The 144,179-nt window shown below is 38.9% G+C and overlaps 1 long non-coding RNA gene across 2 annotated transcripts; it reads left to right on the top strand.

Annotated features, from left to right (window-relative positions):
* Window positions 1-37,333: 37,333 nt before the first annotated feature.
* Window positions 37,334-138,838, top strand: LOC144014615 (uncharacterized). 2 transcript variants are annotated; one of them, XR_013282509.1, is made up of 4 exons: window positions 37,334-37,528; window positions 38,948-39,003; window positions 76,373-76,431; window positions 138,678-138,838. It is a non-coding gene; the product is annotated as an uncharacterized LOC144014615 (long non-coding RNA). The 2 variants fall into 2 exon arrangements; XR_013282508.1 differs by lacking the exon at window positions 138,678-138,838 and having other exon boundaries at window positions 76,373-76,730.
* Window positions 138,839-144,179: the final 5,341 nt, after the last annotated feature.

Raw genomic sequence — 144,179 nt, 5'->3', positions numbered from 1 at the left:
CATGCAGATGCTAGTACTACTTCTGTAATTTTTCTGCTTCTCATGGTTAGAAGACAATATTAGGAAACAATCACAAAATTTAAAATGGGTCTTAATTTTGTAGAAACGAGTGAAGGCACGACAACTTCATGCATTGCGCTTTTTGACATTCTTTAACTGTCAAATTTAAAATTAAATAAGACAGCAGTACAGTCAAACTTAACAAATAACACATTATGTACTCATCAGTAATTCTGGTGAGGTACAACAAGGTGACGAATATATAGAGAGATGATTTCTGCGTGTGACTCGGAGGTGACTCTCTTCAAATTAACACTTAACTGAGCTGACTTTAGGGTGTAAATTTTATTCTTCTTATACGTATATGAATGATGCCAACTTTTTTACTGAGCATGCAGCCAGGACAGATGTGTCCCACGTTACAGTCCAGTTTTGGTTCTTTGGTTCTACGGAAGAAAAAGAAAAAAGAAAACAAAAAACATACACTTAATTTTCAAATGTTGGACTTTAGGGATATTATACTTTGAAGGCCCTCTACAATTCTTTTATTATTATCATGTTCTCATTTAATAGGAAATTTTAGGTCTACATAGTAAGTTATGACAATCTACTCTGCCACAGTACTCAGACGCTGTTTGAAATTAGACACAGTCCATATGAGATAAGGGGTACAAGTGTCTACAAAAAAAACAAAACAAGAACAAATATTAAGCAAAGGTGTGTTTCTGTAAAAGGTGTTAATTTTTTGAATAATTTGGTAATTGACTTGAAAAGATGTGACTCACTTGTTGAGTTTAAAAAATTGTTTAAAAGCAAAGTTAAAAAAATTACTTATGTCAGATAAGTGCATGAAAATTGTATTTATGGGTATAAGTATATGATTTATAAATGTATTTTGGTATATGTCTAGGAATTTCATGTACATATGTTGCTGGCAAATGCATGCATGTCTAAGTGCACTTGTATTCATAACCAGGTTTATACATTTTATTTAAAAAAAAATATTAACCTAGTATAGTATTAATAATGAAATAAGTCTAAATATATCATGTATAAGGGCTAGGACTAGATAAGTTTTTAACTTCTTCCTACTCCCTTTTGAACATGTAAACTGTGATTGAATGATGATTTTATGTTTTTTTTTTAAATTTGTTGTTTCTTTGCTGTTTGTATGTTTATATGTTCAATAAATCAAATCAATCAAAACTGGACTATTTTCATTTTATGAAGCAAAAATGTTCAAAAAGACAAGCTCACCACTTCACATTTGATATATAATACTCGTAACTTGTGAAAAAAGACCTAATTGATTACTGAAAGAAAATACAAGTACCTAAAATATAAGTGCTGAAATATTACTATTAGGGGCCTACTATTCTCAATTTCATGACTAACGTTCCCAAACTTTATACAATTTATACTACAATGGCTAACATGTTCTTTTTCAAAAGCCTTATGTCATGAAGATGAAAAACGTGTATTTATAGCAGGGGTGCAAAAACTCACAAAAAGCTCACAGTCCTGCAGATTTTTGGAGGTTTCCCTCTTCAAACACGAGCTGATTCTAATGAACAGGATCGTTATCAGGCTTATGCAGAGATTGCTGATGAGCTGATCATATATCAGCTGTGTTGGAGAAGGGAAACATCCAAACCTGCAGGACTCCGGCCCTCGAGGACCGTGTTTGCCCACCATTAATTTATAGTGTACATCTGAACGAAGCATTTAAATACGGAACCTCTGCTTTGAGTCATTCTAAAAATTGATAAAGTTGGATTTTAACATGTCACAAACATTATATAAAAACATGAAAGTAGACTTGTTGGACCTGGTGCCCACATCCATGAAATTCAATTTTCAAAGATATAGGCAATTGGTTTTTGAAAAAACACCCACACACACACCCTAAATTCCTCCACAATAGACAGGCACATCTCATAATGGAGATTTTATGAGGTTTTAATACCCACTGTGTTAGTTTTTAGAGTGATGCCACATGAGTGGTACCCGTGGAACTCCACTTTGATGGAAGAAGCTTGATTTAGTTACATGTTCAAAGGCAATAAAAATCCTCTTTGGTGCAGTGAGCATGTCAGCATTGCCACATATGACACAGGCTGCTTGCAGTGGCGCTTTGGCAGCAAGAGGCCCGTCTCTGCGAGTGATTTCTTCCAAAGCTGGCCCAAATGACAGCATCTTGTTTTAATCAGGGATTTTGGCTGTGATAACTGCAGCGAGCACTGCGAGGACTTGGCAGCCGCTTGCAAACGCTAACCGTGGCACTCGTACAAAATACACAAATATTTCCACAGTAATTATGTGTCAAGTCAAACAAGCAATTGAGGGCTCGGGGTGAATGTGTTGGGAGGCGGCTGAGAGCAAAAAGAGCGCGGTGAGTTACTTGGACGCACGAGCAGGACCCCAACAAGACAAATTAGGCCATCAGGCTTTTAAGGCAACAGGATATTTTTTGGGCCCTGGTAAGTGCAACAGACCGCGGCGTGCCTGCGAATGCTGTATTGAACAGCGTCATGTGGCGTTGGTTGCCAGGTCTCGTTCCAGTGGAGGAACCCTCGTGCAGCTCACAAGATGCAGTTCAAAGACTCAGCGGCTGGCCAACGGGACTAAGCCATTGTGAGATCATTGACTTGGGCTTTTTTGTGGTTTATAAAGACTGATTTACGGGGCTATCTGGCGTCGTCACTTGAAAATGAATCACTGTCACACAGCATGGTTCAAACGCTGCTGGAAAAAGGCAAGATGTCAAAAAAAAAAAAAAAAAAAAAAATCACACTTCTACCAAAACTATAAACAGAAACTGCTTAGACGATGATGTAATGCTCCTTTTATTCCCAGAAGGGAGTAAACGAATGTATAAATATTATTAGTGTTGTTCTGATACCGATACTGGTATCCACAGAGGTGCCGATACTGCATTAAAACAGTGGTATCGGTATCGGTGAGTACTCACAAGTAACATGCCGATACCATTAATTCTAATGCTAATATAGGTTTTTGGATGCAGCATCTTGTGTCTTGCTCGTGCACGACATTCACTCATATGTAACATGTTCACTGCATGCCAATCTAAGATATCCTATTGGCCCTTGAATCTCTGAACCAATGGCAAGACAGCTTTTTCATGTTGAGGAAAAAAAAACTTAGGTATCGGTATGGTATCGGTACCGGCCGATACTGCAATGCTATATCGGAATCGGTATCGGGGGCAAAAAAAACGGTATCGGAACAACACTAAATATTATACATACAGAATTATTAAATATATCAAAATGAAAATGTAAATTTTCCTCTCTTTGGGGTTTTAAGTACAGTGTGTATAATAAATTAAAAGAATAGATAAAATGAGTAGCGAATATTTAGCATGTTGTATGTTTTAAATTTAATACCGTTTATCCTCATAGTCACTAGGGATGTAACGATATCCAAACATCATGATACGATATTATCACGATATGAAGGTCACAATACGATAATTAGCACAATATTATGGGGGCGTTGGCGATATTTAAAAAAGGTCACAATATTGTTTAAAAAAAAAAAAGAGCTCATACTAAAAAAAAAGCACAATATTGTACTTTTGTACATAACAGGAATGCATATAAACCACCTACAATCTCTACTAATAATAGTAGCACACAAGCACACATTGATCGCTTCACAAGCAAATTAGGCTCCCCTTAATCGTACAATTAGCATAGATTTTAAACATAGAAGGACAAAACATCCCTAATGAAAATTAAATTGCACTAATAAAATAGCCACTACAGGGTGCTAGAACTGCACAAATGGAAATCAACCTGACTTTTTTAACAGATGTGTTTCCTTTTATGTAGAGCACATATTGTATTTTGGCGCTAATGTATTCACTAATGGTAGACTAGTAGAATACGGTGCTAGTACCACACGTCCGCATCATAGCCTGCATTCACGCTTATCCACATCCAGCCAAAAAGCATTTAATATATTTCACAACGGTGCTCACATCATCTTCACAAATTCTTTTTCAAAGGTAGTCATGAGTGACGCAACAAATAAAATGATGCATTTATTAAGTAGTTTAATTGACGGAAATGCACTTCCCTTTGCTGCTGACCATTTCCTTCTGGACCGAAGCATTACAAGGATCCATTTTGAAGAAAACAGACTTGTTGAAATCAAAAGTATGTACATCCATCCATTCTCTGCACCGCTTTTCCCCACGTGAGTCGCAGGTGTGTTGGAGCTTCACACTCAACTGGTTGCCAACCAATCACGGGGCACATAGAGACAAAACCAAACCATTTTCCTTGTTTTTGTCTATAAAACATTTTGCTAGTATTGATAAAGTCTCTCGAACATATTGCTAAAGTCGTTTAAGCATATTGATAAAGTCATTAAATCGTATTGGTAAGATGAAAGCTAAATGCTAATATTTTTTATTTTTTATTTTTTATTTTTCCCTGCCATAATGCCACGGGTATTGCATGTACAATTTTTCTATTACCCTGTAGCATTATGGAAAATACAATGTGAAAAATGCTTATTAGTAATAGTTATCTGAAACTGTGTACACCAGAAACATAAATTGTCGATCAATTTGAAGTAGTTTAGCATGAACACGATCTGATAATTAGACCCTTTCGTGCCAAAAAAAAATTAAAGTGGTCTCAAAATGAATCACCAGCTAACGATAGTTGAATGTTCGTCCAACTGAGAGCTGTTTAATCCGATCTCAGGTTATACATTTAAGTTGTCCCACAACAGAGTTGTGCTAAAAATCCTACATACTGTATAAAGTACAGATATATTGGTTGGTATAAAAGAGTAAAGCCAGACAAGAGTTTTCTGCATGACAAATGGTACAGATATTTTACTTTATCATATATGCAATAATATTTACAATAATGAATAAATAACAACAACAAAAATTGTCTCTTAACCAACAACACAAACACATCACCAGCAAAGCAAATGTGTAAAAACATTTGACTGGAATGCCTTGATGTCAGATCTCAAATTCTCCAAGTGGAATTTTCAGATTTCCTAGGAGCCTCTAATGCAGCATAAATCTGCTGCTACTTCAACTAAGTTTCTGATGAATGTCAGTGAAAAGGAATGATTTAACCCAAAAGTGAGCACTACTTAGTCGACCGCTGCGTACAGCCATCCATAATATAAGAGCAGTTTATTTTACACATCCACTTTAGCCCGCTCACAAAGGTATTATGTGACCTTCAAGCTCCAAGTATCAGCGCACCTGATTTAAAGCTTGCTTATCCAAACAGGACACCAAGCACTTGTCAATTCAGCAAAAACAATATCCCCGCACACACACACACGAACACGCACACAAACACACAGGCATACACACATCCCAGTGTCTTTCAAAAGAGGCTTACACAGGATCAGGAATTTAAAAAGTGACCTCACAGAAACGTGTGCCTCGTGGTCAAGTCATATTTGTATTTTCTTCTTCATTTGGTTGACGGACCAGTGGCAGGAGTTATTTGCAGTTATATTTAGCTCATTGATTGCATTGTTTTAATTTGGAGAAGTGATCCACTCACAGACTCAAGGAATAGTGAAGACTGAATTTGTTCAGATAAATTCAAGATATCAGTATATGCGCTCCAGATGGGGAAGACTTACAATTAAGCAAACAGAGGAAATTGAGACCCAGAGAAGGGGCCCCAAACATCTAATAAAAACAGATTCATATAGTTTTATTCAATTTGACACAATCATTATAGTTTTTGGTCACAATTCATGTTCTTAAAAACAGGAATTTTTTAATATCTTATGATCAGTGAGAGTGCTCCCCTGCCCTTCTCATGCAATGGACTATTCCATCACGCTACTGCACATACATTCTTCATTCAGGAAGAGGATAGCAAAACAAAGTTACAAGTGCATTGTGAGGAATGTAAACAAGATTTATCCCGGCGGAGCAAAGAAGAGGTGAAGGCGAGAGGAAAACAAACAGTTTTCTATCAAAACTACCACAGGTTTTGACCAATGTTAATTTTGACAAGAAATTTTAATTTAATTTAATTTAGTTGTAGTCTTTTGACTAAAATCAATGCAAGTTTTCGACATAATTAAAGACATATTTAACACAACGTCTTCACTAAATTTTGTTTCAATGAATCATGTTGAACTGACAATATGCTGTCTTAAAACTTAGTCTTCACCTAAATTTAAAAAAGTGCATACTTGCCTGAGATTCTTCTTACAACTGCACAATGAATAGAAATGTTTGAGCATTAAATAAAGTGCAGCGAACAGTTTGAGTGGTTCTTTTCTCCCACCCACGGTTCATTCTGTCTCCTGATAATAGAGTTTGTGAATTTCCCTCGCTGTGTTGTTTCCGTTTTAGCCATTGGCAAAATTGTCAGTCAACTTAGCTATCATCATCGTCTCAATGGATGGCTTCTATTTTAGTTTCCATTTCATTTTCATTTGATTTTTTTTATTTTTTATTTTTTTTGTGATGAAAAATGGCGGAAATTTTCCATTGACGAAACTGTCTTTTCCACAGTGACACCCAGGACTTTTTTTCCGTAGACTGGCACATGTGCGCTCAACATAAAAATGGCTGCATCTTATTTTATGGCAGCGCAACACGATTCTGCACTGTAAGGGTCGCGTCTTGCGCCTTTCTGGCCGTCACAGTTGCCGCATCTCCAGCGCATTTGGCAATTTGGTAACAGAATTTGATGCTATATGGTCTAACCCTAACCATAACTCTACAAAGGTCTAAATCTGTATTTATTTTTTTCTTAAAAATGTGTTTGGAAAAAAATAGATGACTGCCCACTTTTTCCTCCAGTGGCGCTGTGTTGTTGAAGGTATTTTGTGAAGGTCCTGACCACAGAAACTCAGCCGACAAAAATAATAACTCAACTCAACTTTATTTATGAAACACTTTAAAACAAACATTGCTGTATACAAAGTGCTGTACATGAAACAGTTAATTTCTCATTGCATATACTCTGGATCATTCTTAGAAAAAGCATAATCTTACCAAAAGTTAAGAATGGAGCTCCACGTCTATATATTATTGTTGCTTTGCCACGGGCATGGTTCATCACAAATATTACATTTGACTGAAATGTGTGTCCATTCTCCCATTAAATAATTTGCTACTTTTGACACTTGGTTGACTCATGTGGCCCCGACAGAACACGCTTCTGTTTTATGCTCAACTCATTAACGTTCAAGGCCATCATCTTATTTGTGCCTCACGTCAAAGAGCTTTTCCCTGAAATCCGTTTGACGCAAATGTGCAAGTTAAAATGGCGTTTGACTTTTTAGTGAGTGGAGATTATAAAGATAAACATCACATACTGTCTAACCAGCATTGGGCAAGTTACTTTCAAAATGTCATGTTACATACTACTAGTAACGTATTACTTCTATGTCACTTTTACTAAAACAGCTATGTTATGAAAATTAACTCTAATACACACACCAATGGCCTTTATCAAGGAATAGATCATAGAAATCAATTTTGTGAGGCCTTCCTGCTGGATGACATCACAACCAATCAGTGTTTTAGCTATAATAATTGTCATCTACATCATTCAATGATGGATCAACCGTCTGATTGGCTGAAAATATAGCCAATCAGAAAGAGGGAAGGTGGGAAGGTTAAAATATAGGTGAAAGAGAATGCAAATTACAGCAAAAAGCAACTATGATTGCTTTACTTTTGTAAAATGTGGCTCCAACACTGCATATACAATCATTCTTCTACTCTTTTTTTTTTTCCAAGTCCCTTTAAAAAAAATCAGGTCTCGGTTTTCATTCTAATTTGATTGTATTGCCGTTCCTTTTATACATAATATGGGAATTGAGGAATAACGTGTGCTTGGATTCCATTTCTTATTTAAATGCTCACATTGTCTGTTCCAAAAAACTTGATTTCCCTCCTCACGCTGCTGCACAAAGCCTAACTTCCCAAGTGTCTGCTGCAGATGGCGTTAAAAGGTATTCGCTTTTTGAAGATGTTGTCTTGGGTTGTGGCGCAAATTCATTATTAAGGATATCCTTGGCTGGCTCTTTTATTATTGTCGTGTTTTTGGATGAAAACTTCTTGATTACTAGTGGAGTGAAGGATGAAGACGCGGGCCCCTGGATATTTCATCTGTGCAACTGTGCAAAATCAAAAAAGTTTTAATGAAAAGTGTGACAAGAATCAGAAGAGTACAAAAGTCCTTCAGGTTCTCATCACCGTCTTCCTGTGATGCAGATTTAACAACCAGAGAGAAGGAATAGCTGGAGGAATCATTTGAGGTTAATTGTGGCTTAAAAAAAAAAAAAAAAAAAGAAAGAAAGAAAAAATACCACCAACAACAAAACCCTATTAATTTCCTTCCAAAATTAGAAAAAATGGGTTGTTATTGTGCTGGTTGTCCCATCATCTTTATTGCACGCAAATGCCACAAAAATGTCCTTTTTTTTTTTTTTTTTTTTTTTTTTTTTTAAATCAATAGAATAAGCCACATTCAAATCCTATGGGGGCCACTGGAAGACGTTGCCACGTGAGTCCAGTGGGTTTCTATTAGGACAGAAATGTCTCTTTAGAGGATGATGCATCAAATAGTCAATTTACAATACATGCACTCCTTTGACGAAATTTTCAATTAAATATCTACAAATCTACAATGTTTACATGCTGGCTATAATAATAATAATAATCCCCCTTTTTTTTTTATGTTTACCTTTAACCCCCATCCCCCCCCAAAAAAATCAGTTTATGTACATATATTTTTATAAGTATGTTGCTTGAAAAGCACGGAAAAGACATTGTTTAAGGATTTGCAGGCTCTCATGCAGTTAGCCAGTGGGGGGCGCTTTAGCAGTGTTAGATCTTTAAGCCCGAGTGTCAAAGTGTCAAAACTTTCTAAACGTGCAAGTCTTTAATTTTGCATCTATAATATTTTCACACATATAATATAATTGACCATATCTATACTTATAATTTGGATGAAAAATGATCACATCTATACTTATAGTATGGTTGAAACATTGCATGCTGTCACCTTTCACCATAATTATTATACACAGCTGCAAAATTCAGCAGTACTCTACTGTATCTGTATTTGTAAAGTTTGCAGCGGTGCATGACTGTACTCCATCATACTGCCAGATAAATTACCCAAATATTTGAAACACCTCTTATAATGATGCTGTGATGTAGTACACCACAATACTGCTATGTGAATATCTCTGACCAAGCTGAGCTTTATAATCTTTTTAAAGGCAGCATTTATGTTACAACTCTAAGTGATAACAATAATAAGAATAGGAAGAACAAGAAGAAAAGGCCATTTCAATCAGTGTTGGTGCTATGAGTAAAGCAGAGCAGCTTGTTGAGGGGTCAAAGTGTCTTTTCTCAGATTTCAGTTCATTCGCACCAAGACAGTGTGACGCCTCCATCCACTGCCAGTCAATATCTGCAATGCAAAGGGAGCACAGCTAGAAACGGAGACTCCAGAGGACTCTGGACATAGATAAGTTGAGTTTTATTTCAGAGGAGCGGAACGGGAGGGAGGACAGAAAATAGGAAACTCTTATTGTGTATTAAACTCGCTTTATAGAAAATGAAATCTTTCAGAGGTTGCCGTAAAAGAGCAGAGTGCATCTGTCTTTTTGTTCCACTCTAACAAGGCAGTGCTATCCAAACAACACTGTGATAATGCATTTAAATATGAACCCTATTTTCTTTTTATTGTTATCTTGTATTTTCTCATTCTGGGCTTCGCATCTTTGCGTACCAGATGTGCCTCCACGTTGAAGAATTATTTCTCCTCCCCTGAGTCAAATAAATGCAATCAATATTGCTCTCAGGCCTTGAAATATTACATTAATGTTCCATGTGGTGACATTTTAGCTGGAATTTCCAAATACATCACGCAGGCCCAAATTAATATTTATCAGCAAGAGGCTTTTATGCTGTGCAAAACGGTATTAGCGCGAACGCCAATAATCGTGTCCTCTTAGCGGGGGAATGGTGTCGGTAGATGCCGGCACATTTTGGTGGTTGTAAGCGCACCAGATGTCTTAATGTGGCCACACTTGAATTAGGTTCACACGCACTCACACACACACAAAAAAAGCAGAAAAGGGAATTTAGTATTTATCTTTCACTAAACATTGCATCTATTCTCAGGCTCTGAAATAGATTAAACATTTCACGCTCTTTAAATTTACAGCCTACCCGTCCCTCAAGGTGGTGTGGCTCACATTTGACTTGAGTAAGGTGGGGGCTCAGCATTGATATTATTATTTATTCAGCTATGTTAAACAATTTGCCCTTGCTATCCTTGCTGATCAGAGCAGAAATGGCTACGAAATTCAGAAAAGATCAATACCTCAATATGTACTTGAACTCGCTAAATAAAGACGCAAGAGTGTTGAAAAAGGGCAAGATACGTTTATGCACACGCATGCTTAATTTAACATTATATGGCTCTTTCACCCCCCCACCCCCAACATAAGCAAATCTTTCCAAGGCGCATCCTGCCAATCCAGTGAATTGTTATGCATCTGTGACCATAGGGAATAATTCTATCACTTATAGATCTGTTTTAAATTATTCTTGTCATTGAGCCTCAAATTTATGCCGCCATTGATCCAGCAAGGAAAATATGAAACGAATTGGGGTTGCTATTTGAGGACCTGCAGGTCAAGGAGATTTTAACATTGCTATTATTGAGCGTGGCATCTGTCGTTTTTCACCCAGGCCGCTGCCCTCCTCACTTTCGCTGCTCTTCACTGCCAGACAGGGAGCATAAACGCACCCAATCTGATGACTTCAAGGTGAAACACAAAAATGCATACAAATAGAGCACAAACTCACATTAAATGGGTTGAACTGAAACGCTTTTACATTTATTTTCTAACTTTTATTAGCGAAGATTATGCGTCTGTTAACAGTATTAAGCAGAGCTACCAGTGACGTGCGGTGAGCTCTAGGCTTGGGTAGGCAGGCAGTCGTAAATTGAAACATACACACCAATTACAAATGTGTGCGTTGGCAGGCGAGTGTACAACATATCAACATATCCTAGGGTGACCATATTTTAATTGGTAAAAAAAAAGAAAAAAAAAGGACACTTAGGCCTAACTAATATACTTAAAAATGATACTGTTTACTCCAAGATGCTAATGCATGTCTCCTCTGTATTGTTAGAAAAAAAAATTACTTGACAAAAATGATTATGACAGACACAATGTTTTAAGCGCATTTTTTGCTCCGCAAACAAATTGGAATGAGCGAGGTTTGTGCCCTTCACCTCCCGTGAGGCAGCTCATCACTTCGCCACTCAGCTAAAGCTCTGGGCCACCGTTGCAGCCCAGGACAATATTTGAACGCTAACTGATGTACGCAAATGTTGATCTGCCCGTCGCGATAAACACGGTGCAGTGCACCCATTTGCCGCACAACGAAAACCGGACAATTTCATTCATTAATAAAAACCCGTCCGGACGCCCGGAAAGGATGTAATAAAGTGGACATCTCCCAGTAAAACAGTCTAATTCCTTGCAAAATCAAGCTAGCAATAGCAATGTCAAACATCATGTAAAGTGGAAAGCATCCACAAAGCCAGTATTTCCTTTTGTAGCATTCTTTGTGAAAAGTACGAATAATTCTCTATCCCTTACTTTGCTGAAGATCTGGTAGCTAAGGTGTTGGTCTCCTATCTTTCAAAAGCTGACGTTTTTCCTCAAAAGAAAGGGGTGAAAATAGTTTTATATTTTCCAGAGTGGCGTCACCTTACCGGCCTACTTTGCACTAAGTATGTTTTGAATTCACGAATGCACTGTGCGAACGTATGTTCGCATAGGAATAATACCAGCTACGTAAAAAAAGCTGCGTAGCAATTTGCTACCTTTGCCTTTTCTATTGGGAAACACATCGCTACTCAGAAAGGGCTGCTGGAGGCATGGGAGGCGTGTGCCTTCAGCAGGAGAATTTTGTAGCATTTTTGCCTGCAGGCCAGAAGAAGTCGTGAGTCCTTTTTAATTGAACTATGAAAATCGCCAGATGTCACTTTCAAATCTATATAGGTAGTGTAGGCTATGTGAAATGCAAAAATAATTTAAATCAACAGAAGAAGCCAATTCATTTTCGTTTCATTTCAGCCTTGGTCAGGCAGTGCCTACGTTGCCTGCCCTGACAGCACGTCACTGAGAGCTACCTATCTGAATAGTTACATAGCCCAAAAGTATTGTACTCAAATGATTAGTGATTCATTTAACTAAAACAGAGCTCAACACAGACAGCTATTTTGCTATTTTATCTTTCCTACTTAGGTCATGTTTGCTGGTCACTTGTTTCTAGGCAGAATTCATAGGCCATCCATCCATCCAACACCAAACCCATCCATCCATCATCCATCCATCCATCCATCCATCCATCCATCCATCCATCCATCCATCCATCCATCCATCCATCCATCCATCCATCCATCCATCCATCCATCCATCCATCCACTTTTGTTTCCTACTCCCAGCCACATCATCCAGCTTTTCAGGGGGATTTCAAGACATTTCCAGGCCAACTTTTCCATTTTTGAAAAAGTTTGATCTGCCAATCTAACCAACATCCATTGTCCCCAAAGTCCATGTGATGTTGCAGAGGAATGTCCACCAGGACAGCTCCACAACATTTAGAGCCTTTATTAGCTCCAGGCGGATCTCATCCACCCCCGGGGCCCTGCCACCAATTTGATTGGTGACTACCTTAGTCACCTCAACTCCAGAGATAGGAACGCCCACCTCAGAGTCCCTTGAATCTACTGTACCTCCTCAAAGGAAGGCATGTTAGTGAAATCGAGGAGATCTTCTCCCCACGAACTCACAACGTCTCTTAGGTCAGTCAAAACCATAGGCATCAATCATTACTGCCCCATAAACCAGTGGGAAGAAAAATGGCATTTGCCATTAGTTGCCGCTATAGTCTGTCTGAATGACAAACTAGGGGCTGTGCCCCTGGATAGACAGCTGACGGTCACACATGAAGGTAACGCAGTGGGCATTTCAGTCCAGATCCACTCGCAAAATTGAAAATTCGCAGTATATAGAGGGACCATATAAAATGATTTGTTTCTTTCATAATTCAATATTGTAAGATTGCAGATTGATGTTTTTAAGAGGAGGCTTAAGACTCACTTTTTTAGTTTGACATTTGATTGATCTTTGTTCTTTTTAATCCCCTTTTAGTGTTTAACTGTTTTCTTTTAGTGTTTACATGTTTTTTTATTAGGTAGTTATTAGGTTTTTAGCTCCAGTGTTTCCTCATGGGGGAGCCTCCACACTGGGAGGGATGGCTGGTCTTCTTGGCCCTGAGGAGCTGTGGCTCGCTTCAGTCTGCATGGAGTGGGCTGGCGGTCTCTGGAATGGCATTCCTCCCTGTGGTGGTTGACCGTCATCCCTCTCAGTGTGGACGAACTCCTCCTGGGTGCCTTTCCTTACAGGGTACTTCTGTGCCCCGCTATGTTGTGGTTTTCGGGTGTCTGTTATGTTTTGGGTGTGTCTGTGGGTACGATCATGGGGATGTGGGGGGAGGGGTGGCTTTTTCTTTTTATTGTATTATGGATGTTCAGCACTTTGAGTTGCATTTTGAATGTATGAAAGGTGTTATATAAATAAAGTTTGATTGATTGATTGATTGATTGATTGATTGATTGATTGATTGATTGATTGACTGATTGATTGATTGATTGATTGATTGTAAATAGGCTACCCCTCCCACATAGTTTAAAAACAAATTATTATTATTATTATTATTTTTTTACACTTTTTAAATGCATTGTAGACATATTAAATGAGAACACCAACATTTTTGCAAGCTTCTTACATGTTTTGACATCCTACTGCCAGTCTGTGTGGTGCGGCTAACTGGAACGTACAGGGCTGAGCACATGCTGCATCTAGCCCCTGTGTGCAGGCTGCAGCTGGTTAGATTCCCTCATTGAGTCATCATGCCAATAATTTTTTTTTTTGTATATTTCTACGATTTTTTGGGGAGAATTTGTATGATAAAAAAATAAATACAAAATAGATTTGGTTTAAGAGCACAAACACAATTTTCACTATGAAATCGTGGACACTGTTAGATTTGAAGAGTCAGTATTTAAGTGCAAACGAGAACAAAAATGTAAAAGACTTTTATTGAATCATTCTTTGTTCATTTTTTTTTTTTTTTACTCTTCACCATACACGTGAGCTGCCAAGCCTCTTCTGAGTAATTTTTTTTTTTTTCCATGGGAATTTTTCTCGTGTGGCACGGTGCCTCCCAATGCTGAGGACATGAGATCGAGTCGGTGCTTCAGCAGTCCTGGGTGGAGTTTGCATGTTCTCCCCGTACCCGCGTGGGTCTTCTCCGGGTACTCCGGTCTCCTCCCACATTCCAAAGACATGCATGGCAGGTTAATTGGGCACTCCGAATTGTCCCTAGGTGTGATTGTGAGTGTGGATGATTGTTCGTCTCCGTGTGCCCTGCGATTGGCTGGCAACCAGTTCAGGGTGTACTATTGCCTGTAGCCGGCTGGGATAGGTTCCTGCACCCCCGTGACCCTTGTGAAGAATAAGCGGTTAGGAAAATGGATGGAATTTTTCTTTCCTTTCCTATCTGAGCGTGATGAGTAGGAAATAGCTGTTGGGTTGTTTGTATTCTAACAAAATAAAATCACAACTTCACATTTCAGAAAGACTAGTTGGGAGTAGCAAATTTCACTTTTAGTCTCTTAATTAAGTGATTCTTATTGTTGAAGTCAACCCGATTGAAATAAATATGAGAAGCAAGTAGTTACTGAAGGAATGACTTTGATTACGAAAAGTGCACAGTAAATTCTGTAGAGTAAATTTAACTATTCAGAGTGGGACCAAATTGACTGAAATTGAAAAATAAAAGTGACTCAAAGAGTGGAGGAACAAACTCACGACCTTCAGCTTGGGAATCAGTCGATCTACTCCCTGAGCCACGCAGCACCTGATGTCTTTTGGTATGTCGCTCGTGTCAGCTGCAGCTGATTCCATGATTGCATGGAATCTTCGTAACTCCAAGAACAAAAATGATGTATTTGGTCTCTTGGAGAAAAGCAAACAGTAGGAGGGGCATAGCTCAGGTGGTAGCGTGGTAGTCGCCCAAGCTGAAGGTCATGAGTTTGTTCCACAACCCTTGAGTGACATATTTTATTTTCAATTTTTTGTTTTACTCTCTTCCTAGTGTAAATCCTAGCCTACTCTAAAACTGAGTCTATTTGGAATTAAATTTATACCACAGAATTTATTGTGTGGAGTCAAAGTCATTTCAAGCCGTTCCGATGTTCTAAAGATGTTCATCTCTCCTTGACCCAGTGACGTTCTCCACAAAGGTTAAGGAAAGGTGCTCTGAAGGTTAAGTTATTTGCCTTTCCGAAAAGCCCCTCTTCTCCCCCACCTTCCCTGACAGCCTAGAGAGAGTTTAGATGTTACTCCATCCTGCGGCAGTGAGCATCTATTATGTGTCTGATTGGCAGAGCGTGGCAGAGCATTGCACTCTTTGCCTGGGAGCTCAGAGTGGAAACGAGCCAGGTGTTGTGGTAACAGACTTCCCCTGTGGCCCACTGATGAAGAACATCTGGAGTGCTTCTGTTCCGCCACTTCTTTCCTGTCCCCAATATGACCAGGCGATGTAGCTAACAGTGCGATGCATGTCGACACATGGCTCCAAGGTCCCCTGATAGAGGCGGAGATGCTCCGATACTCCTTCAGTGACAGGTCGGCCCCGTCCACACGTACGTCGCACACTTCCCATATGCGTGACTGGTGCTGGGTGCAAAGGGTGCCAAGTTCAGTCAAGAGAGTTTAGATGCTTTCAAGCCTCAATGGTGAAAGGCCTTGCACAGTGCAAACAAACAGAATGAAATTGTACTTAACATCCCATCTATATATTATTTCACAGATTGTATTCTTAATTTATATAGATTGTCTATGTATTGAAATCTCTTTAAACCTATGTTACCCCCTCTCATTTTTTGTTACCACAAATCTATACAAAGTTCACAATCCAACAAGATCCAATTCGTGGATTGACACTGTCAGCGAGATCTTAATTTAACAAGTTTATTTTTGTGCTTGTACATAGTGAGAGCTGTTTCTGATATTTTGACCTTCTCATGTACAGTAGTTAAAGGAGGTAAGCAAACATACTGTATTAGGAAGATCTCATGATATGCTGTAGTGCTAGTCTATCACACTGCAAACTACAACCACAGGAATAAGAGTGTTAAATGAATATCCTCTAAGAGTGTCAATCAAAAGTGAAAGGTAAAAAAAAAAAGTCTTATCTTGTATCTAATTACATTTCACAAGTGGTCATAACTACTTTACTGTATACGTGTGTACTATAGTTACCTGTACCCTTTTCTGTCTCTACACTGTAACAATGTCAGGCAGGCATGGAACAATTTCCGAATGCAACTTCTGATAGCAATTTTCTCATTGTATATTTCTAAAAGAAAGAAAGAAAGAAAGAAAGAAAGAAAGAAAGAAAGAAAGAAAGAAAGAAAGAAAGAAAGAAAGAAAGAAAGAAAGAAAGAAAGAAAGAAAGAAAGAAAAAGAGAGAAAGAAAGAGAGAAAGAAAGAAATGAATAAGAAACTAGAAAAGCACGTTAAAAGAACAAATAATCTAGTTGGCCTATGGTGTTTTTGTCCTTTGATGGCCACGGAGGAGTTAAATGTGCTGGAAGCCTGCTCCACTGGCCAAATGAAGGGTAAGCACAGTGATCCAAAACACCCTCTGCAGAAATAAAACAATATATAGAAATGTGCAACACTGGGATTTAATTTTCCCACCACCATCCATTTATATAATACATGAAATGAACCTCAAATTAATTTGCACCGAGGCTCTAAAGTAACAATGTAATCTCAGCGTTATAGCGCAGTTGCAAATGGATTTCTGTCTCTAGTAATTTTATAAGAAGCACTCCAGAGGTCACCTTAAAAGATGTCGCTATTTTTTAAAAGCGCAAACTACCCCGTGGCCTGTCAGCAAAAGGGAATCTCGGCAAGGCAATCTGTTTTGTGCCATCGATTTGTCTGCTGTTGCACCTTGTCACATGGTTTGCCTGTTAGCTTTGCTCTTATTGGCAGAGCTGACTAATATTATACCCGCACGTCTGTAATAGAGTGAAGAGTCTCTGCTTACTTGTGTGCAATCTGCTCCTTCTGACCACTGCACAATGACTGGAACGTGTGAAATGTTTAAAGGCCCTAGCTGATATTACATGGCACAACAGGAACATCACAAATACGTTGAAAGAAATTCCTTATTATCATATGGGGGTTGCGATGGAGTTCTATTCTATGGTGAGTATTTGTATGTGCTGTTTTGGGATGTGCAGAGTGGGGCTGCTATGGACGCCTGGACACAAGCCCCTTTTCCCTTGATACCTAAAGTGCCCATTGATCTCTAAAATGATTCAGAAAGTTTCATGCATGCTGATGACAACATCCACCACACGTGCAGGAAATTGTCTGTCTGTGATCAGATTCACCCAAATCGTGTTAAACTACCTGCGCCAATATATAGATGTGGTTCCTGCAGGCGTAAAGTTTATTCTTACTTTCTGCCACCAAATTGTCAGGTGCGCTAAGGCATGTAAAAGAAAATGCCTCAGTCCACCGCAACACCCAGCTTGGTGCAGCGCGATCTGCCAAATTCCCAAACATACTTAATGAAAATCAAGATGCCCCCATTTTTGCACCCGAGCACATGTGCGCTGTGTATGAAAATAGAGCCCTTAGTGTCAAATGGATTGCTGTGATTAAAGTTCATTTAAGCAATAAAGCTTGAGCTGGAGCCCTAGACAGTAGTCGTGGACGACAGGGACTGAGTCCTGCCACAAATAGCAAAAATCTTTTGAGAAATTGAATTCGAAAAGTTGGTCAATGCTAATACATGCCACAAGATGGTGGATAAGCCCAGTTTTACTTCTATTAGATAAGGTAAATGAAGATTCGCCCCTTGCCCTAACATAGTCTTGTGGAGACCAAGATAACAAGACGACTATATATATTTTTTTAGATTAGTCATAGTTTTGGCCTAAGTACAAAAACAATGAATAGGTGATTCCCCCAAGCAGTAAATACTGGATGACAGATTCTAAAAGCTGTGAGTACATGTGGGGGTTGGGATTTGTGTAATAGTTTTTTTTTTTTGCAACTTTTAATGTACTTCTAGACATTTTAATCCATAATATTTTACTGGCACATCCCGTTTAAGCACAGTCATAACCATTTTGTCATCTCTGGTGTAAAACTTATTACCAGAAGCTAAGTAGTAAAATGTATAGCATGTGTGTAGTCCATTCTAATACAGAGCCCCCCCCCAAAAAAAAGAATGCTCACAAGGACTGAAAAGCCATTAAACTGGCGTCTTTTCCATTTTAAAAGGGCAAAAATCTGACATATGTCGAGCAGCAGCTGTCAGGCAATCAGTCAACGCAGCCGGAATGATTGTCCCCTTGCACTTCAAATCCACTCAGCATTTACAGAACTTTTTCATACGTCACATGAGCCCACCCCGATAACTCCTCAGCCATAACTCAGTACCTAAATTTAGGCTATATATTAAAGCTCTCCCAGGCTGGACACGATCTGACTTTTGCCTTTTTTGGGGGGTGTTAAAAAGGCAGGCGGATGGGAGGCTGCCCTTGTGCAGTGTTTAGTTTTCAAATTACCACCCAGACTCTGTGAAGGTCGCTCAGAATACACAGTGGGACATGATTCATAAGTATAAAAAAAATACAAATAAATAAAACTGCATTGTTGAGAACGACCCAATAAGACGGCACCTTTGCTTAAAAAGACAATGTAGACAACATCAATACTATATAATTTTATTGATTGAAGCATCTTCTCAGTAATGTCACAAGACTGACAATAAATGACTCACTGTGATTGGATCTGACTTTGTGTGTTGCTCTTGTCCTTCAGTCACTCCCAAAGCAAGCCCGATCAGGTGGCTTGTAAATTTCCTCATTTCAGCAGTTTATGGATGGTCCAGTTGTTGTTGTGTTCATACACAAGCGCTTCATCTGACCCCCACCGCCACTCTTTGTGTCTCAGCGTTTTCTCTGAAGGAGGAATTTAGGGCTCAGAAAGTTTATAAATAAGCCTTCTATCAAGTTCCACAACAGGTGTGACCTCTATGTCCTAAAACTGAACACTTTCAGTGAGTGCCGTTCACTGAAGCAATCAGCAAGGGAGGGAGGGTGTTTTGGACTAGCTCCAGCTTTATCATTTCTTTAAAACCATCAGTTGGTATGTGATAATGTGGCTAAAATCTAAAAAAAAATAGACCCATCATGCTTTCCCATTAATATTAAACAACACCCATTTGACTTAGCAAAGCAGCTGCAGTGAGGACAGACAAGTCATGCTCTGTCTCTGCCAGTGCAGACAGGGCCATACAATTTGGAGTTGGACCAACATGTTCTGGAAAAACTGACGTCAGAAGCATCGTCACGTGAAATCAAATCATCTTTGTGTCAACAAAGGTGCATTTTTACAGCATTGCGTATAACATGGCAAAACCAATATTATTGAGTACTGTATGCAACTACTTCCAAATAATGACAAAATAACCACAAATCAGGTGTTTTTTTCCCCCCTGCTTAGTTCCACCAAAATATTAATCAGAATGACATGTTTACACTAGTGAGGGAGCATACTTACAACACGTTATTGTAAAGACAAATTTTGGATTGACTTCTAATTTAATCATCATTCACCAAGCACCTCATTCATGCTTTTACAATTAGTGTGCAGATCTGTGCTTGTGGTACATGCGGCAGACACTTTGGTAAACACAAATCTGTAATTGGTTTGACTTTATGACATTTTGGTTGGAAAAGAGTGCAGCTACTCTAATTATGACTTTTTTTGCCTCACAATTTGAAAATATAAAAGAAACTGTAACTGTACCTAAAAATAAAAGTGTCATGAAGTGAATATCACCATCTAGCCATGACACCGCTAATGCTATGTTAGCAAAAAGTGCCAATGCCAACCTTAAAATTGTCGTTGCCGCACACTACAATAACAAGATGGTGCGTTTAATTGAATACATGATGTTGTAACACAAACATGTTTTGCTACTGTGTAACAGTCCAATGAATGTATGCGTTAAAAAATGGCTTCTGTAGCCCCTGACCACCATGTCTCGGCCACTTGTAATTCCTTCAAGTTGAATAAAGGCTGTTTAATAGATTACCGCAACTAAGTAAATTATTTATGAATGGAACTTGGATACTTTATTATATTGTATGTTACCTTTTATTTATTTATTTATTTATTTATTTATTTATTTATTTATTTATTTATTTAAAATGCAAATTATATTTCCCACCTGTGGGGGGAGCACTGGAGCAATATAAATAAAAAATAAAATAAAACATTATTCCTTTGAATAGAATTCTAAAATGAAGAGGGCCTCAGGTGTGCATATCCACATCTGTCAATAATGTACAGAGAGTAACTTGTGAGTGATTGCCCCTGAGATGAAATATTTTCAATGTTTGGATCTAAAGAAGTGAGAGCGAGAGAGAGAGAGAGAGAGAGAGAGAGAGAGAGAGAGAGAGAGAGAGAGAGAGAGAGAGAGAGAGAGAGAGAGAGAGAGAGAGAGAGAGAGAGAGAGAAAGGGAAAGGGAAAAAAAACAAAACGGAATCCCTTTCATGCATTTTAATACATGCCATACATTCCGCCTGGCTATGAATACAAGCAGGAAAGTTGAAAAATTAAACTGCAAGGAGCATTCGGGCCCCGGGGGAATAATTACGGTCAATCATAAAACTTTATCACAGTGTGAGACAAACAGAGTGACAGAGACGGAGCTGATTGCTCAAATACATGCTAAACAAAGACACTCAGCCATGCATGACTGATGTGCTCCACTCTTCAGTCCTCTTAAAGTGATGATTTAAAAGCTGAGGAGTCATCATTCTACATGTGTCAGAAATGAGGAGTCCATTCCTGTCTGTTTGTGTCTCAAGCTTGTACTACTTTTACATCTAGTGCCTTAAATATAAAGCATAAATTGAAAGCTCAAACACAAAACATTTTGGAATGCTGGCCAAACTCCAATTTCATAATTTCCTTAAACAAACGTTGTAATGCAACAATTGTGAGAACCTTCAACTCTATGTGTCATTGTAAACTAAGCAACTTTAACATTCTTAATGGTCCTACAAGTGTAAAATAATCACAACATGTAAAAGCAATCAGTCAGTCAGTCATAACTTTAATGATGAAAACACCCTTAACTTTAATAGGGATAGTGACTGCTTAGAATGTGTCTGTCTCCTCTAGGTGTTGTGAAAAATCCAAAGAAAAAGCAAAACAGCAAACTCTATCCCTTGATGCTCACTGAATTATGTGTGACATTTGCGGGCACAATTAAAGCATGTCATTGATGTAATTCTGAATTGTACAACCTAACTGGATTTAAATATTGTTAGAATCATGGTACACAGATATCTGTTTTCAGAAAATTACTTAAAAAATATTGTATATTACTATTCACTCCCCTTTAAATACTGTAATACCGTAATAAAGTACAGTATGTCAATATTACTGTCTATATTAAATACATGTGACTATAATGCTGTGTTACTTTTGTGTTATGTTCACCAACACAGCTGCGGAAATTCTAAAATGTTTAAATTGAATAAGTACATTGAATACATAATACACAAAATAGCAAGACGTAATATGTAAAAAATAACAGACTACAGACTAAAGCCATCCCAGTTAAAGGGGCTGTCTGCCGGTTTCACTCAGGAAAATGCACTTTTTAAATACAGGATTTAAATAAACTAACTACTTTTCAAGTTATAGATATGGGCTTTTCATAACGTGTGGGAGTGATTTTGTAAACAGCGGGACGTTTCTGTGGAAAGACAGTGTTTACACCCCTCCAGCCAATCGCAGAGCGGGGGGTGGCCTGTCGCAAACGGGGCCGGGCGAACGGCCGAACAAAACAAACACAAAATGGCAAAATACAGGCTGGGGGTGTGGGGGTTTAGGACAAAATCACTCCCACACATTATGAAAAGCCCATATCTATAAATTGAAAAGTAGTTAATTTGTTCCTGTAATCCTGTATTTAAAAAGTCAATTTTCCTGAGTGAAACCGGTAGACAGCCCCATTAACTTAGAAAATTGTGTTCACTAAGTATATTGTCTGTAGGCAAGTTGCTGGAAACTAGCATGAAAAATTAAAAACAAGTCAGAATAAAGAAGCTAGGCTAATTGTTATCTGGCAAATAAATGATGGTTACAACTCTGTCATTTTACTGTGATGAATGGCATGGGAGACACTTATAAAAGCACTCAACACAAATAGTTGGTCCTTTGCGTTTGGCAGAAGTACAGGCTTCAGGTTGCTTTCCAATTGGCTATGGTTATGTTTTACATCATAACCAGGGAGTTTGTGGTTTGCTAGATCGCAAACATAAGGAGTAATAGAAGGAAAATCTCCCATAAAGTTGCCCACATCACGGGATAATCGCGCGGGATAATCATTTTGAGACGTCCGACAAATGCGCCTTTGTTGACTTTGATGAGAAAAGGCGGGAAAAAAATCCAAATTGAAACCAGCATTATTTAATTTATTTATATTACTGTGTTAAAACAAAAATAAATATTTTGTTTCTGTTTTAATATTTCTGTCAACTTTCACTTTTATTCCACTACATTTCCAAAATCAAAATATACTGTTGCTCTGATATTTTCCCCTAACCAGCTTTCTTACTCATTACTACAAAATAAAATCAGAAGAAATTGTTGACATCATGCCTGAACTACTGAGCACAAAGTGGAAGAATGCATGCATTGATGTGGTACTGACACCGGTAGGGGGAGATTATCAAAATAAAACACAGGTCTAGTCTAGTTCATACCAATAGTAATGAGTGAAAGAGAGAGAGAGAGAGAGAGAGAGAGAGAGAGAGAGAGAGAGAGAGAGAGAGAGAGAGAGAGAGAGAGAGAGAGAGAGAGAGAGAGAGAGAGAATACGCCTATTCGTAAGTTCATCACAAAAGTACAGTAAATGTCAGACACTGAGTCAATGACTGAATTAATATTCTACAAGCTGACCTTAACTTTTACCAAACATATTTTCTACTCTTTCTGCTCAAAGATTATTATTATTTTTTTACTCAGCTTTTTACAGGTACTTCATACAAGACTGCAAAGAGTGACTGTACAGTAATCGCATTACTTTTTTTAGAGAGAAACTTTTTTTTTCTTTTTTTTTTACTGACAGGTATGTACTCAAGCTTTAGAAGTCAAGTGCTGAAGTGCCCCACTTCAGTGACAAGCAATTGCACCACTAAAAGCAAACAAAAAAAATGTGTGATTCCAGCACATGAGTACAGGATGTGCCATACCTCAAGCAAAAGTCAAACACTGTTGAGCAACTCTTGCAGAAACGCTCCTGAAACTGGTTAACCAACATTTTCATCTCTATAAGAACATGCTGTGCCAATAATGATTTTTGATGTTAGTTCAATGTACACACCCTACAAGCAAGTTATGCTATTTTTGCTCTTTCTGCTTGTCTTTACTAGCCTACAGTGTGCAACGTGGAAAAGTGGTAAATTGGGAAATTGGAGAAGAAGAGTAATAGGGGGTAAAATGCCCCGCTCCATGTCACTCTCTTGTCCTCAAATGTCCCTGCTGTCCCCTTTCAGAGCGCAGTCGCTGCAGGTAAGACAAGAATGAAAGCTGGTTGGATTACTTTACATTACTCCAATCAATTATTCAAATGTCCCTTTGCCTTCTTGGCGACTTGACGGGACATGCGGTGTTCTCGTAATAACAGCAGAACATTTTCCGGCGATTGACAGTGGAAATATTTCAGTTTGGTTTTGGCTCATGTCAGGCCGCGCCACCTGGGTCACATATATTGAGGAGAAATAAGATTGTGGACAAACGAGTGGCACAGCCTTTGTCCCAGAGCGTGACTTTTCAGTTTTCAGGGTGTGAAAAGCTAATAAATATTTTAGAATTAGGTGTGTGTCAGAGGCAGGCCCACTCCATCAGGCGTCTGCTCGGCTTACTCTCCCAGGGAAACAGGTGCAGCCACATGAAGGAGAATTTCATTTTCAAAATAGCATTTAGCATTTTGCTCCTGCTGCTGGAGGCCTTCTCTGAGAGAAATTCTCATGTAATCATACACCGCGGATACGGAAAACATCTGAAGTTGATCCACAGAGACATATGGCGTCCTAGTGGAGGGGAGGAGCCACGGGGGCTTGAGGGACCCAAATAGGATTTAAATGTTTATTTTGTGATTATCTGAAAAGGGCATATTGCTGTGACAACGGTGGGAAATTGCTTGGCAGCCTCATGATAAAAATGAAATAAAAAGAGTGACCTAGAAGTATAAATAGAGAAAAATCTGAATATTTTAAATTTTTGATTATGTGTGTATTGTATATTATTAATGATTGTTACAACGTTTTTCAGATACCAATACTCAACTCTTGAGTAGTCACTGATACGATAATACCAATACTCATAAAATTCCACCCAAAAATGACAGATAATTTTAAAGAAAGACATTTATTCCATCCATCCGTCCGTCCGGACGGACGGCCGGACCGTCCATGCATCCATCCATCCATCCATCCATCCATCCATCCATTTTCTTAACCACATAACTCCTCACAAGGGTCCCAACTCCCTACTTCACTTTCGATTGTAGGAAGAAACCTCTGGCAGACCGGGCTCAAAAGATAACAATCTGCCCTGGTCATTCTAAAAACAGTAAAACAATACAGAGCACAAACAACCTAAGGTTCCAATTTCCAAACCTCCGATATTTTTAATGACTATAGCCCCTTCCAGCTGATGTCACAGCTTAGCTTCCGCTGCGCCTTACAGAGGGCAAACATCCCATAACAAATGAATGTATAGAGCTTGATTTTTGGCAAGCGTCTTCATTAAAAGGTGGGAAATATGTCAAGTGTCACAAAAAACATCCCGAGTAGGACATATACGTTACTGCGACTCATTGAAACCAGCCGTTTGGATCTCTAGCTACAAAAAAGGAGTTTGTTGGAAGGCAAAGTGGAAGCAGAAGCTTAAGGTATGTTGTTTTTGCTTGAAACAGTACGTTAATCACTACTTTCATGGTGTAAATTGTCATTCATTAAATCGTTTGTGTCCGGATATACTTGTCCTGCTTTATATCAAAGTTTTCAAGCTATCTTAGCTTGCTAGCTGCTAACAAACAAATTGACACCCTGCCCTCCACCGCAAGGGGCGCACTTAAAAATGACGTCACACTGGAAGGGTCTATTGTATTCATGTTTAATTTGGAGATACAAATAATGTAATGTATTTATTCAAGTGTAATGGAGAAAATAAAGATAAAGAGCATAAACTAGAGATAAGTAAGTTTGGCCATGACCTGTATATTTACATTTGTAAAAACGTCATAAAAACTAAAAAAAGACCCTAAAGCAAAAAGCACTCCATTGAAGACTCAATTTTGGTTAAACTTGACATTCCTTGTGGTGCTGTAGTAAATGTGTTCAGACACTGAATATCAATTAAAGGTGGGCAAACTTGGTCCTCGTGGATCGGAGTCCTGCAGGTTTTGGATGTTTCCCTTCTCCAACACAGCTGGTGATGTTGGTGGGAAAATGTTCTCCATGTTCTCCAACATGAGCTGATGCTCATCAGCAATCTCTGCATAAGCCTGAACGATCCTGTTGACTGGAATCAGCTTGTGTTGGAAGAGGGAAACCTCCAAAACCTGCAGGACTCCGGCCTTCGAGGACCGAGTTTGCCCACCCATAATCTAAGCTGTTGTTGATCCACATACATATGTACACAGTAAATTCTGTCGAGTAAATTTGACTATTTAAAGTGGGACCAAATAGACTCAGTTTTGGAGTAATATTTACGCTAGGAAGAGAGTAAAATAAAGAATTGAAAAAAGTAATAAAAGTCACTTCAAGGGTTGAAGAGCAAACTCATGACCTCCAGTTTGGGAGACACAAGATCTACTCCCTTGAGCTACCCAGCTAAAGCTGTGTGTTAGTATATCGCATGTGTCAGCTGGAATCTTCGTAACTCCAAGACACCAAAAACTATGTGTTTGGTCTCTTCTTGGATATAAACAAACAGCGCAGGTGGTAGTGTGGCAGTCTCCCAAGCTGAAGGTTGTGAGTTAGTTCTTCAACCCTTCAAGCCTCAATTCTTTGTTTTACGCGCTTCCAAGTGTAAATATTACTCTAAATCTGAGTCTTTTTGGTCCCACTCTTAAGAGAGTCAAATTTACTCTACAGTATTTACTGTGTAGATTTGAAGGACTCAAGGTGCAAGCATTTGTAAAGCATAGGGATGTATTGTATACTTCAGTTGCACTTAATTATACTAAAATGACTTTTGGTGCACTTTTTGTAGGGTTGTGATTGTGATTGTGTTGAGGGCCTCTTTATAACCTGCAGGTTGAGATCCCACTCACGCTTATAGCCAGTGCCACACACTTTTGAGAATTTCCAATCGTGTCGTCAAATGCCGCCTGCTACATAATGAGAGATGTGGCAATTAATTTTCTTTTAATCAAGGTTGAAATGAAGTAAATTGCTGCAGCCGGGCGAGTCCTCATTTTCTATTTTTGCAGCGATGCAAAACAAATACGATAAAATGATGGCCCTCCTCACCTCCTGTAATTAGAAAGCATGAATGATCAGAGGGAGATGATACGTATAGTACCTCCGACTGCGTGTGTCCCCCTGGAGATCAGATTTCAGCTCTTTTCAAACAGATGACCATGTTTTCTTCGCCACGCCTCCCTTATTTGCCTCTTCTTGTTTCTCTCTGCTGCAGTTGTCGACGGCGAGAGCAGCCCAACGTGACATTGACTGCAGTGTTGTTTAATGCCTCTCAAATCTTATTAAATACCACAGCTGTGAAAGACCTTGCTGACTCTTCACATTCCCATTAACTGTGTTATTTCAGAAGCCTTGCGAGCTGATTAGGAATGTATTAAAATTACCTGGGCATTGTATTGTCGACATATGGCCAACAGAACTGTTCTAAAGCTGGCTTTGTTTTTAATTTTGCCTTGTGAAGAGCATACTTGAATTTTATATATCAAACCTCATTATAAACTTCCAAGGGCGGACTTAGATTTGGATTTGGATTATTCTCTTGGAATATACCATTTCTCTTGAGAGAAAAGTTAAGATTGTGGCGATACTGCAGTCTTCTCAGAGAACCTTAATTTCCTGTTAGCGGTGATTGAGGAAGCAGTCACCTGCCTCTTATTGTCTGCTGCTTTAAACATGTAAACATGGAGGCACACAACATATTGACGGGGGTTTTAATGACCACTTTTGATGTATTTTAAACATGCCTATTTGTGTTTGAGCATTGAAAATAAAAGTCAATTTTATTTATACAGCACATTTCATACACAAGGCAACTCAAAATTACAAGGAGAAGGTACAGTGACAACATTAAAAATTATTCACAAAAAAAAGTCAAATATTCTAAAGCAAGGCAAATAAATAAGTCGCATTGAAATATTACTAAATGAATGGGTAGTGAAACTGATTTTAAAATGCTTTAAAAATCCTGAATCGTAGCTATGGAGAAAATCATAGTTTTTAACCTAGATTTACATTTACATTGGGGCAGACTTCACCTCTGTTGGCTGCTTTTTCCATTTGAGTGCAGCAGAACAGCTAAATGCTCCTTCACCATGTTTACTTTGAACTCTAGGCTCCTTGAACCTTGAACGTGGACTAACTAACATCGATTTAAATTTAAGGTAATGCCTAGTTAATATTACTACAAATGATCATACCAAATCGACACCTTCTTAATATAATCACCTAGGTCATTTTTCCCCCCATATTTTTCAGGAAAAACAATTAAAAAAAAAAAGAACCATTTGCGTCATAAGGAGATGATTTAGCCAAAAAACAAAATCAAAACATTTGTACTGTGCATTCGTTGTGCGGGAATGGCCAAATTCATTGACGTGACCCCAGAGAACTTAGCAAACAATGACGAAAACTATCCAAAGCACAGGGAAGAAAAAAAGAGGAACAAATGGGGAAAAAAAGGGAGGAGCAAGAGAGGTCACATTTTGTTCCTTTTGGTTTGTCCATATAAGCGTTGCCAACAGCAAGTCACTCGCATGATTTGTTTGACAGTAACAAAACAGTTAGGAAATTATGAAAATGTTCCACTTTATATTTTAAATTGTGTGACATTATCTTATAAATTACAGGCAGTGTTAAAAATTTGACTTCTTTTGTAATTGTATGTAAAATGTTGCTTCGGGCACCACATTGGCTCGAACGTGTTGTTTCGGAAGGCACATTAGTCTAAAATGTATTTTAATTTGCTACCATACTTCTACTTTAATTTTAAAAAGAACTTCCTTCAGCTGGTCCTTTTGATATGCAGTGATGAAAGTGCATGCTGGAGAATAACGATTCTATTTTAAAAGAATTTTATGAAGTGCAGAAAGGCAGATACTTGATTTTGGTCATTCAGCAACCATATCAATATTTAATGTTGTTGAACAACCCTTATGGTGCTGCCATTCTGTTATTGCCCTTTTCTTTGAAGCATTGAAATGTTTATCTGTGAAGCTCCATGTTCCATCTCTTGTCTTCTGCTCCTCAAAATGTCCCTGTGTGGTTGTGTCTCATTGTGCACCGTGTCGAAGTAACACTGGTAACATGAATATTGAGTACGAGCTCCGAGTTGGCACAGTAACGCCGATATGCCACCAGCTGTATAATGTTAAATACCACCGGCACGTCTTAAAATTAAAAAAAAAAAAAAAAAAAGAAAAGAAAAAGAAAACAATCTTTGTTTACCATACACCTGCCACCACCGTTAACTTCTGTTAAGACAGCCACCTGCTAAAGGACATTTGTACATGTCTTTATTTAATTAAGGTGGACGCCACTTGGTTGGCCCGTTCAGGCAATGTGACTGAGAATAAATCGACCTTGATCAGGCTCCTGTCAGTGGAGGCATGTGGAAGCAACGTGTCCTCTTCATTGATCAAAATGTCAGCTTGGCAATAAGGGTTCCACATCTAGAATATCCAACCTATATGCATATCATGCACGTTCAACTTGCCCGAACATGTACAATATCATGAATTTTGCACATAAAAAAACGACATGAAAGACTATTTCACTAGTTACTTGTAAAGCGTGACATTGTTTTGATGATCATAAAAACAAAAAAACAAATAAAACATTCTTTTCCTACCAATCTTAATCTTTGTGTTTTCTGAATCTTCATTTGTAAACCTTTTCATAGTGTGTGCGTGTGCATCGTGTGAGGTCAACAGCCAGTACAGTTGAGTTTATTATTTCTAGGTTAACGTGGGGTCAACAGTGCAATGAAATTAGGGCCAAGGAGCCATTTCAATCTTGTTGTAAAGAGCGACTCACTATAGAATTGCATTCAATGTTTTTAATCCTAGTATGTAGAAGAAAATGGTATGACTCTGAAACAAACATTTATCCAGTCAGACTGCATAGCAAGTGACATTTTTAAAATTGAGGATATGGCACTGTATAGCCACTAGAGAGCTTGCATATTGGTGCTACAGTGATTTGTATTGAATCTATATCGTACATAGGCCACGCAATGGATATACCATACAATAGCAAAACGGCAAACATACATTAGGTTCAATGGTCATCACAGAAGCCTACTCTAAGCATGTAGTATTGCACTCAGAAAGAACAGATTTTTAAATTCTTAACTGCCCTTCAAGTGTAAAAACAAGATGTGTTGTCGACCTTCATGTTAACAAGGTTGACGGGAGCATAAGAATAATAATAAAAAGCACGATTAGTGCTTGGCCTTTTAATAGGCTTAACGGTCTCAAAAGTGTAAAAAATAGATGTTACTGCTAAGAACAATCAACTGCGTACTCAGTTTTTGCTGATAAGAGGGAGACATAGCAGCAAACATGCGACCCAGACGCCCTCCTTAACGGAAGCATAGCTTCTATTACAGTAGTTTAATTGTGAGAAATAGTTTACATTTACATTTTTCCCATTTTCGGCACTGGGATCCATTTTATTTTTTAAACACAATATTTATTTAATACAGATATTTGAGAAATGAAATGTATCTTTTTAATGGCAACAGATTTGGGACTGAATTATAATAAAATATAACATCCCAAACCTTACTCAGCTTGAAGAAAGATTCCATAACTGGACCTTTTTTACCCTTTGATTAGGAACCCCTGTCATATTTTATTCCACAATAGATACAATAGGACCCCCATGCCGCTATTTTTTTTATTTTTTATTTTTTTTTTTGACAAGGCTACTACTCTACATGCATGGAGAAAATATATTGCAAAGCCATAAAAATGTTACAACTCGGTAATCATATCAATGCGGGTCATAATCGGTATTATGTCATTCTGACATAAATATAGCTTTACCTTATGTTAAAAACAATCAAAGATGTGTATTTTGTGTTGGGATGATACAAAGCAAACATTGTGTCTTTTCTAACCTTGCTCTGACCTGTGATTAGCTTTTACTGTTTTACAATTAGTGAGACTGGTGAAGGCGTCAGCAGGGCAGAGGTGGGACGGCTACGCCCTTGAGAGTAGGACTTATGAATCAGCGGCTGGCAATAAATGGAGCGGATCATTACTGAATCAAGTGATCTGCAGAATAATCTATTGATTTTCTGGTCTTTCGTACTTCTTTATTATTCTGTATCACAGTATTGCAACATCAGGAGGAACCCACTGATGGATGGGATGCCTCTGCTGGGACCGTGGGGGCAGGCGGGCTGCTGTTTGCTAACACAGTCAAGGGTACTGGACGTGAAATGAACTATTATTTACACATTCTCACTTCTTAAAATCTTAAAGAAGATGAATTATATTTGGAATCAATGTGTTAGTTAATGTTGGTGCAAGGCTCAAGTAAACATAGACTGTTCAAAAACTAGGGGTGGGAATCTCTGACATGAGGCCGATTCGATATGTATCTCGATACACAGGTTGCGATTCGATTGAAAAACGATTATCTTTCAGAACAGAACGGTTCGATGCGGTTTGATTAAGTTTGGGAACGATACGATTTTCGATTCGATACGATTCATTTCAATATTCAAAACTTATAGTGACATTTGTTGCTTGTAAACATTAATCTTAAAACACCACAAATTTTTACAGTATCTACAAATGTGTTTAAAAATAAACAACAACAAAAATGTCTTCTATATTTTTATATATTGAATCAATTATTTAAATGGACCGCAACAAAGGGCTGGGCGATATGACTGAAAAATGTATCAGGTTAAATATTTATTAGTCGTTATTGAGAGTTATACTTGTTTTTTATTTATTTATTTATTTTTTTATTCAAAATAAGGATCAGGAAAAAAAAGCTGATAATTCAATTTGAAATATAAATATTTAACCTTTAAAAAGACACCAACACAATTAAACAGAATATGTGCACATTCTGAAGTATTTCAGAAACATAAATTTAAGACATGAAATAAACCTACCGTCCAGCCAAAAGAAATATGAAGCCACCTTATGGAACAATAAATCTATCAAACACATTTTAACCACTTAATATGTCCAAAAATATTGCCAAAAGTGCATTTCCCTTTTTATTAACAATTTTTGTTTTTAACAATTTTTGTTTTTCTTTGCCATCACATTCATTTTTGGTTAATGTATGACATCTTTTTGTTTTTTTTGTTTTTTTTTAATCTGAGACAAGATGATGACCACAGAATCACTACTGTTTATGTTTTGTTTTTTTGGGCTGTCGTTCATTTTGCGTTTGATGACGTAATCACGGGCACGTCTCAGTTCTATCGATTGCTCATGCTAGTTGTATACATTGACAGGGAGCCACAAACTGAGAAATGAGATACTTGCAGTGTGCTTTTAGCATAGCTGGTGTTTTGGCTGTGGGACATACCTGTTTCGTTTGAATCCATGCATTGGATCGTCACGGGAGTTATTCTTTTTGTCTCGCGCGCAGTACCAACGCCGGCCCGGGACATACAAGTGCACCGAGAGTACTCGATAGCAATGGGTTAGCTTCTGCTAACTGTTGCATGTTGTCACTCGTTGTGCGCGCGCTCGCGCGCGCGCCGTGTCGCGAGCACGGCGTTGACGGTAGGCTCCTCCCCAAGGTGCGTAACGTCTTTGCATTATGTTTACAACATCCGGGGAATGAAGCGTCTATGAGCGCTACTTTGCTAGCTCTCTGTAAACAGGGAAGTAGCTTGAATAGTGATGCTACTGAAATGTAAACAAAACAAGTAGAGCACGGCGCAGAACTCTTGCTATTGTTATGAAAACCATAAAGCCTCACTCGCAACCGATTCACAGCCACGCGATATCCGGTCCACAGCTTTACAAGCAATGTATCTAAGGATTCCCGGCGGATTTTGTATCGGTTGACAAGTCTGCTACCGGTACGGTCGTTTAGCTCCCCTTGACGACCGATGGTTCGGTCGAATCGTTTTTTTGTCCCACCCCTATCAAAAACACAGACGACCAGAAAAAAGTCCATAAATTAATAGCTATTTTAGACATTCATTTTCAGATGAGTAGAGGTAGATCAAAGTTATTTGTATTCCTCTTAAAGTGATAAGTTCAATAATACATTATCCCAACATTGAATTTCACTTTTTCATGGTCCGCCCAGAAGAAATGTTTAAAAATAATGTCTACTTTGTTTTATTTGGACAAAAGTTTTTATATTAATATAATGGAGCACAAAATCTGAAGGCTTTGTACACTCCCGTATTAGTTGCCTTTGCTGTTGATCCTTTTGATTCTTTATTATGTACAACAGGATGTGTCACAAAACTGCTAATTGGCAATAATCGTTGTGTCAATAGAGGGCGAGAGTGCAGAATTTAGATAAGATAAAGTTTCAAATACACCTGACGACAATGTGCCTTGCTTCAAGGAGCCTCATGCTCAGAATAATTTCCAGGAAAGTATTGACGTATGGCAGGCTGCAAGAAAGGTGATGGAAAACCAAAAGAGGCGGTGACGTTTTTGTTTTGCAAGTGGGAAGGTAAACAGGGTGGCGGAAACATTTAATGAAAAGTATTTGGCACACACATCTCAAATAACAAGGGAAGAGTTCTTTTAGATATCAATGAAAAGCTTGAAACAAGCGACAACATTCGGTGGATATCTGCCAAGCCCATTTACAAAACCAATGAGTCAACAACCGTCTCGGCTTACCTATACACAATAAATATACTGCTATGTGGAAAAACACTTATGTCCATTGTATTTATTTATTTATTTTTTACATTTTTATTGTTTTGGGATGAAACTGAACGAGGGGAAAAAAGTAATTAAAAAAGTAATACTTTATTATTATTAAAAACATGAACCTGAGGATTATGTATTTCAAATAAATTGGCTTTATTAGACTAATGAATATGTATCATATAAGGTTTATTTGGTAGGTTTGTGTTAAAACACTTAACCCTATCTAAAAAAAAAAAAAAAAAAAAAAAAAGTAAATGGGAATTTGTCATGCAAAAAAATTACATAAATCTTAAGTTTGGCTTAAAATATTTCTGTGAGTGTATGGGAATATTGAATGATGATGAAGATTGTTATGTTTCTTCATTTATTGTGTTAGAGTAGTGGTTCTTAACATTGCTGGAGGATTCACATTCACCGAACCTTTGTTTATTGAAAGATAAAGTGTTTGTTTTTTTCCCAATTCAAGACATAAGTATAGAGTTATACCTGGCTTTCTTCACCTTAAATTCAGCAAGCGTTGCGTTCTTGTATTACCCATCTCCATGCTAGTGTTCCTTTAGTTTTGCAAGGTAGCTAGTTGTGCTGGACTGAAATTGTTCAACTTGGCATTGCCAAATGCAAATCATGCAGTTAGGATGCTGACTCTCATCAAGAACACTTTAAAACAACCACCACTGTTTTCTTATGATGGAACCTGCAGGGGCAGCAGATACAGAAACAGCTGAGGCTCCAGAATTGAACCCTGTGGAACACCATACGTTCCGTTATGCATTTGAATTCACATTGCACATATTCATCCAACCTCTACCTTTTTATTTTTTATTTTTTTGCGTGACATGGTTAATATAAAGGGATTACAAAAAAACAAAAAAAATCACACGACGTACCATTACAACAGCCCCAAGTCAACTACTGAGTACACCAAATTCCCTGCGGCACAGAAGGACTGACTCATCAAACCTCTGGTGTTCAATCAAACACAGTTTGTTAGGGTTGGTATGTTAGAAACCTTGTCCGATCTTCTAAAATATTGTTTCATTGTCAGTGATGTATTGAACAGAATATTGCTGTCCAGTAGAATTTCCACAGCGGAGGTCAGCGTGGATGGAGTTCAGTTTGCCACAGTTGACATGCTGACACAGTCTAGCTGAAACGGAAATCAACAGCGCCTCTGCTGGTTGCAGCCACGTTGTGAGATTTAGTAACCTCAACATACAATTAATCACGTATTACTAATATTCTTTCAATTAATACTTTCTGCAAGTCCACAAAGCACATGTAGACCAGGCCTTGTCTGCTCAGCATATCAAAAGCCGTAGAAGCACAAAAAAATGAATGCTGACGTACAGTTATGCTGCAAATGGGGGGTGTGCACAAGAGAATTTTTGCATGTTAAAATCATGTACCGTTACGCAAGCCTTTTAACCAAATTATTGAATTAACGTAACAAGTACATTTTGCAAAGTGCGCTGAACGTCTGTCTCATTAGTTAACAAAGAAGTCACGCTAACTGTTGTCGTCATAAGCTCGTGTGCCATGCAAGGAACAGTTTAGGCACTATGGTAAAAGAGGAGCCAATAATCTTATATAAAGCATCCGTTTTCCCGTTGTGAATGAATGAATGAATGAATGAATGAATGAATGAATGGTCTAATTATGCAGTTAAAGAGCCTAATTTTAAATAAGACGACTCTTGGGTTGTATTGTTAGGCTATCTGAGTACTGTTGCCAAAAACAAACCATGTGTTGTCTAAAGTTACTGTAGCCAAGTACAGTTGCCAAAAATAACACGTGTTACGTAGAGCTACTTGAGAGCTCGTGCCAATAAACAAACACGAACCATGTATTGCACAACAAGATACCAAAGTGTTGCCAAATCTAACCATGTGCTCCGTAAAGCTACCTAATCATTAAGGCCCAAAACTAACCACATTGCGGTTAGTTTTGCAGCCTACACAGTTAATGACTTGTTAAAAAGAAACAAGTGACTCAACAGATACTGCTTATGGCTCCCATTTGGTGACAAATTGCTACATAGCTGCACTGGTAGACATAATGAGGATTCTGAGATTTACACACTTCTCATCATGCCTCACAACATTAAACAATCGGCTCTTTGCACAAATCCACTACTTCCTGAACTCAATACCACTCCTTCATTTCCTGTCTTTCATGAGTGGACAAGCTGTTTAATGCATTTTAAGATATATTGAATGGGACAGTCAGTCAATCACACACATATTAAATGAAAACTCTCATCAAACTCTCAACTCCCGGAGGCATCCGAACCAGATGCCCGAGCCACCTCAGCTGGCTCCTCTCAACACGGAGGAGCAGCGGCTCGACTCTGAGTCCCTCCCGGATGACCGAGCTTCTCACCCTATCTCTAAGGGAGAGCCCGGACACCCTGCAGAGGAAACTCATTTCGGCCGCTTGTATCCGGGATCTCGTTCTTTCGGTCACGACCCACAGCTCGTGACCATAGGTGAGGGTTGGAACGTAGATCGACCGGTAAATCAAGAACCTTTTGGCTCAGCTCTTTCTTCACCACGACGGACCGATACAGAGTCCGCATCACTGCGGGCGCTGCACCGATCCGCCTGTTGATCTCCCACTTCATTCTTCCCTCACTCGTGAACAAGACCCCAAGATACTTGAACTCCTCCACTTGGGGCAGGATCTCATCCCCGACCCGGAGAGGACCATGGTCTCGGATTTGGAGACTCGGCTGCAAACCGCTCCAGTGAGTGTTGGAGATCCCGGCTTGATGAAGCCAACAGCACCACATCATCTGCAAAAAGCAGAGATGCAATGCTGAGGCCACCAAACCGGAACCCCTCAACGCCTCGGCTGCGTCTAGAAATTCTGTCCATAAAAATTATGAACAGAATCGGTAATAAAGGGCAACCTTGGCGGAGTCCAACTCTCACTGGAAACAAATCCGACTTACTGCTGGCAATGCGGACCAGACACTGACACCGGTCTTACAGGGACTGAACAGCCCGTATCAAGGGGCTCGGTACCCCGTACTTCCGAAGCACCCCCCACAGGACTCCCTGAGGAACACGGTCGAACGCCTTCTCCAAATCCACAAAACACATGTGGACTGGTTGAGCGAACGCCCACACACCCTCGAGGACCCTGCTGAGGGTGTAGAGCTGGTCCACTGTTCCACGGCCAGGACAAAAACCACACTGCTCCTCCTGAATCCGAGATTCGACTTCCCGACGGACCAGCACCCCTGAATAGACCTTACCAGGGAGGCTGAGGAGTTGTGATCCCTCTGTAGTTGGAACACACCCTCCGGTTCCCCTTCTTAAAAAGGGGGACCACCACCCCAGTCTGTCGGTGAGGCCATCGAAAATGACTTTCAGTTTAGTAATTAAACTTAATAAAAACAGTTAATTTCTCTATTTGCTCTTCTGTATTTTTATTTGAATGTCATATTTGTATATATTATTATATATTGCTGTTCTAAAAAAATAAAACAATTAAAAAAATAAAAAGTAATAAAAAATGATTTATTTTTTTTCTGGGAGCTGGAAAGGATTAATGGCATCTCAATTCATTCTAATTTTATATATGAGTAAGATAAGTTACAAGCTTGGTCACAGAACAAATTAAATTAGCCACTCCCACTGTATTATTATTATTATTATTATTATTATTATTATTATTATTATTATTATTATTATTATTATTATTATTATTATTATTAAAAATAAAATATGCTTTGAAAGGACATTTGTGAACTACCCCCCCCCCCCCCCCCCCTCCCCTTTCCCCCCACTGTTCGTAACTTCCACAGTGCAAGTGGGTCGCGACTCGCGACTCAGTGACAATGAAAAATGTCTTTCACAGGGTGACAAGAGTCGAGAACTAGAGCAGTCGACAAAGTCAGAGGTAGTCCAGGCCACTTTTTCCAAGCACCTGCGAAGCGACAAATTCAATTAAGGACTCCTCTTCCCACTTTGAGTCGGTCTCCAGGGCACATCTTCCGAGCGACTCGCCTTAAAAGAAATGAGAAAATACCACAATAAAACGTGAAAACAAACCCCTAATACTAACTCTCATAGTAATGATGCAAATAATTGTAATATGTCAACTGAAGTAAAGGCGCCGCTCACCGTCAAGGTACAAGGGTCGCTTGTAGTTTCAAGTGACGACAGGACGACAAAGTCCACACAGGTAAGAGTTTGGCTTTTCCTCCAACTTCTCTGCATGTTTCTCCCCGTTGAGTGGAAGTCCACGCTGAAGCAGACACGGGAGTGGGCACAGCTTTAAAAGGAGGGAGGGGGTAAGTGTGGGACAAGCATATCCAGACGCTTGACCGAGGGGATCCGCTCGCTCGCTCGCTCGCTCGCTCGCCGGCCAGCGGGACTTCCAGCGGCGGCGGCGGCGGCGGTGATGACTGGAGCCGCGTGTGGAGGCTGCTGTCCTGCCTCCCCCTACACTCACCCACCTCAAACTTGCACAATTTTGTCTCAAACTAAAAACTTCCAAAGCTGTAACGGCGTTAAAAAGACTTGAGGCACTCACTTCACATAAGTCGAGACGCTTATTGCAACTTTATTTTTTTGCTTTTGTTCTTTCTCTTCATCATGTCATGAGTTCAACTTACCGGTACGCGGTTTAAGATAAACATGCAACACGGCATTTCTGCTGGACATATTATTTTGTATTTAGTGAAAAATACTCCTTTGTGAGAAAACCTTAAGTGAAACTCGCCATAAACAGGTAGTAGCCCTCATACAGTATCATTTACTGTAAATAGAGGAACTTCTATACGTAAGTGCATTAAATACTGAGAGCTAAAACGCGGAAGTTTTGCTGTTGCATTTGATTTATTTTTTTTTTTAATAAAAACCATTTTTCCTTTACTTGATTTGTTCTTAATACATGGTGAACTGTTGTTATTATTATTATTATTATTATTATTATTATTATTATTATTATTATTATTATTATTATTATTATTATTATTTGTAGTTTAGTGATTCTCTTGTGCATAAGTGCAACCATCCCATCATTTATTGCCAATTAGCACAAGAGTAAACACTTCTGAGAAACAGGCTATTTTTCATGAATGTTTACGCACCACAGCACACTCATTGTATTTGAAATGGTTGATATAATTTTGCACAAGTTCCTGCTCTCAGAGTCTGACAGGCAGGTTTAATGACTTCCACCTCCTGTAGAACAAACAATCTGTTTAAAAACAGCGTACATAACTCCTGCCTGTTTGCTTAGTTGTGATAGCTACAAAACACAATTGATGTGAGATTTAATTTCATACACTTTTTTTTTTGTTTTTTTTTGTAAAAGGGTCACTGGTTGCTCTAACTAGCGTCTTGTTTGTGTTTGATGCTATTCACAAGGATGAAGATGAGGACAGGAATACTGTAGATGACTGGCACTTTAAACCTAGGTCTGTCATATTCTCGCCGGATCTTCCTCCTTTGCTAATTATTGTGTTGTTTTCAGAGCAAATATGTCATATCCATGGCGACCAGGCAGGTTTATTGTCTCTCTCATGCAATAGCTCACACAAGTAATTAATTATCCTTCCCCCTCTCTCTCTTTCCCCTCCTGTCTTTGGTTAAACAGATCATTCATGGAAAGCCATCATCTTTATTAAAATGCCACAGCTAGTACAACACAAGGTAAACAATGAACGTTTTTCAATTTTACTATTTCAATGTCCCTTTTTGTGCTTTGATTCTTTTTATACTGTACCTAATGTGTGTACTTTGGCAATATTTCCCCATCATGCAGCAGCTGTGCTGCATCAATTCATGCATGCAGAGCAAGACACACACACTTAAACGGGGCATTTTAAAACAAATGTTTAGGCAGGAAATAATCTTGCATTTTGTGTGAATTGCTTGCAAGCATTAGCCAGATTAAAAGGTAAATTGACTTTGGTGGAGACTTCTATTTCATGAGGTCACTAGTGGCTATAATGACCAGGAGCAGTTGACAGCGTAGAGTACAATAGTCAACCTGCATGCATTGCCAGCTGTGGGTGAGGTGCACTTTTGACCCCTACAAAAAAAAAAAAGTATATATACACTGTATATGATAAGTTGCTAAGCTCTCCATCAGTGTGGAATGTGACGGTATGTGTCTTCTCCTGCATGGAGTTCTGTCTGGAGCCGGACACATTCCAGCCTTCACTGTCTGACTGGTGGCACAGGTTCTCATCTCTTTTTAGCATTGATGTGACACAGCAATATCCATCTGTCAAACATACTGCCCCTTATTTTCCTTCCTGTCTTTTGACCGCTCCCTGCCTCCCTTTCCTCATCCTTCGATGCCGCTACCATTGACACGACATAGTGAAGTATGCCCATACTGATTTTTAATTAACATCTTTAACAACATGATGTGGAAAAATGTGTGTTTACTGCTCTTACAGTGTGTGATGTGCTCGAAATGACCAACTCAGCACACCACACACTTAACGATGTATGCACCGACAGTTGTGACTATAGTCTCCTTACCCAAACCACATGTCTGTTGTAGTATCAAGATTGACCTGTGGGGGGGCTACATGGTGCCCATGGAAATGTCACCGGAACAATTTTACTCCTCCTTTCCAAGTAGTAGTAGTAGTAGTAGTAGTAGTAGTAGTAGTAGTGGTAGTAGTAGTAGTAATAGTAGTAGTGGTAGTAGTAGTAGCTGAATTTTGGCTCACATCATAATATTTTTTTTTGTAAACTCCTCTTGTTGTTGTTGTTAATGTGAGGGAAGACTGTAGTGAGCACTTAACACAACCAGTTCCTTTTCTATTTGCTTCCTAATTCGCTATCATTCCGTTTCATGTCACAATCAGGGAGTCCGTAGCTTGGCCGAACTCAGTGACGGCACATATAGTGTCAGGAATTGTGATTTAAAAAAAAAAAAAAAAAGAAGAAAAAAAAAGAAGAAAAAAAAAAAAGAACAGGTTTAACAATTGTGATTGTCCAATTGGATACCACAGCATAATTGCTCAGGATATGATCACAATGGTTGGAAATGGTCAATTTGGCTCAATCTGTTGGTTTGTTTGTACTCCGCTTTGAGGCATCCACAGTTCAGATAGCAAAGATACAACACATTCACTGCTTGTGCTTTTGTCATTGTTTGTCTGTGTGCGTATGTTTTTTATTCTATCTGGCTTATAATATGTTTATGGTTTTTATTCTATCTGGCTTATAATTGTAAAAAATTTTTTTTTTTGAAACCTCACGTTTTAATTGTTGTGCATATTCATATTCATATTTCATGTAGCCCTATCAGTTAGTGTGATGCCTCATGTCTCATAAGTACCCATCTGCATCTGTCAAGGGGTGTGTAGAATTAAACCCATGTGTATTGTGCCTCTGTTTGACCTTGGCGGTGGACCCCTGTTTTTTTTTTTTTTTTTAATGTCAAATAAGCATCAGTAATTCCAGGCAGCTACCGCTTGACAGGTTTCAGGAGCCATTAGTTTTCTTTCCCAGCTCATAAGCTTCATCAATTGCCCCTTTGTGTAATGATTTTGTATACAAATTCACACAAGCAGTGTTTGGCCTTGTAAAAAATATACTGCCATCGAAGCGTGCTAGTATTCCAGCATGAATACACACACTTTTTTTTTGTTTTGTTTTTAAATCACCTCAATTGTTTTTATTTTAGTATAGAGAAAATGTCCTTTTTGCATGCTTGATCAGCCAGTAGAAAAATCCAATATAATGGAGGTTCAAGGTGAATTGCATGCCGTGTGTTAACCTCCATCTGCGACTGAAGGAACATTCCTAAGCTAAATAAATAAATCACATCGACAAACAGCAATATGGACTTGAAATAAATATTGATTATGCTCTGCAGTTCATAGATGAAAATTGTCTTTTTGTCCATTTGTCGTGGGCCTTTTCAGTACGTTTGAGAGCGAAGCAAGCATGAAGCTGTGGGCGAGAGGAGGAAAAGAACAAGTGAGGGAGAAAGACAAGAGAGATTTCCCAGAGTTGAGAAAGGGACATGCTGCCCCTTTCTTAGCTCATTATCATTCCTAATAAGTCTTAAGGAAAGAAGGAGCATTGAGTGTAAATGCACGGTAATCCTCCCACTGTCCAAGGTTAGTAGGGACGTCAGCACAGACGCACCGTTCCCAGCTGGCCACTTTGGGACCAGAGGAGCACAGTTAAGGATAGATGTTCAAGGAGAAAGCGAGGGCAGTTAGACATTGGGTTAAGGTTATGCCCCACCTTCTCAATGGCAATGCACCAGCTGGCATGTAGTCAGGGCTTTAAAGCACCCATTTTTTTGGACATATTAAGTATAACGCTACCGTGTGGGGATTTAGAAGTTACATTAAGGATCCAAACGGGGCAATTTTATCTTAAGCAGAGTGTTGAACTTAAAGGAACTCCCTGCACTTTCGGTGTGGTCCAGCAACATGCAATAAGATGAATTGGAAGAGCTTGTGACCAATTAACTCATTTTAACAAATTGCCACTCACTTACAGCAGTTGTTCAACCATGTTGCTTTAATGGAAATCCAATGCAAACTTTATTTATACACTCTTCTAAGCTCTCAGTCCAATGTTCTGTCACTCTGTGTTTTCTATATGCAGGTTTGGTAATAATATAGTATCCATGTGTGTTAATCAACTGAGATGGCTCACATTAATCTTAATCCACAGTGAAAAGGGGGCGGTGGTCGCACTAATTGGATCAGTGAGTGGCTTTGCTGTTTCATGTCAAACTGTGTTTTTAGACTATCTAGTCTAATTTGAAATAAAAAAATCAATCACACATTTCTTTTTTAGTATTGTATTAAAGCCCAGGGAAATGTCACCGGAACATTTTTACTCCTTTCCACAATGTTGCTCTTCAATCTAATCTTGATAGTTTAGTTAGTAAAATAAATACAAAGATGAAAAGATCAGACTTCCACACCACAAACAGTCAACACATTAACATCAGGCTGCCACTGGTGACTCTTATCTGCTTGTAGCTCAATGGAATTTACTCATTCCAACCCATATTCAGGGTTTCTTTCAGTGCTATAAGCCTGGTAGGCCAATAGACTGGACCCCCACTCCCCGGTCGTTGAATGCCAATCATTGTATTTAGCCGGCCGGCGGGTGCCTTTCCTGTTCTTCATTGTTACCCCCCAATCGACGAATAATATTCGGCACATGTCGTTCGTCCACCGCACCCCCCCGCTGTTGACGGATAAGTCTGTCGCTCACCACCAGGCTTAGCAATTATTTCTGGGGATACCCCGTTTGTCGTATCATAAGGCTTTTAATTATTGATATCACAGCATATACAATATACAGTATTCTTATCATATGTTGTATTGTAGCCTCTGTCATTTACTGAGGGTAGACTTTTTGGGTAATTTTGTGAATGCAGAACTCTTGAGTTATAAAACTCATACTTCTTCGAGGCGTTATTATTGAGGATGGCTTTACATTGTGGTATTTCCTAACACAGGGTTTTATGGAAAGAGTTGTCTAATTTCCTCTGCAAGAATGGGACAGAAGCCACAAGCAAATGAAACCAGAGCTGGTGGTGTAGAGTTGGAGTTGCATTTTGTCTTGCACAGTGCACTGCCATCGCTGTCCCCTTCTGTCATGCAAGAAACGATGAATTAGCCTCAGACAGATGTTAAATGATCTTTGCTTACCATTTTGCTTATTTTTCTTGGTTGCACCTTTTAAAGGTTATTCCCTGCAACATTTCACCAGTTTTTACTCACTCTTAGTTGTCACCATGTCTGATTTACTGCCTTAGCTGTACTCATATTTGACCCTGCCAGGACTGTCTTCATCGCCATTTTCTTTGTCAGTTTGCGTTATCATTGCTGCTTACTTTGCTCTATTGCTGTCCTTCCCCCCTACCTAACTCCCCAACCACCTCCTGGGAGCCTTGGGAGGCAGAGAGCCATCACCATGGTGATATGAACACAGATTCCCTGCACACCGGTCCATTGTGGCGAGCGTGTGTTGAGGTGAGATGGAACAAAATGTCAGAGCAACAGGTTGTTTTTTTTGGTGTGTTTTTGTTTTTGCTTACTCAGTGGGATTGTGCTGTGATCCAAGGGCTGACAGACTGTGAGTTAGTGAAGCAAGTTTCATTTTATTGTATCCCCCCCGCACAAATATCCTGTAAATATTGTCCAAGAATTATGTTCAATATGGCAGAAAATCTTTGATTTGATGTTTAAATCAAAACATATATTTCTTCTCTAAGAAAGATCAGGGTCATAGCTTCACAAATAGGAAACTGTTTACCAATAACAAAAGAAGCTCTAGCCCCTAATTATCCTGCTGCACATGCCTCAAGAAGACCACTCAATATTCCGGCTTTGCTCAATCACACAGAACCAAACAAAGTCATGATAATGTCCCCCCAGTGTGTGAATTCAGGTAACGGGCCAGAACGAGAACGAGCGTTTAAAAAAAGCATAAAGTGTGACACGTTTCTTCCGTTTGCTCAAATGTTCATTTACCTCTGCAACGTATCATTCCATTGTATTCAAGGTAATTACTATTCCTTATTCATTTATCTGGACAGTTTAATAATAAATGATTGGGAGATACATTAAGTGCAACAAAACAAGATACTATTTTATTGAATGTTTACAGCTGTTTTAGCGCGATACAAAGATTTGCGGTCAACCAATTTTGCACAAAATTATATTTAAGAAGAAAATAATTAAAACCATATACTACATTTTCATTGTTTACTTTTATGCAAATTGTCATGGCAATTTATTCTGGGGTTTTATGAAAACAAAACATTACATTTTTCTATCAGCATGAGTCTTGATGCAATACACTCAACAAACATGCTGTGCTGAAATTGTATATTTAGCCATTATGTCAAGTTCTAAGAGTTAGAAAACATATTCCAAACTTCAAATAAACTTTTTTTATTTTTTTTTTAGCAGATTCCTATTTGTACACAGCCCTTCTACATTTCTGTGGGAACAGACATTTACACATTCTCTGGTGGTAGCAGTTTATAGCAAGCAAAATATGCTAATAGGCATATCAAATTTGCCATTGTTAACATTATAAAATACAGTGGCTCCAAAGTAGAATGCCCCAAAGTCATAGGGTTAGGGTTCAACTAACATTTCCGTGAACAAACATGTACAAAAAGTTACCCAGACTTAGAAACACCACAATACTTAATGTCACATCTGGCGAGACTTCATTTGAGTGAGTAATAAAGAGGAATTGGGTGTTGATGACCGTAGAGCCAGAAATTGATTTTATTGCGAGAGCAATACTGAGTGTTTAAAGCGACAGATGAGATACCTGTATGAAATGTCGAATGAGTTCTATTTAGAGGCAAAAGTTGCTTTTTCCAGTGCTTCATAGGCCTGCTAAATTGTTGACACAGGCTCTTGTGGTATTCCTGCATGTCATAGCAGACACTACAAGGCCCATTTGGTCCGGTGTAAATCACCTCTATTGGCTCATGATGATCAGACAGTATTGCCCTTTGCTCTCTCGCTTTACGTTAATTTTGACCTGCCTTGATCCAAACAGCGTGCCACTGGCTACCGAGCTTCAAGGGGAAAAGTGGTTGTATAGATAATCTGACAATGAAGAGATGTAGCAGGTTATGCCCTCGACCCTGAAGAGGATGTTGTCACAACAGGTACAGGGTTGTGCTCAGTCCCTATGGTTGGAAAAGAAGTTTGACCTGTAACAAAGGGCACAAGGTGGGCTTTAAACACACAACCCTAACATCTGGCGCAACGTTTGGGCATCTTGCTCTCGGGGGGCAGGAGGTGCCCCATGGCTTATGACATCAAGTTCAAAAGTGAGCTTGGTAGCCTCGTTAAAACTTTTGTGTATAGTTTCTCAAGTTGTTTTATGCATCAAGTCTCATTAATGTTTGTGACTGCACAATAGCTGCCAGGTCTCTTCATGCCAAGTCTGTAAGAGTAATTCACTCTTTCAGTCACATTTACCCCCTGAGTAGGTACAAAGGTGTAGTTCCTGAGAGATTCTTTTATGTTCGGAGACCTCACTTGCTTCCTTGATTGCGATCGCCACAGCAGCAACATATAGTTTCAGTTTGATCTCCGCTGTCGCATGCCATACCACTTCAGGAATACTCTTGGCAAAAGAAGAAAATAAATTTTTCAGTGTTTATTAGAATACAACTTGACAGAAGGGAGTCCTTCCTGCTCTCCTATTGCAGCTCCAGCAATTAGCAAATTGATTAGGAGACCATGAACACACCTCCCTGGCTTATCTTCTCATTCTTGGACAATATTGCTGTGCCATGGGACAATGTAAATATTTAAAGTGGACCCTGAGTAAATCTCAATAAATGGCTATGGGGCAGAGCAGATGTCTCCTGTTGAGGTTCTGAGCCAATTTTCTAAACTATGATTAAAGAAAAGTTTTGGATTAAACATTAAACATGCCATATCCTGTGCCCACCATGTCAGGACTGCTCCCTTCCCTTTGGATCTACTGTATTAGTTTGAAATCATTTGGGTGATGACTCTTTGAAAGTGGAGGCCATTCTGGGATGTCATGTTCAAAATGCCACAAAGACCTCTCTTTTATGCACAAATGCTAATTAAAATGGTCCCCCCCTTCCCCAAACTGCATAGGGAAAGACTTCGTAGCAATTTGGTGGATAATCAAATTGCATTTTAAATAGCCATTTAAAGATGACTTGGGTCTGTTCATAGTGGCATAAATTAGGCTTGAATAAGATACTATGTACTGAGTGAAACAATACAGCAAAGTTCACATCATAACATGCAGTGCTCGATTTATGTTTTTAATGACTTTAAATGATTTTATTTAAAAAGACCATCTGATTTGTTATCATGCAGGCAGAAATACTGTTTTCCTTTTAATTATGAATTCCCTCTTGCTAAGTGGCATTTTCTTTACAACGTGTCCTTACAATCTCACCAGTTGAGACAAAAATGCTAATGAGACATGATTTGTTCACGGTTGTAGTACCTTGGAAACATTTTACTCTTAATTTCAGATTTTCGGTCTGACAGAAATGGCAAACTGGGTGGAAAATGTTGTCAACAGTTATGTTTGTCTGGAAAAAAATCTGTGCTTAGGTCTGTCCCCCCATATTTGATTTACATCATTAAGTTCTTTTCAGCCAGTCAAATTGTCTATCCAGCCAGCATTCCAGCGCATATTAGTGACACCCTCTTAGCAGAAAACAGAAAACTGTAAAAAAAAAAAAAAAAAAAGAAAAAAAGAAAAAAAAGAAAAAGAAAACAGGCATGAATTGCTTCTCCCAGAATAAGCAAAAAGTTTGATTCCTGTGAAATGAGACAATTGGATTAAGCCTGAACTCCCCATGACCTTTTAGTTCTGGATGCATCAAATTGTAGTTTTTGTCTCACCTGGACCATGTCTCATGTTAAATCTGACTCTAAATGCAGCTATCAGAAGTACTTCATATGCACATTTATAGCAAGAAAAGCAATACTTGAATTGTAAGTATAAAACAGGTAGACTTCGAAAGTAGCTGTTTCATAAATTGTACTTGTCTGAGTAATATTAAATCAGCACACCTTTTACTTAGGTATCTTCGGTAATAATAAAACATACTTTTACTCACTTACTCCCTTCGTTTTAGCTCGATCCTGTTCACAACATATATTTAAATTTGATTGTTTTATTATTCGTCAGTTAATGTATTTGTTTTGGTTTGTTAGGGAGATTGCTGCCTTGGGCGATGTCCATCACATATCTCACTAATTCACTAATCCATTGCAATCACTACACATGTTTAACTCCATTTGACCAATCAGACATAGCCAGGCAGTCACATGACCACACTCTACGTCTCTATGAAAACCCCTGGCCTCACATTCAATCTACTGTATATTTATTTTAAAGACTATGGAAAAGAACCTGTTATGGGCTGATCTTTGTCCACATTTCATTGAGAAAACACATTGCTGTTAATATCAGCCTGCAAATGATGTTGTCGGTGGAATTGCCAACACTCAGTCTAACACACATCCACACAGGTTTAGTTTGCACGTCACACTGAAGTTGCGCCAATCACGCAAATAGAGCACCACATCTTGTGGCAGATTTTGCTTAATGTTATTTTATGTGCTATTGTTTTCATTAAAGTCATATTGTTGGGGCAGTATCGGAAGTTGCACATTCCCAACATTTTTGTGTCAATTAAAAGCCATATCTATCCACAATCTCTGTTTTGATCTGTGCGCTACAGGTTGCACAAGAGTGGATGTAAACCTGACACTCCTATATGCAAATATATCCAAACTAAAGCCTGGTTTATACTTCTGCGTTTGCTCTTGCATTAATGACCGGTGTAGATCACATGATCTACGCACGCCATGAATTTTAAGTGCCGCGTAGCTCGTGGCCTGGTGCAGCGCACACCTCGCCAGTTCTTGAACGCCGTAGATGGCGGGACGTAGCTCGTTCGTGATTGGTCCATTCGATGGCGTACTCAGCTTTTTTTCTTTTTTTTCTCTCTCCCCGCCCCCCACCCATATAGATGTGAAGGCAACTGTGTTTGGTGGTGCAAATCCACTTTCTGCCCTGGATACCACGGCTGTACGTGTGCATATTTGCGTGTGACAAGAGAGGAGAAAAAAATAATAATAATTGTGGGGCCGATTCAGGTTTTCGTTGCCTTTGCACGGCACTAACCGGTAAAAATGGAGCAATCCGGGAGCGCCTAATTCACTAAACACGCGCAGATGGGGAAATCTGTCAGTAAGTCTGCCAACCAGATTGCGGCACGATGCGGCGGTGTTATTTGCGCGTATTTAAATGAGGTAATTTGCATACATTTCACGCAAAATATGCCCACCCCAATGCAAATGGGACTCATTGATATGCAGCGTCTAATTCACTAACGTTAGCGCAAATAGCCACACCGACTTTGCGTGATGCAAATAACATTTATGGAAAGCATGTATAAACCTGCCACAACCTCGATCCCGGGATCATGACAGCAGTGCATGTGGCACAGTGCACGTCCCTTCCCCGTGCACGTCCCCGTGGCTGATCACGCAGAGAAGAGAGAGAGAGAGAGAGAGAGAGAGAGAGAGAGAGAGAGAGAGAGAGAGAGAGAGAGAGAGAGAGAGAGAGAGAGAGAGAGAGAGAAATTTTCTACGTTGGTTTAGGACACATAACGTAACCCGGGCTGATCGGCAATGGCGGGGAGGCATTTTACGATCATTCTTACGCACCAGATGTAACTGTACACCCACGCCAACCTCTCAAAATATATTTTCAAAAAACGATCGCACCAATAATTTGTACTTTATGAATGAATTACGTCCTCTCTGCTTTGTACAGTTTAATGGCGCTCTAAACGCTTACTCTCGGTCCAACCTCGCTTTTTTTTTTTTTTTCCTTAATCTAGCAGTGAAACAGCTCTGCCGCATGTTATACAAAGTGACATTTACACCATAGTGGGTCTACAATTGTGTAAATTACCATAATACCTACATTTAATGTGATTAACTAATCGCAATAAAAAAAAAATGTTGCAGATAGCCTTGTTAATTGTGAGTAAAATGGTTAAACACCTGAACAAACTACAAACAAAACAACATTGTAGTCATACTTGTACTTTTTTAATTGGGAAATTCTATTTGGTAGAGTATCTCCCTTTTCCATGTAGTTTCTATAAAGTCGTTCCTGAATTGATTTGGCAAATAAATCCCTGATTTTTGTGTTAAAGCTGTGAAATCTGATTCCTAAGTTATTCTCATTGACGTTCCTTCCACTTAATGAGCGTGGCTGCACTTGATTTTACTTGCAGCCTTTCCCTAAATCCATACAGTTATTTCAATTGTGGCAGTTTTATAAACATCCGTCTGTATCCAACTATTATTTTGATTTCTTGCATGTTGATTATGTTTGTTGCAAAGATCATGACAGTAGTGGGATTTAATTGATGAAGTGGTTGACGGATCATAAAATTGCAGTCAATATTTGGTTGTGCCAGGGTGTCTGGGATGTATGGCTACACACACAAGGATGGAAAAACATATTTACACTTCAGTCTCTCCACAGTCTCTGTTCGCTGTACAGTAAATACTCAGGATACGGAAATGAATAGACCCGACATATTTATTCAGCCCAAGCCAAAGAATATTAGTTAAATATGTCCAATTTTAGGTGTGGCCCCCAGGTCCCTCTTACTGCAAATGATGGTATTAAAAGTCATTTTTTATTTATAGACATATCAGCTTCTAAGACAATAGACTCGTTTAGTTTTTACACGACAGCAGCCTCTATCTTTTTAATAAAAATCCTGACTTGGTGAAAGTTTAATTAATAAGGGACTTTAAGCAAGGGAAATGAGCAAGGGAGTGCAGTCTTTAAGGGGCCGCTAATTTTTCAATCTGGGCTATCCTCCAAAAAAAAAAAAAAAAAAAAAAAAGAAGAAGAAGAAGAAGAAAAAACAGTCAATTAGCGCGTTAAGCTGCAGAGACAAAAACGTCATTAGTTCTAGCAAAAAGAATAATAGGTTATAAAGGTTTAGCTTTAGTGGCAGGCCAAAAGCACCAGCATATTTTGTGTTACGCAATTATAAGTTTCAAGACGTTATTATGCGGAGGTGCTGAGTGTTACTTTCTTTTTGTAGTTTCTAAATTTGTAGGACACCAGTTTCTCATGTGACATGTACAACTGTTCTTAGAGTTTGAGTAAAGTAGGAGCAAAAACCAGACAGTTGAACATTTCTCGCCTGGTCTGATTGGTTACGTTTGTCAACGCAACTTTGTTGTTGTGATTTGTTTTTTTTAAATAAATATAAAAATAGACACATCACTTTTATCTTTCATTATATCTCCAATTTAGAGCTTACTGCATGCAGACATCTGATCAAAATTGCTTTTGCATCATGCTTTGAATGCTAGTAAATGATTGGTTATCATAGATCCGCCAATAAATTAATTATTTCCACTTCATGGTTAAGTATCTGCTACTCTTCCAAATCGAGTGCTGGTACTTGGTTATTACACTTTAATAGCTCGGTTGCCAAACTAACGATATATTACACTGTGTGCTGGCTCAGATCAGACAAGATGAATTGGCTATTAATTAGAGTTGCACTGAGAGGGCACCGGGGAGAGACTCCTCATAGCCTCGCAATCAACGCCAACACGGACCCTTGTGACTGGCACAGTTGGGACAGGCCCAGGTCACCAAGTTTTAGTGCAAAATCCTCTGAATTTGGTTGAATGGGGCACATTTAATCATCCAGCCTTCGTCTTGAGCGCAAATGTCCAAAGTGTGGTCTGTAGAGTGGCATCACGTGTTGTCTGGTTCTTTTGAGCATCTTTAACAAAAGCCTCACGTAACCAAAGACTTTGAATGAGAACACTTCACTGGAAAGATTTGACAAGTAATGATGATTTGTGGGTAATATTATTGTTTGGCTCACTTTTGTTGCGCAGCCTCTAAATTAGCCCTTTTATCACAATTAATTAAGCTTTCTTATATGAGATGTTCCATCTTGAGCTCATCCACATAGGATAAATAAGTCAAAGCTGTAGGATATATGTCTTTTTATTGGCTCACTTGATCTCGGATGCATCTGTATTGGGGGCTGAAGCTGTCTCTGCGGTGCGACTTTGTGGAGGACTCGCTGCCATCACTCACTTTGAATGCCTCTTTTATGGCTCGTTTTGTTAAAAAAACACTTTTTTTTTTAATGCAAGGTATGAGGAGTTATGGGCTGTCTATGCAAATGAAGGAGTTTTGACAGTTTGTTATTCATGTCATCACCTTTTTAAACACTCAAAAACAATAAATTTCACCGTGATGTGCCACACTGAAATTGCCACTGAATATTATTAGTTATTTTAACAAGTTCCTTGTAAATAAGCGTTAAATGTTTGAACGATGAGCAGAAAGAAAAATGGCTTTGCATCAACTTATTAGATGCCATAAAAATGGCAGTGATTTATCATGGCTGTTGTGTTAGCCATCTTTTGCTTATTTTGTAAGCTTGCTTTGTCTTGATGTGCCCATTAAATATGGAAACGCTGTTAAAAGCCTGTGGTTTTGCCTGTCGTGAAAATGTTAATCACAGGCATATTTTTGTACCTATGCTCTTTGGAAAGATGGAGTGATATACATTATGGCAACAACATACTGCATATCATCAAGTTTTTCTGCTTTCAATGCTTATTTATAGTTTTAGAAATCAAGTGTGTGTAATGTAACTCGATTGATCTCAAGGGGCTGAAAGTTGGGGAAATTAATCAAAATTTCTATACACTGATATAATCCTGTCACTATTGATTATTTCATTAATTGACATTTATCGAAAAATTTTATCTGATTAGCCAATTATATTGTAGTTTGTTTGGTATAGGTAATGATTAAAAAATACCAAATAACAATTACACAATCAAATTGCTCAGTCAGATTCAGGACTAACAGTTGTACAATTCCTTTACCAAATATTGTATAATCATATTGACAGGGCACTTAAATGAACCAACCAATTGGCTTTTATTGTGGACACATGGAACCTACCAAAAGAAGATTAGAGTGTCTTCTTTCATCAGGAGAAAAAAGTATAAGCCCTTTTTCTATCTGTTTCCGTTTTGCAGAAATCAGTATTAGAATATAGCTAAGTTTCATCATCATTCACAAATCTGCTTAGAATTGTGGGGAAACAGCTTGATTTCATCATGGCACTGGTTGATCAATTCTACTCTGCTGCCACCTGCTGGCCAATTTTGTAATAACTACAATTTTTTTCACCTGTTCTCTGCAGTTAAGAGGCTGCATCAAAGCCTTCTGTATGCTCTTGCATAAAAATAATAATACAAAAAAAAGTATAAAAACATCTTTGTGACACTTAATACATTTAAAATAGAACGTATTTACACGTTTCTGGGAGCAAATGAGTTAAGATACAAGTGTGTCAATATATACCGGTTCTCCAAAAAAATGATAAACAAAACTTAGTGAGCATCTCCTTTGCTGAGATAATCCATTCCACCTTACAGGTGTGCCATATTTAGATGCTGATTAGACACCATGATTAGTGCACAGGTGTGCATTAGACTGCCCACAATAAAAGGCCACTCTGAAAGGTACAGTTTTGTTTGATTGGGAAGGGGGGGCTTTTGACTCGAGTTGCACTGACTTTTACTGACTCTTTTTCTACTCACCCCATATATGAGAATTGTTCACTATCACAGATTTAGACTAGTTTGTGAACAATGTTTGAGAGAAATGGTGATATTGTGTATGTGGAAACATTTTTAGATCTTTGAGTTCATCTCATAAAAAATGGGAGCAAAAACAAAAGTTTTGCTTTTATACTTTTGTTAAGTAATATTTTACCAAAAATGACACGGTCACTTGAAAATATGTTTCATTTTATTTTTGACTTTATTTTGGAGCTTGAAACGGTCCCAACTAACTTGAACTTTTTGTAGTGTAAATGCAGCCTTAAAGTGCTTTTTTAATTCATTGCGCTTTAATTAAGATTAGGTTCAACCCCATGTTCTTTCTTATTAACCCTAAGAGGGGAAATAGTGTCAGCTGACTTCCTCCAAGAGAGTGAGGAAAAGAGATTAGTCATGGCTATAGAAATGCTTGTTTAAATGTTTTTATCCTGTGACATATACAGTGTTTGATAAAATTGATATATGTATATTTATCAAGGCATTTTTGTTAAATTGAGCACTTGATTGATTTTGGTTCAATTCCTTTGCAGTGATGCATAAAGACAAAATTATACAAACTATGTCAACAATGAAGACCAATACAGAAATTTGTTATAAATATGACCTTATAATCACACTTTATTTAGTTGTTTAGCGCCACACTTTTACTCGTACATTCGGGGAACACAGATAATCTATTTTAAAGTTAAAACATCAAAATCATCACACAGTGGACTTTTTAGGGCTTTTATTGAATACAAGGTTTGGTTTAAGCATCATTCCCAATATTACGTGATTGGTACTTAGAACTCTGCCTGTCTTTGTCTACAGCATAAATATACAATTATTTCTGATGCACATGGAAACATTTAATGTAATACTCACGTCAAATGGCATTTTATCTTGTACTGTATTTACAAAGTAATATTTCATTTGGATACTGTTACCAGGCTGGCGAGATCATCTAAGAACAAACCTGCTTTCCTTCAGATTTCCTAGTCTGCCTTGTAGATATTCAGAAGGCTATTGTGGGTCATGTAATCCACCAACCCTTTTCTGTTTGGTTAGAAGCCACAGCAGCATTACACAAATCTCAGTGCTGTCTGTGCACATCACTCTTACTGCTTAGTGTGACGTGACGGCTGCCATGTCAGCAACACGGCACATCTCTGTTTTCCCTCTCTGGAGCCCTCTGTGAGTTTTCCCTGGGGTTGGCAGAATACGAGTGCCCCCTTGTCTGACTGGCTATAACCTTGCCACCAGCTTGTGTGTCTGCATGTGCGCGCGTGTGAGTGTGAGTGTGTGTGGTTTCCAACTCTAAAGACTTGAACAATGATGACTAAAGCCGCGCTGAGTGCACCTCAGGGAAGATATAGTGGAAATAAAAATAACAAGTGGATTTTTGACTGCAGTCAGATGCGGGAGGAGGCGTGCTGGCACTGGGCTAAAAGCCTGACTAGATTCTATCCCCCTGTCATTAGATTAGGGTGTCTAGTGTTCAGGAAGTGCTGAAAGGCACTACAGATTGTATCTGCACGAAATGCTGTCCTTACGTCCAGTGACAGTTTCCAGTCTCAGCTTTTGAATTCCACAGTAGTTCTCAATTCAGTTTGGCCTGTTACTGTGGTTGTTTTCTACCCCTTCCAAATATGAAGCAGCCAGCATTTCACTTTCTGTTTTAACTCATCCATTTGACTGAAATATTTATTTTCCTGACACCAGCATATGACACTGTAACTTGTTTGTCTCGGAGCATAGTAGAGGAATGCAAGGCCTTGATGGTGCTTCTTTCCGTGTGTATACTTGAGAGACCCGCATCAAACAATGGCTGTTTTTTTGTTTTGTTTTTTTGTTATTTCTCGTGTTGGGTGGGCTGTGCTGATGTAATTCTGTGCAACGCTCTTCAGTGGGTTCCCCCGTCATCTGCTTGATGTGACGATAAACATCATTGGGCTAAATATGAAGATGTCTCTTAAGCCTGGTTCACACGGCAAGATTTTAAAATTGTCGGCCGATTTCCAATCTTTGACAGACACCACACGTGAAGAGAAAAAATCACGGGAGTTCCAGTTTTGAACGTACCGTGCGTGGTGGGCGGCCACACTGCACAATCAACACACTCCACACGAGCCGAGTTCATTCAAGAATGTGACGGGAAGTCTCGCAAAACCTCTCGAGATTAAACGTGGCTTCCGAGCCGTCAACATAAGTCGATCCTGGTTTTCAGCTGAAAAAGCATCATAAAAAGAGAAGGTGTTGTTTAAAGGAGTGTAAATGGGCAGTGGCGAGACATCGCTTGCCCTCGGCTCGGTGCTGGCGGCGCGGGTCGGCGTCCCACCCGGGGACCACGTTTATTTGTGGAGAATGTGTGTGCGTGTATTAAAAAAAAATAAATAAAAAACACAAATAATTTAAAAACTAAAAAGAGTGTAATAGCGCCAGCACGGACTTTCTGCTGCTTCATGACTGTTTTGATTTTGGATTCCCCACCGGCTTCCTCGCTGGCTCGCTTTCTGTTTGGCTGCACGTCACCGTCAATCTGCTGCGCGGAGCGAAATCGGGCCAAAAAAATCCAACATGTTGGATATGCCCGATTTCAAGTCGGGGGTCCTTCCGAGCGCCGATATTGGGAGGCGCTTTGTGTGGTGACAAGACACACGGCAGGATTATCTGTGAAGATTATCTCTTGCGTCTCGGCGCGTCCTTACGATTGTCGGGAGGGAAAATTCGGGGCTAAAATCGGGCCAATTCTCCTGCCGTGTGAACCAGGCTTAAGACAGTGCTTCTTAATCTTGTTGGAGGTAAAGTATCTTGTGCGCATTCACCAAACCCTTTTCTATTGAAAAAACAAAATGTTTGTTTTTTTTCAAATTCAAGACATAGCTATAGTTTAGTGGTGAACAAATGAACAGGGAGTGTAGCCTTTTCATTGAATCTGACTCTCTTCACCTTGAATTCAGAAAGCATTGTCTTCTTGTAGCACCTTAAGTGTTTCTTTAGTTTTTCTAGATAGCTAGTTCTGGACTAGAATTGCTCAACTTGCCTCCCATGAGGCCTCAAAATGTGACCCTGTGGAACACCATACTCTCCGTTATACATGTGAATTCATATTGGACATATTCATCTGGCCACTTTCTTATTTTTTTATTTTATTTTTTTATACATAGTTCGTATGAAGGGAGTACAATAATAAAGAAATCACACGACGTATCATTACAAGAGCTACAAGTCAACTGAGTGCACCAAATTCCCTGCAGCACAGATAGACAAAAAAATGTAGCGTGACCAACGATGGCCAAGCTGAGTGTATCATCATGAATATATGAGTCAGGTGTGTGTCTTGACCTCCGCCAAACCCCTGAGACCGATTCACCGAACTCATGGGGTTCGATCGAACCCAGGTTAAGAGCCACTGCTGTTCGAGCTGCACATACATTTAGTTGAGAATAAGATCCGTGTCACTGGTCTGCAGCACGTGCCGGTGCAAATGTGCAAGGAGCTGAAAGGATCCTGGAAAAATGGGGTCTTCTTTGAAATGCCACAATTAATTGCTATGCATTGTGCTCAACGCATGGATGATTAAATGTGCTCCTAAACTGCCCTGATTTGTGGGGGCACCTTGCCGATTTTATTTGCCACTGTTAACATTTTCATTCGTGCATTATGCATGGTGCTGTGGGCTAAGGAAGTGCTGCAAACAAATGGCCTGGGGGATCGGCGTAAACACGGCGTGCCATAAGGGCGAGACGAGTGGTAGTTGAGCGCCGCCCCACTCAGCCAGTCGTCACGCACAAAGCAGACAGCCCCTCTGCAGCTGCCTACTGTCACTTCTACCCCATATTCAAAACTATTGGTGAGGAATTTGCAGATATAAATTGAAAATGGAAAGACAGGAGTTGCGGTTTAATATTAATCAACACTGAACGCATGTCTGATGGAATATTTGTGTCTAATTGAGTATGATTCGTCCTCCTTCAGCATGCATAGGCTAAGGTCACTCTCACTAGTTAAATGTGACAGCTAAAGCAATGCACTGCCGGTTCCTTTGTGTTTAGGGATTTTAGTTCGTCATTGCAATAATCAGTGACTGATGGAAGCCTTAGTGTTTTATGAAGGCATGCCAAATCACATGTGCTCCTGGTTGAACATGAAACACGCAGAAAAGAATGAACTGATTTTACACATTTGAGGCATATTAATTCTGTGATTAGGATTCACTTGATCATGGTTGCGCCCATGCGCTACTCGTGGTGTCAGCTGACATGTCGTCGGCCCAGTGTGTCTCCACCCTCTCACCCCTGGCTCAAAATGCAAATCCAAATGCAAAACACATCGAGCCAATGGACAGCTCTCAATACTGTACAGTACACTCATGTAATGTCATATGCAGTAGATAGTTCATGGCTATTTTTCCCCCCCAAGAAATAATGTTCCTGCACATGAAAATGCTCAGGTTGGCATTAACTATAAATAATGCTCTTGGCACCGTAAAGACAGACAATATTGTATTTTATGGCCTGACCTTTAAAACGTTATTGTTTTTTTTGTTGTCGTTGTTGATAAATTTACTCTGAACACAGGCATTAAACAAGTCTCCATGAGACAACAAAACAAAACCATCTCGTTGAATTTCCAGTTCAAGTGAATCGTGCCGTCTGGTGGATATGGAAAGTCTGTTTTATTGGAATGGAGAGAAGTGTTAAATAGGTGGCGACCAGCTCATTAGGATGCCTTTCCGAGCATGAAAAATGACCTTTTCCCATCTAATTGTAGCCATAGATAGTTGACGGGAACCAGAGCAATACCAGAACCTGTACATTGACAAGGATCACTGGAAACAATTAGCATTACATTTCACTAGTCAGTCTGCAAGTTGCTTTCATGAACAATTACAGTACACATTCTTTCTTTGTTATTGATTTAATTATTCAAGACAATAATAAAATTTGTCAGGAAGAGGAAGCATGAAGGGAATACGGACTTTAATAGTAGGTAACATTCTATGCATTTCACACACTGTATTTCCTCAAATTGTGGCCTGGGTGTTTATTTACTCAACTGCAGAAAAAAACATCCATCTTGAGGTGATGAAAAAAAAAACAAAAAAACAAAAAAAAACTTTGTAAGGGTGGAGCTGGACATGCTGCTGTCTGTCGATTGGTGGGCAGAGAATTGTGTCACGCCGCCACCAGAGTGGCGGTTCATGCTTTTGTTTTACAGTCATGTTCCTGTTTTATTTTGATAGTTCTGACTCTACTCTCACCCCAGGTCACTTACCCTTCCTGCAGCTCAATGATTACCGGTCCACGCCCATGATCAGCACCACCTGTTTCCAATCAACCCGGACAATAAAAGCCACCTTCATTCTCCAGTTAGTTGCCGAAGTGTCACATCTCAGTGCATGGAAGCGTCCTCACAGTCCTCGTACCACAGTCCTAGCCTAGCCTAGCCTAGCCTAGCCTAGCCTAGCCTAGCCTAGCCTAGCCTAGCCTAGCCTTGCCTTGCCTTGCATTGCCTTGTCTTGTCTTGCTCCTTTAGTTTGCCCTGGTTTTCCTCCCTTGTGGAGCGCCTTTTGTTGTCCCTGTTTTTGAGTGCCCTTTTTTGTATCTCCAGTTTGGAGCTCTTTTTGTTCAGCCTTTTTTCCCTCCTTGAGAGGCGATTTGAGTTTCGTGCGATTAAAGCTGCAGCCTTGTTGGCCAACTTACATTCTGCGTCTGAGTCCTACCTCCTCTCGTCGTGTCAGTACACTTCGGCCAGCATGGACCCAGCAGGAAAGTTGGAGGCTGCACTACGTAGACAGGCCGCCCGCCTGTCGCACCTGGAGGAGGTCCAGCAAGCCATGGCCACCCGGATAGGTGAACTTGCTGGACAGGTGCAGGAGCTGGTGAACCACCTGCAACACTCCACGCCAACCGTCACAAAACCAGAAGCAGCTGAATCCCCGATCCCGACTCCAGCCTTGGAATGAGACTGGCCTCCCCGGAGCGATACTCGGGAGAACCAGGACATTTTCAGGCATTCCTGACCGAATGTGACATTCACTTCGAACTCTCACCACAGGCATTTCCCACAGACCGTTCCCGCGTGGCCTTCATGATTTCCCACCTGACGGGACGAGCCAGAGACTGGGCCACCGCGGAATCGGCACGGCACTCCCCGACTTGCTCAACCGCAGCCGGGTTTAGCAGGGCTCTCCGCCTCGTTTTTGATCCAACCAACATGGATCGAGAGAAGACGCGAGAACTCAGCTATCTCAGACAAGGCAGAGAATCGGTTAATGATTACGCCATCCGATTCCGAACTCTAGCAGCCAAGAGTGGCTGGAACGACACAGCTCTCTTTGGCCACTTTTTGAAGGGGCTCACAACCTCCATGCAGGAACTCTTGCTTCCAAATGACTTACCCGGCGACCTGGACTCATTGATTTCGCTTGCCATCCGCACTGATCATCGGAGGCGGGAGCTCAAGCAGAGCAGCGGACTCCAAAGGATACCTGATTCGGGACCCCTCCAGCATCCACTGGCAAGTGAGTCTTCACGATATGCGTTTCCCCAGTCAGCCACCGCGATGGAGGTCAGTGGAAATGACGAGGAACCCATGCAGCTTGGTCGGACCCAGCTAACCATCGAGGAGCGACAGCGTCGCCGCCAAGAAGGCCGTTGCTACTATTGTGGTGAACTTGGTCATCTGGTGGGATCTTGCACCGTGAAGAGAGGTCCACCAGTGAGTTTCCCGTCACCCCGTCCTGCTAAGACTCAAAGAATCACGCAAGTCAGGATAAGTCATGCTAGGACCATAGACCTGCCAGCCCTCATCGACTCCGGATCCGACGAGAGCCTCATGGACTGGGGCCTCGTGAAACAGCTACGGGCCACCATCGAACCCCTTCCCCTAACGTCCAGGCCAGAGCGCTCAATGGCAAGGAACTCTTTTGCATCACCCATATCACAGAGCCTCTCGAGGTCCATATTGGGCAGCACCAAGAATTCATTCGTTTCCATGTTTTTCGATCCCCATCACACACATTGGTATTGGGACATCCCTGGTTGCGGTTGCACAACCCCCGCATCGACTGGCGATCCGGGAACGTACTGGAATGGGGAAAAGACTGTTTGGATCACGTCTTGGACCAATCAGCTACCAGCGCATCCTCAGCTGCAGTCAACCAGGTGACTCTTGAGCCTTTCGCCCCTGAACCTCGCCAGTCACCGCCTCAAGCCCCCGAGTCTCGCCGGGCGCATCTCCAAGACCCTGAGCCACGGCAAGTCTCTGCATCAGGTCACGCCAAGTCTCTGCATCACGCCGTTCAAGCCAAAGCCGTCCTCGCCAAGCCTGCCATGCCTCGCCAAGTCTGCCAAGTCTGTCAAGCCTGCCACGCCAAGTCTGCCACGCCTCGTCAAGTCTGCCAAGCCTGCCACGCCAAGTCTGCCACGCCTCGCCAAGTCTGCCAGGTCTACCAAGTCAAAATTATCCACGGGATTCCCTTGGTACCTTCCGAACCTGATCCTGCGCTAAGAGAAGGTCTTCTGAACGGTCCCGACGGGACTCTCGTCTGGCGTCATGGACGCCCTCCTGAACTGCCTTTTTGTCTGGGACGGATGGGTGGGTCATGTTCCCACCTCCGTGCCCCCTTCCACCCGCCCTTGTTTTGGATTCTGTGTTGAAGGGCCGTCAAGAGCCGGCCATTGAGGGGGAGCGCCTTTTGTTGTCCCTGGTTTTGAGTGCCCTTTTTTGTATCTCCAGTTTGGAGCTCTTTTTGTTCAGCCTTTTTTCCCTCCTTGAGAGGCGATTTGAGTTTCGTGCGATTAAAGCTGCAGCCTTGTTGGCCAACTTACATTCTGCGTCTGAGTCCTACCTCCTCTTGTCGTGTCAAATTGTTACCTTAAAATGTGAATAGAATATGTAACCGCATCAAATTAATAGTTTCTGTTCAATTCAGCAGAGGTGGGCAGAGTAGCCAAAAATTGTACTCAAGTAAGAGTAGTGTTACTTCAAAATAATATTAGTCAAGTAAAAGTAAAAAGTAGTCATCAAAAAAAATCACTCAAGTACAAGTAAAAAAGTATTAACTGAAAAGAATACTCAAGTATTGAGTAACTGCTTGAATATAAAGTCTGAATTATTTTTAAAAACAATGTCATCAGACAGACAAAAACAGAAAATTATGTGCAAATTCTGGCATCTTCAAATTATAAAATAAAAAAAACTAAACAAAAAAAATAATAAAAATTTGAGCTCGGACAACAGTGCAAGCAGTCACGTTAGCCCAAACATGCACAATCCATTCACAAATTGTGAATTTACTCTATAAACCGCATTTCCTATGTAAGCAATGAGAGCGCGGAAAGTCAGTCAAGCGGAGCGCTTATGTGAAAATACAGTAAATATAATGTATGAATGGGGCAGTGGGTAATGACTCTAGTGTAGCCCAATATAGCGGAGTGTTTGTTTTTCACACATTGATTCAAGTAAAAGTAAAGAGTATTGTGTGGTAAAACTACTCTTAGAAAAAAAAAAATCCCAATAAAATTACTCAAGTAAATGTAACTTCTTACTACCAACTCTGCTATAAGCGAAGTGTGCATCTCGGCAACGCGGTGCATTATGGGTAGGCCGGCGAGTAACCTTTTACCAACTTTTCATTGAAAACTAATGGAGTCCAATGGAGGAAGCGCTGATTTGGACCATTTCAACCATTGAAAAGTTGATGTTTTTTGTTTAATCTATTTTAAACATGCATAGTGTGTCGTTACTGTCTGCCCTCTGCCGGGACACTACAGTTAAGCTTATTTAAGTGCTTAATATTTGGCTGAATGTCTGCATTTTACCGAGAGTTGGATTGATGACACAACACCGGGATGCAATCAAGAGATGGGTAGGACCTTTCCTCATTGAAGGGGTCAATTGGAGGCTAGAAGCAGGTTCTTAAATGACCATCACTCCATTAGTTTCATTCCACGTACATCCGCTGGCAAACTTCGTGATGCTTCCATCTGTTCCCTCGGTTTCAGGATAATGACAAAATAAATGTGTTAAAGAAATTTTCCATTTTAGCCTCTTTTATGTCCGTCTGAAAAATGTGGATTATATCTTCAATTTTAAAGTTTGAAAACATATTTTATGTTTAAACTTTTTGAAGCACACAATTTCTGAGGAATATTAATATTGATTTAAATGGATTTAATATTTAAGTAATATATTTATTTACTTTTTCAATGTTGTACAAAAAAATGTGTCAGTTCATAAAATGAAACAAATGTGAGTGATTGACATGTTGCATGACAATAGTGATTAAGACACAAATTTGTTCACAGAAAGTTGTCTCTGTGAGGAAGACATTTGTATTTGTTTAAAAAAAAATACAGGAAATTACTCACTGTGAAGAGGACACCAATTTTAATATAGTTTCACATGAATGTTTCTCTTTGAAAAAAACATCAGTTTATGTCTTGATTAGCTTTATCGTGGACTGACCTGACCAATATAGCGATACTCGCGGTATCGTCATATTGTGAGATAATCATTATCGCGAGCCTTGTATCGCATATCGTATCATATCGTGAGGTATCCAGAGGCTCCCACCGCAAATCCCAACTTGCATATTCAGTTTGTTTTAAATTGAACCCAAGGACTCTGCCTTCATGGGCTACTTGGGGATGCTGCAGAATGGGAGGAAACCAAAACTTCTGTTTAAAAAGTTTCTAGGTTTTTTTATGGTGAATTTACCGGATGTAACACATTGTACAACTGCTATGCTGTCAAACTATTTACAGTGACATGTATGTGGCAAACTGGCAATGCTGATCATCGATCAGGCTGTGTAAAGGCTACTATCACCGGCGGTGGAATACGAACCAAAGTCTCCCGCTCGGGGAAGCGTGTCTTTTGTTACGGTATCTACAACCATCTTGTGGAATAACCCATTTCACCCCCTGTCTAGTCTATTAGGGGAGACGTGTTTATTTGTTCAAGTGGATGATGCCCCTGGTGAATATTTAACACATGACTGATTTAGCAGAGGCCATTCTTTGGGGAAATACAGGAAAATGACATTCTATTTATCACACAAAAAGACAAATATTTGCCAGTGGTGTGAGAAAAAAACTGATATCTACAACATAAATTATTGGCACAGAAAAGACCATAAATGTAAAACATGTCATTGTTGAGATCATAATACTTTAGCTGTAAATTCAGATGAGATACCCAGAAAACTGGGTTATGTTGTGACTGGTTTGTGGTGTAAGTAATAAACAACTTTATATGGACACTGGACAGTCCTTGGAGAATATGTATGATACTTGAGCAAACTTTCAAAACTATTTGTCAGTTTATGAATATTTAGCCTTCATCTCATTTCCATTCCATGTGAAGGACATACTATTTGTTTCCTAAACTGCTGCCATCGCAAGATGTTTTTTCTCTAGCTCTGCAATGTTTTGACCAATCGTTTGTAGATGAAGAAAATATTTAAGGTACTTACAAATGTGATGCACATCTGTCAAACAGCCCAAGGGTGAAAAGCAGCACATAACAAGGCTACAAATGCTGATCTGGGACTTCTCTGCGGCAAAATAAAATATGGCTCAAGTTTTCATTAAGATCCTATTGATTATCTTTTGCTAGCAATGAATTATGGAAGACATTAAATACAAGGGAAAATATTTTTATGTCTTTGCTTAGGCCATGCCAGATTCCATCCTTTGCCTTATTTACCTCATGTATGCTCACTCTGACAGGCATTTGAGTTTCTCTTCTTCTTCCAACTTTTTGTAGAAAAATAAAATGGTATGTCTGTCATATTCATTGTAAAGTCCAATTCTATATAGTTCTTATAAAGTTATTAGATCACCTTTGACGTGTCTTACAACCATCCCGCATGACGTGCTTTAATTAATTAACTCAAGAAAGAAAACAGCCAAAAACTGCTTTTATATGTATATATATTTTACTAATGGCCTACATTCTGGGTCTGTGATCTGTTAGTATTTACCTAGTGATGATGCTTATTTAATACAAATGTACTTTAGTTCCCTGTTTCTTTTTGGCATATAATAGAAGTTGCATCCCATTATGATGGTTTGATTAAGCAATTGTAATGACTTTACCTCACTCTCCCCCCCCATTGAGTCACGCAGCGCTGATAGCGACATGAATGTAGAGGAAGTGTCTTTTAATTGTTAATTTGTCTCCTTTGCCTATTAACAATCCACTTAAGTCAATACTTTTGAAATACACAAATTGGCTCTACTGGTACTTTCCTTTTAAAAACCCACATATTTTCCCCCCTATTACTATACTATACTATACTATACTATACTATACTTTACTATACTACTGCATTGATATATTTTTCCACCCTTTCCTTTCGTTGTGTAATTATTTATTGTCAGTGCATCTCAACATTTATTATTATCCACCCTGTGCATTGTTGGAATGTTTGACTGTTAGTGTTGGCGCTTTAATTAAATGAATAATTAAGTAGACTTTACAGTTTGTAATAGTTTAAACCTGTCTGTCCTGTTCTTTTTATGTATTTTCCATATAAGTAATGTCTTTATATATATATATATATATATATATACAGTGTGTGTGGACAAGTTGCAGGACAAGTTTACATCTAGTTAAAACTTTTTTCACACTTGTATCTTATTGGTTTTTACATGTTAATCATAAAGATAATAACTGTCTATCATGAGACTTTGTTTGAACTATTGTAATTGTGAAAATTGTGAAAACACACAAATTGTCAAAAGGATGGTAAATTGAAGTTCATATAATTTCTTTTGTTGACTTGTATTCATTGCAATGGCTCATATTTTGGTGCACAACTGTTGGCGAAATGCAGGCTTTGATAAAAAAAACAACAACAGAATAACAAAAATCAATTTACGGTTTTACAACAAACAAACAAACAAACAAACAAACACACAAACACACAAACAAACAACTTCTTCGCATTGTTCAGACTGTAAATACTTGTAATACTTGTGTGCCGCCAGGTGTTTTTCTCCAAGTCATTTCCTCAAGACAAATGGAAAGGTGCCATGTTCTTTAAACATGCTGTTAATGTGTCTTATAAAAGTCACCACAGCTGAGAACCCAAAAGCTGTGTTTTATTACAGTTTCTTGTCTTTGTCAGGCATAGCTTTGAGTTTACGTTTTCAGGTAATTATAGTGTTGCTCACACTAGATCGGCACAAATGAGCGCCTTGTAGGGGGGGAAAAAATCAGTTGGCCCTTAGCCCAACATCTTTGGGCTGGACATGATAATACATTGCCTGAATGCCTGCAAAAGACACCGGAATTGTCAGTCAACATTTTGATGGAGGAGGTGTCTTAGACAGTCAATCCAGTTCATTCTGCTCTCCAGGCTTACACCTTCTAATTTCTTACATTTTTCGAAGGCAATAATATATATGTGTGTGTATATATGTATATATATATATATATATATATATATATATATATATATATATATATATATATATATATATATATACAGCATGAAGTTCTAGAGAAATAAATTAAACTATTAGATTTGTTTTACAAGGTTTTACAATGACAAATTGTATTTAAATATTTTAGCACCAGAAATACTAAAGCTATGTTTTCACAACAAATGCTGTTTGTTGTACATGAACATTTTAAGCAAACATACACAAGTTTCTTTTCTTTTTACAAGTGACCTCACTAATGTTATTTTGATCCTAAGTGTATATAGTTGAAAAAAAGCCTAGACACTCCGTCAATATATCATAAGCAGTATAGGTTCAAAATAACTTTTTCTGCCTCGATGCTGTGAAATAACATGTTCTAAGAATGGGTGGGGTGTGACCTGCAAAACGAAGGCAAGCAAAAAAAACAAGTCCTTATTATATGTGGTATTTAGTAGTCCTTCACACAAGAGCCCATTGTTATGATTTGTAGAAAGATTGACTGTCAAAGTGTCTTTGTTTGGTCTGCTACACATTTGCTAACTTTCATCCAACAAAGGCAGTTTTCTCAGCTAAGCAATGTTGAAATCAGACAATCAAAGCTATTACAGAATGTCCGCATTCGTATACACGGTTTCCTCAATGTGTATGCCTGCTGCCTGTGCGGTAATCAATATATGCCAAGAAATACTGTATGCACTGCACTTAGAGTAAGATCACAGAGGAAAATAACAATAAGTAATCTTGTGTCATTTAGCTGTTCTATGCAAAGTAATGCAATCATCTAATGTTTAGTGTAATGCATCAATCATGCAAAAATCTATTGTTGCATTAGCCGTGAAAGAACAATAATAATAAAAATGCTATAATGGTTTGGGCTTCCTTGTCATAAATCACACTTTGAGGCTGGGGAGGGGGGGGGGGGGGGGGGGGATCTTAACTTGCTATTTTAGCTCATCCCAGCAGCTCTGCTGAATGTTGAATAGCTAACGATAGCAATAAAATTGTTTCCAGAAAAAAGAGCATCCATAGTTGGTCACTTTGAACCCAAAGTGGTTGGAAACATTGTGTGACGTAGCCTCATAGCATCTGAAGATGACCCAACACCTTCTATAATGGCATAAAGCAGTTTTTTGTTTGATAGCCACTCAGCACTTGACTGTAAATCAACTGTAAATGCATAAAAACAGTGCAGCCTTCTCGATTTATTACTACATTACAAATCCTTTCAGACAAATATTAAAATAAGGAACCAAATCAGTATTGAGCTCAGTCTTGGGAAGCTGACAGGCTGTCTGAATTTACATCAGTATTAGCATTGGAATAATAACACAGCTCTCAACTCGTGGCTGGATATGTTCCAAGTGTGTATTTCTGTCATGTATCAACAAAATGCTAATAGAATCAACACATTATCACATTCTAGTTTACTTGGCACCATTACACCAAGATGCATACTGTATATATTGTTGATGCAAGCGTGTGAGCTTGAAGCACACTTTCGGTTCACTTGAATGTCATCACAAAGACTGTTTTGTCACAAATGTTTCTATTTGATAACTAGAAGCGTATTGCCAACCTTTAGAAGTGTTTGTCTCCGAGTGGTGCTTTGAGTACTGTGTGAAGAGGATTTTTGATTTTGCAGAATATACACTCTGCCAGGGAAGTGGGCGGAGAAGATAATATTCTGAAAAAGCAAGCTTTAATAAACCTTTTTAGTAGGCATAATCATTCATTTTGAACCTTAAACTCAACAGAACAACAAAACAAATCATTTTGGGGGGGAAATACATGTATTTTAATGCCTCCAAGCAAAACTAATTAAAGACGACACCCAATTTACATAAATAAGTATTATAATTTGCATGCATGCACAAGGGAATAGAGTCAGAAAAGAAAGCAATATTTTGCAGTCTGCTCATTTTGTTTTATTTTCAGTTTAAGCTTAATAGCGATTCATTTTGGAGGGGAAGAGAAAATAATCAAAGGGAAAATTTGAACTATCTCCAAAGATGCAGCAGTCCTCTCTATTCAAAAGGTTCCTTCCAAGTCACCAGATGACTTCAAATTTGGAGTGGAACCTCTCGGCACCACTCCAACTCAAGCTCCTTGAAAGGTGGAAAAAAAAGATTTTAAAACCCACTACTGTATATTAGTATGCAGTTCTGGCATCGGGTAGAGAATTAATGGCGTTTACTGATAATGACTGTAATCGTGGCACAAATGGGGTGTTGAAATAGCAAACAACGGGCACAAGGCATGTAATGGGAATTTTATTAATTACGGCATGAGCAGTCTTCGGGATTTACTGTGGCCATGGCTGCCGGTTGGGAAGGGGTCGACAAGTCTAATCCGACATTAAAAGGGTCACTTTGGACGTAAGGACAAGAACTAACTTGGCACTCTACAACTTCATGTTAATATTTTAATGATCAAATGGGCATTTTTGTCTCAATTATTGATGTTATCCATAAGTTCTTCTTAGTCTACATGGATTTTACAAATCGGAATACCAATATCAGTTTGTGTATGACTATCCAGTTTATTCATCCAAGACTCATTTGTCCAGAAAAAATAAAATAAATAAATAAATAAATAAATAAATAAATAAGATCAAAGTCAGGAAACAGGGTTATAATAGCTAGTTTTTATTTTGTATTTTTTTTTTTTACTTCAGTTAGTTTTAACTAGTGTTTTAGAGACAAGTTTATTAGTTTTCATTTTATGTATTTTTGTTATTAGTTTTAGTATTGGTTTTAGTCATATTTGAGTGCAAGATATACATATATATATATATATATATATATATATATATATATATATATATATATATATATATATATATATATATATATATATACATACACACACACATATATATAAAGGCTCTGTTGTGTAATAAAGCAAAAATAAACTACAATTCTGAAACTACTGCTAACCATGCATCTTCGCTAGTTATGGATGTACAGAAAATAATACATCAATTGACAAAGATTAAAACAAAAGACATTTTCATTCTAATTCTCGCTGAATTTGAGATGTAGTTTCAGTTAGTTTTCATTTTCTTGTCTTGCCAGGAAGTGGACACAGGAAAGTTTTGAATGTTGATTTGAAAATGTATTTCATAGTGGAATTTTTAAAAGCAACATTTTTAGCATTTCTAAGGTATGGTACACAAAGCCAAATGACTGTCAAAAGACAATATTGTCTGGAAGGACAAATTGTTGCAACACATATACATAGCAGTTTTTATTTATTTTTGAACAAACTGCTAACTACGGCTACCAATATTCATATTACAATGTCGTTCGTCATTTTTACAGGTCTCCTGTGAATTGAGATTGTTTTTTCAAACCCCTGCCACAAAACCCCCCTCTTGAAAAAACAAACAAAAAACACATTCTTGGTTTACTAAGATGTTGTTACAAATGCTGAAATAAGAGAAAAATAAATCAACATATGAAAAGGAAATCAACATAAGGTAACTCTGTCAGGTAAAAGACACATCAGCTTATCAACGAGAGGATTGATTAAAAGTCCTTTTTATTACTCACTGCATCCTTAATGGACGCCAGACTTTCAAAATGGAAGAAACAATTAGAGTTTTACTGCTTTGTGGGCAATGCTGATTTATATAAATCACTGCACGGGTGTAAATTTTCCAATAAAGGTCTGAACCACTCCTGGCATACATAATTAACATGTCCGTATTTGGTACACACCGTCGACTGCATCTCTTTTAATTGGAAGGACTCAAAAGTCACACCAATTCAGTCTCACTCAATCAACAGATTAGGTGTGCTTGGTGGAAATTTCAAATTGTTTTTTCCCTCACATATGCTAATAATCCTATTAGTTTTTTTCCAAACAAACATTATGATATCTATATATCACAATAATGTAGCATATGTAAATTAAATTTGCTTAGTTTTGCTTTATTAAGTTATACGTATGTTCTACCCATGAGTTTAGAGCTCTATTTTTCTTTCTTTTTTTTTTTTTACTTTTGAACCTTAAAACTGTCAGAATATGTACACCATATTTGTTGATGATTTCTCCCAGTAACTGTAAATAGTAATATACAAGGAGCTTCTGCTTCATGTTTGCTCCGTAAAATACTGATACCAACATAATTTTATTGTCAAAATAGGCCCAATGCGCATTTTATTTTGTTGCATTAAAAATACAAATACGTTTAAATTTGTTTTTAAATTAGAATTTAAGTGAGGCTTAGGGGCAGATATTTAATATCACAGAGATAAGAGGAGCCAAATTCAACATCTGGCATCATGGAGCAACTATTAGAAGGAAATTTAAACAAAGTAATATACAAATCATTTAAAGTGATCATTTAAACCCTGAAAGAAATGGCTTGATAATCATGGGCGGGTTTCTTATATGACACGTGTCACGCACACGCTCATGGATGTAGCCATCCATCCATCTTCTACTGAGGTCAGGTCGCGTGGGCAGCAGCTTTAGGAGGGAAATCCAGACTTCCCTCTCCCCAGCCACTTCAACCAGCTCCACCGGCGGGAGAGACAGTCTCTCCAGCGAGTCCTGGGTCATCCCTGGGGCGTCCAGGTGAGGAGCATGCACTAAAGTTTAAATCCTTTACATTTGACAATCCCCAGAGAAGAGTGCTATTAATAGTCCTACCAAATTTGAATGATTAATAAACTCGCAAAGTTATACATGGAGAAATCATGATATTCACCTCACTCCCAAATGCTGTGGGGGAGTCCGAATACGTTGAAATCACCCTCCACTCAACTTTCAACTGTCAATCAAATGCCACTCGTAAAAATAGATTCTACTTTGTCATCTTTCTTATGCCTTAACTACATGTTTGAACTGAAAAAATGTATCCGGGGGCCACACTCGCGCAATGCACCAGTTTCCACTTTGGCTGTCATGTTACACTTTTCAAGTCAGACATTTTTTTTTTTCCCTCTCACTCTTCCACCTTCCCTCCGGTACCTATGCCGAAAATGTCCGCCCGAAGCCCTGGTCAACAGGCTAAATGTCAAATTGTACTGAGAAAAAACGAGAGAAAAACTTCCCCATTTTAAGCGGACGCGCCAGCAGACTATCCGAAGGGAAGCATTTTTTTGCGAGTACTCATAGTTGCCAGTCTTTGTACATTTTAAGTACCGTAATTATTTTCAAATATGTGTACAGTAATGTGTCTAAGCACAAACCTTAATTCAAGGTTTAGGATGTGCTCACTTTTTGTGAGTGATCCAAACCAAAGGGCCTGCTTGGTTCCTTACATTCTGCATTTTAAATGACACACATGAACATAGCCTATTGTCATGCACATTCACACATAGCAATTTTCATGAATGCACAAAACTTAACCTCATACGCATAACAGATTCACTGAGATCTTTCACTTTTATTTCTAAAAATTCCTTTTGACGTTTGTGACAAATACTCGTCTGCGCTATGGAAACTTATTGTCTGCATAAGTCAGACGAGCTTTCACAAAGTGCCTTTGTAAACATTTTCATATCCATTCACGCACACACGGACGCACGCACTCCCGCATGCACACACACACTCGCTGAAACTAGCCAGCCGGGTTTTATTTTACAGGCTAAACCAACAATTTGGTGAACATAAAACATGGATGAAACAGAGTATGTGAGCAGTGTGATGTTGGTACAAGATGTGTCAAAATCCCTAATTTTATATCACTCAAAACATTTGATCTGGTTTAGGAAAAAACAACAACACTTTTTTGCTGCTTCTAAAAAAAAAAAAAAAAAAGACTCTTTTTCTGTGCTGTCAGCAAATGCAACACGAGGAACACATTTTTCCAGTAGAATTGTGAGCATGTACAGTAGACGCCTTTTTGCACAAGTCACATCGCGTGACAGAACACTGTCTATACTGTACTCTGCAATATATTTATCTAGCATGCCCAAAGGCAACAGATGGTAACATAACCTCGGAAAATCTCACCACTCAGGTTCCGATTTTCTGTTTTTCTTATGCATGCTGTTCTCTAGCCTCACTCTGCTTTTTCCTTGGGTGACTCGATTCATTTGAAGGTAACTTAGTAAGTCTGCCCTTCTAATCATATCAATCTTTTTGGAAATAACTTGCACACCATCATGACCACAACATGTTTTACTTGTGCTGTCAATAGTTCAAATGTCACAAAAAGTAAAGGACTTAAATTGTTTCAATATGTAAATGCTATTCTTTTTTTTGTTTACTTTATCTAAATATATATATGTATAATGCCCACCTGTAACCTTGTTACTTCTATTTTATGTGATTTCCTAGCCACTTTATGAATTTTAATTTTGTGGAAAAACATCAGCAGGGTCAGTCACAGTCAGTAACTCAACAGTTAACATATTCCAGCTCCTTTTGATTGCTGTTTTTATCACGAGAATCAAAATATGCACTTTTTCAGAACCTTCCCTTGTTCGCATGTTCTGACAAGGCTTTAGCAAGTCACTTGGCTCCAGATTGTGTTTACTGCCTTACTGTGTGTTTTACTAAGTGTGCCTTGTGGAAAATATCACCTTATAAAAACAGTTGCAAAACATCTAGTGAAATAGTACCACAAAAAGAAAAAAAAAACAACTTGTTGCTTCCTTCTTTGCTCCCCCCATTTCACTTGAATATATGTAAAACAATTCAAGTTTCAGATTTACCTGACACGTAGTCATTCAGTAAGTCATGATTTTTGTTTATTTTGTCGCATTTCAAGATAATTAAATTAGACTTGGATTTTTCTTCTTCTGTATATAGTTCTGTGCATTTCAGGTGTTAGTGCTGTAATGGAAATATTGTTTGTAAAGCAGATACCTTGGAAGAACATGCCTCATTCACTTGTGAAATGCTTCTGTTTTTGCTTTTTGTTAGCGTTTTTGCCTCAAGTATCTGTTTCCTGGGTGTGTACATTCTTTTGCAAGCTGTGAGGTCATGTGTGAAAAATGTATTGAAAAGCAGTCATGCCGTAACGTATCAAAACCTGTTTTTTTCCGTAATGATCAAGATATTCTTTTCTTACAAAATAAGCCCTATCTGAAAAGATGCAATGAATGCACTTTTATTTTTTTTTCACCTCTTGTACTCTCTCTGAGGTGAGAGACACAGAAACCAATGTTGGCAGCATTCTTTGGCAGTGACACACACACACACGCATGCACGGTCAGTAACACCTTATTCTCACTTTTTGATCAAAGTTTAAGCATATTTCTCCAGACCTTGAGTATATTGTCAAAACTGTAACATAAGATACATAATTTTGCAGGTTTACAATCATTTGTGTTGATTTAAGTCTCTATGATTGTATTGGTACATAACTGACTTGAATGGTTAACATGCTTTAGTTCAAATTGAGTGTTTTGAATAAATAGTTTATGTTAACCTGTATTGTTAAAAGTGAAGTCAACACCATTAAAAAAAAAAAAAAAAAAAAAAAAAAAAAATCTTTACCATAATATTTTGTATGCGGCTCCAGTAGTCTAAACACGATATTCTGGAATATGTTAAGCAGCAAAATCCACTTGAGGCGACCATTTTGCCACTTATTCTCAACTGAAAATGACATTTCTGGGTTCAGGTTCCTTATAAATGTGCTTTGCCCACATTTATCCACCCCAGGACACAAGCAAATCAGTTTATTTCTCTTCATTTCAATGAATATCCGCGTCTCATGCGCTCCATTTAAAGGAAATGAGAAGACATGCTTTGATTAGCGGTGAATTAAGTTGACTGTATTCACTCCCACAATAGCACAAAATGCCCTTTTCTAAATGTGCCACACTGCACCCACTTGCATGGGTCTGCAAAAATACCCAAACTTCGTCTAGCCTGCCCCTGCACAGAGTTAGACCACGTCTTGTGCCAGATTTGAACTGGGCAACCTCAGGTGCCCCTTTTTGATAAAGGGGATGGCCACCTCCGTCTGCCAAGCCAGAGGCACTCTGCCTGATGACCACGATGACTACGCAATTAGGCAGAGTCGTAACAACCAAGACAAGCTCTCAACATCCGGTGCCTGGAGGAAATCTGCGTGGGTGTTCTCCACCCCCCGGGTCGTACCACACGAGGAACTTGTTAACCACCTTGGTGACCTCAGCCCCAGAGATATGAGTGCCCACTCATTGTCCCCAGACTCTGATTCCTCGTTGTAAGGTGTATCACTATAATTGAAGAGGTCTTTGAAGTATACTCCCTATCCGCCCTGAGTCGAGGTCAGCAGCATCCAATCCCCACACACACAATGTTAACGGTGCACTGATCACAAACGAGGCAACGTTTTCTAAAGCATATATATATATATATATATATATATATATATGTATATATATATATATTTAGGATGGCAGGAAATACACATATTTAGCAATTATGACGTGTCATACAAGTTGGATGTAGGAGCCGCATGGGTATAACTGTAAAGAGATCTCTGTGCATTGCCGAAGAATCTCAGGCAGTTGTGTTGTCTCACCTGGTCTTATGTTTACCTCAGATGTTTGGATTAGAGAGCAGCCGGGCGAGACATATGAGACTAATCCATTGTACCTTTACACTCAACATCTACAACATTGTTGAGCAATTTCCTTAAGAAATTTAAAAATAAGTACATCATTTTCAAGATTTTCAGGTTCAGGAAGCCCACATAGGGTGTTTTTTGGCTGAAGCTTTTTATTTTTTTATTTTTTTTTTTTATTTTTTTATTTTTTTATTTTATTTTTTTTTTAAAGTGTATCTGTGCCCATTTGATTTTACCTTTGTTTTACAGTTTGTTTGTTTTTTCAACGATTTACCCACAATTTTGAAAACAGGGATCCTTTTTTTTTTTTTTCAAAAATATTGCCACAAATGACACACTTCCATCAGAATGTACACACTTAAAAACATACATATTTACAAAAATGCTATTTTGTTGCCATCTCACGAACGCAGTCTGAAAAGATCAGACACTATTGCAATTAGTTACACACTGTTGTGACCAATACAAAACATATTTGTAAAAAAAACTATTTTAGGGAATAGCATGTGCTAGACTTTTTGACAGATATTTGTATGTAAGAGGTAATTTTGATGACAGAAGAACAAACCCACAAACTGTTTTTTTTCCCCCAGAAATAAATTTTGTTTTTCTTGTAAGGTTAAAAAAAATGACTTGTCACAGCAACTTTTTTTTTAATCCATTATAGATTATGGAGACTTGTTTTGAATACTTCAGCTCAATGTCTGACAAAGAATGATTTGGTCTTCCATGCTTCTGAGTTTATTACTAAATGTAAGGCCTTGACCCATCATTGTGAACTGTATACTCTTGAGTGCGATGGCCTCCATTGGCTACCAGCGGGTTGGCTCACTGGTACATTTTTACAGTATCTGCAAGGCCATTATTGGACTACTGCCCATTTACATTTTCAACTTGATCACGCAGAGAAGTATAGTTCTTACCGTTTGCGTTCAAATCACACTTTGTTGCTTACCGTTCCATTTGCCCGCACTGAGTTTGGAAGAAAAAAAAAATCTTTTATCTTCTCTCACCCTTCTACATGGAACCTGTTGCAAAAGGACTACAAATTACAGTAACATAATCTATCTTCTTAAGTGACTTTAAATCCAGATTGAGAACATTTCTGATGAACTCCTTAACTTGCACCTGTTTTGTATGCTTTTTACAGTATTTTGTGTTTACATTTTGTTCCAAGTGTAACTTCTGCTCCAATAACATAACACTCAACAATGAAAATCAGAACAAAATGGTAGATTTTGCTACTACCGTTAGACTAATAAAAATCTGTAGACAAATAAAAATGACTGAATGAAGTATTTTCAATTAAGCATATGCATACTTCCACACTTGGTGGATATGAATATCCAATGTGTTTATTGGTATGGTCAGTGACAAGCCAGTGGTTTGTAATGACCAGGAAGTAACCTCACAATCCTTATTTATGTCAAGATATGAAAATGTGTGTATGTATGTAGTGTGTGCAAATCAATGTGTGTAATGTTTTGCAAAAAGTGTGAAGCTGAGTCTGTGCCTATTGTTGTGTAACTGTGGACAAGTGTTTTGCTCCTTGTGTGTAAACATCGACAACTGTGTGGACATTTTCATCTTAGTGTAAATGACTAGAAAAAAAAAGAAGTAATGCTTATATATGTTTTAAATGAAATGGTCATTTGGCACATCAACACCATTATCAATATGAGTACTTCAATGGGATTTTGTGAAATAAAGCACTAAATGGGCCAAAATCACGTTGTTGCTATGTTATTTGATCGTCACCCAGAAATGTCGAACACATTTGTAATGATATTACCTGATGAATATACAGTATGGCCTATAGGGAGAGGGAGGGAGACAATGTTGGTCACAGAGAGTTTAATTTATATTTGTGTGGGAATTTTGACATCTACTAGTGAACACAACTTTTTTCTGTCCTACTATCATACTCACACCAATTGCTCCATCCTAAAGTGTAGTGAGCAACTCTGTGAGTAGTATCAACTTTTAATAATTAAGGCATTATGATAGTGACTTAATTGAAAATGTAATAAGCAATAGTAATTACTTCATTTGATTGAAGACTCTCTTACATCATGGTTATTTAAAACTGTTAATTAGCAGTCATGGGAATGTCTCTTTTTTTCCCCCCCTTTTGATTTTGAACACAAATACATTTTCATGAATTGAACTCTTCAATGGAAAAAAAAAATCTTTTTTGTGATAATTTTTAGCTTCATGGTTTAAATTCTTTATTCTCTAACGTGTCAGAATATTTTATTTTTGGTTTATTTTTAGAGGTGGGCATTCTGTCACTATTGACGGAAGGTCCGTCAATCTGTCAATGATGGACGTTTTGTTGACGATGACCGATTGAAGGGAGATTTCGAAAAATTGACAAACTCATTTCGAAAAATTGACAAACTAAGCATTGCCAGAAGGTTTTTTTTGTCAATCCATCAATACATTCAGTAATCTGTCAACAACGGACATCCCGTTTTGCTGACAGATTGGATTGACGGATAATAGAGCATTGACGGATGTCCACTTCGAAAGATGGAAACATAGACAGATGCTCATTTTGCTGAGCAATCGACGAATGACGGATTGATGATTACAATGCGGTTCACCTTGAAATAATGAGGGATTGACGATGACGGAAGGGTGTCCCACCTCATTGACACGCCCACCTCTGATTATTTACAACTCAAACTTTAATGTCATGAATAATTTGCTTGCCAGGTAGACATCTACTTGACTGATATAATGTGTCTGATATAATGTCTGTCATGGGTTTGTAATATGGGATGGATGCAATCATCATGTGCATACAGAGATGAAAAGGTCTTGCCAGGTGTGAATAAACGCTTTGAAATGTCTGATTTAGAAAAAGCTTTGTGTGATGACATGCACTGTTTCATGTTTATCAACAGAAATCAGATGGCAGAGTGCAGATTGGACTGCAGAGTCACCTTCAGCAGACCGCTCAAAAGTAAGGCAAATCTTAAAGAAGACACTTTTTTTTTCACAAATTATTCACCTGTCTATGAGGGTGTACCCCACCACTCACCCAGAGATAGCTCGGTTTGATTGGCTTCACCATAGCCATGAATTATTCTGTTTTGTGACTGGCAACAGGTTATTGTATCTTCTGCAATTCGGTGGAAGAACATTTTATTAATTTGTTGTTTTTGTCACATATACATTGCACATAGATGGGTGCAAACAAAGATGTTTGGATTTTGTCAGACAAATTAAGTGTAATTGGGTAATTTCCCGTGACACCCCTGGTGATGCCTCATGACACACCAGTGTGCCATAGCACCCTGGTTGGGAATAACTGCCCAAGTCCACGTATTGTTTTTTTTTAATCAATATGTCCACTTTAATGTTTCCAGTGTCTTTAGAAGACCATAATTACTTATTCTGCATACATTTCATCAGTCAAATATCAAGTAATTTGTATTAAAAATATCATATTAAAGGTACACTCAGTATTATACAGTGGCATCTAGTGGTGAAATAAAAAGTCATTAATTTAAAAAAAACAAATGTTTGTGTTAGTAGTAAATAAGTTGTATCGCATAAACATACTTTTTTAAAATATAACGGTAAGTCTATAAATCACTAATTATTTTACATGGCCGCGCCGCGCCTTCTAGTGTCCGCCATGTTTCGCCGCCATCTTTCTGCTACGGGTGCCGTCAAAGACAAATTTCAGCAATCCATTTCTTAACGCGTTTTTGGGACGCCTTTGCAGACGCACGTCCGGTTTGTGTCGCGACCGCATGTAAACGAAGAAGAAGAGTTTCCGGTCCCCGAAGAGAGCATTATCAAGCATCACAATTGCTTTGGGAATTTATTTTATTTCAGCGCGACAAAACAAGAGTTTATATTGTAGCTGCATTTGCCAGACGGAGAGAAATGAGGAACAGACTAGGTTTGGTGCCTTCGACTGCTTTCTACTTGACCGGTAAGTAAGAGTACATTTGTGTTTACGTTTTGAGAGCGAGAGAAAAAGTATGCACCGTACTAATTAATGCGATGTTCGTACCATTGTTTTACGATCACTGTAGCTGTTGATTAGCAACGCCACACCACTCGAATGATTTCGTTATGTATCTACTTTATTGCTTTGAAAAAAAAAAAAAATTGGCACGTTATATTCAGAGTAAATGCGCAAGTTATTGTGTAATGTAATGTAACTGTGATTTCGGAGGTATATTTGCCCATAACTTCAATGGAGAATCTAAAGCATACTGTATTAGTGGAGGAGTTGAAAATTATTATTTTCGTTGTGGTTGGTGAAAATAGTGTTCTCGAAATTAATTTTCGGCAGTGAATAACTTTCTGGACTTAAATGCTGGCTGCACCGTAAGCACTGCTAGAGTCTGAACTCTCTCACTCAAGTGTGTACCGGTCCATTGTGTAATTGGGTGCACAAGAATTTACAGGCTGCTACGTTTTCCACGGAAACTCGACAAGCAAGCAGCCTTTGCATATTCTATGCAGTATGCAGTCAAGTTACTTTTATCTAGCTAATACAATGTTTTGGGCCCCAAAACTAAAGATCTTACCTCTATTTTGGGGGCTTTGTTGGAAAGTTGGTGACATATAGTAGTATCATCAATTATTCTATTTTATTTTATAATTTTGTTTTTGTTTGTGTCACACTAGATCAACAGCCAAACTTGAGGGGTTCCAGAACCATATTCTGATGTATACAAGCATTCATGCACCGTTTAAATACATCACCAACCTGCAAGAAAAAAAAATATCAACGGGAGAGTCAGCAACCAAATTGGAATGCCCCGAATGAGGACACTTGAATGGAGGACCCCAGAAGGCTTCGGTGTTGTACCACCAGTATCTCCACCTACCATATCTGAGCTGCAACAAACTGAAGTCAGCCGACGTCTTGGTATGTCATTTACATATGGACGGCATTGCACACTACATTAACTTTTTGTGTGAAGCAATACGGAATGGTCACATGTACAAGCACCACTTGTTTTACACAGGACCTGCTGACCAGGTGTCTGAAGCCATGGAGTGACTCCTCCCTCACTTTCCTCAGCAAGCCTTTGAAGAATATGATATCATCGTTGGTGGGAACATGCCCTCACTCCATAACATGTACTAGTGCAGTCAAGGAGCATGTCAAACTTAATAAAACCAGCAAACATTGAAGTGACTTCATTATTACTGCAGTCTGTTCACACAATCAATGGACAATCATTCCTTAGTTTTGCCCCAATAACATCATAGAGTAGGCGAAAAGTCGTGTTACAGATCATACTGTGTTCGGTAGAGTTTGAGGAATGTTGCAATGTTAATGGGGGACAATGTCAGAAAAAACAAACAAACATCAAGGTATTGAGGTAATCAGATATTTTAGCTGTGTACAACACATACCTGCTTTGTAACACTACTTTTGGCCCAAACCTGTATGTCTATTTTCCATATATTGAAATGCACAGCGTATTGGTAAATTTCTGGAACAACTGCAATTCATGTAGCTCATTATATTCTAACAGCATTTTTTTTTTTTTTAAGTTAACATGTTCATTTCATGTAGACTTTTATTTTACTTTATTTTATTTATTCATTTTCATGTACTGTACCTTACATTCATTGGCCAATGAAGAATTACTTGTCATTGCAAGCATTTATAATAATTCTCCAGGCTTTTGATGTTTTACATTTCTGGTCATGTAAAATAGTGTTAGGTTAGGTGTCGAATGAACACTGCATGTTGACGCCAAAAGAAATAGTATTTTTTAGTTATTCAAAATGTGCAAATTAACACACAACAACAATATACAAGTTATACAAACTACAACAACAAGTGTCAGACATGGACTAATTATATGCCAGGTAAAAAACCTTTGTATTGTCCTCGAGGATCTGGGAAAGTGTCACTTATTTGCTACAAGTCCACCAAGGTGCTGCAGTCTGGGATCCAGGTACAGGAAATCATGGTGGTGCTGATGTGCCAGCAATGTGTCAAAAAGTATTTCTTGGTGTCAGTCTATCAGCTGGACTTGGATATCTTCATGTTCCTCCATGGTCATTTCCTGTACGAGTCTCTGCAAGAAGGTAACAATTGTATGTCAGATGAGGTACCAAACAATGAACTGAAAGTCACTGAGCCAATGAAGTACATTATTACATGAGCAAGACTATTTGTGAAAGCCATGTAAATTCCTGCACATCGAAGTACAAGGAAGCTGTTGTATCTTCAATCAAAACTAATTAAGTTGCTTAGTGATATTTATTGGGTAAAATTGTTCAATATGGCGACAAATCGATATCTGAGTAAAGGATTTCAAATGTTTTTGTAAACAGCACTTTTCTGAGTGATTAGTAGCAACAAGACACGGGGGGAATTACGAGTCTGAGTTGCAAATGTGTAGTTCAGTTCACACCATTATTTTGTACGATATACTAAACAAATCAGCAAACGATGTAATCTAAATACCACATATTCCAAGCAAAGGTATGTTTTGAGCCATTCACATGCATGCTCGAATGGATTATTTTTCAGTGCTGACATAATTGTACGTTACATGACACCGCGTTCTCTTTCCTCGTCATCTCCCTCGCCCCCTCCACGCCCTCGTTGAGATGGTCCAAATGTCTATAAAACATATAACATAACTGTGTTCTCTGTTGCATGGTTTAGTTGCACTAACAAATATGAACATAGATATAGCTGACGTACAGTATTTCCTAACAATGCCACAAAAATATTAATTCTGAAATTAAATGACTAAATCACAAATTTCGGGATCTGTACAGTATGTCTCAACAAATGCAATTCACTTACGTCATCACATTTGCGCTTCTGTTCTGGTGAATTTCGGTGGTAGGCTGGCGAAGTGTGGTCTCTCTGGGACACCGTACTTCGTGTGCTTAAAATCATTGCATTCTCTTGTTTGACCGATAGATGGCGGTCGTGAGCTACACACTGGGGCTTTAAGAACACATTATTAGGTCAGTGACATTTCTTTCACCAAAAGCCAAAATGCTACCTCTTATGTGAACTACTGGTTGGTCTGTTATGGTTTGAACTTGCACCTCTGTTTTGTGGAACAACATAATTGTCTCCAACATGCACACAAGCAGCATGCACCAGTCATGATACCCTAAGGCCTGGATTAATTAAGCTATGAAAACCCATGAGCAGAGAGCATTCAGCAGGTGCCTGTTTGCCTTGCTGTGGGACTTGTTTTTGGCACTGCTGCTCATTATAAATCTATAATGAAGTTACAGTTTTATTTTTGTTTTTTTAATACTGTCATTGGCAATACGTTTGGCTATACTGCTGTATATTGTATAGTATAGAGTATTGTTTGGGGAGGTGCATTCTTACAAACTATACTTTATTGAGAAAATACACATTTAAAGATGTACTTCTCCAAACATATAATAAATATTCCATATAGCATCTTAATTGGAAATGCAGTTATGACTGAGTCAAATTTCAGATCCGTTTTGATGTGACTTTACTGTCACATTTCACTGAGAGACATCACGACCAGTCAATGGTGCTGCTACAATAAAGTGTCTGAAATAGTGGCCAATCACAGTCCAATTATACCATGCAGGAAGGCAGAATTTAAACCTCATGATACTGAAGTAGAGAAGTTTTATCAATAGTTTTCAGTTGCTGTAAATATGTATAGAGATCCTGTTTCAATATCAAATCCTGCACACATTATGTAGGTTTCCAGAAGTGGATGTGACACGAGGCCCTGCACAAACCACTCCAATAGACATCATTTTCAAACTTTGTTTGACAGGTGTAAATGATACTTTACACTTCAAGTTTGAGCTGCGGTATTCTCCACTTAATGCACTCTAGTGATTCTCACTGCTTTCCTTGACGCTTTCCCCCACTGCGCTTCACCCAAGGGAAAGACGCCTTGCACGTGTTGTAATAAGGGTAGCTGATATAATGAAGGTCATTGTAATCTAAGAGCTAATGTGCCAAGGAGTCAAGGAACTGTAGCTTTACTTGCCAGTAAGGCCTGCACGTGGTGCCCCCGGGGATCGTGCTGATAGGGTTATCTCGCCTAACCTGACTCTAATACAGGCCTTGCTCTGCTGTTTTGTGTCGGTGTCGGAGCTGAACTTTTCCCAGGGATCCTCTTCATCTGTGGATGGGCATGGGATGGGGCTCCTTCCTGGTTAAATCCCATCCCAAGGTGTTTGGCTCGCCTCTCCGTTCACACACTCGCTTTCGCGCTGCTCTTCATCTCGGTGACTGTCTGACTTGGAAAACAGACTGCTTTCCATTGAATGTGCTTGACAAAGAAACATTACATCGCTCTCTGCAGAGGACTGGCTCATAAGCGATGACCTCTAAATCTAATCCTATCCCTCAGGATATGCAAATGTCCTTTGATCAAATTTGATTTTTTTTTTTTTTTGTCAGTTCAGGACCCAGCAGTTTGCTTACAACTCTGATACAAGCCAACCCAAAGGATGATGCACACACTGTATGAAGCATTGGCATATAGTGGTGATTTTATCTCAATTTAGTCAACAAAAACTGTTTTAGTCTAGTCTCAAGAATTTTTTGAATTATAGGATCTTATTTCATTTCATGAAGATGAATTGTTGTCGTTTGTTCAGTTTTAGTTTGCATCCATGTTTAGCTGCCCAGGTGATTTGTGTCAACGACAGTTCACTTGCAGCTCCTAGATTAGCTCCTACTTCTGCTTTAACTAAACTTGCGATCCAACTGAAATGCCCGACCAGTATTGCGTACCTTAGTTAATACAAATTTAATTTCACACACAGTTATATCAACAAGTGGCTACTATCGCTATATTCCAGCTAGTAAGTTTGCCAGCATTAGTTTGCGGTCGGTTTAATGTTTTTGTTGGAACATTACAGCCACTGGTTTAATGTTGCGTTTTAAACAACCACCAAAATTTTCTACTTACTATTTCAGCTACCTTGTGTCCAAATTCCTTCCCTTCAATTAAAATTAAGCATACATTTTGTTTTGTTTTTCTCCAGTTCAATCTTGCGAAAATGTGCCCATATATCGGGAGTCCTCGAGTTAATGTCGTATGCGACCTACGTCGTTTCGACTTTCGACGACACCCGCGCCTCATCCGTAGCACCTTCTTTTTGTTAATTTTTTACAATAATCACAACATTTTAAAGTTATTTGAATTTGTGTTATTGTTATCTGCAGCAGCAGATGTCCATCAAGTAGGTCGGCTCGTCATCAGCATCAGGCGCGTCACATTTCTGTGTTTAAGTTTGAATTAGCTCCGCTATGCTGTCTGTTAGCAAATAATGCCCGTGCAGAAAAAAATTGGTTCCGACCCTTCCGGGTCATGCAAATACGATTTTATTTTTAAATTACTGTATGAAGTATTTTGATGTAAATATCGACTTTAATGGTGAAATCTGACTTAAGTCGAAATTCAGGGTACATCGCTAGCCATAACTCGAGGACTCCCAGTATCACGTCTTCACCTCCTGTCTGTCCCATGTGTTTGTGCACACTGCGCACGCTCACTGCAGATTTGTGTGCTAGTGGCGGATTAGATCCTATAATTTATGTCTCGTCTTTGTTCGTGAATCAAAATAGATAGATTTTAGCCCAGTCTGGTTAGTGAATAACATGTTAGTCTTGTCTTCATTCGTCAAAGAAAATGCATGCTGATTTAGTTCCACTTATTGTTTATAATTGTAGGTTTTAGTCTCATCTAGTCTAATGAAAATGTGCATTGACAAAAATAGTTTCTTAGTTTTTATGAACAAAATTAACACAACTGGCATATATGCCATTTTTATTCCAACTGACTCAAGGCGTTGCTGTCAAACAAGTGCACATGAGATGAATAAATGACAGTATATTTAATTTTCAATTTCACGTTCAGATTGTTTTTATTCCACTGAGAGAATCTGTGTGATACACTGGAATTATTGTTGTCCAGCTGCCGTTTTAACAGCGATCACCATATGATTTAGATCTTGTCAAGGTTTCATGTTCATACTTACATTTCAAAATTTTGACTTTAACGTAATATGTATATTTTGTGTATGTATATATATATATATATATATATATATATATATATATATATATATATATATATATATATATATATATATATATATATATATATATATATATATATATATATTATCTGTATTATAATTGATGGTGGAATGTATTTTTGTTAACGAAAAGGCAATGGCCATTAGAACACATTCTGACAATCAGTTTTTTGTGCATTTGTTTTATTTCTACATCTGTGTCATTGAAATACTTTGAATGCCTTTTCTTATTTAAAAAAAGAAAACAAGAAAAAAAAATGCTGTAAATCCAGTCCCTGCCATCCCATCATTCAAACTTCTGAACCTTTCTTTGTGGCTTCCTGGAGGACTACGGTGAGATGATCTCTTTTGTTTCGCATCATTAGTTCCATCTGTTGTGCGAGCAGGCCTGTCTGTTCCGGAGCATGCCGATGTGATGGTCGCTAGGGGCGACTGGAGACGCTGCCGTCCTGGTGGCTGCTGGCCTGACCTCGGCCACCAGCATCGCCTTGTCCGTGATCCTTATGACACTTAGTGCTGCTTGACTGACTTAACTTACTCACTAAAGAGTACACCATAGGATGACACACATGCATGTCCTTCAAAAATATAAATTATGGCAAATGAAGTTATTTTGGTAAGAGCATTATTGAGCAACATTGCAGTTTGCTTTTAAACAAAAGTTATAAATTGCATATTCCGCAAATGACGTGTTGCCAATATACTATGCATTGTGTCCACTCTGTAGGTCAGATTGTCACGCTTTTCTTCTTTCAATCAGAGTAAACGATGTGCCAAACAGATGTAACATTTTCTCCCAACATGAAAATATTTTATTCATGATTTACATGAACGATAAATCTTCAGAAAGTCTTAGCGCTGATGGGCAAACACAATTTAGCATCTGTCTTCTCCAGAATAATTAGTTGCATACCAGAACACTTGGGACTTTATTTTTTCCTCTCACTTTATTTGATCTAATTAATGTCTTTAAAAGCAAAGCATCCGCCATGATGAACAGCAGCAGGAGAGTAAATGCGGTGAAAACGAAGTGCATATTCTTAGTTTTTCCTTTCAAAACTCCCCTTTAGTTTCTGGACCTAATCCATGTACACGCCCTCCCTAGCTAAGATGGGGAAATGTGGCCTTACCTTTTTAATTATAATTTGTAATTCTCCAATGAATATTTCCATAATGCCTCCCACGTGGATTGCTCTGGCCTTATTGCCACGGTGTGGGATGTACAGGACAAGGGCATTCGTGTGCATGTCAATGGGTAGATCACCAGATCATTTTCATTGAAGATGGAGCCATCAAAGGTCATAGTCATCTAAATGACCTAACCTTGCAATGTAACACCTGGGTGTAAAAGTGGACTCATCCTGTCTAGTGGGATGTGTGTAATGTACCTCTAATGTATAAAGTGGGGAAATAAAATAAGAGTTATAGTTGGCGGTAGAGGTTCAGTATGGGTTAGAGAATACTGTAATTTGAGCGGGTGGAAAGACTGTGTTGGTATCACCCAAGGTGACAGGCTACTGCCAAAGTGCTGTATTTGTTGGATCCATGATGAAATAAAGTCTGCGGAAAAAGGCCAATATTCGGTTTGAATTGATTCGGTGAAAACTCCAGAAGTGAATATGCTTTCATTTTGATAGTATTACTATGGACAAAATGTGTTGCGTCCGTTTCACCTCGCCATTACTTTACTCCATTAGGGCAAAACCTGCTGATTTTATTTTTGCCCAGTCTATTTTCTGTGATAAAATGAAAATCCGAGAGCTTTATTAAGTCTGAGTGACACCTAAAGCTGAGAGCCTGTAGGAAAATAAGTCATGTGGGATCTAGTTTCCGTTCATTTTTTCTCTATTTCCAGCTCCTGATCAAATACTGCACTTTCCAGTAGAGGCCTAATAGGAGTCTCAAGTTCCTCTCACTCCATTACCTTTGAAGAGTTCATCTTTTGGCATGTGTGTAGTGCAGCGCAGTGCATCATGACTGGTGAACATTTGTGTTAGGCTACATTTTCATTAACTATACTGAGAGAATTTTAATAATTGTGTGAATGCTCCAAGACAAGCCACAAGTACACAGATGATGTGGGAATTAGGGATGTAATTCTCCATCACGGCGGCACGAGTCCAGGCTTCGGCCGCCCTGGGTGGAGTTTGCATGTTCTCCCCGTGCCTGCGTGGGTCTTCTCCGGGTACCCCGGTCTCCTCCCACATTCCAAAGACATGAATGGCAGGTTAATTGGGCGTCCCTAGGTGGGCTTGTGAGTGTAGTTGGTTGCTCATCTCTGTTATTGGCTGGCAACCAGTTCAGGGTGTCCCCCGCCTACTGCCAGGAAGCCGGCTGGCATAGGCTCCAACATTCTCGTGACCCTTGTGAGGAGTAATTAAGGATGGATGGATGGATGGATGGATGGATGGATGGATGGATGGATGAATTCTCCATCACTGAGGCTGATGTCATACTATATGTATCTCAATCAACTGCTGATGATACAATACATTCACAATACTTTTTAAGCTACTCCCAATGTGACGTTTCACTCTTAATTATGAAACCAATTGCTCCATTCATCCATCCATTTTCTTGACCGCTTATTCCTCACAAGGGTCGCGTGGGGTGTTGGCGCCTATCTCAGCTGGCTCTGGGCAGTAGGCGGGGGACACCCTGAACTGGTTGCCAGCCAATCGCAGGGCACACAGAGACAAACAACCATCCATACTCACAAGCACACCTAGGGACAATTTGGAGCACCCAATTAACCTGCCATGCATGTCTTTGGAATGTGGGAGGAGACCGGAGTACCCGGAGAAGACCCACGCGGGCACGGGGAGAACATGCAAACTCCACCCAGGAAGGCCGGAGCCTGGACTCGAACCGGAGTCCTCAGAACTGGGAGGCGGACGTGCTAACCACTCGACCACCCAATTGCTCCAATTACAGTAAAATATGATTTGATTGTATTTGGCAGACTTTTCCGATTATAATGACGTTGGAAGCGCTGCATTGCAATTCTATCTCAACCATGACATGATTCTTCAAATCGGGCCATCACAATTAGTCCATGTTCGCACATTTCAAAAAGTTTCAAAAAGGCTCATTTTGTCTCCATTATGGCTTTTAGTGAGGAGACACAGCTTTTGGACTCTAGCAAGAGTGAATACTTCACTTTATGGATAGATAAAACTGAGCGTTTTTGCTTGTCACGTTCAACTGATGTCCCAATGGTGCACTATTATCACAAGGTGAATTAACATAATGTGTGAGATGCGAAGTACACTCTGGACTGAATGCCAGTCAATGCCAGGGCACTTTCTGTATAAACCAAAAGTCTTCAACACACATTTTTTTAAGATGTTGGTGAAGACCCGGGTAAAACCTTCATAAGGACGGGGAGAACCTACAAACTCCACATAGAGATGTTCCAATGGAGATTTGAACCGGAATATCCTGAGTGGGTAAAATTGCCTCATCCTGCATGACGGCAGCAAGCCAAGCCTGAAAAGTTTTGAATTAGATAGATTTTTTTAAGGCTGTTTGCTGTAGAGTTCTTTATTTTTTTAAGATAAGTATGACAAAATATTGGAATTGTGGAATCTACTAAACATGGTGCACCCAGGAATGCACAAATTGCTATACAGTTAATTTTACGTTATGGAAGAAATATATAGTCAAACTGATTAATTTCACACATGGAATGCAATTTAACAAATCCATGATGAATTTTACAATCTTAAAAATCTTTGCATCTTTACATAACATGTCTGAAAGGCGGCCACAAACCGGTATGCAAAGCGGCCCTAGTGTAGCTCTGGTGAAATGAGAAGTGTATATAGGCCGAGATACACCAATCCGACGTCAGGAGTCGGATAGCGTTGGACCGACAGCATGCACCATCTGATCAGTGTATAAATTATTGTCGTAAAGTCTGATTGAGTTGGACGACATCGGTGCGGCGTTTCCCGCAAATTCGACATGTTGAATCACCGTCAGGTGTCGGGGCATTTGATCACTGTGATTGGCTGTTACCCGAACGAATCCGCGCAGGAAAGAGGAAGTGGCGGATGCGGATCAACAGTAGTGATGGAAAGCCTGTACCCCCCCCCCCCCCCCCCCCGCTCATTTTGCACATCGTCACCCTTGCTGTACCCTCCGCATTTGAACCTACAATGTCTGTCTGAGCAGAAGATCGGAAAGATGATTTTGTCTCTTTGGTACAAGAGAGACCGGCATTGCATGAAATTACCATTAAAAGGTTTGCCGACAAAGGTTTGAAAGCCAAACTATTACAAAACTAGCCAACATAGAAATATATAGCTACGGCAGTTAAGGCGATTAGCATACACTTTGAAAACAGCAACATTTGAAACCGGCCTCTGTTGTTGTTGTAGTTCCCTATTTATACCAGATTCACAGTGACCAGATGTGCGAGTGGGTGAGAGGAGTGGCCGGCTGTATTTTTGTCGCGATTAGCGAGTTCATTCAGTCGCTTTTTACACTTTGTCAACATTGCGCACAATTCGCTACGAGTAAGTAAACATGCAATTTAGTGCTCATTTTGGGGGAGTTTAATTATAAGGTGACATCGTTAGTACATACATGCTAAACATGACCATCACCAGCCCACGGATTATGTTAAGCACGTAATTTGGTGCCCGCTATGTGGGATTTTGTTAAATCAGGCTTTAACTGTCTCTTCAGATTGGTCTAAGGTCATGCTCACAGCACTTAGGTGGCAAGTTTTGTTGTTGTTGTTTTTTTTGTTTTTGTTTTTTAATAATCTTTTATGTTATATAATAGGCCTCATTTCTTTCTTTCTGTCATCATCTGCACCATTTGAACTTTTTTTCCTCATGGAAGCTTTCTGATGGTGCTTCCTTTTAAAACAAAACATAGATACTGGTACCTTGGTTTGGGGCCTTTGGAATACCCATTCCAATAAAACAAGCTCAGCTGTGAACCATACAGGATCTGTCATGCTGGGCACCCCCCTTGAAAATATACCCCCACCTTCCTGTTTCAAAGCTATCAGCTTTTGGTCCCCCTGGGAGAGCCAGCATCATCCTGCGGGCTTTATTTAAACTTGTTGCGAAGATCTGGTGCTTTTCATCCAGTAGGCCAAATGACATTTACAGAACATCACCACGTGGTAAAGGGGTATTTGAGTTCCAACCCGTAAGTGACCGTTTTCCGGTTGCAATAATATGTTGGCAGGATTTTGAATGGACCCACAATGTGGTCGACTTCTGTATTGCTGCTGCTCATCTGCTTGTAGGATGACGGATGCTGAGCCAAAGCGCATACTGAAAATGTGGAAGGCAAGGCAAGGCAAGGCAAGGCAAGGCAAGTTTATTTGTATAGCACATTTCATACACAAGGCAACTCAATGTGCTTTACACGAGGAAAGACAACACATAAGCATCAAGAAACAGTAGTTAACATTCAGAGGAAAAAAATAAATAAATAAAAATAGGTTACAAAATTTACTAAAAAAAACAAAAAAACAAAACAAAAAAAAAAACAAAAAAAAAACCACTTAATTAAAGCTGTTTAAAAGTCCCTAATCAAAGGTATAAGAAAAAAGCAAAGTTTTTAACCTGGATTTAAAAGCATTTACACTCGGGGCTGACTTCACTTCCGTTGGCAGCCTATTCCATCTGTGTGCAGCATAATAGCTAAATGCAGCTTCACCCTGTTTGCTTCGAACTCTGGGTTCCACTAGTTGGCCCAAGTCTTAGATCTCAGAGCCCTGCTGGGTTTGTACTCAATCAGCATTTCTTGGATATATTCAGGACCCAAACCCTTTAGTGATTTATAGACGAGTAGCAGAACTTTAAAATCGATTCTACAGCTGACAGGGAGCCAGCGTAAATCCTTAAGTACTGGAGTAATATGTTCTGATCTTTTTGTTTTGGTCAGAACTCGAGCTGCAGCGTTCTGAATGAGCTGCAATTGTCTCATGTTCTTTTGAGAGAGTCCAGTCAGAAGACCGTTACAGTAATCTAGTCTGCTGGAGATAAAAGCATGGATAAGCTTCTCTTGGTCTGCTTGACGCATGCAGTCCTTCAGTCTGGATATGTTTTTCAGCTGGTAAAAGGCTGTTTTAGTGATGAATTTAATATGATTGCTGAAGGTCAGATCTGAGTCTATTAGTACCCCAAGATTTCGAACTTGGTCTTTAGTTTCTAAAGACAGTGACTCAAGCTGTTTTTTAACAGCAATCCTCTTTTCTTTATTGCCGAAAACAATGAGCTCCGTTTTGTGGAAGGAAGACAAATGAGGAAAAATGGCAAAGGCGTTGTTTCAACTTGAAAGGAGACTCTCTGACTAGTTTTACTGACCTTTTCTCTTAAAATATCTACTGCTGAAGGTATGCCACTTAAATAAATGTCATTTTACAATTTATGGTTTCAGTGTTACACTTTGATAGGTGGTATTTGAGCTCATTCTCATGGGCATTGTATATTGTAGGCTTTTGTAAAAGTCACTATACTGTAATTAGGAGAAAGTCCTATTTTTAATTTTATCTTAAAATTCTTTTTTTTTTTTTTTTTTAAATCTTAAAAATATATCCCTGACCAAGTTCTTTCAAACAATATCAAAATTTAGGGATAATCCATTAGTTAATTCATTTAATTGTCTTGATGCAATTGAAGTAAAATGATGACACGTTATTGGTATTAAAAACGTATCACATCATCTCTGTTATCTGTTACTGAGCACGAAATGTTTGTTCATACAAAGTTTTTTTTTCACGTGAGAACATGAGTATTTTAACAATCCTCGCGGATGGAGCTTTCATTACAACTCAGACTCTTATGGAGACATTCAGTACATCTCAGGGAATTAATTAAGGCACTTGAAGTGCATTCCTTTTTATTGTTCATTTGGTATTTTACTGTTATTTGATGGCATGTATTATGAAGGTAGACACAAAGTTAGGGGAACAGTTTGACATAAAATAAAGGTCCCTGGCCTGAAGCGGACCTGTGTTACCACTGCCATGTGGCATGGGCCTCAACTGTTTGGCTATCAGGACACCCCAGCACATCTTTTTTTCATCACCTCTTTAACTGCCTTTTAAATCATCAAAGTGGTCAGCCTCAGTGTGTTACTTTTTTTGTACCATCTTGGGAGGACAACTGTGCTTTGCCATTACATTATTGGACCATTAAACCACAGCCCCTCCCACTCTTAAGCACTTCAGTTCTGTATAAATGCATCAGAATTACCTCCAGAGGGGGGTGGTGCAAAAAGACCACTGGAAAGCCTACTTACTCCCTTAATGATATCTTGTCCTTTTAAAAGTCGTCATCTTCTTTCACAAATGGATGAGTATGGAAGAGGAGGACCTAAGGGACTGAGGTCATCCCAACCTTCTTGTACAGCACAGGAAGTTATTTTCTTCTGAAAGAGGAAGGCCAATGCTCGAAAGGGGGAGGGACTAGGTTTCCCATTTATGTGTGATTTGTTAGCTATTTAAACTCAGCTCACCTTATTCATTTGATATGAATGGCTGGAAGGAAATCTTATGATTGTAAAATGTTACATTTGTTTTGATGCAATTTTCACCGTTAATTTGTATAGTGCCAATTCAGTTTTACCTCAAAGCACTTATTTTTGTGTTAAACGGGTGCAGTACTTTTCAAGCACTGGGCAGCCACTCTGACAGGCCATCAGCCTCAACCAGCAAGCCAATCTTTGTCCACGTAGTCCACGTATTGTACGTTTTGCACTTTTCTTCAGCAGTCCAAAAACCTACCTCCTAGGTAAACTGAAGACTCTTAATTACCCAAATTAAATTAGGCAGTACAGTGCCATGGTATGTCTATAGGTGTGAATGTGAGTTTTTGAGAATCTGCTTTATTCACACGAGGACAAGTGATATAGAAAATGGATGGTTGGATGGATGTATACTGTAAAAAAAAAAAGAAAAAAAAAGATATACATATGGTTACATTTTATTCCATACTGTAATCAGCAGGGATGTCCCGGTCACACTTTCTTGGACCCGAATCCGAGTCCGAGTCACCTTATATTGAGATAGGCCGATTCCGAGTCCCGATCTGATACCTTAGCATTTTATTGAGGTTTTATTTATTTATTTATTTTAACAACACTAACCCAACACTTTTATATGGTGAGTGGACAGTGGTTGAACTAAGTAAACCATTTAAACCGCCCTTTTTTGGGCACATCTATGAGTTAGTCAAAGGGCTATTATTAACCAGTATATTAATTTTTCACAAGAGCTTTATTTTTTTACTGTAGCCGTTACAAAGCATGCTACTTAACACAAATTGATGGGCTAATAATCTAATGTCATTTTATTTTATGAAGAAAAAATACAGTATACAGTATATGTGTGTTAAACAGGCCAACTTCACAACAATCAAAAGGCTGCATTTGAAGGGCAAGCAAACAAAATGTATTTAATTTTACCATATCAAGACTTTGGGTCTGGACTCGCACAAGTCTAGACTGGCGGGCGGCCCGGCGGGATTTAGTGACCACGCTAGGACGTCCGGCCCTCCGAATTCGCGCTTAGCTAGGCTAGACTTGGCGAAGCACTGACTCCCTTCTTAAGGGCGTCCGGATTCCAGAGTCGCTGGCGTAGGCACCACAGCTGAATTCGCAGGAGGAAACGATGGCACGAAGCACGTCCAAGTTGCCAGGTGCCTAATGGTGGCGGGGCTGCTTGGCTGTGCAGCGGTGCAAGCGGGGAAGCAACGCATCAAATGTATATCCTTTCCGCCATACGAAATGCTCACATTGCACACAGTGCAAGTCACACCGTCTCCGCTTTCCACATTAAAGATGATAATAGCTTATTATCATCTACTTCCAACTACCTCAGCACCATTTCCTTGTTTAACTCCACCGCTCGATGGCATTAATATGTCACTGTAGTAAAGTGACGCCATGCACCACGCACTGTGTGGAAAAATGAAGTGTCAGTGGCATATACTGGCCAACTCCAAATTTAATACAAATTCATAAAAAATAACCTCATATATTCATCCAAGTTCTGATCAGGAGGCAACGTCCGATTCCGATCGAGTCAGCAACCACGTGATTGAGCTCGATTTCCCATCACATGATCGGCTCAGGACATCACTAATCAGTGTCACGCGAGGTGGGAAATTTGGACCCAAAAGCAGACGAGGGTTTTTTTGGGTTGGTGGGTTGTCGGGGGATTGTGTTAGGGGCCGGTATATTTTAAAATAAAACAGTTTGCGAACTTGTTTTTTGGGAGGGAAGCTAGCTAACCACATAGAATGACATGAGTTGTACATTTGAGACAAAAATTGAGCTCAGAATAAATTGAACATGACAAAATAACACTATTGAAGCACAAAACGGACTTACCCATGGTAGAAGAACCATGCTGGAAATCCTAGAAATAATATCCAAAAAGCATATCGATGTGACAACAGGCAACCATGGCTATTGTTTACAAATAGGACTCTCTCTATACATGGTTGTTATCGCGTGAGCTCAACTCTCCAGCGTGAACCCCACATGATCTTGTGGTCTGTCGGGTGTCGATTTCCGGACATGCAACGCAGTCGGTGCGGCCGCCATCCGGACGACTCACCACGTCCGTTCAACATCAAGAGTCCGTTGAATCCGGTCACTTTTCAAAATAAAACATTTTAATCAATTAACCGGAAGTACAGTAAGTTTTTTAAAGTGGCCCACGGCCTGGTACCGGTCCGTGGCCCCGTGGTTGGGGACCTCTAGCCTACATGACAAAATAAGGGTGACAAATACAGGACCATAGCAACTGACAACATTACAGGACTGTCTCAGAAAATTAGAATATTGTGGTAAAGTCCATTATTTTCTGTAATGCAATTAAATAAGCAAAATGCCATACATTCTAGATTCATTACTAATCAACTGAAATATTGAAAGCCTTTTATTGTTTTAATATTGCTGATTATGGCATTTTCAACCAAATATCTTATCTCAAAATATTAGAATATTTCCTCAGACCAAGTAAAACAAATGCCATAATCAGCACTATTAAAACAATAAAAGGCTTGCAATATTTTAGTTGATTTGTAATGATTCCAGAATGTATGGCATTTTTGCTTATTTAATTGCATTACAGAAAATAATGGACTTTGCCACAATATTCTAATTTTCTGAGACGGTCCTGTATAAGGACCTAACCCAAATCACAATCACAACAATCAGGATTCAATCCAAATCAATCTTCCAGGTTTTTGACACTGAATAGAATATTATATGTTGTATATGTATCCGGTATATGACAAATACATTAAGCAAATAAAGACAACCACTCACTAATGAAAATCTATCCTCCTGGGTGAAGGTAAATACAAAATATCCAGATTACTTATTTTTATTAGAAAAATCTCACAACACACCAAACAAAAATGTCCCAGAAAGTATGAATGTAATACTGAAGCAAGGATGATTTTGTCTTAATTTACTCACAGATTGATTAAGAAAGTGTCAAAGCTCAGCCTATTTAATTAAAAACAAATGTGACGGCATGACTAACAGGTTTATTGTACCTTCTGCCATATAATGGACGAACATTTCATTTTTCTGCCTGTCAGTACCTGGTATAGATAGATGAACACTGACATCCTTATAATAAATAATAACTTTCACACACATTTAAGTAAAATTGTGGCATCTTAGATGTTGTCTGACTGCACAGCAGTGTGCCATGGCACCTGGTTGGTGATCACCATCAAAGAGGGACTACAGGTACATTTATTGTATGTTCCCCCTGAAATGCTATCACCTTTGGGGTGTCTCCAGTTGCACATCAAGTGGGTGAGGTGCAGTCAGTTATATACATGACATGCGTCTCTAAGGACCCTCTCATTTGTATAATAGCCTTCAGACAAGGTCACAACAGTTTGTGCGTCTTTGAAGACGGCGGAGAGAGAACATGTTCCGTCTTCATTGTGCCTGTGGAATAGAACAAACGTGAGATCATGGTGTCAAGGGGCTTCCACTCTTCACAGATGATATGAATCAGACATGAAACGATTTAGATGGAGTGATAGCTATCTTAATTCCGCGCGCCGTCCGTTGACTGGAGGAACTCATGGGGAAGCGGAATTGGCTGCCGTTTTAGAGTGAAATCGCAGGGAAACGTATCCATCTGGTGCATGAATAATTTAGTCGACTCAAGTTGGTTCCTGTTGCTGCAGTGTTTGTGCTCGCCTGCACAGCACCCCGTAACCCTCTCCTCCTCCCTCTTAGACTTCTCTCCTGAGGCTTGTTTGTGATGCTTAAAGGGAAGTTGGGCCACATGAGGAAACTCTGCGATGAGACAATGATTTTCTAGCCCTGTTGTGCTTAATGTCTTGTTTCCCGTGTCCCAGACCAATACATTCTTCATAGACAGTTTAATACCCAGTTAATTTTGACTCCTATTTGTATATTACATAGAAAGAGACAATTTGCACACACATTGCTTGGAAATAGTAGAACTAGGAACATGCATGGAAGAGATGTCCATTATTGTGCTTAAACTCCATTTATGGCATTTGTAACCCGGTACCTGGTTTTAAGGTAAGCCATTGTAAGATTAAAGGAGCAGGTATCTGGGAGGGAGGCGTCGGGCTGCTTGGAATGTATCACCAGTGAAAAGTGAGGGACCGCTGTACAAATGATGTGATGCTTTATAGTGTGCGTAAAGTATACTGTATTGTGTGTAATTTGGGGGTTGTAATAATAATGGAAGATTGAAAGAGTGTTAAACTGAGTGCTTAAAAAGTCATAGATTCGATATTCCGAAATGAAGGCCTTCATATTTCTGAAAAAAATATACTCCATTACCTATCTTCAAAAGGAATTAAAACTACCAATTCGTTGAACCAGTTGACAAGAAAAATAATGTTTAGTCAATAATTCATTTTGTGTGAGTCTACATTAGGTTGATTTAGGTAGTTTGTATTGCACTCTGAAATCAGAGTAAAAATGATTCATACTAATTTTATATAGTTAGTCTCTGCAAAATTAATGAAACATCAACACCAGATCACCCATTTCTAATGGTCGTATTTAATTTAGTCTTAAATTTGACCGAAATAGTCTTACAAAAGGTCTTAAATTCAATTTGGCTTCCATCAAATACCCTTCAGCAATAATATAATATTCAAAAAATATCAATCAATCAATCAATCAATCAATCTTTATTTGTATAACACTTTTCATATAGAAAATGCAACTCAAAGTGCTTTACTTAGTTTAAAAACAAATCGCAAGCCCACCGCCCCCCACAATACCGACCCCCAAAAAAGAAATGCATAAAAAAAAAACGTTCACAACAAAGCAAAACAGAAGATCTAAGGCTCAGCACAAAAATGCTATCTCAGGGAGCCATCTGTGCCAGGACAGGGCCAAAAGCTGCGGCCGCAGCTTCTGCCGTAGAGGGCTCCCTCTGGGGAAACACTGGAAAAGTAAAATTACCAGGCTATAATCATTTTTAAGAAGATAAGACCGAGTTAAAACTATTAAAAGAAAACACTAAAAGAATAAAAAGAAGAGAGGAATAATAGTATAAAATGCGAAATGTTCAAAACATAAATAACTGAAAAAATGTAAAAATAGGATACGTAAGATTTAATTTGACATACAATAAAAGCTAAGACAAATAAAATGAGTGCATAAAATAAGTCTTAGGTAAAAGCTACATTAAAAAGGTATGTCTCAAGCCGGTTCTTAAAAACATGGAAAACATTTGATATAACAGGGCATTCAATTTAGAGTTGTGGTAACTGTATTTATCTGTATAATAAAATAAAGAATAACCTATTTGTACATATAACATAGAATCCACATACAATACATGTCCAACTTGATCCACTGTCTGTGCTACAGACTCGTTCACTGTCTTTCTTAAGGGCATCAGTGTGCATGGCAAAGCGCCCAGTGGACTTGGAATCTGTCACCCTGCATTCCCTACAGAGTTGTTGGCACTGTGAAAAAACAATGTTCCTTACAATATCATTATTTTCATAAGAAATAGTTTACTTTGAATGAAATCAAATAGTAAGACATTCCCTAGGACATAACATGTACACACTACTATGTCGTTTTCCAAATGGTACAGTACCATCCATTTAGATGTTGGTCACCTGCATTTATCCAAAATTAAAAATGGACATAGATGTACTTGTGTCTTCAATGTACAATAATGCAGCCACTGTCTAAGAAAGGTACGGGTGTGAAGTGAGGCAGCGTCACCGAGAAAGATGAGGAGGATGCAAAGAGGAGAGCGACAGAGGAAGAGCGGAAGGGAGGGAGGAAGGCAGGAGGGAGGAGGGGGATGTGACAGGCCCTTGAAATCTCAACCTCTCTCTCCTGGCGCCCGCACTAATCAACCCCTGTAATTTATGCAGAAAATATGATTTATATTTAATTTCACTACACTTGCATTGTTAATTTGAGATGTAATTAACGCGTCGCCACAGCAACCAATTTCTCAATGCTGTAAATTATCTCTGCCTTTTCATCAAAATTCAGTTACTTTGGCTCCTGTGTGCAGTGTCGCGATGCAATTAGGTTACCAGGGTAACTCCTGAGTGTTAATTTCCCTTTGTTTTATTGGAAGCAGAAGTTTTAGAACATAAGTGCTCTTCACTTTTTGATGCACATCTATATATTATTCCTTTGAAATTGAAAGCAGACGACTGTTATTTGAAGGCTGTGGAACGTAGCGCTCATGAAGACAAGTCTACAATAATGCTCCTTCTAATGATTGATTGCAAGAGTTTGCTGCTTTGCTAGTCGAGGTGTTTCTAAGTTGTCCTTTTGGGAAAGGGCATATTTGTCAAAGGGAATCTATATCAATGAGAAATGTGTTGATTGTTGAAATTTAAGGAAGCTCTGTCTTTCCACCGCCTCCCCTTCTTCCTCTCCATCACTTTCCGTCTTGCGCATACAAACATGCTCCTGCATATCACGCTCCTCCCTCTTTTTATTCCCTCAACATTGACTGTGAAATGACTCAATATTTTAATCAACTGTGTGTAATTTGCACTCCAGCATAAGATAGGGCCACGTGTGTGTTGTTGTTGCCCTGGCTTGCACTGAGTATGCCCACTGGATGCCCGTGAGCCGCCCTCGATTGCCACGCTCGGCAGTCTCCGTGGCCCACTCGGTGCAACCGTCTCCAATCTGTCCCCTCTCGGTTAGTCTTCAGGAAGTATCAGGTCATTTGCTGCTAAGCACTGGTTAAAGGTAAAAAAATTTTTTATTTTTTTTTATTTGCCTTTTAGTCTCTTGCAGTTTTTTAAATGCCTGTTAGAATCAAGGTAGTACTCCCAAAAAAACACACAAAGTCTTCTTTATGAATGTGAATTATACATTTTGACGTTGTGTAACCATAAAGTGTACCCTGTCCGTTAGCCTCTAAAACTTTCAAACTTTTGAAAATCAAACCTTTCAGAGGATTTATTGGCCAGTTGTTGAAATTCCATAATATTTTTCATTTACTCCAGATTAAAAATGATTGTTGTACATTACTAAACCTTTTTTGCTCAACTAGCATTTACCTAATGTTTGATAATTATTATTCCATTTACTAGAATTCATTTAAAATGGTTCATTATCATCTCTGCCAATCACATGGTTGTACTGCCTTGTAGTGAGATGCCTCCATTTCAAATTCAAACCAAACAAATATGGTTCCTTCATCATTTTAATTACCTCCACAAATCAATTTACTTTCTATATTTTCAACATTCTTTTTCCCTTCACCTTTTATCACTATTACACAGAAACAAGTCTCTGATTTCTATTAAACTTAAAAATTGATGCATTGAATTTAATAGGGAGATGTGGATCGACATTATGAAGTTGCATTAACTGGCACTCAAACATTCGTATCATAATGTTACCCCATCAAAATTTGACAGAATAAAACTTTATAGAAGTATGGTACAGTTAATACGTTTAATGCAGTGGTTCTTAACCTGGCTTTGATTGAACCCCAGGGGTACGGTGAGACAGTCTCAGGGTTTCCATGGAGGTCAAGACACACATTCGACACAAATGATTTGTGATGATGCGCCCCGCTTGGCCATCATTGGCTGCAGGTGATAACTCTACATTGCTTGGTGTATGTATGTGTGCTGCGGGGAATTTGGTGCGCTCATTATAGTCGATTTGTGACCATTGTGTTGGTTTGTCATGTGATTTCTTTGTTAGTGTAATGCCTTTACACTAACTATGTTGAGCAAAAATAAATAAAAACAAAAAGTGGTTAACTGAATATGTGCAATCTGATTTCACATGCATAACGGAACGTGTGGTGTTCCAGAGGGTTCAGTTCTGGGGCCTCTGTTGTTTTCATTGTATCTGCTGCCCCTGCCATCTTAAGAAAACATGAGTGGTTGTTTGAACCCCATAGATGATTGCAGTGGACATGACATATTTGTGTGTCTAATCTAAACCAATAAAAACACATAATTTGGATGATGCCAACACCTGTGGTTCATGATTGGATCCTTGATAACCAATCACAATCGCAAGTTAATCTGCATGACGTTCATGTTAAATTGTTATATATAAGCTTGGTATCATTATGGCGTCCACTATAAGAAATAGAAACATGAGATAACCCCCCCAAATTTTTCCACTTTTTTTTTCTTTTGTGGGGGAAAAAAAAGAAAAAAAAAAGTTGCCCAGCAGAAAAAAAATGCAGGTCTGAAGTTAAAATAAATATAGAGTTGAGTGGTGGGAGTCAGCGTCCTATCTGTATGATTTGCACTTAGCTAGCTAGCAACACTAAAAGGAACACTTCCTAAACTGGAACGAGATGAGGAATACAAGAATGCAACACATTCTGCATTCAAGGTGAAGAGAGAAATTTTCATTTTGTCCTATGGCTTGAATTTGGGAGACAAAAAAAAGAACCATTGATTTAATGCTGCCAAAATTATCTCACTAAACTGCAAGTTCACAACAGGATATGCTGCTTGTCTGTTGCTTCAAAAAAGTGTCAAGTTTGAGCATTTACGCCACAGTCACAATGTGTGAGAAAAGGTCATCGAGGTTTCCATGGAACTTACACTTTGAAAACACAGAGTTGATTAGACTTGTTTATTTATTCAGGTCCAAAAGAGGGTATTTGCTTTTGTCGCATTTATTCCCATTTTGCAAGCACAAGGGGCCTTGGAAGACAAGTTACCAAGGAACGCAAAATTTTAATTAGTGTATTTTAATCATTCAGGCTTTTCAAGCTAATCCACAGACCCCTGAGAATTCCCAAGATGCAGCTCTGTGCTGCTTTACCATTTATTGTTGAGTCTATTATAATTACTGTTAGCAGGTGGGGGAAGGGAGACGTTTATTATGTTTTTCCATCTTTATTATAATTACTAGGGGGGAAAATGAAAGGATGCTGTTTCATTAAGTATAGAGATGATGCCATTTTCACCCTGTTTTCTCTTCAGTCTTCTTCCTGCCTTTGTTCTATAGCGCTATTGTGCTGCCTTTCATTCAGCCGCTTTCATACGTTGCACAGCTTTATGGGGGAAAAAACAACAAAAAGAAAAATCTCTTAGTAAGAAGAGGAGGAGAAAGATGTTTTTAAAGGACTTACATTGTGAAATAGATTCCAACATCCAATCAGTACTCTGTGCATACATTGGTACAGAAACACAAATAAATGTTCCTTAATAGAGTTGGACCGGGATCAGAACATAAATGCAAAACTTTTCTTTAACATTCCTCATTAATGGAAGATAAGAGGACTAGTAATTCTTTAAGCCCCTAGCTTTTGGTGCTCTGCTGGGATTTTAGCATCTTCCAGCAATATTTCATGTTTGTTTAAGTATTATTTTGCCCCAGCCTCTTCCTCTTAAGTCCCAAAAGTGTACACATCTAAAACAATCAGGCGAGCTGGAATTTGGATCCAACAGCACTTTGATGGGAGCTACTGTGGAGAAGAACAACGCGCTGCATTTGTGTGTTTTGACAGTGCTTATTGTCAAATAGATACTTAAGGCTTGAGCATAGAGAGTGGCGGAGTTGAAGTCAACCACTTCTCATAAAACTTAATGCTTGTCATCATTTCAGTTTCTGTCAAGGGCACCATTTTGGCAATGGGTCTCATCCATTTTCCTAAGTGAACAGATCTGAAGCTGTCATTTGGGTGAAAAGCAGTTTGCATAACTTTTCCTCAGAATGAACTAATTAGGCTTCCAGTTCTTGGAATAGATGTCACACTGCAAGTCTCTGATCACCAACATGTGATAGATATAGATACTAAAAGCCACCCAGAACGATTATTTGCATTCTGCTGCAACCACTTCTGGAATGAGGAGAATTATGTTTTTAACCGATTTGTAATCTTTAGCTGTTGAAGATTAAATTTCAAACAATATGTCTGTCATCCATTTATTGTGGGTGAATGTATCATGCCGGTTGAGGCAAAAGGCATATGGAAAAATTCATCTGTATTTATCACCTTTCAAAACAGAATTTCAATAATATTTTAAAAAAATAAAATTTTATGACTGCAGCATCAAGGCAATGTTTGAAGCTGCACTGGAATATTGGGTGCATTTGGAAATTCATTCTGATGCCCAGAAACGACTATGAGATGTGGGAGTGTTTCGAAAGGAAAAGTGCACTGCCCTTCTATGAGTTAATGAATGCACAAAAAAAAAAAAAAAAGAGCGATCCCACAGAAAAGTTATTATTAAATGTTTCCATACACCCTCCACCCCCATAAAAAATGTTGACTGGTGTTTTAAAACAAAAGAAGGTTTAAAAGAAATGTCTCATTTTCAATCGGATCATTTCAAATAATATATACAGTCGAGCAGAAACTTTATATGCTCAATTTACCCCCCCCCCCCCCACGAATCAATACTAATGATCAGTACCGACATGGTCTGGTATTTTCACAAATTATTGACAACATTTAAGTGTTAAAAATAGCTTGAGACCAAATTGATTAACTTAGATACTATACTTCCACTGTCTAGGAAGTGTGGACGTCACTTCTTTTTGAAATACAGTTTGGGAAGATGACATAATCACAGACATTAGCGTTTGTTAACTATTTGAAGTTTTACTCTTGTCGGGGGCTCAGTGCAAGTGCTGACTTTGATGAGCACGGCTGGTGGCAGGCATGCTAATCAATTAATTAAAAAAAAAAAAAGTAGCAATTGAACATGATTTTGGGAACGCGTTTATTTAATATCGATATAAGGCATACTACCAAGTTTAATGATGTTGTGTTTGGTAACTCAGGCAAGATGGCATTTTTGGGATTTCTGTAAAGTAGTGGTTTGAGAGATGAGAGTCCATGACAGTGACATTAATATGATCTACAGATGGATCCTTTCCCAAGTTTTTCACACCAGCAAAACAGAATAATGAAATATTGGGAACAGTACTAAGTGCTAAAAAAAACAAAAAAAACATCTGCCTAGAGCATTTAACAGTTTGCCGGTTATGGAACGTATAAAAGTCTTGAAAAGGCCATTTTGACTATTCCCAAAATACATTATTTATAACATGAAAATCTGACCAAGCCACAGGAATGTCTTTGTAAAATTAATAAAAAAAATGTTAACCAAGACCAAATGCTCTTAGAAATCAGTTAAGATTGTGCAGATGTATGCTGATAAATTTATTGAGTAGCTGCCCAATCAATAAACAAGGAATTTTATGATTGGGCAGCCACTCAATGAAGTTTGGTATTTTGACCTCAACTGTACAGTATGTGTAATCTAACAGATTATATTGAATATATTGTGACATCACATTACATGGCCTTGAGAAACATGGCAAATCGTCAGCATGTTCTAAAGACAAAAGAATATACTGAATGCTGCTTCATTTTTTCATAACTTCTTTGACCTTAACTGTCATAATGGTTACAGTACAACATATGTGTGTGTTTAGTTAAAGAGAGCAAGCAAAGCAGGTTTGATATAAATGCTTTTAATCCCCGCAATTTCTTCCCTGTCCACATTGGACAAATTAGCGAACAATTTAACTGCAATCATGCTCTTAACATGGAGCTAGTTTTGGAGAGGAGCTTTTCAAATTATGGCCAATCTGTAAAAGATTGTTTTTGTAATTATGGCACAGGCGTTCCAAGTGTAAGATACATACAAATAAAATCCCTATAGGAGACCTATTTCCCCTTCCAGCCCTACTGTCTTAAACAAATGGTACCATATGTACTGTATGGAGTCGATTTTATTTATTCTTTTTTTTTTTTTTTTTTTTTTTTAAAGAAATCCTTTATTACCTAAAAGAAGTCCTTTGGTATTATATTGTTGTCGTCGGGCCAAAACCATGTACCCCCAAAATCGTCACTTTTCAGGAGACCCCAAAAATGACCGTATCAAAGCAAACAAGCCATTTTCAACAGATTGGTCAATAATACGTGAAAATGACACCCACATGTGTGGACTGAGTAAAAGTAAACTTTTGAAAAAATAAAATAAAAAAATGACAAATTGTGATTTAGGAGGTTTCAGCCTGATGCCAGCTATATATTATGTGTTACAAAAAAAATAAAAATCTACGTGACAACACTGAGGATATTACTGATTTCATACAATTATCAACTGTGATTCAAGAAGGTAGAAAATAAATCATTATGCAACAAGTTTTATACATTTCTGAAAGTATTTACATTTTACAATCACAGCTACAGTTTATATAGTTGGATGTGCGTTTGTGTACTCACCTATGGGAGCTGCCTTTTTTAGGTCTTTTCATTCTTGTGAGCATGCAAATTAGTGAGAATGTGACATGTGTCCGTCAATTCCTCAATTCCTGCCTGCTCTATTTACTATAAAACAGACTTAGTAAATGTTCAGCAATGACACACTACGGCACATATTCAAGTTCATTACTTTTACAAAAGCCGCATAGTAAACCTTGATCAATAACATCATCATCTCCATGTATTTACAGAGTTATGAGCCAATCTGAGATTATTTTTGTGGACCTCTTTCATGAAGAATTTAGTGTACAATGTAACACTTTTACTCTTCCCTAGCTTTCTCGGATGGCTCGTAGAAACATTTGGAAATAGGCAGCCAACAGGCAGGTACTCCTGAGACCCTACTAGTTGTGTCTAAGACACTGACCAATACATTTTCCATAATATGACACCTTTGAATGTGGCGTAAACATGTCAACTTGTGGTAATAAGGAAAAAAAACTCAGGGCCAGGCTGTAGTGATTAAACACAATGTTCGGACACATTTCCTTTCAACAAGAAAAGCATTAAGACAAGATCAAGAAATCCTAATTATGATTACAAATGGTACAGCGAGGACATCCTGCCAGTTACAAATAATTACAGACATAAAGGGCAAAGAGGAAAAATGGCATTGAAGTAAATTGATATTTGCTAGCCCAAGCTTTCTTGTGGATGGCTGTGTGTGTTTTTGTGTTGTGTGGAGTAATGTGTGGATCCTTCAACTTTAAGTCCTCTGATCATTTTTTTTTTTCCCAAAGAAAAACTCCTCATCCACATAGACCACCTTGCATGCTCTTTTTCTTGTTTATTTTTATTGCTCAGCCATGATCTTCTTAGGAACGTTTCCTCTTCAACGTTGAGCCATATGCTTCTAGTTAGGCACAATGCGTTGGTTTGCCGTCATTTAACACGAGCATTAACCACGCGAAAAGCTTTGAAAATGCTCCACTTCTTAAATTCCTCATCCAAAACAGTGCAGTAATTCAGACTTTTAGTGTGATTTACAGGCAGAAAGATTCAGCATTTTCTAACCATTGTACGCCATTTTAAGTCAATTCAGCAACCTTTGAAACAGAGATCAGACAGCCTCTAAATTATGGTTACTGTTGATGAACTCAGGGGTCATACGGAGGATTCCAGCTTATTCATCAAATGATTAGAGGGACACACAGCATAACTCACATCACCAATGGCAATTAAAAAGTACCCGAGACTCTTTCAACAATTTGGTGTTGTAGCTTTAACATTATTGGAAATTATGTTCTGAATTAAGACACATATTTCATCGAAGAGGTTTTGCGACATATTATTCTTGGTTTCTACAAACACAACTCATCCAGACGAACTACTGGATACCAAATGGGAGCACAGCTTGTTATTATTTAGCATTAAAATAACTTTTAAGTCCTGTGACACCATTCAGCTCTTTCCCTACGTACTTGTTTCCATCCCTTCTCACCATTACAGCTCCACGAGCAACGAGACGAATAAGTGGTGCCCTTTGCGACATATTAAACAACATAACAGGTACAGCTTTAGTGTCACCTCCTTTTTAGTGAGAATTTCCCCCCCACATTAAACGTAAGCTGTTATAGGGCCCAAAGGAACTCAGCAGTCTATTTTCCAATGATGTTGTCAGCCATGTGGTGTACACCCCCGAGAGGTGAGGGTAATCAGCCTTTTCATCTCGAGAGGACGGCCGACGTTGACATGCTGGCGGGCTCCAGGCTTTCCTTTGCCATCAGTCTGTCTGTGCCTTGCGTTTCTGTGTTTTCTTTTTTTGGTTTTACATGAATTCTGAGCTCTGTAAATGTCATATTTAACCCCCCCAAGAGAAATAACAAATCACACTTTGATTGCTTTAGTGACAGATCTTTTCATTTGGAGAATTTTTATGACAAGCTACCTTCAAGCATCAATCATTTAGAGCAGAAGCCTTAAACTGGAGGTGCGGGGGCTGTTTGTGGCTCGTAGGGTGGCATTTTGCGGTCCCCCACTTGACATCAACATTTAAGTTAAGTGCAGCTGATTCCTTTTTTTTTCCCATGTTGTTGCTCTGGGCGTTTTGTGTGTTGTGCACACAACCGCTACCATTTATTGTGCCTATGAGTAAGTGAAATAACGTTTAGCTGTTCTAGTAGACTTTTTTTATACATGGTGGTGGCAGCATCATGTGTCACGGCTGTTTTTCTTCAGCTGAAACTGTGCCCTTAGACAATTTGCAAGGAATTATGAACAGTTCTAATAGCAGTCACATTGAAAAAAAAATGCTTTGAATTTGCTTAATTCAAACATGTACGTTGGCTGCACATTATTACAATGTGTTAAACTAGCATACATCATTTGAATTTTTTGGGGAAAAGAGGAGAAATGTGCCAATTGACCACATTTTAATCATGTGGAACTGAAAATTAAGTACTTTCCCCCATGTGCAGTGTTAGTACAAAATATTCAGGCTTCTGCTAGAAAGTAAAGCATATGGCAAGAAAAGCCTACTTGAACATCTGAAATGTATTTAAACTTATTAGAGGCACCTTAGATGATGTAATGATAATTTTGTATGTGGATGGTTAATTCTGAACATGCACCATCCCTATTTATGAGGGTGTGTACTCTTATGCAACCATATCCATCCATCCATCCATCCATCCATCCATCCATCTTAAATTGAGTTTTACGTGTTATAAGACAACTTAAAGGTGAAAAATGGTTTGAAACAATTTACCTTGGCTCACATTTTCTTATATCACAGAACATCTGGCATTTGAACAGGGGTGTTGAGACTTTTATATTGACTGTATGTCCATGCTGGCACTATTGCATCTTTGCATCTCAACTGTAAATGTACAAAAGCTCAACCTCAGAAAATATCGAAACAATTGCCACAGTATTTTGGATTTTATGGGCATTAAGACTTTTTCTTGCCATACAGTGTGCTCATAACTTTCATGCACAACTCTATGTAATTCTGCTATTTCTTTGCTGATTGGCAGACATGAATGTCTTTGCTTCCTCAAAGTGACCCGTGTGGGGTCAGCTTTAAACATTCACTTAACCATGATATATATTTTTTAGTTCTTAGAATAGTACACGTTAAATGTAGTTCCTCCCTTGGACTTACAAACTGTAATAATAAAAATGCATTATGTATGGTTGTATCTTCCACATAATACATGTAAACTAGTAATTGGACACATTCATTTAGTACAACCACATAAACCATGGACATCATTTTGTCTGCTTGTTGATCAGTAAAATAGCCTACAGCACTTCACTATGACAATAAGATGTAAAGTGACCTGGTCCTGAACGAATTTTAGAATCTTTAGTATCATTTTTGCACGTGTAAACACATTCTTTGGCACAATTAGATAAATGAATAATGTGATTTAGTTGCACCTCTGTGATTGAACAGAAATCAGCACAGGCAGGGTCACAATGTAATTAAAAAAAAAAAAAAAGAAATTGCAACTTGCACTCCCTGATTATAGTCCACATTTCTTCTAAGGTTTTGAACTCTGAGAACACACCTTCCTTTTGTGTAGGTGTGGAACAATTGCTCTCTTCTGTGCACCTCCCTAAAATAGCAGACGTGCAGGGCTTGTAAGAAAATTAGTCAATTTAATTTCCTTGAGTAATGAAAATGTCATGCACCATTTAATAAAACTGCAAGAAAAAAAGTCTTGAGTTTTACATGCTGCAGATAGAGAGGACCCCGTGGATTTGAAAGTTTGACAGTTGCCCCTTTTGATGTTTTCTCTGAGTTTTGTTTCTTTTTTCCTCCCTTGGTGTGATGTCAAATTAATCATAACAGCTCGGATGTAAATGTGAAATTGAGACTTGTTTGGTCTACCCGTGACAAGCCAGAGCGCTGCTGGCTGAGGCAACTGATATCTCTTTCCCCTTTAAACTGCAAATTATTTTACGTTTATGAGTTTGTCTCATCTTCAAGGTCAAAAATGTAATTTTTGCTCTTTCAAAGGGTTATAACCTTAAAAGAGAAGCGCCATCCTTGCTGATTAATGAGAGACTCGTGCATTTGATGTTTCAGCTGTGACATTTTAAACTTTAAATATTTTATATGCATACCTGTGGAAAAAAAAAATGAAGACATGCATTCATGTGGAATAAACGGTATTGCAGAGAAGAAAGGCTAGGCTGGGTATCATTTTAATAGAACAGTTAGAGTGCAATGGTTTTTCTTGGTGATTTTTATTTGAGGTTTTTATGTGTGCGCAAGCTGATTTAAAGGCACACTAAATCATTGGGGATGGGGAGTGCTGGATTATGCATTTAATCAAGGAGTAGGCCTTGGGAGAATAGCTCGCCGAGTCACCGGGGCATCAGTGAGCCTTGGCTCTAACATGGGGCCAACCCTCTTTGTTCTTCACCATAATGGGCCATTTTCACATCATTTGGAGAGAAAAAAAATGACAGCGCCCTTGCTTTTGTTCTAGCCATGTCCCCATGAAAACTGGAAGAAAATGCCTGTGACTTCTAAGAAATTAGGAAAATTGGCACACAAAGCTCTACAGCAAATTAGCTATATTTAGGCACATCTTCTTTGATAATGTAACATTTTAAGCGAAGTATCAGTTTTAGCAGCAAAGTTTGTCTTTGCTCAAAGGTAGGCAAGTCAACGTAAGTTTATTTCTATTTTAAGCTAGATATTACGTTTCCTACTTTCTATCGCACATTTCATGCACAAGGCAACTCAATGTGCTTTAAGGCCTAGATACACCAATCTGACGTCGGGAGTCGGACAGTGTTGGGCCGACGGCATGCCCCGTCTGATCAGTGGATAAATTACTGTCAGAACGTCGGCTCGAGTTGGAATACATCGGTGGGGGGTGGGGTTTCCAGAAAATTCGACATGTTGAATTGGCGTCAGACGTCGGGGCATTTGATCACTGTGATTGGCTGTTATCTAGCGAATCAGGGCACGGGGCAAGACGAGGAAGTAACGAAATAAACAGCACAGCACACATGAATATTAATAAAGTTTCCTATAAAGAGCATATGATCATATTTCAGCATGATTTGGGCAAGAAGATTTGCGAAGTCGTTTAAAAAGTAATTGTGTTTTGGAGGTCGGTAAGTGACAATTTGGCCGACTTCAAAGAAGGTGGCTTCAAAGCTGTTGATTGATCTGGTAAACAGACATCGTTTACATTTAAATTTGTTTTTTATAAAAAATCGCCGTTCCTCCACCTCGGCCCAATGTCCTCAGAGCGTCCAAGTAAGCACAGATAGGCGGTATAGTAATTCAATCAGAGCGGTGGACTCACCGGTGACAGTCCGGGTCTCCAACAGGCAGAGGAAATCCAAGTTGTTGGACAGGAAAAACTCCCTCAAAATAAACATTTTGTTTGTCAATGACCACCCATTTAACAGCGCGATCCTTGTGGGAGCAGCAGGCGTGGATGCTTCTCCGGCGGTCTCGAGGAAGCTCCTTCAGAAGCTGGAGGTCGGCACCGCGTCCAAAACGCGGAAGTTGGCACGGCCGAAGCTTTTCGGGTGAGCCGACCAGTGAGCCGATGATAAATAAAGAAATAAAGAAATAAATAATAATAAATAATTCATCAGAAGTTGCTCACCAGTTACTCAGTACTTAGTAGTTTTTCCCAGAGACCCAAGTACATTATTTTAACAGTTAAAAAAAAATAAAACATTTTTCCATAATCTGTCCTCTTTAATACCAAACTTTCTGATGTACATTCCTTTCTTCATGTATATTTGTACTGAACAGTAAGGACACACCATTTTCTCCACTTTGCTTATAGGTTGCACTCCTAGTTGTATGGCCTTCATCTTGTTTCTCTCTTTCACTACTTTTAACCTGTGGTGTTCTCTCAAAAACAAAAAAAAGTTTAAGAAAAAACAAAACCTACACATTAGTCCTTCACTTTATCCTTCACTGAGTCTCATCAAGGTCTTGCATGACGTCATGTAAATGTAACGGTTCCCTTTTGGCATGCCGTGTTGAGGCAAATTCCACTCTTAACACAGATCGTGTTTTACTGTATCCTGCCTGTTCCTTTTTTCACCATGAAGCTGACAGCTCTGGTGGCGAGATGTGCAGCAGCAATTGAGAAGGCTTGTAGCATGACTGTAAATGATTTATGAAATTGGACACATTCCAGAATATTAACAAACAAGCAAGATTTTGGTATGTACCGGTAATTCATATTTCCTTTATATTCTGCAATTCTTTTGTACTTTTCACAAGGGAAACTCACCATGCAAAGTGAGATCTGCACAGTACGGCATCAGTCTTATCTCAGCTCATACAGTGCTGTAGCCATGAAATACAAAATACAAATATAGTATAACAATATTTAGAAAGCAAGTGTGTATATATGTGTATATATATATATATATATATATATATATATATATATATATGGCGGCACGGTAGTCGAGTGGTTAGCACGTCCGCTTCCCAGTTCTGAGGTCTCCGGTTCGAGTCCAGGCTCGGACCTTCCTGGGTGGAGTTTGCATGTTCTCCCCCTGCCCGCGAGGGTCTTCTCCGGGTACTCCGGTCTCCTCCCACATTCCAAAGACATGCATGGCAGGTTAATTGGGCGCTCCGAATTGTCCCTAGGTGTGCTTGTGAGTGTGGATGGTTGTTCGTCTCTGTGTGCCCTGCGATTGGTTGGCAACCAGTCCAGGGTGTCCCCCGCCTACTGCCCAGAGCCAGCTGAGATAGGCGCCAGCAGCCCCCGCGACCCTTGTGAGGAATAAGCGGTCAAGAAAATGGATGGATGGATGGATGTATATATATATATATATATATATATATATATATATATATATATATATATATATATATATATTAGGGGTATGAATTGCCTAGTACCTGACGATTCGATTCGTATCACGATTCACAGGTCACGATTCGATTCGATACCGATTAATCCCGATACGAATTTACAAGTCGATTGTTGTGATTTTTTTCATTCAAATTTAGAAAATACTAAACAGTAAACTTGTAGAGTGTAATATTTGTATGAAAATGTTTTAATTTATCTGAAACTTCAGTCTAATAAAGGTTGTAATCTGTTTCATGTTTGAACAGCATTAAAATAAAATATTAAGGTTAAAGTTCCATTCATATAACATTCTTCCATGCTTAAGGTGTGAACCCTAACCCGAAGTAAGACGTTTTGTTCAATATTTTTCCATTAAAAATGGAAGTTTAAAAATCGATTCAGCCGCCTAATGAATCGATTCGAGAATTGCGCGATGTAGTATCACGATATATTGCCGAATCGATTTTTTTTAACACCCCTAATATATATATATATATATATATATATATATATATATATATATATATATATATATATATATATATATATATATATATATATATATATATATATATATATATATATATATATATATATATATATATATTAGGCCTGGTTCACTAAATCCTCGGTTCAACTCAACTCAACTCAACTCAACTTTATTTATAAAGCGCTTTAAGAACAGGCGTTGCTGTATACAAAGTGCTGTACATAAACATCAGTTTTGCAGTAAACAAGAACAAAGCAAACATTTTGAAGTGCGAATACAGTTTGTTTGTTTTTTTTTTTACAAGTAAATACATTATACATCAGTGACCAAATAAGAAGTAGTGAATAAAGAGATAAATAAATACATAAATAAGTAGACTAAACATCAAACTCATCCACACAACAAAACACCAAGAACAAGTCTCATGTTGCGCCAAAAGCCAAAGAATACAGATGTGTTTTAAGACGTCTTTTAAAAGAGGATAACGAGGGGGATTGCCTAACAAAGCTTTTCCTGGTTGATTTTTATTCTTTTTTTTTTTTTTTTTTTTTTTTTTAACTCTGATTTGTAATTGACCGTTTTATTTACTGTGTGCTTCCCTTGCTTTTATTGTTGCCAGTACTGTGCACGTTGAGATTTATTTTATAAATGTAAAGTGGGTTTTAAATAAAATCTATTATTATTAGTAGTAGTAAAACACTTGCTCAAACACTGATCTTTTAATTATTCTCAGATCAAATTATATTATACTATTCAAATTGTAAGATCAAGTTATTAAATAAGTTTTATTTGACGAATAAGACAGGATGTGTCATAAGTCATATCAAACATGGATAGAGTAAAATGTCGTGTATATTACTCTGTGTACATGATGTGTGAATGAGCTCAGCTGATTCTCCTCTGATGCACCTCATCTCTTCATTCACGTTCTTTAAACACCACCAAACTGGATTTCAAATGAAACGGACAAGATGCGCTTTAGTTGCAGACGTCCCACCTTTATTTTGAGGGGATTTACCTGCTTATGAGTTTTACAAGACTTAAGTCGTGCTATGCTAACATCAAATATCATCGCATTAAACCAAGTTCCCGTTTGAAACAAAACACACAACTCAGTCATGAACATAACGATTTCCAGCCAGTTGTAATTCCGACATTCATTTTATGTAACAAATCTTGCTCTGTAGAGCACTTTTGCGAGTCAACACAAACACTGCTGCTAGCTCGATACAGTTCAACAGCAAGTAAATAGACTCACCAGTACTTGGATGTTTCATTTTTTTTTTTTCACGTTTCTGTCCCGATTCCACGCCACCCCACGCATTTTTGTTCCAAGTCCATTGCTGATATTTCAAACGCGCTGCCGAAACGCTACACTCGGGTTTTTGGTGTGTTGTAGCAAGCTAGCTGGGAGCTGTTCCAAGGCTGTACCCACCCCGCTGCAATATGATTGGCTACAGCCTCGCTGGAAGGATATGACGCATGGTCATGACGCTCCCCGTAACCATGGACGCCGCCATATCCATATTGGATCAGCGCTCATGAACGGGGACAGACCAAAAAAAAAAAAAAAAAGTCGTGTGAAAGCGACTGAACGGAACACAGACGGGCCGAACCGAAACTTTTGAACCGATCGGCTTTAACGGTTTTCAAAAACCGTCCCATATATATATATATATATATATATATATATATATATATATATATATATATATATATATGTATATATAAGCATTAATGGAGATGCTTAATAAACATGAGTTGAAAGTAAAGGTTGTTAAGGTTTTTTGGTTTTGTTTAATAGTGGAGTCCTGTGTTACCCTGAGGCAAGTTATTGTCACAGCCACCAAGATGTTCCCATTACCAACAGTTCTTTGAAAATTAATATGTGTGCTTAATGCTTGATGACTTGCTTTCCTGCTGGCCGGCAAAGCTTAATGTTTAATTTAAAAGTCATCGCGTGCTTTGTATGTCAGAGCCATGCAACTGTCTCAGGTCGTAATCAAACTGGCAGTGCATGAATCAAGGACGAACTTTGAAAGCAAATGCAAGGTAATGGTACACTTTCATATATTGTGCCAAAGACATTATTTTTTATATGGGAAAGAGACTACAGGCCTGCATAATGTTCCGCTATCTGGTTTTTGAAAACTTTGAATGGGCTGCATGGACCATAGCATATAATACATCACACACTTTGTCTTAATAATAATAATAATAATAATAATAATAATAATAATAATAATAATAATAATAATAATAATAATAATAATAATAATATCACATGCCAGAAGGGTTACCAATTATGAGTTGTAGTCCAGCTGGTTATGGGCAAAAGACAGACTTCACCCTGGATATGGCATGTGCAACTTGCGGCTCCCAATCCACATGCAAATCTTTGCCCGTTTTTTAAGCCCTTTTCACACTGAACGTAGCAGGGAGCAGCGTTCTGTTGTCAACCCCATTCATTGTGTATGTGGTGAAGGGCGGCTTAATGGAGCGTGGCTGGGCGGTGCTGCGTGGTTGGGGGACCTCTGCCGTGATGGCAAGCCACCTCAAATGAAAAATATTCTATTCTAGGCATGACGTCAGAAAGCGAAGTTCAGGACAGTAGAGGAAGCCTTGATAAATACAGTGCATTTATCGACAATGAAATATATTGTGCCTCCTCCTCCTTAAATCAAAGACAGGGATTTCTTTGGCAACAATGAAAGATACATTTTGACAAGGTGAGGTCTAGTTTTCATCTAAACCGGTGGGAAAAGCCTAATTTTTTACTTCCTCCTAGGCTGCTACGTTAGCACTTCCAAATATGGGCACGCTGTTGTGCCGGAACGGATTGTAGTACATTGGGCAAGCGCGTTTCCAGGTATGTGCAATTGTGCATGTCATGCACATGTGCTCTCAGGCAAACAACTTGGCCTACCAGGTTTGATGTCAAAATGGAAGGGACACAATATAAAAATATAAAGATGAACACAGGATGTTTTAATACACAAATTGCTCACTTTGAAAGGGCAGATAGAAAAGTCTAAAATTTATGAAGCACTCGAAACAACTTGCTTGAAACATTGCACTGGCTAAAAAAAGCCATCTAATGAAGGGGAGTTTGTCAAAACATGGAAAAGAGGGCTTGGACGTGAGGAAATGCAACGAGGGCAGTTTGTGTGCCCATGTGCATGATGTGACTCTTTGAAGTAACACAGTAAAAAAAAAAAAAAATGTTGCTCTTCGCCTTTGACTGGTTGACCATCGCTGCCCTACACATTCAAGAGGATTTATACATAGTGACATTCCACCATTCACACTCACATCCACACTGATGGTCACTGAGCAGGTAGGCGGTCTGAAAGTCTTGTAACACGACACTCCACCAATGAACTAATCTTGAATTCTTCCAGTTTCATTTCAACCACACAATATGTATGACTACGTCTCTCAATACTTTTGTCCATATACGGTAGTTTATGTTGACACCTTTTAAAAATAATCACCTTTAGATTTTTCAGATAAACACAAAGAATTGAACCATTTGCATCACGAGGAGTTAATTTAGGCAAAAAAATAAAAATATTTGCAAAAAAAAAAGACTTAGGCAATTATTTTAAGAGGGTGATAATATTGTATTTATGTATTTTATATATATATATATATATATATATATATATATATATATATATATATATATATATATATATATATATATATATATATATATATATATATACATACATACATACATCCATTTTCTGTACCGCTTATTCCTCACAAGGGTCGCGGGGGGTGCTGGCGCCTATCTCAGCTGGCTCTGGGCAGTAGGCAGGGTACACCCTGAACTGGTTGCCAGCCAATCGCAGGGCACACAGACAAACAACCATCCACACTCACAAGCACACCTAGGGACAATTCGGAGCACCCAATTAACCTGCCGTGCATGTCTTTGGAATGTGGGAGGAAAAGACCCACGTGGGCACGGGGAGAACATGCAAACTCCACCCAGGAAGGCCGGAGCCTGGACTCGAACCGGAGTCCTCAGAATTGGGAGGCGGACGTGCTAACCACTCGTGTATGTATGTATGTATGTATGTATGTATATATATATATATATATATATATATATATATATATATATATATATATATATATATATATATATATATATATATATATATATATATATATATATATATATATATATATACACTCCTGATCAAAATCTTAAGACCAGTTAAAAAATTGCAAGAATTTGCATTTTGCACTGTTGTATCTTAAGAAGGTTCTAAGTAGAGTTTCAGAATGCAAAAAGAAGAAATGGGAACAAGAGACCAAATGTTTTGAACAGGCAATTAATTGAAAAGAACAATTTAACTGAAATAGGCTGTTCATCAGCTGATCAAAAGTTTAAGACCATAGCTCAAAAAAAGCCCTAAAACAGAAATTAAAGTCTCGAAAACAGACTCAGTAATGAGTAACTCCACCATTATTGTTGATCACTTCAAAAATTTGTGTTGGCATGCTTGATGCGAGTGTTTCCAAAAGGCTTGTAGGAATGTTGCTCCAAGTGGTGAAGATGGCTTCACGAAGGGCATCCACTCTCTGGAACTGATGTCCATTTTTGTAAACTTCCCTTGCCATCCATCCCCAAATGTTCTCAATTGGATTTAGATCAGGGGAACATGCAGGATGATCCAAAAGAGTGATGTTATTCTCCTGAAAAAAATCCTCTGTCAGACGGGCATTGCGAATTGCAGCATTGTCCTGCTGAAAAACCCAGTCATCACCACACAGACGAGGGCCCTCAGTCATGAGGGATGAACGTTGCAACATCTCCACGTAGCCAGCTGCTTTTTGACGCCCCTGCATAACCTGTAGCTCCATTGTTCCATTGAAGGAAAAAGCATCCCAGATCATGATGGCGCCCCCTCCGCTGTGCCGTGTTGAAAAAATTTCAGGTGGCATCTCCTTGTCATGCCAGTAGCGTTGGAAGCCATCAGGACCATCAAGGTTAATTTTTTTCTCATCAGAGAATAAAACTTTCTTCCAACCTTGAACGTCCCATGTTTGGTGCTCCCTTGCAAAGGCCAAACGGGCAATTTTGTGGCGTTGCAGGAGACGTGGCCTTTGAAGACGTTTTTTGTTTTTCAAGCCGTTCCTTTGCAGATGCCGTCTGATGGTTATTGGGCTGCAGTCAGCACCAGAAATGGCCTTAATTTGGGATGAGCATCGCCCTGTCTCTTGATGGGCAGCCATTCGGATCCTCCGGCTCGGTGCCGGTGAGATTTTTTTGGGTCTACCACTTGATTTTTTTGATCCATAAACCTCAGGATCTTTTAAGAAATGCAAAATGACTGTCTTACTGCGTCCAACCTCAGCAGCGATAGCACGTTGTGAGAGGGCTTGTCTATGCAGCTCAACAATCCTGCCACTTTCGAAGGCAGTGAGTTTTTTTTGCTTTTCCCATCAAAAGGTCTTGACAGTGTGATTACTTGACAGAAAATGACATGGAATCCAAATTTTTGCACAGATTTGGGCTTTTAAAGGATGTGGTCTTAAACTTTTGATCAGCTGATGAACAGCCTATTTCAGTTCAATTGTTCTTTTCAATAAATTGCCTGCTCAAAATATTTGGTCTCTTGTTCCCATTTCTTCTTTTTGCATTCTGAAACTCTACTTAGAACCTTCTTAAGATACAACAGTGGAAAATGCAAATTCTTGCAATTTTTTAACTGGTCTTAAGATTTTGATCAGGAGTGTATATATAGTCAACCTTACACGGTGAATCTCCAGTGTCAACTATTTAGAGCAAGGATGTGCTTGCAATATGGGCATGGTTTGTTTTCTTCTCCTATTTGCTCCTGTGGGGGATTAATGCTGCCAATCACTTTGACTGGCACCTCTCAAATCACACCCTTGCAGCAAAGTGGCTGATTTTGTCATGGCGTTATCGGTACAACCTTGTTTGGAGACTCGCAAAACCGCTAAAGCCGCAATTCATGGGAGATCTGTTTACAATCTGCTCCGGCCATTGACTGCTAAACAGCCTGCGCAGATCCATCCCGGGCCACTCGCAGCAGGAGCGGAGCAGAGCAATTACATCCTCAAACAGCAATCTAAGGCTTGGACCGCATGCAAACAGACATGAAGTACGCACACAAACACTGACAGATTCTGTCATAAGCAATACGTTTGCTCAAGACTATGCAGTCTTGTTCAGCTTTATGTATAAATATCTGGCCTAATGTTGCATGCTATGTGCAGGGCAGTCATCAAGGGTCTAATTTTATCTTCTCTGTTTCGGATGCAACATCAGAAAGCCACATCCTGATTCAAGGGTTTTCTATATGTTGGCTGAAACAGAAACGTCCACCCAAACGGGGAGGGGTTAAATTTTTGGGATATGGCTATACTTTTTCCAATGTAAATAATAACCATGTACTAATTATGATTTCATCACAAGCGGCACCCGTGTCTTTTTGATAACCCTTATTCCTAGCTACAATCAACTGCCCACTTGAATAGTGAAATTTTAAAGTACATTCCTCAAACAATTTTGCATACTGGCTCCTTGCAGCGACCCAAGCTGCTGTACATTCTGGATGATAACCTTTTGGAATTCAAACAGGAAAGCTTGTGAGTCTTCCAAAGCAAGGTTAAAAGCTATAATAAAGATATCATAAGAAGATTAAAAGCATTAGAGGTGTTGTCAGTGGATCATTTTTATTTTGCCCACCACACTGCTAGTCAGCATTTCTTCTTCTTTTTTTCCCCTGTTGTTAGGTTGGACATATGGCCCTCTAATCCAAAGTGGCTGATTGTTATTTTTACAGCCCTGCAAGATTTTCTCATTTGGGGTGACACTAAATCAACATTTCACTCAATGGTGTACAGAATGACAAAGTGGAGAACTCAGCATGAATGCACTTTCCTTCATACCTCAAGCATCTTACGGTACAATGCCTATATTTCTGTGTAATTATTGAGTTTATTTGACAATGTTTACACCACTCAAGCTTGAAATATAGCATTTTCCAAGTAATTGTCTTTCATTATGAGTTGATGTGTGTTCAGTTCCAGTCTGCTACAATTAGGAAAATAATGAACTACATATTCTAAACAATATGTCACAGTAGGTGTCAGTCAGAGTTTACGGTCCTTAAAGTGGAAGCCCTCCGATGAATGGAGCGTTTGGCATTAAGCTTGAGGATGATGCAAGAGTATATTGCTTCATCCATTAAAGGATTTTAATAGTTGAGTTACATTATTGATTTTATTTTACTGTGATAAATATATCACTGATTCAAAGTTTATCATGTCAAAGACGAATTGCGTTCGTCGAGCTTTTGGAGGAGTTGCAATATTGTGATGACACTGGGAAGCCATAAAACGTATGTGACCCTCAAAGTGACTGTTACAACTGTGCGTGTCTTTTTAACGGTATTGTTTAAAAAGACAGTAATTGAGAGGAAGCGGCAACTGTACATGTACAGTAAGTGATATATTGCAACCAAATTGTGAGATGGAACAAACAATTTCTTTTCTGAGCACAGGAGGAGTATTTTAGCTTGTTAAGCACAAATGGCTAACCTGGAAAGAAGTAAAATAAACAGAAGAAAAAAAATATGTGTTCCTTTGGCTGTATTAGAATTGTAGGTGTTTATGAGATTCAGAGTGAATGATGATATGTGACAATTAGTCGCAGCAATTAGTGTTACTGTTAAGAAGCGTTTTTGTTTTCTCTCACCCATACAGAATGTCACAAATAAATCCTCGCTTGCATTTGCATATTAATTGGATCTGAGACGTCAAGCATCTTTCATTAAGCAAAATGATCTGCATATTTGGAGACATAAAATAGTTTATTTCAGTGTGGGGAAAGAAGTCATTGAAAATGACCGCATACGGGACGTAAACTTTGGCTGATCCATTAAACCTTTACCCCCTGGCAGCGGATGGAACACACAAAGCGACAGCAGGCTGATTAACAGTGTGATGTTTCAAACAAAGCCACTCCAAAAGGAAGGCAAATAAAGGGGCATACTGAACCCTCTCTATTTCAAATTAGATTTGTTCTTATGTATTATCAACATAATGATGTTTTCTATGTAGATGACACACTTTTTAACTTGATAAGTGTTGACAAGGCAAGTGACGTGACTGTTGTGTGTTCCATCGATAAGCTTGGAATAGACGTGCACATGCTGCAACCTTGAAACTACGCGTGCAAACTAACACACAAAGAGAAATTGTCTAGCATTGGAAATTGTCTTATTGAATAAGTCATACTTGTATTTGAATCAGCAGTTTTGTTTAGCTTCTTTTCGGATTAGGCCCTCAAGGAACCCAACCCCACGATTATCAAAATCCCTTGTGTCATCTGCACTTGTCTTTCAAAGTTACCCTGAATAGCTCTAACTCTGCTCTGCTAATTACTACAACAGCCAACCAACCTCCCTTGAAAGCGTTATTTGGACATATTGTCCCATTGTTTAAAGATTGTGTCCTCCAAGTGATAAAATGTTGCTCCTCTTGGTCTGCTCTGTTCTTCAAAAGTAAGTCAAATCCCAGGAGAATAAAATGCTGGACAAAGTGGACAAGGAGGGGGATGGCACAGACGTTGTTTGTTTGCTGCGTCTGGTGGCCAATCTAAAGGGAAAAGTGACATTGGTTGGTTCGATACGATTAGGCACACAGACTGGTAATGGAAAGGCTGCCTATCGCGGGGTGGACATAGTTAGGGGCCGGACTTGTGAATAATTTGATTAGTTTGCTGGGGAATATATCTGGAGGATTATGTAAATGGCGGTGCCCCCTCGCAGAATTCTTTTGAACTCTTCACAACTCACATCTGCCGGGGTCGACAGCTAGACAGGACGGCCGCCTTCTTGTAGCCTGATTCCACCGTGTTGGAGGAAGGTGCTTAAAGGTCATTCTTAGTACAAACAGACTTGTCCTGAAAGACCTCTCTATTCCAAAGAGCTTCAATTCATTTTGTGTTGATGCCCATGCAATTATCATTTTCTTTGAGTCAACAATAGCTGAGCGTAGGACAATTAATGTTGTATACTAATTAGCCAGACTGTGTGCGTGTTTGTCACCAGTAACCTCTTGCAAGTATATGTACACACTGGAATCTCTTGGACCTGTTTACAATAAATTTCAGAATATCTCTGCCTCTCCCCCTGTGTCTTGTGCTTATGAGATTTTCCCCAATGCCTTATTTGGTGTATTTCTGGGTGGGGATATGTTTGTGTTGAGAACTATGGCAACCAAAGTCAAGGTGACCAAGAGCATGTTACACACAATAGATTGCCAGAATGGAAGCTGGAGACAATGCAGTCAGCACACGCGCACACACACGCACGCACACACACACACACACACTTTATGTGCAAACCGGTTGTTGGGATTTTAGAGACCATCCCTGGGCTGGATTTATTGTTTGGGTGAGTCGGACCTGCACACTCTTCACTGCTTGAATGATAACTTAATGTGTATATGTACACCCGCTGGCCACATTATTTGATACACCTGTGCAACCAAATGAGATCCAATATAAGTAATGTGCGGAAAAAAAAAATCTGCATTTGCAAATGCTGTAATGCTCTGTCATAAATGCCACTCAAAGAGGTTTATATTAATGTTGTTAATCTTTATTATTGTGGTTGTAGTTTGGTGTTGATGTAGAACTGCTTTGCATTACTGAGATCTATAGATTTGTGACTGTACCTAATATTATGGCCAGTGAGAGCACATGGTCTACCAGAAACACTTGAAATAAGAAGTAACAACATTACAGACCCTGTTGTAACACACCACAGAGAAGGGTGTTGTTAGAAAACCTTCCAAATTTGACAAAAAAAAAAAAAAATCACCAAGCATATAAAATGAGACCATAAAATTGTGAAAAAGTCAAGCCTTTATCTCCGCTCTCAAATGCTATGGTGTGAATGTGCTGAAATCACCCCACTGAACTGTTGTTAACTGTCAATCAAATATCACCACTGTATATAACAGTGAATACTGTACTTATACTTGCTCACCTTCAAAATGAAAACGTTTCTGTGGCCTCCAATCTTAAAATAACACGCTAACAAGCGAACACACTCACTGGTGAGGATATGATGTGACTGCCAGTCGTTGCCCACCTACGTCAATCGGCAGCTCATGTTTTGACTGTATATAGTGAGGGAGGAGCAACTTGTGCCGGATGCCCAAGTTTGTCACTGGCCGTTGTTTTAACCATGGCCACATAGAAATAGTAAAGTCCAGTTCAACGCTATATCTAAACAATTCAATATTGTATAAGTTTCAGAAATTTATCTTCAAACATATATCATGTACTTAGAAATAAATTTATTGTGTCAATCTTACAGGAACTATTCACACACTCGAGGTAGTCGGATGTCTTTCTTGTTGTTGTTGTTTTGCTATCTCAAAATTCAAAATGTCGGGAGGCTCAGTCTATGTGTCTATATGGACGATATTAGACAGTTGGACTTTTTTTGTCCATTTTGAGATTTCTCCACAAATAGCTTCCTTGTGGTCTCGAGTTTCATTTCCAAGCAGCACAAAAGTTAAAATTGTAATAGAAGTGTGTGAAAATAAGTAATTATTAGACAGTATGCCCCGTAACTAGGGGGTGTGTTTTTAGCCTGCAAGCTAGCTAGCATTGCGTCTTGCGCACCTTTTTAAGAACAACCTGAATTTCCTAGCCTCAGAGGTAATTCACTACTGATTTATATAAAAGGATGTGAGGATAAGCGGATGTGCTAATGGATAGATGGATCGACATAGCAACCAAAAAAAAGTCGAAACACAATTCAGCACGAACGTGAACAGTCATCCTACCTAATGGAGCAGAAGCTATGTTGTCATCGGTCCGGTTACCAGCGAATTGTCATCCAAACAGACATAGATATTCTCCAGCATCGTTTTCTTAATGAATCGTTGTCTACTTTTAATTCAAATTACTACTTTCATACACTTGACTAAACCATGTCTCGAGCGAGGGATGCAGATGCAGCCGCGATACCCCCGCGGAGCAATCTGCTCCTTTACTCAGACCACGTCAGTTAAAAGTTGACATGCATCAGTGCCTTGTATGCAATGTAGACTAATGTAATAATATCATAAATACTAATGTAATGGTTTGATCGCTTGTCGATGTTGTGTATTTCATACGATGCCGGACATGCTGCTTCTTTGATGCGTCAAAAAAAAAATAAAAAAATAAAAAATAAAAAAAAAAATAAAAAAAAAGTCTTCCTGCATACATCGCAAATATCGCCACACATTTTCACTTTATGCTCTTTTAAATGGGATGACATGAACATAAAAAGGAGCTATGAAATATTTAACTTGAAGATGAAAAATGGTCCCCTCAAAAGAGTCACAGTATGACAGCCCACCCCACTATATAATAGTATAGTGTAACTCTATTACTTGCGGTGGGGTGGTGGGACAAAACAAAAAAAAAAGAAAAAAAAAGAAAAAGATTTTTTTTTTTTAATTTATTTTCAAAAGCATTTGAGACAATATCAATAAATATCAAAATATCAGACAATATCAATAAAGCACTCTTCACAGGCCACATCAAATGGCATATACAGTAATCTTTTCATTGACACAAAATTATAAAATCAAATTTCCCACTGTGGTAATATGACCTAATTTATGCAAGAAAATACCACAAAGAGCAACAATTAAATAAGAAAAACTTTGGCTGATGCCTTAGAAGATAAATTGTCAGCCGAATGTGATCTTCAAAGTTGAGGCTGATTTCATCTCTTGAGAGGTCAAACTTCCAAAACGTTTAAAGGGTTAAAATCTCGGACGATGACCTTGCCTGCTATTGGAATTGACTTTTCACCGATATTTTAACAGTTCCTGAAAATTTCAGGTTCATATCTTTTTCCTAAGGTACTGTTTGCTATGGACATTTGAAAGATGCAAGTACCAAAACTTTAAAGCCCTTAAAACTGCTGTAACTTTGTCAATTTTCAGCTACATCCATGTATTATATATCATTTCAAAGGGAATTAAGTGCAGAATTCAAATGTATCAGTATCTCAATTTAGATTTTTTTGCACACGTGGACCCTTTTGCCAGAGCCGGTCACATATGGTAACCTGCCTTTTACAAAGCTCTTTTGTTCTGCCAACTTCAGGAAAAAGAGCAAAATTTCAGCAGCTGGTTGAAAATCTGGTATGCTCAGAGTAGCACATGTTCAGTAAACACTTGTGCTTGTGTAAAAATCGTGCTTGCATGTGTGTCGTGTCTGCAAATGTATGTTGAGGTCTTCAGAGATGACGTGTTTGGGACTTTGCTGTGCAATGTGGTGCCAACCCAGTAAAACACATAATCACTTTGGCAGACCATGTTGTGGGATTTCAGTCTCACTTGACAAAAACGTAGAATAAAGCATGCTGATTTTTACAGTCTATAACCAGCCTTTTTTTTTTTTTTTTTAAGTTCCCTGCGCAAGTGTACTCATACTGTGATATAAAATACAGACAATGCCTGGTGTGATAATGTGCTCACTGTGTGCTGCCGTTTCCCGTCTCCGAAGACTGATGTCCTGACACAGTGGCATGAAAGAAGCCTGACGGAACCTACCGCGTCCCAACTTGGGATATAGTTTATTATTTTTTTTCTTGGGAATATCTTCACAATTACTTCACCAACAGGAAGGAGGATACAAGGACATACTGTAATTATGTTCAAAGATACAGTTTTTGACTTGAGCAATCAGTTTTGGAATCCTCTTTTGTGGTTGTCGTGCAATTGGAGGAGTCTGCTTTGCCCCGGCTTGTGACCACTTGTTGAAGGGGTTGGGAGTGATTTAGGGAGGGCAGCTGGATAACAGAGATTGCATTTATGTACTTTGAGAGCGCTTTATTTTTGCTAGCAGCTCTCATCTCACAGTTGCCTCTTTCATGTCTTTGTGGTGGATTTGATGAAATGTGTGAAATGAGGATGACTAAAGGGAGGGTGAAGGTGTGGAGAAAAAAATGATGCAAAAAATTGCTAAATGCTTGGGATTTTAACAGTTTGGTAGTAGGGGGGTTACAAATACCACTGGAAGTGCTGAAGTGCTAAATGCTTATTTCCGCTTGCTCCCGTAGAAGAAATGGAAACGGAAGACAGTCATTTATAGAGCTGTCCTCAGTGAACAGCTGAAAACACGTGCATATTAGATTGAGCATATTTGACTGTGATGAATTCAATATTCTGATAAAGTAGTCTTTTAATGGGTCATAGTCTTCCTTATTGTTTCCCTCAGCTTAAGGAAAGCAGTCCAGGATTCTGAGTGTGATTGTTCAGCGTTGCTACGTGTGTGTGGATAGATTTGGAGGACTTATTACCCAGGAGAGGTCAAGGGTCAAGCATTAAGAAAGCTGCCTGCTTGGATCACTGTATTAAGATTTCACTCTGTTGGCTCATGAAATACTCTTGTGTCTTTTGTAAATAATAAAGGAGTCCTTGAACATACAAATTTGAAATCTAATAAATAAACACAAGAGACTGTGATTTAGACAAAGGATCACAGGAAGTAGTCCACAGTGCCAATATGAAGAGATATTTTCCTTTTCAATCTCGACCACAGAGAGGGTGTTTACAGAGCCTTGCTCAGGAACAGGAATACCCTGATGGTCTCATGCTGTTACCTTTAGTCTTCTTTTCTTGCTTTCATAACAGTGTTGTTTGACCTTCTACACTGGAACAGTTTGTTTTAACCTCATTCCTCTAAAATTCTGGAAAACAATGGGGCTAGGGATAGGAAGTCACATCTCACCCTGTCAAAAACAGATTAGAGAAAAGGACCAAAATATAGCATGAAAACAAAACATTGGCAATGCAAACCCATAAACATATTACTGAAAGTTACAAAACGGGGAAATACAGAGGTCTGATACTTCGAAGAGTAAGTATACAGGGTGTGTTAAAAGTAGCAGTAACTCCCTATTTAAAGTATTTTAAAAATCGGAATACATGGAGAGAGCATGAAAATTTGAGGAACTCTGTTACTCGAGAACTATTACAGGTGCGTTTGGACTCATAGAGTCTTTATCAGAGCTCAAGAGAGCATGTTTGAATTTTCTTGTTCTGTTTTACATATAAAATAGGTTTGGTTAAAGTTTGCAAGTATGTTGTACCAACCCAAAAGCTTCAGAAGGATCTGGAGTGTGAATTCAAAGATTCATGTAAATCTTCATCCCAAGAATTCCTGCTGAAAGTAGTGAATATGACACCTATTTGAGCTGGAGGACATATCATATTTAAATAAAGCATCTCACTAATATCTTATTCTGTAACCAAAAGAAAATTAAAGTACTTGTTAACAGTTAAAAAAAAAATAGGGAGTTGCTTTCCACCCACCCTGTATACAAATAATTTCATGAGACTTCAATTATCTCAGCAATGTACACATTTCTTTCTTTCTTTTTTTTTCTTCTTTTTTGTAAGTATGAACGCCCACGGTCATGTACTTACTATTTTTTATTTTTTTTTTAATACGTAAATGCAACATTTTTACTTGAATGAAACTGTTCTTACTTGACTTGTAGACTTTGCGTTAAAAATGATACTTTTTACATGCAGGTTAAAATACTATTCATACCCTTTCTCAGTAGAAGAAACCACATTTTGCAAATGCAGTGTTGATATGAATGGCTTATAGTCAAAGTTACCAGGACTGTGTTTCCTCAAAAAATTCAGGATGTGAAAATAATGTAAATGGCAAATGCTATTTATTGTGCATCTTTCTTCAATAAGTTGACACTTAACCAACTAAAAATGTAAAGTTTAACTGAGCATATGCCCAGGGTAGGATTCTTTTTGGGTTCAAGTGTACTTCATGTGGACTCAGTGGTTTGTATTTTACTTCCATTGAGATCCTTTATCTGCCCAAAATAACCTTCTTCTGGTTTGCCTCTTGTCAGGATCTCTAAAGAGGGACAAGAGTGAGTATTATCACACAAACTTAAAATAACCCCAGAAATCAGACATTACCTTTTTAGGTCATGAGTCCCTGAAGGGAAGTAAGTGAACAAAACTGTATTTACGGGCACAGGACAGCATAACCTCGAATGACTTCTTGGCAGGACGATTCACTTTACAACAATCACTTGCAACAGTAAAGATAAAGTTTGCACACTTTGATGTAAATTTAGTTGCAATATCTCGGGTAAAATAGATTATGATTAACCAAAGTCATCTGTAAGGTTTAGGTACTGACTAGAATATTTCCAACATACAATGAGTTTCCATTTGCACTATACTCATGTGATAAGGCTTCCAACAGAGCACTTGTTCAGTACAATATAGTTAATGAAAAGACGATAACAAGTTTAACGGGTGAGTTTTGATGCCTCTCTCTTTTTTGATCCACTTAACACACCAACAAAAAGGTCTGCCTGTTCCACAACATGCCTTACTTGTGTGTTTTGGACTGGATTTTGTCCTTGAAAAGGGCACGGAAACTGACAGGCTGTGGGTGTGTGCATGCCTCTGTTAATGCGACACTTGGATGGAGCTGATGGCGTCACAATTGACACAGATTAGGAAAAGTGACACTTTGCCTCGAAATACTCTTCGGGGCAGTTAGATAAGGCATTTAGTGGCTTTATCATAAATGCCACTGTTTCATTTAAAAGGGTAAGGCACTTTGGATGTTGGTGCTGGCCTTTCAGTCTGGTGATGAATTTGCAAGAAAGTGGACAAAGTTTTGCAATGTGAGAGCAGAGTATCTGGATACAAATATAGAAGTGACATACAGTAGTGGTTATTAGTCAGGTGCTCCTCTGTACAAGTGGCTGCTTCTTGATTGGCTTGACGATAGGACGTGACTGCAGGCTGTTCTTTTCATTTTGGAAACAACTTAAAAGCCCTGTAAAGCAAAAATAAGTATTTTGTTCATTTGAAACACCACAGATAACAGTGTTGAATCATGCCTAATTTGATTGATATATATATAAAAAAAAGAAAAAAGAAAAAAAAGAAAAAAAGAAAAAAGAAAAACAACAACAATCGTGTAAAATATGAGGCCAGCACTCTATAATGATGTGGGTGTGTCTGTTAATGTGCGGAACCTCAAGGGTATGCAAACTTACAAGCACATTTCTAAATGATGTTTTGAGACCTGACCAAATTGAAGTTTGACCCTTGTTATGGAAGAGACTGCAATCATAATTCAAGGTACCACTACCAAAATAGCTATTTCTTACGTAATTGCTATAGTCCTCAGATCTAGTCAATTACAAGGTACTTTATTCTTCCAGCCATTCTTTGCTTCCTCCCTGGACCCCCGTCTTTGGGCAGCATCTTCTTGGCAGTGCTCCACACTGTGATTGATGTGGTTTTCAGAAGACCAAAACTACAGTCCCTGGCCAGTCTTTCTGTCACTGGTAGACCTTCTGTCTCTTTAGCCCCCATTGACTCCTCTTAACCCCCTTCTGATTTTGTGGTGTTGGTGCAGCTGCTTTCCATCACCTTGGCACATTTCGGCACGGATGTCCTTTGATTCGTATTATTTTGCCATAAAATGGGCTTTGCTGTGGGGTAAATATGAAAACATACAACACACTGCAGAATATCTTTCAGGGTCTCTTCCAAGAACTGTGGAAAAAGCAAAGAAGGTCACTGGTTCACTGTTGTAAACATACATTTACATTAGTGACGCCAATAAAATGATGCACATTTTTTAGCTTATGAACCATAGTAGCCATTTTCTTCCCCACACCAACCTCAATATTACATAAAACTGGACCAAAGTTAATCAGGCCAATTGAACCCATTTCTTGCTGTGACCTCTACATATTGTAATTTGAGTGATGGAAGAAGGGGGGAGTAGTGGCTGCAAGATAGTAGTTTCAAGGAGAGCTTTGCAGAGGACAATCACTGACCCTATATGGGCGCCTTTCCTGCATATACCAGCATGTTAAGGGGGAAACTGATAGGCAGGCGAAATATCTGGCACTTACAGAAAAGAGGCAGCGAGGACAGACAGGGCAGAATGGATATGGATTGAGTCACATGGCTGACGCGGCCTTCCTAAGGAAATGAATATTCCTTGTAAAGTACACTTGGTGGCACTTAGTCCTTAGGACACAATACAAGAGCAAAGGCAATCTATTCCCCACTTTTAGTTGGCATACTAATACCATGATAAGTATGAGCTTCTAATGCTTTTTAAAAATTATTATTCTAAATTAACATTCAATATTTTGTTATAAACTATGCATTTGGGGCAGATGGAGCAGCGCCCCATCTAATTTAGCAGATGCTAAAGTTTTCGTCCACACCATTGTTTTGTAACCAATACTGAGAAATTATACAATTGCAAAATTAAGTTGTATAAATAAACTGATAATTTCCCCTATAAACCCATGTGATATACTATCATTTTGTCCTCTGTGTCTGACACAGAGGTGTTCAGAACAACGAACACAGCTTTATTGGATCCCGTTCAAGTTTTATGTGCCAGTACAGTTATCAAAAACAATCAAAAGGCTTCCACTGGCATTTGTGCATGTTCAGTCACATAGCTTTCAGAGCCGCAGTCAGAGTGAACATTTTTTATTGGCCTATTGGGCAGTTAGCTTTGGGCCTTCCAAACTGTGGCTGGCAACAAGTGGCCACACAAATGTCATATGACCTGGAAGGAGTGTCCAAGAAATCCAACAACTGTAGTTTAAAATACTACTGCAGTTTGTTTGATTGTTACTCTACAATAAATTGTGCAGAGTACAGAGCAACTACTGATTATGACCCTAACATCTCCTTGATTTGAAACAAACCAAAGTGATTGTCTTAATTGAATTGTGTACGGTAATGTACAGTACCGTATGTATCCACTTTCACCCCACCAGCAGAGGCAAATTATCATGTGGTGGACTTGCACTTTGTATCAGATGAATGCGGTGCAGTGGAGGCACAACTAAACATGCCCAGGGGGCTGGAGTGAAACCAGCGTCTCATTTTCAGGGGCAAACAAACACATACAGGGAGCAGATATGGCTGTCACATCTCCCTTAGCTCCCCTGTCACCCCTGAGGGCTGTGGGCAGAAGTGAGCTTGGTGCTGTAGTGATGCCACACCAATGTACATCATGCAAGGACACCCGGCATACACAAATGTAGAGTAGACTCCAATGCATGTTGTTAAACTGTTGAAAGTATAATATATAACTCAGCCTTCCGGTTCCTCTTGAGGTCCCCAAAGTGACCTCAAGGTTGAAAAGAAACACGTGACGTCGCCTTCCTGGACTCCATTTTTGACTCTCCAAGATTGATCAGTGAGTGTGCTGGCGCCAAGCAGCTGTGTAGCTTTAGAGCAGCCAGGAGGAGGTTTAGTGGTTTTCAATAGTATTTCAGGATATCCTCGCTGCTGCAGTTTTTGGCAGACTAACAGCTGTGACCAGCATTAGTGTTCAAGCAGGCGGTTCTTAATGTACCCCAGCCCTTTGCCTCATTTGTCACATGGCCCCCATTCAGCCTGTTACCCACTTGCCTTCTGCATTGGTTGGATTGGTTCAAAGTAATGTGCGAACAGCCGTTTGCAATATGTTTGAGACTATCTCTGCATTTGAATTTAAGGTCAGTCATGGTTACATGAGTGCTTGTGACATTCTCCCACAGATGCAAACAGCGTGGAGACACCTTTCTAATTAACAGAAATAAAAATGATTACTCCTTTTTTTTCTACCAGTCTCTGGACCAAGGGAAATTAGTTACAAAGCCGTGTTGCTCATAATTTGACAACACTGCCTTGAATTCACTGAGATGTAAAATTAATTCTTGCAGTTGTTTTCAATGGGACCTTCATGTTTGCCTTGCTCATTGTTAGAAATCTGAGAAAAATACAAATGATTGGGCTTGGCTCAGTAACTTCATTGTGCGAGGAAAAGAAAGCCAAACTGGCTGGGGTTCAGTGAGTTTAGGCCTTTTGAGGGTTCATGTGTCAGGATTTATGTATTTAATTACATACACATTCTACTAATGGAAGTGGAGGAAAAAAAGGGAAATGGATAAATAAAAGCCCATCAAGCCAATAAGCTTGTAGTTTCCCTCTTACTGAAAGTTGGACACTACTGCTGTTTAGCTCCCCTTGAACTGGGCTAATACTTGTCTATTCCGATTAGGATTAGTGTGTGATGCATAGGCTCAGAGACCCAGGGCTGGTAATCTAATAAATCAAGATAAAAAACTCTGAGATTGGTTTACAGAGGTCTGGGATTTACTCTAGCCATCTCCGAGAAAGAGGGATTAACACAGCATTTGGTGCTGTAGCTACACACAACCTTTTCTGTTCCTACAGAGAGGCAGGCCAAGCAGGGAAGGAATAAGACTGACTGGGAGGGGGTGGCGTAGAAAGGCTGGCATAAGCTTTATATTGCCTAACAGACAGCAAATTAGACTCGCGGTGACAAGGTCAGGTTAGTCCTTGTACAGAAGGCTTTGTTCCATAGACAGATTAAAGGTCCTTGACAGTTTTTGCACTTTCAGATCATGTTGAACATATTAGAAGTCAATGTTGAATGAAGTCCTGTTGCCACAAAGATGTGGCATGAATGTAGACAGCTAGACTGCCCTGTCCTTTCCCTATTACCGTGAAAGGCAGGTTGAGTTGGGCAACGCACTCTCTAGCAAGCCAGCGACACCTTGCAGTTCTCCTGCCAGATAACTAAAGTGGTCGGTGATGGGTGTGGACATTTTATAGAGTCAGAAACAAAATAGAAAGAATTATCTTACAGTAGACATTTTAGAAAACTATCACACTGCTGCTTCTCTGTGAAAATGTGGATTACCAATGACGTAACATAGGGCTGTTAAATTTTGCGTCCTGAGTGTCAAGATCAAAAACTTCATTGCACTTCTCCAGATAAGTGGAAATTTACTGTGACCAGTGGAGACGCATTACATACATATCTCAAATTCTTAACCCAAAATATGTGCAAATAAGCATGGATGAACAAGCAGTTGGTAAAGTTCTGTCTTGTTTTTGACATAAGGTTTATGTTAAATGTATCTGGCATCATACAGTTGTATAGTACAAAAGATAAAAAGCATATATTTCAAGAGCTTGTGCTATCTGTTGCTCTTTATTTAGACAAGCTTTTTCTATGAAACAAGACCAAAACAATGACTTCCTGTTCTTTCTGGTGACAGGGTTTTCACATCAGCAAAATCCTAGCATCACATCCCAGCTTGTGCAGGATGGCCCTTTGCTTTCCTTCTGAGGCAACTCTTAGTAATATCACTAGCCAATTAGCAAGCAAACGAGAAAGAAATAGAGAAGCCAATTACTTCTGCGAGTTAGCTAAAGGCCATTTTAAACTGTGTGCCCATGACATAATAATGTTTATGGTAAATATTATAGTTGGAGACAGTGAGTGCATGGCGTGAGAGGCGAGGGAGGAAAAAAAGGCATCAATCTCAGATCGAGAATAATTTATTAAGATCTGAGATGTGGCAATTACGTGGAAAGGACCAAAAAGAAAAAAAAAAAAGAAGGAGCCAACTCTCCAGGAAGCGCATACATGATTGCAATCTTGATTAAATCCCCCTGGATCTAATGAGTTGATTTTCTGCTGTTAATATTGCATTGGCTGATGATGGATTCGTTAAGATAATGGAACGAAGCTAAAATATAAATGACTCCCTGTCAAGGAGCAGATTTTCGTCATTTTCCGTCTGACACCTCTGCCGTGGGGATTTGGTGAGGCCTTTTTGTGTTTAGAACCACAAGTATCTGGAATACTAATTGCTCATGTGTGGGAGCTTCTAATACCTCACCCCCTCTCTGCACCCACAACCCCTCCTATCATCTTGGTAAATATGTCTACTACTCACTCCTCAATGCAGAAAAAAAGGGACTGAGTCACCCCTTTCTTTAATGTTGGCTATAGTTATTATTTTAGTTCTACTTTTGACATTAAATGACTGGTTAAGATTCCTTATTTTGCATTACACAGAAAATCCATTCATCCTGTTTGACATATTTTCTTACCTCTGCCAAATGCAAATACATGTATGCAAGAGGCATCATTGTTAGTTTGTATTAGATAGCTTACACAACGCATTAAACTTAATTGTAATCATACTTTAAAGTAAATTTTCTCACAGAGCAGCTATGTCACCATGCTCTTGCATTTTAATTTTATATTTTAATGTTAAATTACTCTGCCCGTAGGCAATATTCGGACTGAGGTCAACATTCCGGCTTCTGAAACATTCGAGATGACCCGTTTACATGCGTGAGCGAACAGTTCCTGCCTTATACATGGTTATTGTGTCCAATTGGTATACTTGGTTAGAAAGCGTGGAGCACGGACAACATCATTGTGCAAATAGACATTTGCTCTTAACGTTCTACAGCCAATAAAATAAGTTATATGTATGTCACCATGTTAAATAAAATAGTCGGTTTCCTCTTGAGTATTTCCGATGGACAGCACACCAGAAGCACGGAATTACCGTAGAGACAGAAAATGACATGAAAACGCTGCTGAGAAATCAATGTATTCAAGTGAGGCACATTTAGCGAGTGGGACGGCGCTGCAATACCAAGATGCCTCGCGAATAGAGCAATGCGTATATATGACCAATTTGTTCGGGTTAGAAAAGCGGTAACCCAGATGTCTTATTCGAGGTTTTAAAAACCTCAATGACTATGATTACATGCAGTCAATATTCGGCTTAAGGTCAGAATTCGGGTTTGTGAAATAATCGCGGTAACACGTACATGAGTGGCGGACCGGGTTACTCTTGTTTACATGTCATTTGTGCTCGATTGGAATATCCCATTCGGACCGCGATGTGCAGAATACGTAATTACATAAATAACATAATTTACGCTTTTAACTTATGTTCAATTATATTTATGTCACTCACTACGCTAAATAAAGCAGTCGGTTTCCTCCTTGCTCGAGAAGTGTGGTTCTATGCTGCCAGCGTCATGTTTGTTTACAGCGGCTTGAGTATTTCCAGTGGGTTACACGCTAGAAGCACGAACTTGTATACTTGGCATTTTCACCATATAGACACAAAATAACGTGAAAATGTCACGGAGAAATCAGTGCATTCAAGCGAGGCTCCTTAAGTGAGTAGGGACGGAGCTACGCATAGGCCTACATGTCATTACTGCATAGACCAAGATTTCTTGAGAATTCAAATAAGCAAAGAATAAGAAGACGAAGAAGAAAATGGAGAGCATACGCATAGCGAAAAACAACGCACCGTTCAATCGAGATATTCCAAATGCGTTAATATGAGCAAAAATTCCGGTTATGAAAGGGGTAACCCAGAGGTCTTATTCAGGTTTTTAAAAACACAAATAATGCTTTTATTCGGGTTTTTAAAACCTGAGTAAGAGCATATTTGCACGTGTTTACATGGCCTTACAAAACTCAAATTTTGCCAATATTTGGGTTTTAGTTATTGCCTGCATGTAAATGTAGTCATTAAGAACATATTCAGGATTTTACACGTTTACGTGGCCTTTCAAAATCTGAATATTTGGGTTTCAAAAGGGTTATTGACTGAATGTAAATGTAGTCACAGTTACCGTCTTATGGAGACTCATATGATCTCCAAATTGGAGACCGTTGGCCTATTTAAACTGATGTAAATGCTCTTTGCATAACCCTAACCAACCAACCAACCAACTCAAAATGTCCTTTGGTACAATTAAGCAGGCATTGTGTGTAAGTTCACACCATTTTAACACTGTATGAAATATAAAGACAGAATGGAGATTAGCAAGTTTGAGCACTGATGATATAATTTAAGCACAGTTTGTGTATCAGAATTGAACACTGCACTGTTGTGTGTTAATTTGACATAACCTACCTACATAATCCCAAACTTTGGCCATCATTCTCTTAATCACCATTGTTGTCAAGTTTCACGCTTGGCCTGACCTCTCTTTGGTCACAATGATGATATTTTCCTATTTCTGTGCCCTATTACCAGGGAACCTGTTTGATTGGGCCATCTGCTATGGCCCTTTCTTGTGTGTGTCACTTTTTGTGTCCTTTAACATGGTTTTACTAGAAAGTCTTTTTTAATCAATCAAAAAGCAGGCAGAAAATAGGCTTTGTTATGGTCAGGCCTGGGGTCGTGTGATGCCTGCTGACAGCTCTTCAAAAGGGATAAAAAGGAATATTTTTTGAGGAAAACGGGGGTTTCCATGGCACCGGCACTTGTTGCACATGGATCACCATTCTTTAGTTCTGCATGAGATTGAGGTTTCAAAGGGCTGGACAACAAAAATTAGGCGAGGACGGGCCAGCGGGACTGTGGCGTTAGCTGCCCCCTAAGCCCCCGACTCTGTCCTCTCCTGGGGGACAAGAGAATAGAAGCCAGAAGTGACAGCTCAAAAAGGGGCCTACTAGGTGCTGTCAAATATGCATGAGTAAATGGTCAGTTTCCCTTTCTGATGCACCCCAAATGCTGACCGGCGGATGCATTGTTGTGGATCATATTTCATGTAATTAGAGGGGGTTTCATTCAGAAAGAGCTGTCCATTTCAAAATCTATTTGGTGAGCAAACTAGCAACCAGAACGTATATTGGCAACTGTTGCAGTAAAAACTGTTATGTTGAGCCTACATTGACTATTCCTCTATTAATTGATGGTATATATTGTAGCTAAGTCCAAACAAAACTATACAAAGTTACAAAGTGTGGACAAGTCGATCACACTAAGCGCGCCATCATATACATCATAACTAGTATGTCATGTAACTCTACGAGAGCTCAGTTGTTGAGTTATTATTACTATCCTTCATGTTGGGAAAAATATATATATATTTCTCTATTAAGCCAAAGCAAGCCCTCTTTTTTCCCATTGCTGTTGAAATGAGCATACCAAACAAGCGGAAGTACAATTTTTACTGTAGATGGAACATGGCTATAAGAAGCGATGCACTTAAGCGGTGCGCCGGTGCGCAAGAGCACTGCAAATGGAAGTTAGCCAGCTTGACTGAGGTCAAGTCAGCTGTCACAACAATTGCTTCAAAATAAAAGCTAATTAAGGCAGTGATATCCATGTACAGTCTTAAATGTTGCACTTTTATTTTGAAGTTGATCCTTGTGGCATGTTGCGTATCCTATGAATAACCATTGTGGCAGCTGGCTCAACTAGGCTGGCTGTAGTGCTCACGACTATATTTGCTAGATTTGTGGCCAAACCCGTCGTAGGAGAGCTGCCGGAAAGCCAGTTATCTTCGTGTTGCTGTGCCATGGTTCCGATGGTCCATCAAAAATATTTCCTTACGTACTAGCCTAGAGAAGTGTTGTAAACTACCTAGCTGATCACAGAGTCCCATATTGCAAGTCAGAGGTGGGCAATTTTTCACACTGGCCACGCAACTCAATTGTGTTATATATGAACTTATAAAACAGAAATTCATATGTTCATATTGTTTTAATAAGCTGCCATTGTGTAGCCCTGGTATAACATGTAATTAGGGAATAAAAAGTGAAAAATGTTAATTATTGAAATGACATCTCCACATATTAATGATAAACCTTGCCCAGATGTGCCGTAAGTTTAAGTTAATCCATGACGTCGGAGGGTGGGGGAAAAAATGAGCACCAAACATCAATCTCTGGTGCCCATTTGAGGACCACACCAACATTTTTGTGACTCTCTCCCCCCAAAAATTTGACCTTGAATTGTTTCCAAAGTAAACGTGTGCACACATGAATGGTGAATCGAAAAGCACAATGCTTTTTGCTGTTGTCTTACATTTATGTGAAATGAAATTAGTTAAATGTCACAAGGTGTTTCAACTCCTTTCAGTTACCTGAGAATAATTACCTTTGTACTCCACCTTGAATTCCTCTACAATTACATATTCGTGTCTCTTTGAGAAATGACATTGGGAGGGCAAGGTTTTTTTTGCATGTCAGGATTCCTTAAAGCAATTTGCAAACATTTCCATAGCATCATCACCGCCACCTTCATTAACAAACAAGGTTACCAACATGCTGTCAACACTCGTGCAATCAGCAGATTGTGTTTCAGTGCTGGTATTCAGTCAGTCAGTCTTCAGTACATTTGCACTTTGAAATGGAGCATTAAAAGTAATCAAGGTTGTAAAATGATTGTTCTGTATTTAAGAATGTGCACATGTAAACAAGTCCTTGTATATCCTTATCTTGTGGTTTTATTTAAGATGAACTGTTTCCAAATACAGTATAGTTGAAGTGTGACTACATAAGGACTTCTATGTGAGTGTATTATTATTATTATTAATTTGTTCTTCAAGGTTCCCAACAATGTTCTGTCAGTCTGTTTAAAAGGTTAATGCGGCTGGGATATGTTCCTTGATAGGATTTTATCATTCTAGGCATGCTCTGTTTCCTGATGAATATATTAAAATTATTACTGTGCAAACAGAGTTTCTAATTACTGACCTGCTTGCCATTGTACTCTGCGTTCTGTATGCCCCCCAACACCCCCTCCTCTCCATGCCTTGTTTATTTATCTGCACCAGTGAATACAGAATAGTCAATGCAATGTCATTTCCATCCACATGAAAATGATTTTGAAAATGCCAATCTTGCCTATTATACAGTGTAATTACTTGTCCGCGTTTTGATGTTATCATATATTCAGACGTTGCTGAGGCTAAACATCTTGTCAGCTGATGAAATAGCATTTGGAACAAAAATACCCCATTTGGCAAAAGTTTTTTGTTTTTTTCCCCCCGTCTGTACAAACCCAGACGTGTATTGAAGAATTCATCCATTGTGAGAGAAATTGAGATTCACAGCAAAGTGTAATGTTGGATGACAGTGTACTCATTGGATGAAATGAGTTATAGAATAAGCTCTGTAAGTAATAACAATCCTTGAGATTGTTATGGAATGTGTTTTTCACCATAATGTACTGTACATTCACCCTACATACGGCAACACCTTAATGCATTCTTACGTTACGAATGAACTGAGATTACAGGCCTGTCACCTCAGCAGGTTTTTCAACTTACTTTGCCAAAAATGTTCATTTTGATCAGCCCAGCCTTGCCATCATCATGCGACGGTTCCTCACGAATAGTTGAAGACTTTATAGGAGTTGGGTTGGGAGAGTGTCGTGAGTGTTTGCACCATGCAAAAGGGCAACCTTGTTGTTTACTTGTCTGCCTGCAATGTTGCACAGGGGGTTGATCAGGGGACTTGATAGGAGCTGCAATTTAAAAAGAGGACACTTCAGCTCAGAACAAAAACAATTAAAGGAAAATGAAAGATGTCCCCCAAGGGTTAAAAATAGAAAATTATCAACGTGCATCCACGAATCCACTCCGTCCCACACCACCAAGCCCCTCTCTGTTCACCCCATCCCTCCCCTCCCAGAAACTTACTGGGCCTGCATTGTTATGTATGATCAGATCTGCCAGTTCTTCCTCTAAGCTCCTTGTCACATTTTGACTTAATGAAGTGCAACTTAGAAGGGAATTGGGTTCATCATGCTAGTCGCACGATGCTCCCTTGTTGTAGCAAACAGGAGCGGCATGGGACCGAAGCGCTACAGCGCGAGTCGTTATCATTCCGGTCAGTCTGTTTAACACAAAATTAAACAAAGAACTAATTAGTGCCTCATGAATTAATAACTGCACTGTTGCTGAGAAGAAGTTAGGTTGCTGAGGGGAGATATAAAATAAGTAGGAAGATCAGGTTAGAATTATTATTACTTTTTCGGGATGCATGGGCTCTCAAGGTTAGGAAACTTTTGAGAGGATTTAAAAGTGACTCAACCAGCACAGATGAAGTCAGTGTTTGTCCTCATGTTACATTTTGTCAGGGTTAATGGGTGTCATAAATGACAAATGCACTTATAATTTTCTGCAAATATGAGAGACATGTGGCAAGTGGATATTGAAATAAATTAAACATTACTTACATTCCATGGCTGAAACATAGCTGAGAGCTGAAAGTGGCTGAGAAAACATAAAAAAAATAAATAAAAAAAAAGTGATTGAAAGTTAGTTATTGAAGATAAAGCTGCTGAGGTTAGGAATGACATTGTAACAACATTATATACTTACGTGACCTTCAAACTACACCCTAAAATAATTAATATTAAAAGGAAATAAATAAAAGGAAATATTAGCTAAACATGAGAATGTTTCTGTTTCTGATCTCACCACAGTTTAGTTTTGTGAAATCTGCCATATGTTGTAGGAGCTGCCATACGGGCTGGTCACATTGCAGGTCATATGGCGGAAAGCTCCCACTTGCCGTGTTCTGCTAACACACGCATAGGCTTTGTACTATTCTTAAGACTAAGGGGGAATAAGGGGTTTATAGTTTTCTTCTTTACACTCAACCCATAAAATCAAGGTAAGTATAACATGGTTCTGGGGCTGTATTTTCATTCATTTTAATGGAAATTTTTTTTGCTTTAGATCGCAAACTAATGGAGTTCATCAACCAAGATTCTCAGAAATCATTTGCCATTTTAATGTGATTATTGGTGCATCCTGTGGTTGGACAGTCAGTATTCACGGCAGTGGTGAGCGGTAAGCTTTTACAGTGGTCATGTTGGAGTGACACACATGCGAGCGCCCGATAGAAAAAGCGACTGGCCAAATGTTAATTCGGCATCTTTGCTTTCATCACATGTAAATAAATGGGCTACGCCCCTGGATCGGTCGCCAGGCATGAAGTTCGCGGCCCACATTTTGAGAAAGACTTTTATAGGATTGTACCATCCTGGACAGCTAGTTGAAACACTGACATTACTGTGTTGAATGCAATGTATATTAACAGTTAATGTATAGTTAAATTCAAAATAATTCATATCATGGTCTAAGTTTGATTTATAGTGAATTTGTATTTGATGAAAGTATGTCTTCTGACCCATTTGTTTCTTGACGCCACTTTGTGTTCTCACAAGTGTTCCTGGCACAATTTATATTTTACTCCTACTGTGACATATGTGCACTTTCATACCGTTTATAAAAGTCATGTGAGTGACAAGTCATGAGGAGTACAGATTGTTGTCATTGGGTGCATATAGACAACAAGGCCTGTTTTCAATTATACAGTATATGTTGCAATAATGTGCATCTATGTTTTTTTGTGTTTTTTTTTGCTTCTCCTTCACTCTCCGTTCCAGATGAAGTGAGCTTCCTGAACGGAGTGACTCCCCAGGAAGAGAAAACGAGGTAAGACAAATCCCCAACATGACTGATGACTGTCCCCACCATCTCCCCTGTTCATATCTACAACAATATCAGGCATCTTCATTAATCCCCATGGATCAATGTGTCTGGGGGTTGTAAAAATTGACAAATGACTTATTAGAATCCCACCGTTTTATTTTCCAACTGATTAACTCACAGCAATGTCGTACACTACGCTGGCACACTGATGTATCTGTTTTCCAAAGAGGGCCCCTCTCGCTCACTCCCTTTCTTGTCATGTGATGAGGTATGTAACACTGTGTAAAATACATGCCAGACAGTGTATTGGCTCCCTGCTACAAGAACAATATGCTGCTTTTGACATACAACAACTGCGCTTTTATGAGATCCTTGACATGAACAGCTGGAGAGATTTGCTTTTTCGTTGTGTTGCACAGATATTATGAAGGCAAGGTTTTATGGAACAACAGGTCCATTTACTTGGTGCATTGTGTCGTTATCTAATTGTTGTGTTAATTTCAGGCTGATGTTCCATGATACCTGGTTTATGTCTGGAAATTGTCACAGCAACATCCCACATTGTCATCTTGACAAAATAATGTAATTTTTTTTCGCGGTATGGCATTTATTACTGGGGCAGACATTAGACACAGACATCTAAGTCCAGATGACATCCACCAAATTAACAAGAGGATAAAACCTTTTGTTGCTGATAAAAAAAAATAAAAAAAATAAAAAAATAATCTGCCTCTGTACAATTTGACTCTCCAGAGGACACTAATGACTTGTGACTTAAAGAAACTGGGTTGCTTCCCCCCCCTTCCTCCTCCTCCTACTCCTCTTCCCTGAGATGAAACCATGTGTGCTAATGATGTTAGCTGGTATGAGCACAATGCTGATGTGGGAGTCTGTCATGAGGATGCAGACAACAACCCCTGCCCCTGGCCTCTTAGTCAAGAGGGATCTCAACATTCAGTAGTGACACCGTGGGCTGCCACATGTCAAACTCGGAGACCCCGGCTACCACTGAGGACTGGCATGATCGTGAATTGAGGCGGAGGGCTACGCCACACTCCTTTGTGTCTGATGGTGTCACTGGCACACTGGAGAGGAGACGTCAATTGACAAATCTGGCACTAAGTGAAAATTATTTTCATTTCTTTCTGTACTCTTAAGTGCTGCACAGCTCTACACATGAACAAGTTGCTTTCCAAGTACAGTATGACTGTCAAACTGTGTATAGCATCCAAACGCTTCCCTGGTGGGTAACCACATAGCAGCAACATCGTTAGTTTAATTGGCTTCTGATAAATGTTAATGCAACTTATAAATACCGGCTGGCTTTAACGCGGTGTTGGCGTGACATCCCCTCCACTGCTTATGGCTCTCGTAGACGTACCATAGGCCCCGGGAACACTCCTGGAGCAGCATGCAGTCGCTCTCCTAGACAGTGGGAAGAAAATTAAACTGCCAAATTTGTTTTCATTGGTCCCAGGGACGATCTCAAGGGACGTTTGGGCTTTTAATTGAGCTCACTGAGCAGAAATGTATAGGGCTGCTTACCAACAGTGACGTCTCCCCTTTCCTTCTCGTTAGGCTCAAGCACATTGTTTGTTCAGGAAAATGACGATTTGCCAAACATTAGTACCTACTTTGTAGCTGACACGTTTTTTTTCTTGTGTTCCTATGTAGAAAAACGCAATGCAGACTTGACCATTATTGATTTTGTAAACATAGATTATTTTTCTTCACTTTTTTGTCTTGCTTTCTGTATGTTCTTTAATAAACATTGAGTTCATTCAGTCACTAGTCTAGAAAAATATCTACGGTTTTGCAAAAAGGAAACCTATTAAGCATAATCGCCATTACTGATTCAGTCAGGATGCGATAATAAAGTCAATTTTAGCATCCCCCCCCCCCCCCCCACTTCTCTATTGCCGTTTTTGTCCTTTAAATTTTTTCCACTGTGTCAAAGCAAGTAAAGGCTACATGGATACGGCAGTCCTGTGTAAATATTTATGATGTAACATCTCCATGTGAATAGACTTTCCTCTGAATCCATCCATCATTACAGGCATATCGTGAAAGCCCACCTCCTGGTCCTATGGAGCTGAGACAGGAGTGGCGTGTCCCCCTCTCTCAAAGTATTTGTTTTTCTTTGGGTTGGGGGCAGCCCAGCTGTGAGGGCATTTCATGTGTCAGTCCTGCGCTTTTTATTCAACAGCAACTTCAAAGTCCATTTTGCTCCATTGTTTCTTTGACTCTTGGACCTGAAAAATCCCCAAACAGAGAAATTTGATGTAGGTCAAGTTCCAGCTGCCCATGAAAAAGTAACATTCTTAAAGTCAAAACATTTAAGTCATGGTTACCAGCTAATCTTTTGTTCCATTAGGCCCTGTACTTCTTCTTTTTTTTTTTTTAAACATTTCCCACTAGAGAGCTGATTAATTCAGTCCAAAAACAAAATGTTGAACAATTTACCGCCTAAGCATTTGCATATATGTGTGTCAATGCACAAATCGAGAAATTAGTTCCAAAACTTTAAACTGGCCAGCCACAGCCACTTTGTTGAAAGAAAAGAAAGTGGGTCGAGAGAGGCTTCCGTTGGCCACTGTTCAACCCAGTTAAAAAAACGAACCGTGCAATCAGATTTCTTTGTTTGCTATAACAATCTTCATGCGCAACGTCACTTTTCGGCACCGAAAGCCCATCCTCATAGCGAAAAAAAAAATGGTGTGTGGGAGAGATGGTCGTTTATTTCATTCAGTATTAAACTGCTTTTTAAATGACGTGAAACTCATAGAGTCATTAAGACCCCAGCAGCTGACGCCACTGGAAGCATTTATTTTGAAAGAAAGCGTGCAGTTCCCAAACACTTGCATATCGCTGGTGTTGCTTGTACCCCCGAAATCGTCACTTTTCGAGACCCCAAAAATGGCATGTTTGTTCAACCATGAACATTGCATCATCCAAGAGAGTTAGCCGTTGGCAATAATTAATAAAAATAACCAGGGCTCTACACTAACCTTTGCACCCGTAGCACTGGTGCGATAAACTTTTTCAGTTGGTCGCACCACACAGGTTTTGGTCACACCCTTTTTGAGGGAGATACAGCATGGCCGTATTTGCTGAAGTAAAGTTGTCTCAATTTGTATAGCGTAGTTTCAGATGACGTTAAGATTGACAGCGACTCAACAAATAGCTGCAAAATATTTTACTGTAACAAGATTTGTCTGTAATAAAACAGGTCAATTATTTTACATTAGCCTACTTTAAAAGAATGTGAAAAACTAGAATGGAGGATGGAAGCCTAGTAGATGATTATGTATTGTAAACAGACCTGACTATATGGACCATTGTTTGTAATAAAGTTAAAAAAAAAATAAAAAATAAAAGTGATTTCACATCCATCATTCTTAATGTATGCCAGCTTTTATAGATTGATAGAAAGCCTACATTGTTTAGATATTTGCAGTTATTTACAGTTAGTGCATTCATGGACTTTTCTTTGTCTGAGTTTGAAATGTCCGACAGTATTTGAATGCGGCTGCAGTTGGGCTCGCCAAGCGCTGTTGTTTACGCTCCCGTTAAAGTAGCTAGTTGCTAATGCCGGAGACTTGTGCCGAATCATACAATGACAGACTAATTAACTTTCTTAGCATCTTTAATTGGCAATTAAATATAATTTCGAGGTGGCGTTGTGTTGATGTTGGAAGTCGACAGCCACTTTAGGACTAGTTAAGCTGGCCGCCTTGATCTGGAAGATGTCACGAGCTACGTGGGTCAATTTCAAAATACAAGTAACAAGGCAATTGCATCGATGTCAATGTATTACTGGGAAGGCTTTTATTTTGAGGTTGGCCTCCGCAACGCGTTCCGCGGATGTACGACCCAAACCGTGGCACTTGATCCATACGGATCACGGCTCAAAGATGAGCCGTTGCAGCACTTATTAAAACATGTACTCACACCGTGGTACTGGATTAATATTTCGCCAGCACAGGCTGTAGAGTTGGCCACCTTTGAGGGTGAATTGGTCGCAGTGTCGAGCCCTGTTAATACCCGTACGTGTGAACTAACCAAAAGTATACATTTTTGAAAAAATTTTAAATTTGCCAAATTTTGACTTATAAGGTTTCGGCTGACGATGAATGTGTAAATCCATACTTCCACGAGTCGTTTATCTCACGTCCAGCTTCTCGCTGATTGGTTCATTCTGTTTGTTTGTTCAGGTTCGCCGCACCTCAGAAATAGGGATGTAACGATATCCAAACATCGATATTATCACAATAGGAAGGTTATGATACGATAATTATCCCGATATTGTGGGGGGTTGGCGATACTTAAAAAAGAGCACAATATTGTAAATATATATATATATATATATATATATATATATATATATATATATATATATATATATATATATATATATATATATATATATATATATATATCATACTAAAAAAAGCACAATATTGTGCTTTTTTTTACATAACAGCAATGCATATAAACCACCTACAATCTCTAATAACAATATTGAGGCTAATGCAAGCACACATTGATCGCTTCACAAGCAAATTAGGTTCCTCTTCATCTGACAATTAGCATAGATTTTAAACATAGAAGGCCAAAACATCCCTAATGAAAATTAAATTGCATGAATAAACTAGCCTCTAGAGGGTGGCTAGAACTGCACGAATGGAAATCAACCTGACTTTTTTCACAGATGTGTTCCTTTTAAATATTGTGAACATGACGACGACGATATTGTGGCAGTTTTAATATCACAATATCACGATATTGCCGTTATCGTTACATCCCTACTCAGAAATGCATCTGATGGCAATTGTGATCAGCCTCAATCATTACATTGATGAGTCTGGTTTCCAGGCTACCAAATTTTACCAAATGTTTAGCAGTATCAAACGTCTGCAGTGATACACTTAATAATGAATCCAGTTCCAACATCCACTTAGGTCCAGAAGTATTGGGACAATGAAGCGCTAATCTATTTTATTTTATTTTTTTTTAGATTCCTCCATACACACACACACAAGGGATTTGAATTGAAATCGCGAAGATGTGATTGAGGTGTTGACTTTCAGCATTCATTTGAGACGTTTCACAAAAAAATATGGCATTTGCCATGAGGAATCACTGCCATTTTATGCAGTGTACCCACACTTTCATTTGCTCAAATTTAAGTGGAGTTTTCACTCATGTTGCTACAAAGTGTAATTGATTGTACAATATTGTGTACCGTATTTTCCGCACTATAAGGCGCACCTAAAAGCCTTCAATTTTTTCAAAAGCTGACCATGCGCCTTATAATCCAGTGCGCCTTATATATGGATCAATATGAGCCGCAACAGGTCTCGCTGTCAAGACGCTATCGGTGACCCTGCGTGATCGGTGACGCGCATGCGCAGAAGATCCCGCCATCTTGGATCGCTGGCTAATACTAATACTTT

Source organism: Festucalex cinctus, chromosome 2, assembly GCF_051991245.1.
Source record: "Festucalex cinctus isolate MCC-2025b chromosome 2, RoL_Fcin_1.0, whole genome shotgun sequence".
Taxonomy (NCBI): Eukaryota; Metazoa; Chordata; class Actinopteri; order Syngnathiformes; family Syngnathidae; genus Festucalex; species Festucalex cinctus.
The sequence above is the reverse complement of the archived record's forward strand: the minus strand, read 5'-3'. Positions and strand labels throughout refer to the sequence as shown.